The sequence below is a fragment of the Pristis pectinata genome, chromosome 1 (assembly GCF_009764475.1).
Source record: "Pristis pectinata isolate sPriPec2 chromosome 1, sPriPec2.1.pri, whole genome shotgun sequence".
Lineage (NCBI taxonomy): Eukaryota > Metazoa > Chordata > Chondrichthyes > Rhinopristiformes > Pristidae > Pristis > Pristis pectinata.
In genome coordinates, this window is record NC_067405.1 from 47909442 (window position 1) to 48032405 (window position 122964).

The 122964-nt window shown below is 38.7% G+C and overlaps 1 protein-coding gene across 1 annotated transcript; it reads left to right on the forward strand.

The window, feature by feature from the left end:
* Window positions 1-3425: 3425 nt before the first annotated feature.
* agps (alkylglycerone phosphate synthase) lies at window positions 3426-120827 on the forward strand. The gene is made up of 20 exons (XM_052024024.1): window positions 3426-3742; window positions 30928-31017; window positions 38605-38695; window positions 39078-39198; window positions 39282-39356; window positions 39888-39959; window positions 54561-54640; window positions 59249-59329; window positions 67194-67319; window positions 67817-67925; window positions 74120-74247; window positions 76818-76869; window positions 84840-84916; window positions 90105-90217; window positions 92316-92385; window positions 95067-95128; window positions 97633-97722; window positions 100242-100341; window positions 102497-102554; window positions 118689-120827. The coding sequence occupies exons 1-20, from the start codon at window positions 3540-3542 to the stop codon at window positions 118808-118810; spliced, it is 1920 nt and encodes a 639-aa protein (XP_051879984.1). The 5' UTR covers window positions 3426-3539; the 3' UTR covers window positions 118811-120827.
* The last annotated feature ends 2137 nt before the right edge of the window (window positions 120828-122964 follow it).

Genomic DNA, 122964 nt, shown 5'->3' on the forward strand with positions numbered 1-122964 from the left:
TTTGCCTGGAGCCTCTGACCGTGAAGTTCCATAAGCCACTGCATTTGCTACAAAGTCAAGGCAGAATGACTGACCATTGTCCGTACTATTAAAAGCAAATATCATTGTTTGCTGGTCTATTTACACTACAGATATGGACTGCACTAGATGACGCAATGTGCTACCAGTCCCTAATGTCCAGCTGCTATTGGTCATAGCATAGCCAACAGTCATAGCTCCACAGGGTGGCCTGAATCTGTCAGAAGCCAAATCAGTGCTGATGTATTAAAGGTGGTGGTTCTCTAGAAGCATTCAATTAATCTTGTGCACTCCCAAAGACAGTGGGGACAGGACAAGTTTTGTGTCATAAGCATAAGTGCGGGAGGCGAGAGTTTTTTTTTAATTTGTCAAACAGAAATGCAATCTGTCTCTAAATGCACCCACATCCAGATAAGGCAAATGTGTTTTTTGGTGCAGATATGAAATCCACTTGTCATAGCCAGAGATTTAATTGATATTTCTGTTCTGATGAACGGTCAATGACCTGAAACATTACCTCTGTTTCTCTCCCCACTCACTGTCACAATTACTTAAGAGATATCTCTGTAGTCTTTGTAAGTTGTTTAAATCTTGCTTCAAATTTAACATGCAGCAAAGGTTTCCCAGGGACCAGGAGACTGACCAGGGGAAGAGGAGGCAAATTTAAGTTGCAATTCAAGTAATTTAAGCTAGCTATTGTCACACATGAATAAAAACTCATAAAGTGTAGCTTGTGTCCCAATTTCTTCTGGCAAATGTGAGGGCAGTGCTTCTATGGATAGGATGTTTTATCAACCAAAGAGACTTTCGGAGTAACAAGATCAAATAAAAGGTAAATTGGATAAGTTTGTCCACACATTAGAAAAAGAACAGCATTATCGTGTGGTCATACAGTGTGGAAACAAGACCTTCGGCCCACCACTTCTATACCAATCTCAAGCACTGTCCCTACTAATCCCATTTTCTACTTGCATCTCCATCACCTCAACCCCCAGCCCTCAATTCTCCTGCCATTTATACTAGAGGCAGTTTATAATAACCTACCAACCAGCAAAGAGCATCCAGGGAAAACCCACAGACAGACAGCAGCCAAGGTCAGGTGATGCAGCAGTACTAACTGCTGTGCCACTGTGTAGACCTATCTTATGACTCTCCTTCATGATGACAATACTCTGTGGTGGGTGTAGCACCTGCACTGAAGTGAGGTGTGCAGAGGGAGAGGTGCACAGAAGGGCCCAGGTTGCAGAAGGGATTACACACATCACAGGCTTTACAGACGGGATCAGTTTCCCTGGCTTCTCAGAAGCACAATATCAAGCAGTTGAAAATATCTACAGCTTCCCCAAAGAGCTGAGCCCTTTATACTTATTTGAATATCACTCCAGGTTCTGTAGCCACACATTACCAATGGCTAAAATATTTTTACCTTTGTATCCTTTTGAGGTGCTACTCGTAACATACCCTACCCAATTGCACAGCACTAATGGATTGTTTACCAGAATGAGTAGACACTTTAATTGTCCCTCTGTTTAGTCTATCACACAGCGAGGTTGCTATCGACTGCACATATGGTCATCAATATATGGCCAAAGCAACCAGTAATGTAATAGACCGAAAGGGATATATGCTCATCAGTGTGGGGTCCACGGCATAAGAAATCATGGGGAGAAACAGGGAACTACCAATACTTTAGCCTAACATCAGAAGGAAGGAAAATACTAGAATTAATAATAAAGCACATTTAGAAAATAATATGATCGAGCAGAGTCAACATGGATTATGAAAGTGGAGTACAATGTGGAAAAAATTGTGGGGTTATCCAATTTCACTGAAAAAAACAAATATTGAGACCCTAACTAGGTGGTAGGAGAATGGTGGAGGTTGGGGAGATTTGATGGGGATGTGAGAAGAATGGATTTGATGTAAATGGGTTGTTGATGGGTCAGTGTGGACGTGGTAGGCTTAAGTGCTGTATGACTTTACAACTAAAATAGGGTCTTGGTAAGACCATAAATAGAATATTGTGTACATTTTTGGTCCCCCTATACAAGGGTGTACTTGCTGTAAGAGAGTTGTGAGGATTCACAAGACTTATTCTTAGGTTGGAAGATCTGTCATATGATGAGAGATTGAATAGAGTGGGCCTCTGCAAAATTTAGAGAAATGAGGGGTGACATCCCTGACACATACAAAGTTCCTTGAGGGCTTGACAGACAGCTGAGGGGAGGATGTTTCCCCTGGCCGAGGAGTGTAGAGCTTGGAGGTCACAGTCTCAACATAAGGGTCCAGTTATTTAGAACTGAATTGAGGAGTTAATACTTTACTCAAATGATGCTGAAACCGGAACTTTTCAGTTTTAAAATTAAAGCCTTCATGGTCGTCTGGGGTAAAAGTTCCGGTTTAATTTTAAAACTGAAATTAATAGGTTTCTGGACATGAAGGCACAAGGGGACGCGAGAAACAGTGTAGGAAAATGTTGTTTCTGGTCGGAGATCAGCCATGATTTTGTTCTGAAGCAGATTCGAGGGCCAAATGGACCACTCCATAAATAGATCTTTTCCTTCTGCTATGTAACATGGTTCAGTTAACTGTAAAAGTTCCCAGGTGAGGGGGAGTGGGGGAAGGAGAGGGAGGGAGGAGTGGGGGGAAGGAGAGGGAGGGAGGAGGGGGGGAAGGAGAGGGAGGGAGGAAAGGAGAGGGAGGGAGGAGGGGGGGAAGGAGAGGGAGGGGAGGAGGTGAAGGGAGGAGAGTAGGGGGGAGGAGGTGGGGTAGGGGGAGGGGAGGGGGAGGAGGGGAGGGGGGAGGAGGGGAGGGGGGAGGGAGGGGAGGGGAGGGAGGGGAGGGGAGGGGAGGGGGGAGGGAGGGGAGGGGAGAGGGAGGGGAGGGGAGGGGAGGGGAGGGGGAGGGAGGGGGAGGGGAGGGGGAGGGGAGGAGGGGGAGGGGAGGGGGAGGAGGGGGAGGGGAGGGGGAGGAGAGGGGGGAGGGGGAGGGGAGGAGAGGGGGGAGGGGGAGGAGAGGGGGGAGGGGGGAGGGAGGGAGGGAGGGGGAGAGGAGGGGGAGGGAGGGGGGGAGAGGAGGGGGAGGGAGGGGGGGAGAGGAGGGGGAGGGAGGGGGAGAGAGGGGGAGAGGGGAGGGAGGGGGAGAGGGGAGGGAGGGGGAGAGGGGAGGGAGGGGGAGAGGGAGAGGGAGGGAGGGGGAGGGGGAGGGGGAGAGGGGAGGGAGGGGGAGGGAGGGGGGAGGGGGAGGGGAGGGAGGGGGAGAGGGGAGGGAGGGGGAGGGGGGAGGGAGGGGGAGGGAGGGGGGGAGGGGGAGGGGGAGGGGGAGAGGGAGAGGGAGAGGGAGAGGGGAGGGAGGGAAGATGCAGCCAGAACCAGGCAGCGTCAGTGACTGTCGGCTGAAGCAGCGGCCCGACGCCTCCCACCTGTGGCTGCCGACCGAGTGGCCGCGGAGCCTGTCGGGAGCGCCGGCTCCTGCCAGTTCACCTCTGACCCCGCCTCGTCCCACGGCCACAACACGGAAGAATGGCGTCAGAGCAGCACCGTGCCCGCCAGCGGCTGCGGGTGGTGGTGGGGCACCTGCGGAGGCCGGGCACCAGCATCGGGGCCGGTCCCAGGCCCGGGCCCGCCGTCAGTCAGTGCCGGGCCGTGAAGCCGGCGGCGGTGGCTGCTGCTGCGGCTGACGGTGCCGCCGCCGCCAAGTCAGCGGGCAGCATCCCCAGGCGGAGGTGGGTGGCGAGAAGGCGTTTTGAATGGGTGCGGCGGGAGCGGCGAGGGGGACTGGGGATGGAGGGAGATGCCCAGCCGGGTTCCGGCCCTGTTTTTGAAGGGACGATCCGCGGCTGGCTGCAGAGTTTGCACCCGGGCCCAGCGTGGATGGCTCGGTTTCAGTGACACGTCTAAATAATAAATATGCAATATGGTGTGCGCGCTCTGCTGCTGCTCTCTGCGGAGGCTTTGCAAGTACTTGGGAACGGTAGTAGGAATACCTGGACTGATCGGAGTACTTGCATGGTTACTCGGTTAATTTGTTGCAATGCATAACCTTCAGTAGAAGTTTTAAAATCACTCGTGTGTCGAAGTGTTTAAGTCAGTATTTTGCTTTGCACAGATGGGAATGTGATACTTTCATGCCAATGAGTGCTGTCTTTTAGCGATAGGGTGGGGTGATTGGTGGTCTGATGTTTCCCCAGCCTACGTAACTTTTTTTTCGACATCACGCCGTGACATCTAGTGGTACATTCTCTTTGGCCACTTTGTTTTCTCTGAAACAGTAGGGTTCTTCATATTGGTTTAGTGTAGTTAACTATTGCAATTAACCAGTCTCGCCAAAGGAAAAATGGCACTGAAATTTTCTGAGTTGTATATTTAAATGCTGCAAAGATTTATTAACAAAGACCTATTTCTTGAATTAAACAACAGACAATTGTTAATTTGATGAATCTATAGAATATAAGTTGTACATAAAATGGCTTATTGGTGATTTTGGTGCCTTGTCTTTCATAACTGGTTTTAATAGTTTATGTAAGAAATAAAAACAATTTATGCCATATGGTCCATGTTCCGTCAATCAAAATTTTTATGGCTGGTCCTGTACCTTGTTTATTTGCCTTCCTGATCTCTAATTTCACTATTGTAGGTATATAGGGATATTAATAAAAACAAATATTAACAAGTTCTGATCTAAAGTATAGGAAGAAATTTGAACATGTGAATTAAGAGCAGGAATAGGCCGTGAGCTTTCTCCACCACTGAATAAGCTCATGGCTGAACTAACAGTAAGCTCAACCCTGCATTTCCATTTACTGGGGCAGCCATTCGCCCTTCTTGCTTATTAAGTATCTATCTACCTCTGCCTTAAATATTCAAAGATTGTGCTGCTTTTGCCCCTTGAAGAGAGTTCCAAAGACTCAGCACTTTTAGAGAGAAAACTTTATCTTGTCTTGAATAAGTGACCCCTTATTTTTAAAGTGCCCCATAATTCTGGATTCTACCACATGGGGAAATATCCTCTTCACGTCTATCCTGTTAAGACTGTCCAGAATCTTATATGCTTCAATCAAGTTACTTTGTGGTGGGAAGTGAAGAAGCTGGGGTCACATCATCTGCAGTTGAATGGAAATGTGCAGCTTGAAGGAGAATGGTTATTGAAGAAGATGGAAGAATGAACCAGAGTGGAATCAGCAGTCTCTTCTGGATCCTGAAAGAAGAGAGGAAGACATTGGTAGAAATTACAGAAGATGATCCATTGAATGTGGCAGCTCATGGGGCAGAAGGTGAGGGCAGGTTTCTTGGTGGGAAGAGAGGAGGTGAATGCAGCAGAGTGGAAAGTGGAGCTGGTGTGGTTCAGAGCCCTATGGTGAATGGGAAGTTGTGGTTCAGAAATAAAGCTAGACTTCTCAGAATTATCTCAAAGTGTGATTATCAAAGTATATATGAGAGAACCTCAGAAACTGTGAGTATAATAAGTCTTTGCAGGAAGTGGGTGGGAGGGACACTGAAGATGGCTGTGGGAGATCTCTCTGCAGCTGTGATGCATGTTAGTTACTAATATATCCCATGAAATGGAGACAGAAGAGTCAGTTGAATATGTGGAAGTGAGAGGAGGTTGGAAATTTTAATGAAGTTGATAAAATCTTTGAATTCTGTATGACTAGTTAACAGCACAATATAACCAGGAATGTAACACAAAGAGGTGAGGGAGGATGCCTCAGTAGGATTGAAACAAGGAGTGTTCCCTACATCACAAGGAGTCGGGAATAGCTTCGAACTATGCAAATTCCCATAGTTGCACCTTTGATCTTGGAGAATGTAAGCAGAGTTAAATATTGTTGTTCAAGGTAAGAATGAGTTCAGCCTGGTGAAGGAGGATTGGTTGAGCTTCTGTTCAAGAAAGCAAAGGTTGTGGATGGATTGGATGTCAATTGTGACCAGGAAACTCAGTGGCATACAGAACTCTGATATAAGTGGGAAGTGTGTGCATGAGGAGAAAGAGTAGAGCCTGAGAAGAATTGAATTCTGCGGGTAAGTTAGATCCATTGTTTAAACTTGTTCTTGTCCTGCTGAACTTATTTCCTTCATATTGTTATCATTGGATACAGATTAAGAACATAAACAATTTACACTTTTTTGCTGCTCCACTATCAGCTGCAAATCTTTCAACCATCACAACTCAACATTCTGATTTTCCTTTCCTAACTGTATTTCACTTTGCTGCATCTCAATTGTTTGATTGCTCTTAGCTTTAAGTTATCTGCATCTGTTCATATTGTCTTCACTTTGAAACATCTTGGAGTTCTTGGTGATCAAGCAAAACTGATGAAAGAGGTAGTCCTCAGTGATGAATGGGTAATCTACAGGATGATTTGAATTGGTCAACTCGCAAATGGGACAGGCAGGTATAAGGTCAAATTCATAGGGAAACGCAAAGGGTATGGAAACATGGCAATGGACTATTACTACAGTGAAATAAAATAATGCATTTGACAAATTAAAATGGGTTTTGTGACAGGGAATAAATTGAAGCTGTCACAGCACTGCTTAGTGTCATTGTGCAAAACAAGTCAGTTGTTTGGATGTATCAACAGGTCAGCATTGAGCCAACACAGTGAGATAATCCGGCTGCTTTCGGTTGCACAACTGCACTTACAATATTGTGTAGAATTCTAGGCACTGCTGTACCAAAGGGATGTTGCAGCTATTTTTAACTAAAAGGAAGAGAGTGTATGGAATGATTTGAGAGGACAGAGGTTTGGATTTTGAGGTTGATTGGGGATGTTCTCGCTGGAAGAGCAAATATTGAGGAAAATAATTACTGAATTAAGGATTCTGTGACAGCTAGATAACAAATCCAAAAGTAAAATAATATTTCCTTTTAATGTGTTACTTTTTCCTTGTATATCGGTTTTCCTACCTCCATAATTGATGAGACCCTCAACTGTGTCTGCTCCATCTGCTACATGCCTGCTCTTAGTACATGAGAAACAGGAGAAAGAGTAGGCCAATCAGCCTCTTTAGCTTGCTCTCATTCAGTAAGATCATGGTTGTTCCAGTACTTGCTTTGATGCTACTTTTCAGCTTTCTCCCCATACCTCTTGACCCCCTTGTAGTTTAAATGAGCAAGATTTTAACTTGAATGTATTTAATGACTGTGACTCCACAGGTCTCTGGAATAGAAAATTCCAAAGAATCACAGCTGTTAGATGAGAAATCTTTCTTATTTCCATCTGGAATGGGCAGCCCCTTATTTTGAAACTATGCCCTTAGTTCTAGATAAGTCTCAGCATGCATTCCATCTACATGCATGGAATCTTGAATGTTTTAATAGGATGGTATCTCTTTTTTTTCTTATACACTGGTACCCTGCAAGGGCACTGATTTGTCTTGGTTCTGCAATTTGAACAATAGCAGAAAAATGACACTGCATGCACATTGGTGGTACTTTCAAACAAAATTGTTTGGGCTATGTGCTACTCTACTGGATGCCTGTTGTGAAGCCTTGCCCTTTGCAAGCACTTGCACATATAATGATCTTTCTGCCACATTTCTCAAGTTTTGACTACTAAGGCAGTGTGTAGAGGCTACCTGCGAGGGCTGGTGTTAAGTGGGCAGGAGTAAGTGCTACTCTGCACTGTGGTGCAGTGTCAAGAGCCACGCTCCATCTAGCACGGTGGCTTTGAGCCTTTACTGGGCAGTGATAATTGCTCAATGTGTGTTGACATACTGTTTCTCACCACCACTCATTGGGTTTGGTGGAGGCTGTTGTCTTTGGCTGCCTAACTGGGAGATTTCTTTATGATAAGAAGCTCAAAGACTAGATCAACACCAGCTCTAACAGGCAACAATTACACATAGCCTTGTTGACTTAATCCAAACCAAATCATGTTGGCGATGAGATCGCTTAACTGTTTTATTGCTCCATGATCACTAGTGGAGGGCTGACCCCAACTAAGTTCCTGGCGCAGCATTGGGGAAGGCAGGGGATCATGTTAGGTTCCCAGCACAGCAGTGCTGTCTGTAACACTTTGTGTATATGTAATGTTATAATAACTCCTTTCAGTACTGATTCACAAGCAGTCTTGATCTTGGGAATTCATTTTGAACACTGGTATGCAAGTTTACTGTGCTGAGTACGGGCTCTGCCTTTCTTCATGTATCAACTCCTTCATCACAGGAATCAACCTAGTGAACCCCTCTTTATTATCTTTAAATATGGCGACCATACCTGTATGTAGTACTCCAGCTCCCTTTTAAAGTTGCATCAAAACTGCCTTACTTTTGTACGACACCTCCCTTGCAACAAAAGCTAATGTTCCATTTGCCTTCCTAATTACCTGCTGTACCTGCATACTAACTTGTTGCGTTTCATGTACTAGGGCCCCAGGTCCCTTTATGCTGCGATATTTTCACTCTATTTAATAATTTGGTTTTCATTCTTCCAAAGAGAATAATCTTGCAATTTCTCAGTGTAGTCCATCTACCAACTTCTTTCCCATTCAGTTAATCCTTCTATATCCCTCTGCAAATCCTTTGTCTTCTTAACAACTTGCTAACCCCACCTATTTTGGAATCATCATCAAATTTGGCTACAGCACACTCATCCCCCTTCAAAGTGATCAGTGTAGATTATAAGAAGTTGAGCTCCCAGAAATGATACCTGTGGCACCCTACTAGTTACTGATTGCCGGTCTGAAAATGACCTATTTATCCTTACTTTCTATTTCATGTTAGTTAGCCATATCCCCATCCTTGCTGATATACTACTCCAACCCTGTGGCTCTTATGCTGTAATCCTTTATGTGGTATCCTTCTCCCTTATTCCCTTTTAGAGAATAAATTTCCCTTTGTCTTTGGCTTCAACCCTGCTAGCATCTAAATTCAATAGATCATCATTCTATGCAACTGTAGGAGATGCACCTGCCCTTTTATCTCATTCCCACCATCCAGGGAACCAAATATGCTTTTTGGGTGAAGTATCAATTCACATGTACTTCCAGTTTAATATATTGCATTTGTTAACCACTATATCTGCATTGTGGACACAAATGCAGTTTGGGTGAAATTTTTGCATAACGTCTCATCCACGATCATAGCCCTGTGCCTCCATTTGTCTGTTACTTTAATTCTTCCACTCTGCCTCTCCTTTTAATTCTTCCCCTTTGGCCTCCAGTGTAAGCTCGAAGAGCAAGAGTGCCTATGATATAGACAAATTACAACTTTCGGTACTTGCATTGTCTAATAATTTTGGATAATGAGTGATTTCCTGACTTTGTGATGTCCAACAATGATTTTTCACAACTTTGTGGTAACTTCTATTTAAGCTTCCATCAGTTCTCCCTTCCTACAATTCATGAGTGGAGCGAGGTGAAAGTGGGTGGTAATTCAGTAATATCTTTATCACCCTTTTTCGTCTGGCTCTATCATTCCTTTTGTCATTTAATCCCCCCTGCCCTTCACCCTGACAGAGACCTCTTTTTGTATTCTCCTCCCCTGCTCCTGCCCCTTTTTTCTGTGTCTTAAAATTTGTTTCATCTCTTAACATTTCCCAGTTCCTAAAAAAAAGTCATTAACCTGAATCAATAACTTTGTTTCTCTCCACAAATACTGCCTGACTTGAATATTGACAAACTTTCTCCTTAGAAATATAAATGATAACCTGTTCTTTCACTTTGTCCAGAAAAGGAATGACCCATGGTGTTTTTTTGGGAGGAAGAGGTTGCTGGCGTAGGGGGTAGTATGCAAGGATTACATTGAAAATTTATCAGCAGAGGCTTTTCCATGAAAATATAGTCAACCTCTCTACTGATCTCTAGGGAAACAAAGCAGAGAATATGGTTTCACTCACAGACCTTCTCTTTTGTTCTCTCCTCTACTGCAGAAACGTGGCTGTAGGGTGTTCAAAGTTGGAAACTACGTTTTTCAGAATAATCGAGATTTAGGAAGGATAGGCAAAAAGAAAAAAAGGAGATAGGGCTGTGCTGTTATAAGGGATGTAATTAATATAGTAGTTAGAATAGATCTTGTCTTGTCAGATGTTGGTAGAGAATTAGAATCAGTTTGGTACGTTTTTAAAAAAAAATCAGATGTGTGGGTCCCGTATCAACAGATGAGAAAAGTTATAATGGGGGATAAGGAAAAGACAGGAATTAAACAAAAACCTAGAGTCTGTCTTTGCAGAAGACAAAGTCCTAAAAATACTAGAGAACCAAGAATTTGTTGTAAATTAGGAAATAAAAGAAATTAGTATTATTGAAGATATAGTAGTAAAATTAATGGGCCTAAAATTTGATAAACCCCAAGGACCTCATGATCTACATCCCAGAGTTTTGTTAAAGGTGGCTGTGGGATGAATGGGTGCTTGGGTTACCACCTTCCAAAATTCTATAGGTTGTGAATGGTTCTGACAGATTGGAGGATGGGGAATGGGGAGAAAGAGAGAAACTGGGGAACTACTGACCTGTTAGCCTGATGTTGGTAGTTGGGAAATGTTGGAATTTGAAATATGATTAAGCAGTGTCAACCTGAATTTATGAAAAAGGAAGTCATGTTTGAATAACCTGTTGGAGTTCTTTGAGGATGTATCCAGATGAAGGGGAACCAGAAGATGTTGTTTATATGGATTTTTCAGAAAGCTTTCAAGAAAGCACTGGAGGTTTTTGAACAAGGTTAGAGCACATGGAATTGGGGTAATAAGGAGGCATGGGATCCAGGGAAACTTGGCTGTGTGGATTCAGAATTGGCTCACCACAGAAGACAGAGGGTGGTGGTAGATGGAGCGTATTCTGCCTGGAGGTCGGTGACCAGTGGTGTTCCGCAGGGATCTGTTCTGGGACCCCTGCTCTTTGTGATTTTTTTATAAATGACTTGGATGAGGATGTGGAAGGGTGGGTTAGTAAGTTTGCTGATGATACAAAGGTTGGTGGTGTTGTGGATAGTGTAGAAGGTTGCTGTAGATTACAACAGGATATTGATAGAATGCAGAGCTGGGCTGAGAAATGGCAGATGGAGTTCAACCCAGATAAGTGTGAAGTGATACACTTCGGGAGATCGAATTTGAAGGCAGAATACAAGGTTAATGGCAAGACTCTTAGAAGTGTAGAAGAACAGAGGGATCTTGGGGTCCACGTCCATAGATCCTTCAAGGTGGCCACGCAGGTCGATAAGGTTGTTAAGAAGGCATATGGAATGTTGGCCTTCATTAGTCGAGGTATTGAGTTCAAGAGCCATGAGGTGATGTTGCAGCTCTATAGAACTCTGGTCAGACCACACCTGGAGTATTGTGTTCAGTTCTGGTTGCCTCATTATAGAAAGGATGTGAAAGCTTTAGAGAGGGTGCAGAGGAGATTTACCAGGATGTTGCCTGGATTGGAGAGCATGTCTTATGAGGATAGGCTGAGTGAGCTAGGGCTTTTCTCTTTGGAGAGGAGGAAGATGGGAGGTGACTTGATAGAGGTGTACAAGATAATAAGAGGCATAGATTGAGTGGATAGGCAGAGACTTTTTCCCAGTGTAACAATGGCTAACACGAGGGGACATAATTTTAAGATGATTGGAGGAAGGTATAAGGGGGATGTCAGGGATAAGTTTTTTTGACACAGAGTGGTGGGTGCGTGGAACGCACTGCCAGCAGAGGTTGTGGGGGCAGATACATTAGGGACATTTAAGAGACTCTTAGGTAGACACATGAATGATAGAAAACTAGGGGGCTATGTGGGAGGGAAGGGTTAGATAGATCTTAGAGCAGGATAAAATGTTGGCACAACATTGTGGGCCAAAGGGCCTGTGCTGTGCTTTAGTGTTTTATGTTCTAAATATATCAGCATAGGTTCAGAGTTGTTTGGAAAAATAGGCAGCAGAGTTGGCATAAATGTTTTTTTTCCAGTTTGGCAGGCTTTGATTAATAGGGTTCTGCAGGGATTGGCACTTGCACCTCAACTATCCACAGTCTATAACAATGATTTGGCTGAGGCTACCAAATATAATGATTTAAGCTGATGTCGTGAAACTAGTTGGCTAGTGAGCAGTGATGTGAATGTATAGCAGTTTCACGGGAACACAGATAATATTGCAGATAGAGTACAATGTGAAGTTTTCCACTACTATAGAACAAACTGAAATGCTGAGTACTTTTAAGTGCAAGAGACTGGGATGTATGCTAAACGAAACCTGGGTTGCACTGAAGATTAACATGCAGGTGTAAAGAAATAGGAAGGGTAAAAATTGTATTTTTGTCTTTATTGCTATAGGATCTGAGTAGAAGAGTAAAGATATTTTGCTATAATTATATAGGTCCTATGGAGCATAACACTTGAAATATGGTGTGCAGTGAAAATTCACCAGATTGGTCCCTGGAATAGTAAGTCTGTTAAGTCTGTGAAATTAGGAGAGATTGGATGGACCAGACCTCTATACTAGAGTTTAGAAAAATGAGAGATGATCTTATTGGGAGGACTCGATGGGATAGATCTGGGAGGAGGCTTTCCCCTGACCATGGAGTCTAAAATTAGAGATCATTATCTCCAAATAAGGCACAAGCCATTTACGACTGAATTGAAAAGAAATTTCATTCAGTGGGTCATGAATTCTGTACCCCAGAGTGTTATTGAATCACAGTCATTCAAAACTGAACAATAGATTTCTTGGTATTACAGGGGGGGTAAGAGGGCAAGAGAGTGATTAACAAAAGACGACACCTTTCATACCTGAGATAAGAGGTGCTCCTTGGCTAACAATAGTCCACTCAAGAAACCTATTGGATACCTGTGGCCAGACCAACCAATGCGAAAACACATATTCACCTGATGGACGAACCAATAAGCTAGGAAGCGGCCATTCCTTGTGCAGCCACTTGAGGTGAATTAAACACTATACATATTAAAAAAGAACTAGTTAAAACAGTCGAATCCAACACCACCTATCCCATAGTTCCTCTAACATCCTGAAGACTTGATTTAAATTGCCATTTCATCTGCTGAATTCCAGGGAATACAATCTTATTTTGTTTAATTTCTCCTTGTAAACTAATCATTGGAGTCTAATTATCCTTGTTGCACTTAACCGAGACCAATACATCCTTCCTCAGCTTCGGTGCCTGGAACTGCACACTTGCGGTCAAACCAGACCTTGTATAATTATAGCATAGCTGTAACCCATCAATATGATGACCTTTTCACCCTGAACTTTCAACCCATATACTCTCCGTGATGTTTATTTCTACCCATAACATTTGTCTGTCTCTACCTAAATGCCATCTGTTGCTCATAACCTTGCCTAAGCCTTTGTCATCTCAGCACTTGACTATTCCAGTGCTCTCCCTGAACTTTCCAGTCCCCTGATTCTGAGATATTTTGTATTTTCCTTTCTTTCATCCTAATTGGCTGCAATATTTTCATCTGGATAAATTATACATTCTAGAATTTGTTTCCTGAAATCCTGTAACAGAAACCAATGAATTGTCAGAGTTTTAGGCTTGACCTCTATCTACCTGTTTGCTAACTAGTGCTGTTGTCTTGGTGGACGGCTTGCAGGTTTTACATTGGCAAATGTTACTTGCCAAATTTAAAGGTTCTTTAATTTTTCTAAGCAAATTACTTCTTTGCTCATACTGGCATTTAAAATTTTGGTTCATAAATTATGCAGAATATGATTTAACTATCTTAAATGGACCATAGAATTTGCTGGAAGCATTCAATATAAATAATCATTAAATGTACCTTTTGGATTTACACTGCACCTGGTGCTTTTCCTTCATTTTACATTTTCTCTTTGATTTAAAAAAAATTGGTTCTGAATTCTAATATAGCATGTTCAATTCTTTAATAAATCTGACTTTCATATGCTGAAAGCTGGTGTTGCACATCGGCAACAAGCTCAATGTGAAAAGCTGTTTATAATGTAATGCTTTAAAGGGCTTTATATATTGAGCCAAGAGGGGCCTGCCTGTGAACATCCAAAAATAGTTATTTGACAAAGCAGATTGGAATCATTTTTTTTATTACCTGGTTAGAGTTCTTAACCTATAATCCTTTTGATAAGTGAATGAAAGAAGCAAAGCAAATACATTGTTGTCTTAAATTTCCAGTGTAAACTGCTGAACTTATAAGTTTGCTTTCTCTTAGGTTAGAAATATCCTGTAAAATATTACTGTTCCAAAAATACAACTCCATTTTTCAAATAATTTATTGATTTGGGACCTCACTTCCCATACAGTACTGCGTCATCTCTGCTTTTGTCTTTATCATGGTGCTGTAATTCAGAGCAAGGATTGTGTAGTCACCTTTAAATATTAAGAATACATTTATTCTTTTCTCATGGGTTCTTTATTGCAGCGAAGATTATTAGAATATAACATTTCTAGTTTCTATAGATGATTGAAGAATTCAGTCAGACCTTCTCCTGATTTTAAAATAACTCTTCTGAGCAGCAGTTATGGTGTTTTCAGTCAGTTTCATATCTATTTTTTGTTATGTGAAATAGTACTACAAAAATAATTTCAAGCATTTTATTGAAAAGCATAAAGAGCTGATTCTGAAAGTACGCAAAATAGTTGAAGAAAATAATGAACTGCATTGTTGCACAGCAAAGATCCATTATTACTATATATCCCATTATAGATCAATAAATTTGCTGGATTGTATTGCAGTCTGGGTGAATGGTTTCGAACCAAAATGCTGTCTGTCCATTTCACTTCATAGATGCTGCCTAACCTGCGGCATTCCTCCAGCATCTCTCTTATTTTGTCTAGGCTTTGCCTTAATTATTTCTTTAATGGAATCTTTGAATTTATGTAGTTACAAACCACTTCACTGCATTTCCATGCATGCTTTTACTCTTCTGCCCTATTTCACCACCTGTGTATCCCACAAACAAATGGAGGCTGATTAGTAGTCTGTGCAGTTTGAAAGCCACATGCTGCTTCCTTAAGACAAAATGAATGAAAATGTGAATTCTGCTAAGTTATCTTTTATTGCTAGCATGGATTTTTATTGGTGGTTTGATTTCCCAGATAGGCCTTTTGTTTGTTTTCCCCTTGGTTCTTATAGGTTAAAGCTAAAGATATTCCAGCCCTACCTATTAATGAGAATATAGAGTTTGAATCCAGTGGATTTTTGATTGGAAGCATTTGTAATTTGGCCTGGAATTTGAGGTCATAAGTGATGAAGGCTTGTCTGTACATAATATTACAAAAGTTGTACAGCACAGAAACAAGCCATTCAGCTTACCCATTCCTGCCGATAGTTATGCAGCACAAGATTTTTTTATGGCCAGAGGTTAAGTGCAGCTTGGTACAAAGTAAAACTTGTAAAAGCCTTGAGTAACAACACATTACATTTTCAATTCAACTGATTTGCCTTCATACTGGTGAAGACCACAAAATAGCATAGGTTATGGAGAGTCCTGTAGTTGCTGTTATATAATAATGATGAATGCCATTGGCTTTGCCATCATTATAACTGGGAGATATGTCTAATACATTACAAAATATACAATCCACATGGTAGTAGATATTACAAGCATGTACATTACTGGTAATTAGAATTAGGAACAGACTATGTTTGCATTAGTGGCAAAGCAGGCCTGAACTATGGATGCTTTAGTACTATTTGCACACAACTAGTTAACAAGTGAGTATGGATTCAGAAGTGGAAGATTGTGAATTGATTTGCATGTATAAATATTTAAGTGTTTCAGATCAGTTCTTTGCCTTTTTAAATAAAAACTAAAATGTGGAAAACAGTTTAAATATCAAAGATGAAGACATGCAGTTGTAGTCGAAGTTTTTATTTTGAATGCTGTTTTTGAGAATGTAAGACTGTAAAAGGCATCATGAGAGTAAATTATAATGTACAATTAGTTACATCTTGCACTTTGAGTTTTTTAAATTTATTTTTGTATTTAGCAAATGTAGGTTAATTGACAAGTCTACGGTATTAGTAGTTCCAGTACACTAGAATTTATTACTGGATGGTGACAGGACCTCAAACCTCTGTGAGCTGCTTATTCTAGGTTAGAGGGGATATAAACAGATGAGTGACCAATATGCATTAGAAACCTATGGATTCCCAGAGCTATCTTGAATACCCTTCGCCTACCCTGCTTCCTGTAAGGACTCCATTTCATTCACTGCTTCTTCAGCATAGTTGTATCTGTTCTGTTGATATTTCCTCATCAGTGTTTCCCAGATGTCTTCCTTTCCATTAACTGTGCCCCCTAACCACCCCTTCCCCCCCAAATCCTTCACGATAGTTCACAGGTCTGTCAACCATGTCTGTTCCATTCGTCACTTATTTCTCTTTCCAACTCTCCACCCTCCCAGAGCAAAAATAGAGTTCCCTTATCCTCCTCTTCCACCTTTCAAGCCTCCATTATACATTGGATCATCTTCTGTAATTTCCACCTCTTTCAACATGATGCCAGCTTCAAACATGCCTTTCCTTGCCCTCCCCCTCCCCCTCCCCCACCTCTCCTAGCATTTGAAGACTCCCTCTCTGAATCTCTAGTTCACTCTCAATTGCTTCAACAGCCAGTCAGTCCTCTTCTCATGTTCTCGTGCATCCATTTGAGACCACTTTCCTTCTCAACATCCAGGGGCCAAAATATCCTTCCAGAAGAAGCAGCAGTACCCAATTAAGTATCCTGCATTCTGTGCTCTTAACATGGGCTCTTCTGCATTGGGAAAACACAAATTGGGCGATGGCATTGCAGACTGCCTCCATTCAGTAAGCAAGGGTGACTGAGCACTCAAGATTCAACATTAAATAAATTTCAGATAATCGGTCTTTCTTGTGTTACAGACCAGTTCTGATGAAAGATCATCGATCTATAAAATTAACTTCTTTCTATCTACAGATGCTGCCTGATTTAGTATGTTTTCCAACACTTTCATTTATTTTGGCTTTCAGCAGTTTACTGTGTACAGCATTGTTTTCTCTGCCACCCCCATCTCACTTATCTCCTTGTATTTACATTCTCTCCGGACATCACGCTCCCTCAAATGGCATCAATACCATTTGCATTTTTTGATCCCTCTCTTGATCTCCACCCTATATCAGGCATTTCCTTTGTCCTCTCCACCCTTCCCCTTCCCTGCAATGTAAAACATGCTTGTTTACTAACTTGCTCCAATTCTGATGAAATGTTAACTTTCTTTCCACACAGATGCTGGCTGAACTGCTGAGTATTTCCACTACATTTTATTTGTATATTAGATTTCTAATGTCAGCTAGTTTTTGTATTTGATTAAATGGGTAAGCATTAAAGTGGCAGATGTATTATAAATATGAGATTGTATATTTGGTAGGTAAACATTTTTCTTAAATATTGAGTAACTGGTCAGTGTTCAGAGGATCTAGGTATCCTTTTGATGAAACACAAGTTAAAATGCAGATACAGCAGGTACTTTAGAAGGCAAATACAGTGTCAACCTTTATTGTAATGAGTTGGAGTATAAAAACGTGCCTTGCTATAATAGGATTTGTGAAGGGCTACACCTGGAATGCTGTATCCGGTTTTGATCCATCTACCTCACATAGGATATACTTGCCCTGGAGATAGTTCAGCATTAATTCCCTGGATTGATTCCTCAAATGAGTATTGTTGTTCGCACTCCAGAATTCAGTTTTATCCAGATCTTGAGTGATCAGCAAAATTAGATGGATGCACTTAATACATAAAACTTGACCATGAATGTTGGTTTACGTTTATTTACTAAAGTAAATTGTTAGATGCTCAGCAGGTTAGGTAATGTCTGTGGACATAGAAACAGAATTAAAGTTTCAAGACAATGGCCCTTCATCAGAAGTGGAAAATTGAAAAAGTTGCAGTGAAAGGCGAAGAAAACAAGGAATATCTGCCTTAAGGTGGAAACCAGGATCATGCATTGTGCTCTCCAGCTAATCATAGCTGATCTATCCGGAAGAGTGCAAGTAGAGGGAAATGGATGAGGCAAGTCGGAAAGTAAACAAACCATAACAATGTGCTGGAACTGTGAGATGCTGAAGACAGTAATTGTTGGATATATGAAATAGAATGAATGCTGCAATTATTCAGCCGATCAGGTGGTGGCCATGGAGAAAGGTAAAACTGAGTTGTGGCCTGTCCTGATGCAAACAGGAAACGCTGTTATCTGAAATTGTTGAACTCTTTGTGTCCCAAGTGCTACAATGTGCTTAGACAAAAAAAAATAAGGTGTTTATCAGGCTTTCATTGGGCATTGTGGGCAGAATGGGATTGGAATGGAGAATTTAGGTGACAGGAGATTGGAAGCTCAGGGTTAATTCATTAGCACTCTCATTCCTGGGAATGCAGTGTTAAGCAAGGTACCAGTATAAGTTATTAAGTAAACAGCCATGCTTTGGGAATTCTCAACCACTCTCTTCTGAAGGGCAAGCTAATATTTTAATTGACTATAATTTGAAAATTCAAACAATTTCACATTTGAAATACTTAAAATCGTATGTACATTTTAAAGATTTTAATATTAATTTCTAACATTTTTACAGTTAAGGATTTCAATTGATTTTATTCAATGTTGCTGAGTTGTACCAAAATGCTTTGGCAAAATTTACTGAGGCAGTGTGAACAGTGCAATGCTGCCACCCCCAGGATAAAGATGAGTATCATTGTTTAAGGTGTTAAGTAGACACTTTAGTAACTGAATATGACACATTATCACCTTACTCAGTACTGTAATTTGATATTGTGTAATTGTGCCAACTAAGCTCAAGTTCACTGCTGGATTTCTAGTTTGGGGTGGGGGTGGGAAATCAACTTGGGCGATAAAAATTCAGTCTGATGAATTATTTGCAAAGAATTATATTTAGAGAATTATTAAGTTCCTTGTATTTTGTGCTTAAATTTAAATTAAACTGTTACCAATGGCATTGCAATTTTTTTTTAGCAATCCTCTTGAGACGTTTCTGTCTTGCTGCACAAGAGGTTACTCTGCTAATGAGAATGTATTTAAGCTGGTTTGTCTCTTTGCTATTAAATCTGAAAGTTGTATTGGGTAATCACAAGAATAATTAGTAACTTAAGACATTATGGCGTCACTCACTTTGATACTTTAACTTGAAAGCTAGCTCAGTTGACGATCCTGAAAGTGCTGTACTTAAAAAGTTTTGCTCCTTGTAGCTGTCTGTTCAAATATTGACAATCCAATGACTGCATAAGGTACCTACAAATGAATAGATACCAATTAGGAAAAAGGGAAAGTTTTGTGCCTGAATCTGATCTAGATCCTTAAGTTTTTTTGTCAAAATTTACTCCCAATGCTACATTTGTTACACCATTCCTACTTTTTCAGAAAGCTTTCAAGATAGCACTGAAGGTTTTTGAACAAGGTTAGAGCACATGGAATTGGGGTAATAAGGAGGCATGGGATCCAGGGAAACTTGGCTGTGTGGATTCAGAATTGGCTCGCTCATAGAAGACAGAGGGTGGTGGTAGATGGAGTGTATTCTGCCTGGAGGTCGGTGACCAGTGGTGTTCTGCAGGGATCTGTTCTGGGACCCCTGCTCTTTGTGATGTTTATAAATGACCTGGATGAGGATGTGGAAGGGTGGGTTAGTAAGTTTGCTGATGATACTAAGGTTGGTGGTGTTGTGGATAATGTAGAAGGTTGCTGTAGATTACAACAGGATATTGATAGAATATAGAGCTGGGTTGAGAAGTGGCAGATGGAGTTCAACCCGGATAAGTGTGAAGTGATACACTTCGGGAGATCGAATTTGAAGGCAGAATACAAGGTTAATGGCAAGAGTCTTAGCAGTGTAGAGGAACAGAGGGATCTTGGGGGTCCACGTCCACGCAGGTCGATAAGGTTGTTAAGAAAGCATATGGAGTGTTGGCCTTCATTAGTTGGGGTATTGAGTTCAAGAGCCACGAGGTGATGTTGCAGCTCTATAGAACTCTGGTCAGACCACACCTGGAGTATTGTGTTCAATTCTGGTCACCACATTATAGAAAGGATGTGGAAGCTTGAGAGGGTGCAGAGGAGATTTACCAGGATGTTGCCTGGATTGGAGAGCATGTCTTATGAGAATAGGCTGAGCGAGCTAGGGCTCTTCTCTTTGGAGAGAAGGAGGATGAGAGGTGACTTGATAGAGGTGTACAAGATAATAAGAGGCATAGATTGAGTGGATAGGCAGAGACTTTTTCCCAGTGCAACAATGGCTAACATGAGGGGACATAATTTTAAGATGATTGGAGAAGGGTATAGGGGGGATGTCAGGGATAAGTTTTTCCCACAGAGAGGTGGGTGTGTGGAATGCACTGCCGGCAGAGGTTGTGGGGGTAGATAATTTAGGGATGTTTAAGAGACTCTTAGGTAGACACATGAATGATAGAAAAATAGGGGGCTATGTGGGAGGGAAGGGTTAGATAGATCTTAGAGCAGGATAAAACGTCAGCACAACATTGTGGGCTGAAGGGCCTGTACTGTGCTGTAGTGTTCTATGTTCTAAACGCAGATACTTTATACAACTCCTCTCACCATTAAATTTGGCACTCTGTTTTTCTGTGATTCAAAGTTTTTACAACAAAACTATCTGCTGGAGGAACTCAGTGGCCCAAGAGTGGTTGACATTTTGGCTCATGATCCTGCATCAGGACTAAGAGTGGAGGGAAGATGGTCAGTATAAAAGCCTGAGACAGGAGCTGGCAGGTGATGGGTGGAACAAAGTGAGGTGGGGGAATGACAGCCAGAGTTAAGAGACAAAGGCTGGTGGGTGACAGGTGGAAATGGATAAGGTAAAAACAAAAAATAAAGAGCAGGTAGAGACAGGTGAGGGTAGGGGAAGGCAGAAACCGAGGCTGGGAACCAGATAAAGGAGGGATGATTGGAAATGTGGGAGGTGATAGGGATGGTAGGCCAGGGGAGAAGAAACCCAGATAGATAGGTGATAGGCAGATGGAAATGGGAACAGTGAACAAAAGAGGAGAGAACCCAGGTGGATCAGTAGGAATGGGAACGTAACGCAGGAGGATTTGCACAGGAGGTTCTGCAGATGCTGGAATTTGGAGCAATGCACACAAAATGCTGGAGGAACTCAGCAGGTCAGGCAGCATCTATGGAGGGAAATAAACAGTCAATGTTGTGGGTCGAGACCCTTCATCAGGACTGGAAAGGAAGAGGGCAGAAGCCTGAATAAGAAGGTCGGGAGGGGGAGGAGCACAGGCTGGCAGGTGATAGGTGAGTCCAGGTTGAGAGGGGGAAGGTAGGTGGGTGGGGGAGGGGGGATGAAAGGGAATGATGTAAAAAGCTGAGAGGTGATAGGTAGAAGAGGCAAAGGGCTGAAGAGGAAGGAATCTGGTTGGAGAGCACAGTAGACCACGGAATAAAGGGAAGAAGGTGGGGAACAGATGGGCAGGTCATTGGGGGGGGGAGGGGAAAGGGGGGGCCACAGGAATGAGGGAAAATTTAAAAATTTTTTTTATATAATTTTATTTACAGCGTGGTAACAGGCTCTTCCGGCCCAACGAGTCTGCGCCGCCCATTTTAAACCGCACATTAACCTACCCGTACGCCTTTAGAATGTGGGAGGAAACCGGAGCACCCGGCGGAAACCCACACAGACACTGGAGAACGTACAAACTCCTTACAGACAGCGACAGGAATTGAACCCCGATCGCTGGTGCTGTAATAGCGTTGCACTAACCGCTACGCTAAACAAAGGAGGGGCAAAGAGGGGAGGGGTTACAGGAGGAGTTGGTTTCCTGAAATTGGAAAACTTAATATTCATACCATTAGGTTATAGACTACACAAGTGAAATATAAAGTGCTGTTATTCTAGTTTGCATTTCGCCGCACTGTGGCAGTGGAGAAGGCCGGGGACAGACAGGTTTGATTGGGAAGGGAAGTTGAAATGACATGCAAGCAGAAGCTCAAGATGGCTGTTGTGGACAGTGCAGTGGCCATCTTACCTTCTGGTTGCCTGTCACAAATTCTAATATGAAGGTGTTTCCAATGGATGAACCATTGAAAACATCAAAACTTCTCGTTGCATTATCTCTCATGTGACTCCAACTACCGCAGGGAGCATATTTTAATCTGGTTATTTTTAAGCTGCATTCAAATAAATAAAGAACCACAAGAGAGTGGGTATTGTTTGTAACATAATGGTTCCTCGATGTGTATGAGCTGGTTTCCGAATTTATATATTTTACTTTATGTGCAATTCTTCCATCTTTTATAGTGAAATACATTTCCAGGTTAAAAATTTTAAGCATTGGTTATCTGTTCTATCTAAAAACAACAGAGTTGGGAACAAATGTGTTCGGTACTACTTTTCCATCTGGAGATAGGGGAATTCTGTTTTCAACATTAATGCACCTGGTTTCTGGATCAAGAACTTGCACAGCACATTTCACATGAATAAGGCAAAAGTAATCTTCAAATGCTTCAGCCCCAATACTTCACTTTATCACCAACTACAGCAGTCAATTTACTACTATAACCACTCTTGTGGCTTTCAGATCAGATTTGTTTAGCATTGAAGAATGAGGTTTTATCTTATTTCTTCACTGTCACTATGAATTTGCTGGCGTCTGAAATGATTTATGTTAAGATGTGTAACCATTAAAGAAAAGTGTGTGTGGATTAGATTTGAACCTGTGCCTTGGCGGTGAAAGGACAGTGCCATCTAGTTCCCACTAGATGGCAGTCTGTTCCATAAATTAACAATAATTACTCCAGAGGTTTTACTAATTGTTCATGTCTTGGCCAATAAACCCATGCATTTCTAGCTTTAAAGATACATTTGTATCAATCCAGGTTAAGCTTTGAAACCTCCACTGCTGTGTCATAGAGTCATACAGCACGGAAACAGGCCCCTCAGCTCACTGAGCCCATACCAACCATCAAACCTATTTACACAAGTCCGACACTAATCCCATTTTATTCTCCACACATTTCCATCAACTCACCCAGGTCCTACTGCTCACCTGGACACCAGGGACAATTTACAGTGGCCATCTAACCTGCCAACCTGCACATATTTGGGATGTGGGATGAAACCAGAGCACCTGGAGGAAACCCATGCAGTCATGGAGAACATTGCAAACTCTACACGGACCGTGCTAGAGGTCAGGATGGAAGCCTGATCGCTGTAGCTGTAAGGTAGCAGCTCTTCTAGTTGCACCACTGTGTCTTCTGATGTGTTTGTGAGAATGTAACCAAATTGTTTTTTCCAAACAAATGCTGAACAACAGTATAGTAGATGTGCAGAAATTTACCATTGAAGTTGGACTTTGTGCTGTTGATCATTTAAAACTAACGAATGCTATTAAAGAGCATTTTTCCCACAGATTTGGACATCAACTTTATGTATATGCATATATTTAAAGATACATTTATATTTAAAGCTGACGTTGATAGCTGGCCTATGCCACTATTTAATGCTTCACTGACCTTTTCAACACATGCTCCTATTTCCTTCTCCCCCATGCCTATTTAGCTTAACCTCAAATGCATTTTTTGTCTCTGCTACTTCTGGAAGGATGTTCCATGATCATGGCACTCCTTTTGAATAGCTTCTGCTGAATTCTCAATCTGATTTACAAGTTTCTCTCTTCTATTTATCGCCTTTTGACTTTGGACCCTCGTCAAGTGGCCACATTTTCACTGTATTGTATCAAATCTCTTCATTATCTTAGACTTCTGAGATCATTCCTTACCCTTCTGTCTTCTATAGAATAGTGCCTTAGCCTTTCCTGACATTTGTTACTCCTCTGTTCTGTTATTGTTCTTGTAAATATGTTTTGGACATTATCTATCTCCTTTACAACCTTTTCACATATCGGGCCCAGAATGTTGCTTATTACTTTGTGTGTGGTCTCTCTGAGGCTCTGTGAATTTATCAAAACTTAGTCTGCTTTTTCCAGTTCTGCCCCTCTAGAAATGAAACGATACCTTTACCTTTTTAACGACATTCACCTCGGCTATTTTTGTGACGTTAGACTATTTACTCTTGAATCCTGTTTGTTCCTCCACTACTCAACTTAGATTCTTCCTAATCTAAGGGAAGTCCTCACATATCCAGAGTGAAAATAATCTGGCAATTAAACACTCTTTCTGCTGGTTTATTAATGATTTTTACCACCTTTTCTCAATGTGGCATCTTCAGCCAACCTTGAAATTGTACTTCCGGTTTCTCTGTCTGAATGGTTACTGTAACTCATGGCCAGCGTTGTTATCAGCACTCATCCTAGAACATTTATCATCATTTGCCAATCTTAACAACTTAACTTCTGTTTATTGTCATTATGCAGTTGAGTTATGCATTCTCTTACTTATCCCCTGACTTTACAGGCTCAGTCTTTAATTAAAAGTTTACTATGTTGTTGTTAACTGAAGGCATTTTTGCAAACTCAAATTTTGCCCCTGTGTAAGTCTCGTCTACTCTTTCTTTAACAACTTCAAAGAATTTGGTAAAGTTAGGCAAGTGTATTTTTCCCTTTACAAAATCTCATTATAATTCATTTATTTCTGAGTAAAGCTTCATTACCAGACCTACACCAAATGTTAAGCCACCTGGCCTATAGTTCTCTGGATTTACTCCTTTTAGAATTGTATTCATGGGCAGTCCCTCAGGATTGAAGATGAACTGCTTCCACTCCAGTTTTGTGGGTTCATTTCCTTCCAGAACTTCCAAAATGTGGTGACCAGAACTGAACACAATACTCCATTTGAGGGTGGACCATTTTTTTAAAGAATGTTCCACATAACTTCCTTTATTCTGTACTCTATTGTATATGCCTTATTAACTGCTTTCTCAGCCTGCCCTGCTGCTACTTGTGTGCACATGATCCCAGGCCCCAATGCTTCAGCACCCCTTCAGAACACACTTTTTATTCTATATTGTCTCACCACCACCTTCCTACCAAGTATATCTCCTTGCATACACCAGATTGTTGCAATCTATTACCATCTTCTTTGCAGCTTACAATACTGCCAAGTTTTTTTTTTGTCATCCACAAAGTCAGAAATTGTGAATTCCACCCCCCCCACCCCCCCCAAGTCCAGATCCTTAACATTAATCAAAAAAAGCAATGGCCTTAACAATGATCCCTGGGGAATGCCCTTTTTCGCTTTCCTCCATTTCTGAAAAACAATCATTTGTCATAACTCTTTGTTACTTAGTCGACTTCATATTTGTGCTATCAAAGTCACTTTTTTTGCCATGTATTTTAACTTTGCTGTCACACCTGTTATGTGGCACTTTATCCAACATCTTGGAGTCCATGCACACCAGACAGAAATGTGCAGGATAATGTAATCTATCTTCTACCTCGTCAAAAAATTTGATCAAATTGGTTAAATGCAGTTTGCCCTTAGCAAATCCATGCTGCTTTGTTTTAATCCATTTTCCTCCAGGTCAATGTTTCTAAAAGTTTTTTTTTCTTCCCACTGAGCTTAAACTGACTGGTTTGTAGTTGTTGGACTTATCCTTGCTCCCTTTTCTTTTGAACAAGGGGATTATATTTGCTACTTTGCAGTCCTCTGGCACCACCTCGGTACCCAAAGAGCATTGGGAGATTATGGTTGTTCCTCCACAATTTCCTCCTATGATTCCTTCAAAATCCTAGGATGTGTCCCATCTCATCCTGGAGCTTTATTTATTTTAAGTTTAGCTAACTTTTCTAATTCCTCTGTACTGTCATGTTTTTATTCTAACATAATGTCTCATCTGTCTTCTCCTCCATACTTCTTTGAAGGCAATCTCCACAATGGTGAAAGCAGATGCAAAGTATTCATTTGGTACCTTAATGGTACTCTTAGCATGCATGTGCACATTCCTATTTTTGTCCTTAATGGGCTCCACTGCTCTGCGCATTACCCTTTTACTCTTTATATACCTATAGAACCCTTTTGGATTTCCATTTATGTTGACAGCTATTCTTTTCTCATGTACTCTTTGCTTCTCATTTTAATTTTTACTTCTGATTTTTAAAAAAAAATTTAGCCTGGTTCCTGCTGATATTTATATCCTGACTCGTATGCAGCAGTTTTTAGCTTCCCTTGTGTCTATTTCATCATCTGGATCTTCTTTTGCCCCTGTTAGGAATGTACACCAACTGGTTCTGAATCTCTTCCTTAATGGTAACTCATTGTTCTTATACAATTTTACCTATCAACATTTGGTTGCAGTTTACCTGGAGCAGATCCACTCATCCAGGTGATATTCTTTCCTCAATTATTTTCACATAGTCATAGAGCAATACAGCATGGAAACAGGTCCCTCAGCCCAACCAGTCCATGCCAACCACGGTGCTCAACCAGCTAGTCCCAATTTCCTGCGTCTAGCCCATATCCCTCTAAGCCCCGCCCCTCCATGTCCCTATCCAAGAGCTCCTTAAATGATATCATCATACCTGCCTCAACCACTTCCTCTGGCAATTCATTCCATATACTCACCACCCTCTACGTGGAAAAAGTTGCCCCTCAGGTCCCTTTTTAAATATTTTCCCTCTCACCCTAAATCTATGCCCCCTAGTTTTGGACTCCCCTACCCTGGGGAAACGACTATTACCATCCACCTTATCTTATGCAGAGCATCCTCCTTATGCAGAGCAACAAATCATTGCATTAACTGTGATGAGAAGTGGTATGGAGAGGATTGAAATAAGAAAAGGTAAAAAGTACAGATGATGTGGTGGTAAAGTTCTCAGAATTGTAACTCTGACACCAGCTTCACATGTTGGGTGAAGGAGGTGTAGTTGGGACTGGGGGGAGGTGTTGTTGAAGATAAACAGGGGAGTAGTTTAGGAAATTTGTAGGTAGAAGTTTCCGAGTCCTTCTGAAGAGCAAAACCCAACTGGTTTGCTGACTACAGTCAGTGGTTGTTCTCTCAAGATTCAAAGTTTTGCATGTGTAGAGCTAAGGCATCGAATGATCTGTTCTATTCCATTGTCTGGATTTTAGCTGAGAGGTGCTTTGTGTGTCCAAGTCCCTCAGGGCTCGGGAAACCTGGCGGGGCAAAAGGCCGAACACGCAAAGTAAGAACCGTTTACTGTCCTGCTGATAAGCTAGAGGAACAAGGCGCTTCTGCCTAATGGGGAGAAAAACTTGCTGCCCTGCTGATCATAACCATCACTAGCTGTATTGGGGTTGGGTAGCCTGGAAGTACAGATTACTGACTGTAATGTGCCTTTAGATTTTTGCTATGGACTTCCTGCCGTGAGTCAGCCAAGCTGGTGACCGGGTTGTTAGGGAATATTACTGCACAAGGCCACTGTTGAGCTAGGCTGACTGATGTTGGTCCTGATCTGGGGAGGGGTGCAAGGGTGATCAGAGTAGGAATGGATAAATAATAGAGCAGGCATGCAGATGAATTGATATCGGAGTAGATTATGGTCAAGGTGGATGCAAGATGGTTAAAGGTGGGTAGTCTGATTGGGGGTCGGGTGGGGATTGCAGGGAGTAAGCTCTTTCTCCTTTTCTACAACTAACCTAAAATTTGTGATCTACTAAGTGTTCCCCAATCAACATTTGGTGCACTTGACCCACCTCATTCCCTTCTCTGCCCCCTTAACACTATTACAGTCCCAGTTTTTGTTGGGATAATTGAAGTCCCCCATTAAAACTGCCCAATGCATTTTTCACTTCTGTAATTTCCCTACATATTTGCTCCTCTATTTCTCCAACTCTTTGGCCTATAGCGTAGACCAGGCAGTGTAACTATGCAGATTCTGTCGTAGACGCCTCCATGCCATACTCTCTAGGACTTGTATTATTCTCAATACTGTTACTCCTCCCCCCTTCTTTCCTGCCTATCCTTCCTGAACACTCTTTCCAGAAATATTTAGTGTCAGCCCAGTGCATTTTTTGAGCTAAGTTTCTGTTGTCATTGCTATATCATACAGGTAGTTCTGTTATAATACAAATTGGATATAATGTGATTGATGAATTGGAGAACTCTATTTGTGTTACATGGGCTGAATTGGTTATAAAGTGATTTCGATCAGGAACTAGAGAACCACTTGAGAGTTACTTTGGAAACTGACAAGCAGAAAGAGAGCTGTCTTGGGGGTGGGGGGGGGGTGACAATTGTTTGCATGCAACCTCCCCACAGTAATCAGATGCTATTGTCTCTTAAGAATACAGGCTTCTTGTTTCACTGCAGGAGGCCATTGGAAATTGACAAGCATTTCCTTGTATTGATGCTTGTGTAACAATTCTCTACTAAACAATGTAACATATAGCCTTTAGTATAAATAAACTTATATCTATGAAAAACCTTTGAGAGTCTGAAACTTTAACCCCAAACCTCTTCCCATTGACACAATTTTTAATGATATCATTTGCTATAACGTGAAGTTCCTTAAGAGCACAACTATGGCATTAGAGCAGAACTATGTGTATTCTCATGCTGTTATCTGTACCTGTCATTCACCAATCTCGTTTACTACAGTCTGTGCAATCATACACAGGCATAATAAACTAAATTTAGTTATTCACAGACCCAGTCTCGTCTTCCCCCATTTCATTTTCCTTACCCTGACTGTATACTTCCTTGCTCTGCCCTTATAATGTACTTTGTACAGTCTGTCACTTCCTGACACAATTAGGTTATCCTTTCCCATGTACTGCTTCCTTGTTGTCTTGGTATTCTAAATTTCTCCCCAGTGGGACCTTCTCCCTATTTAGTTTAAAGCTCTATCCATCTTCCTAGTTATTTGACTTTCTGGAACTCTAGTCCTAGCGTGGTTTAGGTGTAGGCCATCCTAACAGAACAGCCTTTTTTTTAATTCCTCCCAGTACTCTTTAATTTAGTCTGGGACTGGGTGGACAACAGGGTCTGCTATTCTCATGCTTGTGGTTGTGTTCCCCCCCCCCCCATAACTATATATCCCCAACTACAACCATGTTTTTTAACTTGGGGAAGAGGGGGTGGTATTCTCACCTATACTTGACTAATTTCCTGTGCCATGGTACCACAGTCAGTTTGCTCATCCCTTTTTTGCAGTTCCCTCACTTGTTTCAAGAACCCCAGATCTGTTGGTCAATTGCAGGAAATGAGGCTCTTGTAGTATTGCCTTATGGATCCCTGTATCCACTTCATTTACATCATACCCTGCCCCCCCACCCCACCCCACCCCACCCCACCCCACCCCACCCCACCGACCATGTGTTAATTCTAAAGTGTTTTATCTATGGGGTGTGGCTGCCACCTGGAACAAAATTGGTTTTTGCACTTGTGCAGTTTTTTTTCCCTTATCAAGCACTATTGCTTTCTCTTTTCCTGACAAACTACTGCATCATCTAGAGCCTCTGCTTAATGAAATTGATGTAAACTTGCAATACATTTGACAAATTTGAGAAGCCTTAAAGTTAATTTCACATTTCAATGAAGTTCTTTTGGTTGGTAGTGATTTGTTCTGTGATGTATTTTGAGCCATTTTGACTCAGTTTTGCTGAGTCTGCATTCTGTATTTTAGTATCAAGTTGATAGCATGCATAAATTTGACATTTTGATAATGGTACCATTTTGCAAAAGTGTGGAGTGCTTTTACGTATTACTAATAGTTTTGAAATGTTACTTTAAATATGGAATGCACATTCTGTTTGTAATAGTTTTGTATTGTAGTTTACTAATGCATGATCAATTTATCTAGAAATTTAACCCGGCTTTCCTAGTCTTGCTTTTTTTTAGAAAATGGTATTTTTATAGCGCCTTTCATGAAGTGCAGACATCCCAAAATACTTGACAATCAATGAAGTAATATTATTGAAACGTAAATCAAAAATCTGCAATTGCCAGAAATCTGAAATGGAAGCAGGAAATACTGAAAATACTAAGTAGGTCAGACAGCATCTCTTTGGGGAGGGGGGGGGGTGGAGATTAACTCCTGGGTGAAGGGAGTTGCATATTTTGTTTTCATTTTTGTAATGTAGTTGCAGTTGTAATATAAGCAATATGGCAGCAAGTTTGTACACAGCTTACTCACTCAGCAGTGACCAATTGATCTGTTCTGGATATATTAACGAATAGAACACTTTAGTGTTCTACTCGAGTAATGAAGCTGGATCATTTACATCCACCTCAGAACAGCAGTGCCTTTGGTTTAATATCTCAACCAAAACACTGCATCTCTGACAATGTTGCACTTCCTCAATACTGCCCAGGGGGTGTCAGTTGTCAGAATAGATAATTGGGCTCAAATTTCTAGCATGGGACTTGAACCACAATCCTCTGATTCAATTCAAATTGCTGCAAACCAATCCTTAATTGACATTGTCTTTTTGTGCAGGTTATCCTTGGAACTGTATTCATAGCAACTGTAACTTTATACAGCTTGATTTTCTGAATCTAAAAAAGTTTTTCTGGTTGACTTATCTTAAGTGTTACAGTAGAAGTCCAATAATCTGCTATCTGACCTTGCAGAAATCACAATGATTTGGCATCTGGCTCATCAGGTGATGTTTCCTGCACTCCCCCTTCATTTGCTGGGGGCCACAGTGAGTGAAGCATACCACGTTCACTGAAGTATTACTGTGCAACATCTTTAAAGTGAATTAAGCGTGTTGGAGTATTGAAGAAATAACATTTGATCATCTAGAAAATCTGCTTGTTCAACACCACCAAAGTTCTGAGCATGCTGGATTAAAGATTGAGTTCTACTGTATCCAGTTTGGATGTTTGCTGTCTTCTGTATCTCATAAATTGCTAGGTGCTTATCGTAGGGATAAACACTAAGGTAATGGTAGGTTAATTGGTCACTATAAATTTGCAGTGGTACAATCTGTGGGGAGAATTAAATGGTGCTTCGTGGTCAGTATGAACTCGATGGGTTGAAGAGCCTGTTTTTGTGCTGTATAACTGTATGCCTTTGAATAGTTTGATATTTTAGAAAAGTTTTCTCTTGGTCTTGAACATGCATTTTGTATATGTTGAAATAATTCCTTTATTTTAAGGCAGGAGATCCTGAAGTGGAATGGATGGGGCTACAGGGACTCCAAATTTACATTTAATAAAAAGGGGCAAGGTGAATTTACAGGCAAAAGGTAAGACTTTGCTTAATAATTTTCAATGTGAACTTCGAAGGTAATTCTTTCAGTTATTGTCTCTTTGGAGTTGGAAGAAATTTGTTTTGAAAAACTGGTTTTCATCCTAAAATACATGAAGATGAGCATGGTTGCATTATAGATACACATAGATTGCTTTAGAACCTGTGTATGCTTGCTGCTGCCAAATTAATTTGTTAGTCTGGGAATGAGTAAACTTGTCTGCAATGTTTGGAATGTTAATTGTGCAGGAGAGTTCATCTGAGGTTTCTGAACTCTAGTATTTTGTTTCAGACATATGGATATTCTCAATCATATTGCTGTGAACTGTAATACATTGAATTTTACAAATCCTTATCTACTAACATGAGAATATTTTGAAAAATTCACTTGAAGTTACATTTTTATCATGTCTGTTTTAAATGCATCCTTTTGATAAAATCTTTACAAAGCCCTATGTTGTTCTTCACTTGATTTGGTTTTTATTTCATAAATATTTCTTATTAGAAGAAATGCAACTCTTAACATATGCAGCTGGTGTACATTTATGCAAGTGACCACTCCACTATAATCTTCCAACAAAGACCAAGTATTTGAAAGTTCAGAAAGACAATATGACAACGAGATCTTGTGTTTTGCTTTACTATGAATGCAGTCCTGGAATTCATATGAGGCAGACCATTTATGAGATGCAGATTAAAATCTGTCCTTGGAAACCTTGTTGCAGAATTCCTTATTACTTACACAGAATTCCATATTGCTTGTATTACAACTGCAACTTTTTACTTTTCAAAAAAATATTCATGGCTGAAACACATTATCTGATGCAGAGTTCTTCAAACCTTGTGCCTACTGAATAATGATTTTTTAAAAAATATTAGTTAGGTATATGGAATTACATGGAATGTTAACTTTGCTTTTGATTTCCCCTCTTTCTCACAAATAGCCTGGATGAAATCTGGACATTAATGCATTGATAATCTTGTATCCAGATATGACAGTTGAAAGTGTCACTTGCTTCATGATGATCTTAACTGTGTTGTAAATGTTTAGTGTACTATACAGGCCATCTTTGGGTTACCAATGTCTGACTGATGGACACCCATACAATTGTACAAGGTCCCATGATAAATTCAAAAGTTCAATGCACGTACATTTATTCCAATGAACGGTAGAACTAGTTTCCTTTCTCTCTCTCTCTACCTTTAATAATTATTATTTCTTATCCGTCTTGTGTGCTTTTGATGCCATTCATTACAATACTGTGGTGGTATGGTTACTGTATCAAGTGATTTTTGTGCATTTCCTGATGTATGGACAAAATTGACTTGTGGACAAAATAAACTTATGGGTGTCTGTAAAAACGGAACTTGTTCATAACTTGGGGATGGCCTGTAAGAGAAAAACATTAGAATTAGTTTGTGCAATTGTAGTGGAACCATTTTCCATATCTATGTATTGCTTAAAGTTGAATTTTTGCAGATGTTTACCAGTTTGTTTTCAGACTGCAGCATTCCAGTAGCAAATTGTGTTTGAAAATGGTATTCCTCAACAGGGAGCAGATATTTAAGTTGTCCAGTAATGCATTTACAGGATGGCCTGAAGACATTGAATTTAGTAGAGCAGATGTGTTTCTCAAAAAAAAATGGAATGATGGTCAACAGCCATTGAGCTGTGGCAATGCTGGCTGCAGCACAATTTAGCTGTAGTTGTAGTGATTAATTAGTATTTAGAAATGTGTCATGCAGAATACACAAATGAAACTCCCAACTATGCACATGTGAGTAATACATTTTTTTTTCTATCTAAACTTGCATCTCTAGATTGTTTTCATAAGAATGGAGCAGAATTATTTCCTTTCAATTCTGTTGTAGAGTTTGGCACTGCTCAGTTTCAACTAGGTAATAAATGACTACAAGAAAAGTAAGAAACTTGAATACATTGTACGCAATGTCTTTGCACATCTTAAATTGTAGACCTGAGTTTTACCAGAGCCAAGTGTGTGCGTCTGTTTACCAAATATACATAATGAAGTTTGGAGCACATGAGACATTCCAAAAGTAAAATATCCTCCACAACCAAACTGAAACAGAAATCACACCTTAATTTACCTTGAGATGCAAGGAAGAAGCAAAAATTTAATGGTGGTTAGTTGGACTTTGCTTAACTTCATGGCATAAAAGCTTTATATTTTGGATAAATGGCTTAACCGTTAAGATTTCCCACCCCCCCCCCCCCGCCCCCCAGAGATGCTAACTTATAATTTTGAAAGAAAAGCACCCTGTTTGTGTTGAGATTCCAGAGATAGATGGCTTAGGAAGAAATTTAATTAAATGCTTCTCTATTTTGCTACTGGTAAATAGTCAGTTCACAAACCATTGTGCTTTAGGGCTATATCCAGAACAAACAATTTGCAAGCCATGATAACTTTTGATTACCCTGATATGAATTGAAGACCTTTGGCCTTCATCATTGATGCCCAAAATAGTGCTTGAGGCTCTGATAATGGCAGCCACTAGGCAAGGTATTGGAAATTAACTGGCACAGTGGAACCACACAGTACTTGAAAGCATTCACTATCCTGAATCGATGCTGGGGGTGGTGGTGGCAGTGGTAATGGTGGTGAAATTTTGCAAGAAGCAGAATATGGTGCATAGTGATTTTTTTCCTCTATTGTTAAATGTAATTTAGTAAATATTATCAGAATTCCACCCAAATATCACAACTTGTTGCGCCCTTGGTTTTTCTCCCCCCACTGTAGATAATCTACAAGAAACATCTTGACAAGGTGTATAATGCAACGACACATAAGTCTCCTTGTGCACTTGGAGTATTTGCTTGGGGAATGTCTTTGAATGAGGACTTTATCATTGTGATCCCATATGTTATCAATGGTTCCCATGTACTGCTTGCATAACCCTTCAAATTATATCATCTTGGGGGAAAAAAATTCAAGTAATCTCTATACCTAGCAAACCACCTCTAATTTTTTTTTCCTTTTGCTCCAATTTGTGCCATTCGCTATCACTTCCAGATTGAATTCCTTCAGTCTAGTTTGCAGTGTAGCAAGACTAATTTCATAAGAGACACCAATGACCTCCTTTGTGACGGACCATGACGACTTTTCCCTTTTTTAAACTACCTAATCATTTTGATGTATTTGACGGCACTCATTATTCATTGTTTGTCCTTATGGTTTAGCTTAGTTGCAGCGCCTCAACTTGGTTCCAGTTATACTAATCTGAACGTGGCCAATGTATTTGCAACTTAATTTTACTTTTTAATCAGTGTGAATATCTTGGGTGTATTTCTTTATCAGTTTATACGTGATAGCATTTCAAGACATGGATTCAAAATCTATTTATACATAGTTATTTCCTCGTCTATTTCATCAACATCTTTAACTCTGTAAACATTGTCTGCTTTGACTTTTTTCTGATGTTGTGAATGATTCAGAATGCTTTGCTTCCTCCAAAAACTCATGCACTGAAGCCTAAATTCCAATTTCTGCATACTCTATTAATGCACCAAATTAAAATTCATTGCTCTCAGCAGCTATTCATTTACGTTAGGCCTGATCATGTCCAGTTTTGGTGTCAGTTGACATGTGTTACAATCCTTTTCATTACTAAAAGCATCTATTTATATTTGCACCAATAACAACTACTCCTTTACCTTAACAAACTAACTCTTGAAACTTAATTTCATTCCGTTATCCCTGTTTGAATTTTTATTTTTAAATTAACTTTTTAAATGACTCTGTGTTACAGGTATTCAGAAACATTGAACAACCTTGATAGCTTTGACAAATGGCAAAGATGATGGGGCCTGGGACCTTGCCATTTGTCAAAAGTTTACAAAGTGGTCTCACGGGTAGAACCTTCCATGTCACCCAATTTTGTTGCTCAAGGCCTAATCTGTCTAGGGTCCCACCATTTGATTGCCACGGTTGACACAGCCAGCAAGACTGGACTTCCAAATTTGGAGAAAGCAAGCTTGAGCGAACGAGGAATGCAGATGGCAAGCCTACTCAGAAAAATACCAGTTATTAATTTTTAAAAAATCATTCGGGGGATACATAACCTTGTTGTACATGGTTCTTGTTCTACATTGCTGTCATGTTTTAAGTCTTTAAATAAACATGTAGAGTAATAGTATGCACTGATGGGCTTTTTCAACCTGTGGACTTTGCATTCTTGTAGATATGTTTTGAATGTACGTTTTAAAAAAAACACACACACTTGGCTCTATACCTCTTCCAGATATCAATGGACAAAGCTTTCAGTTATCCAAAATCCACATTTTGGGATCCTTGTCCTAAATTTGCTTGACTTTCTTTAATTTCCTTGGAAAACCTTTTCCACAATCAACTCTTGGGTTGTGTCAGTTCTTGTTTGAACTTTGTCCTTAGTTTGTCTTGTGATGTGTTAACAATTGTGATGTGTAAACAGTGTTAACAAAACTGTATGAATCCAAGTTGTCTGGTGTGTTTTCTCACTTTAGGATTAAAAGAACTTTTCAGTCTTCAAAAATAGAAAAGTGTTTATCTATTCATTACTGATCAGAAATGGGGTTAATTACATTTCAACTGCAATTTACCACCTGGTGGAATTTTTATTATTTGTTCATTATTTCTTCATTCCATTATTTCAGGCTGTAAATTCAGTGCAAAGGTATGGTATCTATTGTGCTGCGTGATTCTGAGGTTGCAATATATGTATTTACTTCAGAAGCCACCTGCTCCTTGGTTGCTCAAAATAAATCTAAAGCAAATTTTCTATCAGGGCAACTTTTAGATGTAGATTTAGACCTAGGACTCAACACCTCCCTCTGTAACTGGATCCTTGACTTTCTAACAAACAGACCGCAATCAGTGAGGATAGGCAGCAATACCTCCAGCATGATTTTTCTCAACACTGGTGCCCCACAAGGCTGCGTCCTCAGCCCTCTACTCTACTCCCTATACACTCACGACTGTGTGGCCAGATTCTGCTCTAACTCCATCTATAAGTTTGCAGATGATACCACTGTTGTAGGCCGTATCTCAAACAGCAATAAGTTGGAGTACAGGAAGGAGACAGAGAGTTTAGTGGAATGGTGTTATGACAACAACCTTTCCCTCAATGTCAACAAAACAAAAGAGCTGGTCATTGACTTCAGGAAAGGGGGCGGTGTACATGCACCCATCTACATCAATGGTGCTGAGGTAGAGAGGGTTGAGGGCTTCAAGTTCCTGGGATTGAACATCACCAACAACCTGTCCTGGCCAAATCACGTAGATGCCACAGCCAAGAAAGCTCACCAGCGCCTCTACTTCCTCAGGAGGCTAAAGAAATTTGGTTTGTCCCCTTTGACTCTCACCGACTTTTACCGATGCACCATAGAAAGCATCCTATCTGGATGTATCACTGCTTGGTACGGCAACTGCTCTGCCCAAGACCGAAAGAAGCTGCAGAGAGTTGTGGACACAGCCCAGCGCACCACGGATACCAGCCTCCTCTCCTTGGACTCTGTCTTTACCTCTCATTGTCTTGGTGTAGCAGCCAGCATAATCAAAGACCCTGCCCACCCAGGACATTCTCTTTTCTCTCCTCTTCCATCGGGTAGAAGATGCAGGAGCCTGAGGGCACGTACCACCAGACTTAAGGACAGCTTCTACCCCACTGTGATAAGACTATTGAACAGTTCCCTTATACGATGAGATGGACTATGACCTCACGATCTACTTTGTTGTGACCTTGCACCTCATTGCACTGCACTTTCTCTGTAGCTGTGACACTTTACTCTGTACTGTCACTGTTTTTACCTGTACTACATCAACGCACTTTGTACTAACTCAATGTAACTGCACTGTGTAATGAATTGACCTGTATGATCGGTTTGTAAGACAAACTTTTCACTGTACCTCAGTACAAGTGACAATAATAAACCAATACCAAGTTTCTGGTGGATTTGTGTTCTCATTACAGCCTTGAGAAGACAGGGTTGTAAACTTGGTCATGTTTCTTGCAGTAATAGTTTCTGCAATGTTCACAGCTTGCAGATGTTACTGTATTTACAAAGAAGTTTGTCTGTTATTTCTTAACTTGTGCTGTTTGCAGTGTGCACAGTTTTGTTGGACATTGTTCCCATTCTGGAACTGCTGTTATAGTTCAGATGTCTTTAAGAAAGCCTGGGGTATACACAGGAGATATTTTAGAAGGATTTAAAAAAAAATCAAATGGAGTGCAAATTACCATGCATCAAAAAGCCCTTTTAAAATTATTAGCATCATTAAAAAAAAATCCTACATTAAGTACTTTGCAGTTTATGTTCTTTGCATTTTTTTTCTATTGCTTTGAAATTCTAACTTTTTTTTAAACAGCTTCTGTGGACTGAGGACTTCTAGGAAGTTATCACAAATCAAACATTACTCTATTTGCTGCATAAGTTAAATGAAACATTGGGAGAAAATTGCCAGAATTCCCTATTACTTAGGTAGCAAGTGATAGCCATTTCAATTAAACATGCTTGCAACTTTACGTCCTTTTTTTAAAAAAAAATTAAATTCCTTTTCTGGATGAGCACATCACTAGCCAGGCCAATGTTTATTATGCCCCTAAAAAATAAGTGCTCTGCTGGGCACTTCTAAGGGAAGTGGGATTTGAGCTTGTATTCTCTGCATTATTACTCCATACCTTGCAGGTAACTAGTTTGGTAGCAGCCATGTCCTACTGTATTTTGTCATGTTGTTCAGTTATGCCAAATTAATGAAGAGGTCATGAGTTGATTGTGGGCCACAAAAAGTGGATGCCATGCTTAGGATGTGATTTTACCTTTCTTGACTTTATAAGTCTACATATCATTTCATACAATTACCTTATTTACATTTTTCCACAGCATGTTCTTAGTGACACACAATTTTTACTATTTGAGCTTACTTAAAGAATTTGGTGTGTAAATGATTTGTTAATAATTTTGAATAAACTAAACTATAATTTCTAAGATTATTTTCCAGAGAAGTTGTGGCATGAAGCATAGCAGGAGAGCTCAGTTTACATTTGAAATAATAAATGATCTCCCAGTCCTTGGGAAAAAAAATTGGGGATAGTGGGTGGAAAAGGAAGTGTTTATCTTCAATGGAATAAATAACTAAGTTTTTCTAACCTGAAGTTACAGAAATAACTCCTAGAAGCTATACAATACTTGATAGAATTTTCTGGAGCATAGAGTTGTTGAATTACTGGATGTTTGATTTTGTTTTAAATGGGACATCTAATTTACAGTCCTATACACATACAAATTCACTTAATAGTTATGAATTGTTTCAAATTTAACAAAAGCATAATTTACCCTTTGAGTTAATGATTTCTTGCATCACAACGGTAACCACGCTTCAAAAATTACACCATTGATGTAAAATCAGAAAAGACGTGCAAGTATTCATGTGGAGTAAACAAATTACATTTTCTGGGTAACGATTAATTGTTCACTCAACTATGTATTTGATCTATAGAGTTGAGATTTGTTTGCTGAACACAGGTTTGAATATAGCATAAACAGTAAAATGCTAGATTCATGGTAACTAAGTGAAAGTTTCATGGTTAGGTATCGACTTAGTGGCATGGTGCTTCCAGCTTTGAAGGAGTGGATGGAAAAATCCTTTGGAGCAAGTTTGGAACACAAAACAACCCCAAGGGTAAGAATGTTCTAGGTTGATATACCTTCATTATTTTGTCAGTATGCTACATGGAAGAGATTTTTTCCTGAGTTATTGTATCTTAGAAAGCACAGGAAACACTCAGCTGGTGTTCTATATTTTTCAGAAGAAAATGTTAGCACTTGTCTAACAACTTAAACATTTGTTTTCAACAATTCAATTTATTTTAGTCTATCTTAAGTTGTCTAAATGGGAACATCTGAGAAATTTTGAAGGCCAAGTTCAGCTTATCAATTTTTAAAATTGCAATATTCCTCCAAAATATGCTTAAGTTTTACCAGAGATGTTAACTTGAGTTTGCTCTTTTGCAGACAAAGTTTTATGGAAATGAATAATGCATTTTTATTTTTAAACTTTGAAGACTACACCAAATTTAGAAGATCTTCCATTACCCATTTTAAATGAGGAATGTCTCAAGGACCTAAAAGACCTAGGAATCCCGTTTTCACAAGATCCAGAGGATAGGTTAATAAGATCCCATGGTAAGAAATATAAAGTATTTTTTCCCCAATATCTATATGAATATTATTTTGTGATCAACCAATATACTTTATTTTAAACACAGGCCACTGTTTACATGAGATTTTTGCTCTACGTGAAGGCAAAGTTGAACGAGTTCCAGATGTTGTAATCTGGCCAAGTAAGTATGATGTTTTGTTTATTAAATCAATTTCAAAGCAGCATATCCCTAACAAACTGAAATGTGAATGTAAAATTCTATAAAATAAATAAAGGAAAATATGCCAAGCAACCCTATTAAAATCACATTTTTCTGTTGCTGCTGTGCTTCTCCTTTGTTTCATGATGTCTGAATAGCTTATAAGCAACCTTTACCATTAAGGTTCTGCATGTATGTGTCTTCAAAGCCAGAATTGCTGGAGTGCAATCTTTTCTTTCTGTGTGTCAAATTAATTTTGAATTCCCAAAGACCTCTGTGTCCTTTGCTTTAATTATTTTCTGTGTTGTGTGAACTGATGATGAAAAGGTGCTGGACACAATATCTTTGACTTTAGCAATTTTCTTATTCATTTTGGAAGTAGGAGATTGTAGTGCTTTCCTACATGAAGTGTTTCCTTGAGTTGTTCTTGTAGTTCAAGAACCTAAATTTGCAGATGCATGGGGAGCAATTGGGAATAAGGGGTCAGCACTTAGGAAAAACTTTGTTTTCCAGGCTGTCATTCTGATGTGGTCAAGATAGTAGAGCTGGCATCTAAGCACAATGTTTGCATCATTCCATTTGGTGGTAAGTATTTTTTTTATATTTCTTGAAATGAGTGTTTAATTTTAGAATTGTAATCAGCTCAACCTAATTTCTTGTATTAAATAATCATGAAGCAGGTCAGCTTTGCAAAATCTTCACCATCTGTGCAGCTTTAAAGAAAAATTATTTATTGTTTATTAACTTAAAGATGTACTTCTAAATCTGGTCTAAATAATGTTTTTGGAAGAATGTCAACTAGATTACTTCTAGTTGGTTTCAATTTCGTACAACACTCAAGGAATAAAATAATTATATTTAAAGCAATTTTGTACTTGTGTTGTTTGAGTTTAGTTTCCCTACATTTGTCCAAGTTTTAAAAAAAAGTCAACTATTTCTATTTGTGTTATCTAGACAGTTCTTGTAATGTCCACGGTACAATTGGTTTTGCAGTGAATTGAAGTTTCCTGCTAGTCTGACTACCTCGGAATAAATACACAAGCTAATCCTGTAATTTAATTACTTTCTTCATGATTGCTGTTATATTTCCACCTTTCATTTCAGGAGACTTGCTGTAAAGATGTAGTCGAGTATTTAAGAAAATCACTTGTATTCATTACTTAAGCAGCTTTAAATTTCCATGTGGAACTTAACTTTAAAACAGGTTATAAACCTTTTTTTATTCTGGTGCTTACATTCACTTTGCATTCTTTACAAACCCTTTTAATGATATTAGAGTGTTTTGGGCTACTTTTCTAATTTGAAATGTATAATGCAGATGAGTGATGCAAGTTGATTTGAGGGAAGTTAAAAGGATGAAAATCATGACATAGGATAAGAACTTTTGGTACTGGACATTAAGTACCACTGACAAAAAATATACTTGAATGTTTTTCCAAAAATATTTATCTGGCGTGTTTTTTTTGTGTGCTATGCAATTAGTCAGAATTTTTTGGCATCTAAAAGGATGTAAGCTTTTTGCTATTGACCCTAGATCTATTGCATTTCTGAGTTGTGGAGGGGCACACTGAGGCAAACTCTATTCATATGGGGAGCAGAAAGGGAATGGGAAAAAAATACAGATGTACAGGCAGATGTAAACTAGGGTAGAAAAACAAAAATAAGAATGAAAAGAAACCCATCTGGGGAAAATGTGGAGGAATTTGGGCAGGGAGAAGAAATAAGAGATCAAAATATAAAATATTCAAGCAGATATTGATGCACACGTGGATAATGTGTATCGATGTTAGTAAAGCAGTACTCCTTAAGTCTGCAAAATTATACTGTAGCTTAGTTTATTAAACTCTGACTTATACTATTGTGTCATTATATTCGGTCATTCTTGCTAGATTCCTGAAATATAGAATTCATCTTCCGATAACAAATCAAAAGCAATCTTGTATTTGTTTAAACTAGGTGCTACAAACAGACACCTTTAAAATAGGTCTTCCTGGCAGTTGATCTTAGCAAATTCCCGTGTTTTCCACTTGTAACTTCTCCTGCTACATGTTAGCATTTGGTGTAGTGATGAACATTGAATTTATAAAACTTGCCTGTGCAAGCTTCAGGAATCTAGTCATGTTAATTTTTCACCCAGCACTAACAACAGAAAACATTTGATGCCACTCCTTAGCTCCTTGGTTAAATCCTAATCTCTTTTCATGTGTACCAAGCCCATAATTGCACATAGTGCCCTTCTCTGAAATGTGGTTGTTCCCTTTCTGATAGACAGAAAAATTGCAGATTTGGGCTCCCAATGTTGGGTACTTTATTTTAGAACTGTCCTCTGGATTTAAGCTACAGTGGCAAAGCCACGTTTGCTTGCTGTTCCTTGTATTGCTGATGGTCACAGCATAGTTTTGAGTTAGCAATAGCTGAATTTTGATCTTGTAGAGGTGAAGTGGTAGAATATTATCCAAATCAGGATGTCATATGACCTAGAAAAGAATTTGGAAGCAGCAGTGTTCTCCATTCTTGGTCTAGTTACTGATAGAGAACGTGGAACTGGGAATCCGTGGAAGTGTACAGCATGAAAACAGGCCCTTTGGCCCACCATATCCACACTGACCATCAAGCACTCATCTATACCAATCCTACAGTAATCCCATTTTTTGCTTAGTGTCCCCATTAATTTTCCAGTCAGTAGATTCCCTCGTTCCTCTGCCTCTGCCGCCTCCTCCTCACCCCAGCAAAAGATGATGCTTTTATGACAATCCAGTGGTTCTGAGGTGGTTACTAATGATTAGGGTTTTTGAATTTCCAGAACATTAAATGGATTTAAATTCCATAGCTGTCATGTTAGGATTTGAACTTTGGTCTCTGAATTACTAGTCCAGTAACTGAAACCATTGATCACAATCATACCCATAAATTACTTTGTCATCCTTGTTCATATTGATCGTGGGTTTGGAAATTGCTTTCAGAGTAGTTTAGATGAGTAACTGCAATGCATTTTGGAGAACCCAAGCACAACAGCTATTGTCCCAGTTATGTTCTGTTCTGCAAAAAGCTGGAGAAAGATAATCCATTATTTATTGCCCAATCAGTCTTTTCGAACAGTGTTCCACCACCTACATGCCCAGGTCAGGAGCGTGACGGAGTGTGCTCAACTTGCCCTGATCTCAGCTCTCAGTAAACTCAAATGCTATCCAAGAAAAACCTGTTTTCATGATTGGTACCCCATCCACTATCTTAACTATTCATTTCCTTCCATCACTGCATAGTGGCCAGAGTGTGTCCTTCCTACAAAATGCAGAGCAGTTACTTGCCTGCAGCACTCTTCTCAAGCTCTGGACTTCTAATGGCAAGGACATGGCTTCGGACACTTGTGCGCATCACTGCCTCTCGTTTCCCTCCAAGTCGTACACAATTCTAATTTAAAAATACATTGCTGTTGCTTGATTGTTGCTGGCTTTGTATCCTGGAAATCTAGCCAACCACTGAGAATAGCCTCACTAGGAGGGCTGCACTAATTCAGAGTGATGTTTCACCACCACTTTGGGGATTGGTAATAAATGCTGACCTTGCCAGTAATGCCTTGATCCCTTTTACATCAGCCCATTGTTTCTGCATTAACACTGTATCTCCTGATTTCTTTAAAATCCTAAAATCTATTGATAACTGCCTTGAAAATACCTGGTGACTGAGTTTCCACAACCCTCTTGTAGAGATTTCCAATAATTCACTGCCCTTTGGGTGAAGGCCCTCTTCTCATCTTTCTTGAATAGCAGTCCCCTTATTTTGAGATCGGTATCCATTGGTTCTATACAAGTTGGCCATTGGAAATTTTTATTCCTTATGTGCACTGTCAAGTCCCCGAAGAATTTTATGTGTTTTAATGAGATGACGATTGATTTTCTAAATTCTAAAGTGTATTGCGCCATACTGTTTTTCTATCCATTGTATTTTTGCATCACCTCATATTTTCCCACAGGACTTGCGGGTACTTCTCACACATGGTCGATATTGAAGCTTAAACCACAAAGAAGGTTATAGGATCATTATTGGCAGGTCTAGTGAGGTGTCTTATGAGGATGGGTTGAGCAAGCTAGGGTGCCTCTCTTTGGAGAGGAGGATGAGAGATGACTTGATAGAGGTGTACAAGATGATAAGAGGCATAGATCGAGTGGACAGTCAGAGACTTTTTCCCAGGGCAACAATGGCTAACATGAGGGGACATAATTTTAAGGTGATTGGAGGAAGGTATAAGGGGGATGTCAGGGGTAAGTTTTTGACACACAGAATGGTGGGTGTGTGGAACGCACTGCCGGCAGAGGTTGTGGGGACAGATACGTTAGGGACATTTAAGAGATTCTTAGGTAGACGCATGAATGATAGAAAAATACGGGGCTATGTGGAAGGGAAAGGTTAGATAGATCTTAGAGCAGGATAAAATGTCGGCACGACATTGTGGGCCGAAGGGCCTGTACTGTGCTGTAGTGTTCTATGTAGTAAAGGATAAGTTTTCCAGGATAATTTTCACATTACTTGATCAAAAAAACACTAGGCAACCTTGCATGGGCTACAGCTAGGTTGTTGTCAGTTTCTGTAGTTTTTCCACTGTACTTTAGAATCCAGCCAATATGACAATAAAGTAGTTTGATGCCCACAAAACAGCCCACTTGGTAACCCATCAACCACCCTAAACGTTCATTCTTTCAACCACTAGTGCACCAAACTGCAATATGTATCATTCACAAAATTTACTTTTATAAAGCATCTCCCAAATTCTATCTACACCACTGAAAGGGAAAGGGCAGCATGCAGATGGAAATACCACTACTTGTATGCAACCGTCAAAGTTGCATACCACACTGATTCAGAAAATATCACCATCCCTTAATTGTCATGGGATCCATATCCTGAGAGTCCCTGCTCAACATTATCATGGGCATATCTTCAAATAAGGACTTCAGCGCTTCTGGAAGTTGGCTCACACCACTACAAAGGAAATTAGGATTGGGCAATGAGCGTTGACCTTCCTGGCAATGCTACATCCCCAAAATACCAGAATCCATGCCGCTTTCAATGAGTAATCCTGATTTCACTGATGATGAGGGAAATCAAAATCGGATTTCCCATGGAGTTTGACCTAAAACCAAGTCTCTTTAAATGACAACTCAACAATATATTTCTTTGAATGGATAACTGTATAACCAGTGTGCCTTGGATAGCAGAGAGGGTCAAACCCCAAGGATGTTGATGGATCAATTCTGCAATGTTTGGCTGAGGATCCACAATAGACTTGATTAGCATCAGAACTTGAACTAGATTTCTACCAGTACTTGGGCTGCTGTGTTTATCGCCTACCAAGCACAAGGCAACTATTTGTTAATGTGCTTCCTTGACTGAGGACAAAAACAGCATAAGTCATTTTAAAACAAAAATCCCTTGAGCTTTGTTCTAAACTAACTCAAACATATCATGGCATTCTTTTGCAATTGATCAAAATTCCTGTTTCCTACACCATTATTATAATGGAAGTGGGCTTCATCACAAAAATTCCTGACAGTTCATGGCAGCACATTATTGTGGTCTCAGCTGGTAAAGGTGGACTGTAAAAGTAACCTTGCCAGTGAATATCTGAGAACGTATCTTGAAATTGCAAGTAAAGAATATTTGTAATTGAAGTCAAATTTTTGACCATTAACTTAAGTGGAACAAGTAGATGCATAGTCAAATGGCACTTCGTAATGTGAATTTTATAATCCAAATTGTTGGTTTTAAGTTAATTTATGTTTTTCATTTTTTTTAATCACAAGGACAGCAAAATTGTTTTTTGCACAAAATTTATCTTTTGTTTATTGAACTGCTCTGGTCCTGGTTAGTTTCTTGGAATGGAGACCGGTGACTAGTGGCGTGCCGCAGGGGTCGGTGTTGGGACCCTTGTTATTCATTATTTATATAAATGATTTGGATGTGAATACACAAGGCTTGATCAAACTTGCAGGTGACACAAAATTAGGAGGTATTGTTGATGGTGAAGAAGGTTATTGTATATAACGGGGTTCTTGATCAGTTAGGGAAGTGGGCTGAGAAGTGGCAAATGATTTCAATACAGGCAATTGAGGTGATGAATTTTGGAAAGTAAAACCAGAATAGGACTTGTACTATGAATGGTAGGGCATTAGGGAGTGTAATGGAACAAAGGGACCTAGGAGTACAAGTGCACAGCTCATTGAAAGTGTTGTCACAGGTAGATCGGGTGGTGAAAAAGGCATTTGGCATGCTGGCCTTCATCAGTCAGGACATTGAGTATAGTAGTTGGGACATTATATTGTAGTTGTATAAGTTGTTGATGAGGCTGCACTTGGAGTACTGTGTACAGTTTTGGTCACCCAGTTATAGGAAGGATTTGGTTAAACTGGAAAGAGTGCAGAAAAGATTTCTGAGGATGTTGCCAGGACTAGAGGTCCTGAGTTATAGGGAGAGGTTGGCCAGGCGAGGTCTTTATTGCTTGGAATGTAGGAGAAATGAGGGGTGATCTTGTTGGAGGTGTTTAAAATTGAGAGGCATACATAAGGTGGATGGCAAGTCTTTTCCCCAGAGTAGAGGAGTCCAAAACTAGGGGGCATAGTTTTAGGGTGAAAGGGGAAAGATTTAAAAGGGACCTGATGACAACCTTTTCACGCAGAGGGTGGTGAGTATATGGAATGAGCTGCCAGAGGAAGTGGTTGAGGTAGGTACAATAGTATCATTTAAGAAGCACTTGGATAGGTACATGGAGGGACGGGGCTTGGAGGGATATGGGCCGAATACAGAAAATTGGGTCTAGCATGGTGGACAGCATGGTGTTGCTGGGCCGAAGGGCCTGTATCTGTGCTGTATTGCTCTATGATTCTAATCAAAGCACTTTCATACCACCTGTTTGTTGGCTTCTGTTTTCATGTGTATTTGCCAGACGCACTTTCTCATTGATCATGTCGACTAAAAGTTATAGTTGGGCTTGAACTTTTTGGATTTTGTTTTTTTTGGTGTTTTCAATTTTTCGACAAAATCAGTTTGATTTCTGGTTATTTCTTTTTAAAAAAAACCCTTTGATTAGTAAGGCACACCAACTTTCACCCTCTCACAAATAAATCAAAATAACAAAGCCATAAACTGACAGAATATACATGCCCATTGATTCTGAAAGCTAGCTTAATTATAGAGGAATGCTGTTCTGGAACCCTTGTCACTTGTTAAACATGGTGATCAAGACTGGTCTTGATTCTGCTTTTCATCGGTAGGGCTTTATTCATATATTCACAGGAGCTGAAGTGAGCCCACATTTTAATCTGTCAGCAAATTGATTTAGCACTAGAAGAGATCCAATCAGTCACAATTTTTTTTTTGCTGCAGCTGCTAGCTGTTTGGTTGAATTCTGAAGACCGTTCACAAAATTTCTGCTGGGCCCCACAGCCTCTGCAGTGAAATCCCTCAGAGCAGCAGGCCCATTTATGTCCACATTTTTGCTCTTTATAATTTTCACACCAGACTAGCACATTATTAGAAAATTGGGTTTGTTTGGTTTATATCTGTATTTTGAAAGCCTAGTGTAACTTTCTGAAAGTAAAATGTAAATTCTTTGGTGACACAAAATTCTGCAGATGCTGGAATCTGGAGCAATACACAGAAAGTGTATTCAGGGTTTTGGCCCGAAACGTTGACTATTTATTTCCCTCCATGGATGCTGCCTGACCTGAGTTCCTCCAGCACTTCTTGCGTAAATTCTTTGGTTGCCATTTAATGTTAGCATCATGTAGGCCTTCAGAAGTTTTCATAATTTGTTGCTTAAAATTAAAGAATTCAAGCTCAAATTACAAAAGGTTAACATTTATAAATATGGTGCAAATAAGCGTCCCTGTCATAATAGCTTGAAATGGACAGCAACTTATGGATTTTCATACATAAACAGAAGCAAGCCATTCTGCTCCTTGAGCTAGTTTTACTATTCGATTATCCCTATGGCTGGTCTGCTGTTCGGCCTTCACTTTCATGCCCGATCACTGTAATCTTTGGTTTGCATATAGTGCAGAAATGCATCAATCTCAGCCTTGAATATATTTAACTACTCAGCATCTGAAGCTTTCTTTAAAAGAAATGTGCTGGAGGGGTGTGAACATGCAGTTGAAATTAAAATAACAGAATATGAAAACAAAATTTAATCTGCATCTCTTCGACTTCCACCAGGGCCAACACCCTTGCTTCCAAACATTTCCAGGGCCAATTTCAGCTACCGGCATAGCAGGAGGCCATTTGGCCCATTGTGTCTATACCAGCTTTTTGGAAGAATGATCCATTTAGTGCCCCTACACTGCTGTTTCCTCATGGTGCTAAAATTTCATCCAGTTTTACCTTTTTCCCCTCTTGAAAGCCATGATTAAATCTGCATCCACTGCTCTTCAAGGCATGGTATTTCAATTTGCTTTGTGTGTGGGGAGGGATTTAAACACTTGCCTCTGGATTGTCACTCCAAGCCTTTGGATTATTAATCTGGTAATTTAATCACTGTACCACCACTAAGGTGAAGGTTTGCTTTTAAGGGATGCATTTGTGCCTCGTATAGTTGATGGTGGTAATGGATTCTTGAGGAAAATATTTGAAACAAAGGAAATCAAGTCACTTCAGTTTTTTCATAGGTCTGACCTCTCTACCTATTGTGTGGTTCCTACCTGTTTGAAAGAGATCTCTGTAGAATGTAATTTCCCCATTCTTCTCTCATAGGCCAGCAAATTTCTTCTCAAATATTTACCTCCTTACTGTTTGGAAGTTGTTACTGAAACTGATTCCATTCATATTTCAAGGAGTACATTCTGCAGTTAGCTGTATGCAAATAAATAAGTAGATTAAATTAAATTTATATAACTCTTATGCCAGTTACCTTCTGTCTCTTCTGGGGTTCCAGGCCCTCCTCTCATTGTTTATCAAAACCTTCATAATATAAACACAGATTTGGACAGGAACATGGATAGGAAAGGGTTAGAGGGATATGGGCCAAACACAGGCAATTGCATCCAGCTTAGATGGGCATCATGGTTGGTATGGATGAGTTGGGCCCAAGGGCTTGTTTCCATGCTATATTACTCTATGGCTCTATTTGCACCACTCTGGATAAAGAAATTCCTCATCTCGATTTTATATGTCCGACCCTTATCCCAAGTCTCCACTTCTGGACTTCATCAGGGGAGTCATTTTTGCAGCTTTTTACCCTGCAAAGCTCTTTCAATCTTGTATGTTTCAATGAGATCACTTGTTTTTCTAAACTCCAGAGTGTGTTGTCACATTCTGCCCAAGCCATCCTCAGGACAAACCTCACAACCCAGGAATCCACCAAATGAACCTTTGCTGCACAGCCTCTGTGGCAGGTGTATCCTGCCCTAAATAAGGACAGCAAAACTTTGCATTATTGAATGTGATCTCATTCAGAGACCTCTGCAATTGTAAAAAGAGTTGTCTACCATACTCCGTACCTCTTGCAATAAGTTGCCAAGGTTCTGCTGTTTGACTTGATAGTGAACTTGCATGATAACTTGTGCATCTTGTATGGGCCACTCAGATTATCACCAGGAGAGCAAATTTCTAGTCTCAAGTTCTGACAAATGCAAAAACTTCAGGACGATAATAGCGGTGGATTTCAGTTACCCTAATACTAACTGTGAAAAGTATAAAGGATATAAAATCTCTGAAGTGCAACCAGGGTGACCTCTTTAGCAAGCACAACAATAGGAGTGCCATTCTGCATTTAGTTTTATGGACTAAAGGTGGGCAGGTGAGCATTTTGTACCCATCTTCACAGAAGGAGACAATACTAACCTTGTAGTTAAGGAGGAAGAGTGTGAAATATTGGATGGGATAAAGGTATCTTAAAATAAAGTATTGAGGGATTTAGGTAATCAAAAGTGTATAGGTCACAGGCCAGGATGAAATGTATCCTAGGCTGTTAGAAGAACTGAGGGAGGGAATTACAGAAGGGGTGACTTTTTTTAAAAATATCCAAACATACAAATTTGGAGCAGTGAGGGCCACCTGGCCCCTCAAACCTCCTTTACTATTTAATTAGATCATGGTTGATCTGACTGCAACCTCAGTTTTGCATTCCCATGTACCTACCATAACCCTCTTTCAATCCTCCTAGCTGCAGGAAAAGTATCAGACGATTAGAGGATCACACTAGTTGTGCTTTTGGGAAGAAGATATAAACTGAGTACATTCAGCAGGAATTTATTAAGGGAAGGTCCTGATAGGTTAACTTGATTAAATATTTTGAGGTAATTAGGTGGGTTAGTGAGGGAAGAGGGCTTTACTGAGACTTTTGGCAAGGTCCCAAATAGCAAGCTGCTTAAAAAGGGGGAAAAAATCCATGAAGTCCAAGGAAGAGTGACAAAATAGATCCAAAATTGCCTCGGTAACAAATAAACTAAAATTCAAAATTGGATCCAAATAATAAATTGTTATTTTTGCAGCTGGAATGTTATTACCAGCATGGTTGTATAAGGCGCAATCTTGGTCCCCAGCATTTTGTAGGGTATACTAATTTAGACTTGAGCATGATAAAAATTTGCATATGATACAAAAATAGACAATGAAGAGGAAAGCTTTAGAATGTAGGAAGAGAAAGGTGGATTGGGCATTTTACATTAGTGGTAAATGAAATTGAATCTGTCAAAGTGAGGTATTGTTCTTGGGAAGGTAGAATGAGGTCATGGAATACATGATGAATGAGAAGGTATGAAGAGGTGTGAAGAAACAGGAACCTAGGAGTATATGCCCACAGATCCATAAAAGTATTAGGATAGGTCAGTAAGGTGTTTAAAACGGTATCTAGGAAGCTATATAGCACTAGTTAGGGCATACCTTGAGCACTGTGAATAGTTCTTGTCACTGCATTATGGGGGAAATGTTATTACACTTGGAGAGTGCAGAGAATTTTCCAGGAATGGAAAACTTCAGCTATGAGGAATGATTGGATAAACTGGAGCAGAGAACAGAGAAGACTGATAGGCAGTGTATAAAATTGAGGTGTATGTAGAGTAAATAGAAGATCATATTTCCCTTAAGACTTGTCAAAAACTAGATTTCATAGATTTAAAGGAATTGATTGACAGATTAGAGCAACTGATGTTGATTTCGAAGTGCACCATGACAATTGGATCTTGCCTCCCCCATTCTATTCCTTTGCAAAAATGATATTTTTAATCTTAACGTTGGTAGACAGCATAAACTTTGGGATTTTGTACTTGTGGCTGCAGATAGTAGTATTGGTACGCCTGGCTACTCTGTTCTCTATGATATTCCTTTTCCATCCTCATTGCTAAAAGACCCTGTATACCATAGTGCTATAGGTGAAATTGCTTACTCTGCCTATGGTGCTCATTCATATCCTTGCATTCAGCTAGGACCTTGTATCTGCTGGGCAAGGTCTGATGCTGAGGCTACATCTTGAATCATTGTACTCGCCTGACTCGCAGTCATATCTTTATTTCCTGACCACTACTTATATTCAGGTTAATCTAAGTATTGGAAAATCAAAAAAAAACACAAATCTGAAGTAAAAACAGAATATGTGAAAAACTCAGCAGGTCAGGCAGTGTCTGTGGAAAGAAAACAGTCAGTGTTTTGGGTCTGCTACCCTTCATTATGTAGGTCAAAACTGACAGAGGGTCACAGATCCAAAACGTTCCTGTTCTGTTTTGATCTGCTGAGGTTTTCCACCATTTTCTGTTTTTATTTCTAATGTAAGTATAATTTCCTTCAGATGCAAACCACTTAGATCATGTTCTGTCTCTGATGGTTATAGTGCCTGAAGCTCTGACTCCAGCTCAGTAGCTCTGAGCCAAAGTTCGTCAAGATGGGGAAATTTGCTCAGCACTTCTCTGATCTCCTCCAACTTCCATATGTTACAGCTACATTACATCACCAGTGCTTGCATTGAATCTTGTATATTCAATTATTTTGTTTCTAGTCATTTGAAACTTGGCTTTGTTTAAAAAAAATCTGATTATTTATTAAGTTAGTGCCTGTTGCTAACCTGCTTTTATCTTGTTGTAAGCTTAAAGGAAAACATTGTGGATTACAGTAAGTATGAGACAAATCTGAAGATGCTTTTATAAACTAGCAATGCTGTGAAATAAGCTGATAATTTAACACTATTGAATCAGGTCTAAGTGAGATTTTAATTTCAGATAAAAATGTCAATACAATGAATTTTATTTTTTATTTCAGCCTTCTTAATTGTACTTCGGTCTTTGTACTCTTAAAAAGGCTCAAAAGTTCATTAAAAGCTGTGCATCTTCCTTGTTTTGCTGTTGGGGAGAATTTTTTTTAAGGTGTGATTGGATGCTCACCAAACTTGATAACATCATATTTGCAAGATGCCAGAGATCTGCCTGTGTGTAAGTTGCAACTAAATGAGATAATGTTCATTAATAGTTTAATAGAAAACATGATATCAATTTCTCAATTCTAGATTGTAGCAGTAAAGTGTTTTTGTACATAATTCTAAATTAGTGAATCTATGATGTGGTTCTCTTTTTTTTTTGAAAATGCTAGTTTCCTAAACCTTTGCTCAACTTTGACTTGTGTTGGATAGTCAGATATGGTGGGATTTATGGCCATGTCTGTAATTCTGGCTCTGATGATAAGGCAGAGTAATGGGAGTTTTGCTTCGTTGATAAAGTCTGAAAACAGGAACTAGTGAGTTTCACTGTCATGGCTATTGAAAGTCAGCTTTATTTTTGTAGATTGCAACATTTTTGTTTGACCCAACGCTCTCTGACTCCAAAATGAGCGAGCCACCACTGAAAGAAGCTGGCAGCCTGGATACAACAGAAAGACTGCACAGACTAGAGAATGAACAAGATTAGCTGACTTAACCAATGGTGTTAGGATAAAACTTTTTGTAATTTCAGTCACTAGTATTCTATTATTGCAGAGACTAGATGGGATAGTGAGTCTGACTGTGTTGTTCCCTTGATTGAATTGCCTGGCTAGGCTAACATAAAGAATAGCCAAATGGTCATAGTGTTGCAAGGTGATTTTTAAACAAAGCTGCTTAGAGTTCTGTCCTAATGAGGAAGTAGAACCTCTTGGAGGTGAGAAGAACAAACTTGTAGAAAAATGTACATTTGCTTCAATGCATAACATTGTAGTTGCATCTATGATTTACTCTTTTTTATTAAAGGCACAATTAAAAATGCTAACCTCAAATATATTGGGACCTGATGCTTGTCTGTTTCTTGTCTCTCTGCTGGATACTGAACTAACCAGTCTACTTCCTGTGAGCTCTCTACAATCTGTTTTTAATTAAGTGTTCAAAGTTTTGGCCTGTGTACATTGTTGATTTTTCTAGTTTTCTGATGGTTATGGTTGGCCTAGCCATGTACTAGTATGCTCCATGCCCATGAATCACCATGGAGTGGTTTTGAAAATTGGTTCCAGTGAAGTTTTGTTTTCATTTGTCTCCACCTTCAGCTTGTCTGATATGAAGACTGGAATGCTGAAATCCTTTTAATGATTGTTCTGAAGCACATATAGATCCTATACTAATTGTTGTTCCTACCTAATTAAACTTTTCTTTAAAATGGTACAAATTTACAGAAGGTAATTTTTTTGGATAGCTTCACAGTAGGAGTGGCTAAATTCTTAATTCCCTACTAGAGAAATGGAATGGAGTTTGGAACAACCAACATTAAACTTCAACACATTTTTTGATGTTTTGAAGTGCATTATGATGCTCTCCACCTGGTGGCAAATGAAGAACTGATGAAAACATAATTTGCTTGCTGTAGGATCTTCAGTTAGATACTGAATAGAAACCCAAAATTAAAGATGCACAGAAATAATTTGTCTGAAATTATGCTTTTTAAAAGACTTGTAGGTATTTCACCAAATTTGGACTGTTTTCATTTTCCAAGCCAAATCACAAGCAGTTTCCCAGACAGCAGTCAGTTGCTGTAATTGAAATTTAAACAAAAAATTGAGCACCCACTATAATGTTTTGTGCAGTATGTGTGGGTAAGTACATGAATTTACCCCATTATTTATACTATGTTTTTACCAATGAGAAAGTTGGTAAAAAGCCTTGACTGTATTGAATTTTTCACTGTTGTTCCACACTCTGGCATTTAGAAAATCTTAAGAGCAGAAATATTTAGGATTACTTCAATATCCAGAATTGCATTTACAGAGCTGCCTAAATGCTATGTTTTTCACTAATATATTCTCTTCTAGTCTTAGCTTCAGCAGTGGAAACTTTGCTGTTTTCTTAATTGTTCCAGAATAAGCATGCCAAAAATTGGTTGTTTCTCATTTCTCGCTCTTATCTAAAAACACCTATTTAAGATACTTTTCATTTTTGTCAGCTAAATTGTAAGTATGCATGGAATTGCATTGCCATGCTCAAAGTGCAAATAAGCATACTGCGTGGTTCAGTTTCACTTCACTTGCTTTGGAATCACTCACTTTAATTTTGGATACAATGCATTGTTAGGTGTAAGGTGGCTTCAGCATTGCCAAATTTGTGGAAAGTGACCTGCTACTCAAGCAGGACCTATACTGTTTAATTCAGCAAGCTATTCAGGGTTATAAATGGATGTTTGATATGTTGATCATTGTCTTGTACAATTCTGTGGAGAAGACTGAAAAGAATCCCTGTTTAAAATAGAGTCAAATTCCATTTCACCAATGACTCCTGTCGGTTCAGGATAATTTCTCAGGAAAGCAGATTAGTGTCTCGTTCATCCTCCCGCTTTCATAATACAATGTATTAATGCTGTGATGTGCTCTGAATTGTCTGGTACAAGCTATATATGTGTGGTCAACTAGTCTGAATTTATTTAGTTGAAATATTAGCCTGGGAATTGAGTGTTATAGATTATTTGATGCCACTTGAAAATAGTGTTATTTACATACATTGCAAGACATCTGTTTTTTCAGTAGTTTATATTAAATGTTGAATAGCACCAATATTCTGCGTATATCAGGAGTAATTCAAATTTGTAGTTCTGTCAACACTTTCCTAATATTATCAATGTGTAAATTGCAGTCCATGTCCTGCTGAGCACATCTGTGCTGAGTTGTCTGGAGACCATCAATGTTAAGTGTTTGTAAAACAAAGAAAAAGCAAAACCACTATAAAATAAGTCATTTAATTTCCTTTACTTGCAGGAGGGACAAGTGTTTCCGATGCTCTGGAGTGTCCCACAGATGAAAAACGAACTATAGTTTCTTTGGATACTTCACAGATGGTATGTAATAAAGTTTTTTAGGCAAAGACTCCTGATGGCAATAAAAGTGAAGAAATTTAATTTAAACCTTTCCAACTCCAACAGTCTATCATGCTTATTTTAACTGAAGCATCCATAAGGAGTTTTGTACCTTTCACATACAGCTAAGATCATAACTTATATTCAGATTGGTAATTACATGTATTGCAGATTGATTAATAACCATGACCTCTATAATATCTTTTGTTGGTTTTTGGAGTTCTTAAGTGTGTTTCTGGGATTAATTTATTGTTTTGTTATTTTTGTTGTTTGAAGGATGATTGTCCATTCTTAACAAAATGCATACCTCAAAAAGAGCTTTGTCAGCTTTTCGCACATCCTCAGCAACAGTCTGCTTCACATGGTGCAGATACAGTTCATAGGAACTTGTTTATTATCTGTGCATATAACTCAAATAGTTGATTTGTTTGCTGTCCCTTGCTTGCAGGATGCATCCAATAAATTCAAGCATATTATATGTGAACAGATTTTGTTCAAGGATTTGATTTATATGCTGCAAGTAAATTAACCACTACGAGGTTTATTGGATGAAACAGGAGATATTGCATTGTTTATTATTCAGGTCTCTGGGGACTAATAAATGAACAAACAGGTTATACCTGCAGTGGGCATATTGGTCCTGAATAAGACATTGTAAATCCAAAGTTATTTCATTAAACTATCCTTGCTGCCAATATTTGGGGCTTGGGATTTTGTAGGCTCCCATGCATACATTAAACTAATGTTTTACATTACAAAATTTTAAACTGTTAACATAAACTTAATTTGAATCAATTTGGACAGGAATAATGTACTGAATTCAAAACCAAAGTGTTAATAATTTGTTGTTCTTCATCACTTATGATGGTAAAGTCTCCTTGACTAGATTGAGAGATCATAAAGGTTATGATAGTTAAGCATGTCTTTCTGAAATTCTTTCAGAAATGCTTAAGTTGCTAATAAAATCATCTGTGTGAATGTTGTCACATTTGTATTCCAGCCAATAATTTTTTCTTTGGGGGAAGAGGGGAAGGGGGCAGAATCAGGATGGTTTAAGAGCAGGTTCCAAAGTCTGATTATGTGGAAGATTAATAACTTATAGAGCATCCTATAATACTTTTGTATTTGTTGTTGAAAATATAACTTTGATCTTTATGGCAAAATGTAATCAGGTAGTCGTTTCAAGCATTAAGTATAGAGTATTAAATCTCCATCTGCAAAAATCATTTCATTGTTTTCCAATTTAAAAAGTTGAAATGGATTAACACAAGTTTATTTTTGACCTCAATGAAGAGCAGATTTCATAACTAAGGCAAAAATGTTTCTTCCTTTTTCTCTGTTTTCCTGGGTTAACCCGTAACTATTGGAACAATTAAATGAAGAGATCAAATAAATCAAACTCTTCCCAACAAAAAAAGGTGGCAGGTTATGGCAATAGGTGAAATTAAGCTGAAATGTTTGTCTTTTTACAAAGTAAGCAAAATATCTCAGTTTTGGAAGTTCGGTAATTTAAAACAAATAAGAATCCATTTACCAGAGGTTTTTATTAGAACCCATTGTCTTTGGATGAAACTTCAGTGTTTAGAGCTTGAGCAGAGTGACCCAAGTAGTAAGTCATCGTGTTCACATTATGTGATTAATATGAAATAAAACAGATTTTATCCCCCATGACATCAGACTTTCAGTATCTGATTATTGCTGATATTCTCAACTTATTTTTCCACTGCTATTCAAATAAAATAATGAATCAATTTTCAAATTGGATTTAATCTGCCCATTAAAATGTATGGTAAAAGGAAAGAATATACCTATTTTCATCAAGTTGCAGAATAAACACGTAATTTGTGCCCAGAACATAAGAATCAGTTTAACTGTCAAACATTTTAAAATCTCATACGTAGAAAGCATTGTCATGAGGCTGCAGATGTGGTACAAAGATTTTTAACCTGACTACCATTAATTACGTTTCTTGACCCATTGAGTTCCTCCAGCTGCTTGTCTGTTGCTCCAGATTCCAGCATCTGCAGTCTTTTGTGTCTTCAGTGTGAATGTAGCATCTGCTTGAACTTCATCAGGAACATGGTGAATTGTTGTTTTTACGAGGCTGAATGCAGTAGTGCAAATTATCCAACAATTTTGGGAAAATCTCTGCCAATTAAAAAAAATTGTTTAAAAATGTTACGAACCAGCAACAAAAGAAACACAGAGTCATGTATCAGTGTTTAAAAACTACTTTATGAATAACTACTTATGATAATAAGAAAAATAAAAGTAAAAATGTTAAATCTTAAACATTAACCCAAAAACTAAACTCGTAGTGTGTGTGTGACAAACTTCAAGTCCAGGAATAGTTTTCAAAGTTCAGTTCAGCAAGCCGTAAGGTGAAACATGAGCAAAGGCTTCTTCAAAACCACTGTTGACTGAAGATAAGACGTAGATGTAGAGAGAAAATAGAGTAATTATGAAATCCAAATGTTCTACTCTGGAACCCACACGACACCTCAATGTCTACTCAGCAGTGACTACTCCACCGCATCTGCCTCACCCCGAAAGGCACTCGAATTGTGGCCGTCCACACAAATACCTGTTTCCTTCTACAGGTCAACAACAAAGTGAACTCCACTGCTTTGTTCCGAAGTGTCTGCCACCCCGAAAGGCATCTGAGATGTGGCCGTCCACACAAATACCTGTTCTCCTCCACAGGTTAACGACAAAGTGGACTCCACCGGATTATTCCAAAAATCCATACGTGGATTGCAGTGACAGACACAGTTACTGTTTTTCATCCATCGATAGAGACTAGCAGGCTAGTCTCTCTCTTTTTCTCCTCTGACTGATTCTGACTGCTTCAAAGACATCATTACGTCCTTTATCTTCTGTTGTCATAACCACACGCATGCACGCGCACACACACCTCTATCTTAAAGGGACATTCACCAATAGTAACTTAGTCTGTAACAAAAAATTGACTAATTTAAAAAGAGGTGATCGATTGTGCACATCTTTTTAAGTCTGCAGCATATGAGAACAAATCAATATGTGGATTTTGTCATTTTATCTCTTAATATGCAGGTTCTCCCCAGCTTACGAGCCCCTACGTAAGAACAAATGCCTGGGAAACCAGTGGTATGGTTCTTCTGGCTGCTGTGGGGCTATAAGTATCTTCTGCCATGTAGGAACTTGGTTCGGGGCTGCATTTCCAACTTGCGAACTGTTCAGGTCATGAACAGTTCATGGGGACAGAACACTGCTGTAACATGGATGACCTGTATCTAGCATTCAACTGCATTGAAAAGAACCTAAACGTTAACATAGGAAAAACTGAAGGGAGGGATTAAATGTAATTGATCATACAGAATATGGAAGGAAGTGGTTCTGTAAAATTATTTTTGTTTGCATTTTTAAAACCGCTTCCTGTTTAATTTTTTTATAGTTTGATACATATCAAAAACTTCAATTTCCCACAAAAGAGGGTAAATAATGTAATGTTTGTATTTTTAGGGGACCAAGTAGCCCATCTTTTCCTCACTATTTACCTCTACAGTAATTCTGCCCTTGTGTCCAATTCAGAGACAACAATTCATGTTGTGAATCGGAGTAGTTATACTGATGGAGGAGATATTGAAGTGAGGGATGTGGAAGATCCAATGTGCTGTTTTAAAAGGGCAGGGTAATTTTCCTGGTGGACTGGCTACCATTTAGCCCTTGACCAATATCAACAGATTATCTGTTCAGTATTAAGATCTTGCTATGTGTAAGTTGTGCTCCTCAAAAAGAAAAGTGAACTCATTGTTTTGCTTGGAGCTTTTGTTTAAACTGATTTAGGTAATTCTTTAAAAATATCTTTCAGGAGAAATTAGTTATTATTGTGTTACATTGTCAAAGGCATGTTCTGTTTGGGCTGAACATTTCCCAGAGCGAAGTTCTTGTGAATCAGTCTGTCCAAATCAGAAGTTGCATATTTTCATTGTCCCACAGACTTAACAATTCATGTCTTCTACATTTGTGCTTGCTGTGGTACATGTATCTGATTCCTTTTCTGCTTATTCAAGTTTGAACTATAGTTAATATCTTCAAGGTCTAGAGTTGTACACGGTTACTTTAACTTCACTGGGAAAGCTCAGAGTAGCTTAGTCCTGGGCAAAAGGGAGGTTCTGTGCTTTGATCCGTAAGTGTGGGGAGATATCTTTCTTTGGATATGGGTGGCAACAGGAGTTGTGCATTTCTCCTCCCTGCCCCTGGATTATTGAGTAGTTCCTACTTGTTCTCACTACTGGCCCTTGGTTGAAGTGTGCCTCTCTGGATGCTGGATGAGGAAAATACAGAGCTTTTCTTATTATCCACATCTACAAAAAAAATCAATAATCATGTTAATTCTCCTGGCCGAGGCTGATTGATGAATAATTTTAATATTGGGGTATGTTGACATGCATGGAATCATGGAATTGTGGCTCAGTGGGAAATGTTGTGCGCCACATTGCTGAATTTCAGGTATTTACAATAGCTGAAATATAAAACAAAGCTTGAAGCAAATTTTAAAAATTGTAAAAGGCTGAAATTGATTTAATTCAATTTTTCCACCAAAAACAGAATCGAATTCTGTGGCTTGATGAAAAGAACTTAACAGCTCATGTGGAGGCTGGCATTACTGGGCAAGATCTTGAAAGACAGGTAAGAATAAACCTATTTAATGTTTGATTGGTCTTACAAAACAAATGAAATTTAGCCATGCTGATAGCAGGTGGGTGTATTTTTTTTTGTTCAAACAAGCAGAAAGAGTAAGTTTTAGTAACACCGAATGCCATTTGAATCTTTTAGCTTAAAAATCTTATGCAGGCAAACATTTGCTTAATTGATCTTTTGTGATGCTGTGATGAACACTGCCACCAAGTGATTTTGTACTAGAATTGCATACTGATTTTTCAAATCATTGAACTGAGGTTTGCTAACTACTCGCTTTAGTTGTGGCAGCAGTGTTTGTAGTTCAGTGATCAAGCCTACTAAACTCTCGGGTGAGCATGGTAGGCTGAACTCGTAGCCAGCTCTGTATCACTCATGATTGGTGAGAGCCTTTAGATTCTCTTTTGTGCATTAATAATGTCAGTATGAAAGCCATTCCTTCATGGTATCCCTCACAACCTACAATGCAAAGGCCTATTTTTCAATATCATAGGTAAGTCCTGACACCTGAATTCCCTTTTTAAAAAAAAATTGTCAAGGTTAATCACTTGGCAACTTGCAGAATAAAAATTAAAACAAAATGAAATAAGCCAAAAGCAATTAAAACATAGTAAGAATAGTAAATATTTCGTCTTACCCCCTCTTCCCCCCCCCCCCAGGTTTCTTTGATGTTGTATGACATTATGACACCATTATGGCCAGGAGTTATTACAGAATAAAGTGAAAATGCTCAACCTATGGCGTTAGCATTTTAAAACTAACAACGGCATGTACTAAATTTGAATACCTGTGTTTTTTTAGTCAATGAGAATAAATCATGTGAGATTAATGACTTTAATGCTTTTCATTTTAGTAACACAAATCTTGCTCCTGTGATTCCAAACTGCCATGATATGTAGCAAGGTTAAGCTTGAAGTGGTGAGTTAAGAGCATAAGAAAAGGGAGGCAGAGGCCATTTGGCCCTACACGCCTCTTCTGCTATTCATCAAGATTATGGCTGATATACCTCTGTGCCATTTTCTTGCACTATCCCCATAAGCTATGATTCTCTAAAATTTTGGAGATCTATCCATCTCTGTTTTGAATGAATTCAATGACTGTCTTCACAGCCCTCTAGAATTGGGAATTTGAATGATTGATCACCCTAAATAATGCATGTCCACCTTGGCAGTCCTAGGTGGCCTATCACTTATTCTGAAACTGTAACCTCTGGCTTCAGCCAAGGAAAATATACTCCTGCATCCAGCTTGTAAGCCTGTAAGAATTTTGTGGGTTTCAATAATTTCTCATTCTTCTGAACCAGAGATACATGCCTAATCTATTCAATATTTCCTTGTGGCGAACCTGGCATCCCTGGGACCAGTCTAGTGAATCTTAGCTGCAGTCTCTATGCAAGTATGTCCATTTTATGTAAGGAGACCAAAACTATACATACAACTCAAGATGCTCTTTCACCAAAGTCCTGTATAATACCATAAGGCATCATTACTCAATTCCTCCTGTAATTAAGACCAACGTAGCATTTGCCTTGCGATTCACTTGCTATACCTGCATGTTGAATTTTAGTGACTTGTTCAAATGGGTACTTGGCTCCCTTTGAGCATCAATGTTAGCCAGCATCTCACCACTTAAAACAAAAATACTGATTTTCTGTTTTGTGCTGTAAAGTGGCTAAAGTCACATTCTATCCCCCATGTTATTTCCTGCTCATTCAGTTTGTCTGCATCCTTTTGAAGCCTCTTCGTGTCTTCCTCCCTATTCCTAGTCCCAATTGGTTTTGGAAATATGATATTTGGTCTCAGCCAAATTGTTGATTTGGGTCATGAGTAGCTGGGGTCCAAATACTGATCCAGCAATATCCTATTGGAGCCTGGCAACCTGAGAAACATCAATTTATTCCCACTCTTTGCTATCCAATGGATAACCAATTCTCAATCCATGTCAAAGTATTACCCCCAACTACATGTGCTCTAACTTTGTTGACACAACCTCCTTATCAAAAGCCTTATAAAAACTCAAATACACTACATCCACAGGTTCTCACTGATGTTTCCTGGTAGTCACTTCCTTGGAGGTTCATTAAAATGGTCAAACATGATTTTTCTTTCCTAGATCCATTTTGACTATGTTCAGACCTATTTTTCTTTTTCAAAATGTCCTAATACATCCTTCATTACAGATTCCAGCACTTCCCCAAATACTGACATGAGGCTAAAAGGTTGGAACTTCCCATTTTTTCTGTCTGCCTCCTTTCTTCAATAGGATTTGCCCTCACTTGTATTTCTTTTGCGTACCCAGAAAATTACTTGGTCTGTTTTTCTATCTTGCCTGTCATTATCAATTTCATGGTACTCACCTGAGGTCTAAACTACTCCTGATCTTCAGGCATACTGCTAATTCTGACAATCATATTACCCTCTTGGATTTAGTTTCACCTTTAGTTTATCCTGTCAGCCACACATGAGCCTCTTTTACTTCTGGTTTTTGTTAACTTTTAAGAAATATTTTTCTGGAAATATGCATAATTTCTTTAAATGCTATCTATTGTCTATCCAGTAACATATTATTTCTCTGCTTTTTTTTTATATAAACTACAGCCAACTCTCTGCTCACACCTTTACTGTTTCCTTTGCTTAAATTTAAGGACGTAGTTTTGGATTGAATTGCATAACTTTCCAGCTGTGTCTAAAATATTATCAAGGTCTTCCCTGAAGGCCCCTTTACAACAAGATAGGTCCCTTTCTCACTGCACAAAATGAGATCCGAAATGGTCTTTTTTTCCCCCGTTGATTGCTCAACATAATGATCTGGCAAGCATCTGGTGTATATGCCGTGAATTTGTCATCTTCCTATTACTACAGATTTAACCTGTCCAGACAATGTGGGGTTTAAACTCCTCCAGAATTACGATGTTATCGCTGTTACCTACTCTAATTTCCTGGTTTATGCTGTTTCCAATATTGCAAGTACTATTTGTCTATAAATAATACCCACCAATGTTTTCTGCCAGTTTCTATTTCTTAATGCAAACTGATTCTAATTTTACAACTTCATTGGCCAAGCTAATATTGTTACTACCCACTGTAGTGATCTCATCCCTTATTAAAAATACAAATCCTTTGCCTTTTTCTTTTTATCTGTCCTTTCTAAATTTTCAGTCTCTTTGAACTTTCAGCTCCCAGCTTTGGTCACCTGACAGCCAGGTTTCTGCAGATTTCAGATAACAATTTTTAAATTGTGATTTTACTACTAATACTGCCAATATTTTGGGGAAAAAACAGCCAGTTCAATCTATTAGAATGTTGTGAGAACTTTTCTTTTGTATATCTTATCAAACCTGTGTAGGTCAATTTCTTTTGTAGTTTTAGAAACATTTAATTATGAAATTTAATTCTGGTAAGCAGGTAATTGAAGTATAATGATTTCTGAAGTTAGCTCCTAAATTAAGTTGCAACTTCCAAGGGTAGACTAAAGTTGCATTTTAATGAAAGCCTCTGCAATGTACTAAGTCAATTTTATTTTCAGGGTTGAGCCTTAGTTGTACTTTATTTGGGTGAATAAAAGAACACTATATTTGAAATATTGCTTAAGCCATTCAGCTTTTTGAATGTGTTTTAATGGGGCCTGTTTTTAATATTGTGACAGTATGAAAAAAATTGCTGCTTATTGACCAAGAACAACTGATTCACATAAATTATAGTAAAGCTGGTATATTGCAGAATATATTAAGTATTGAATGGGCTGTAAATGATCATGTTTTTAGTAAAATATTTCCTGAATGTAAATAATGTTCTAGGGCTTGTAACAGCCTTTTTAAATAAAAATGCACATATGTTCAATTTTAAGTTGATTGAATCCAGTTATTGAGTAGAAGAGATAACATAACGAATTCTGTAAACTAGATTATTTGATATGCCATAATGCATGTGCTGGATTTTAGGTAGATGTTGATATGTTTCACACAGCGTTGGTGTTGTTTTTCTCCTCCTGAATGGTTCTAAGACTCCTAAGAGATTTTGCTGCAGGCTGATAACAAACATGTCCCAGTCACCAGGAAATAATTTATGGGATGTGATATTGGTAATGCAGTTTGTATAAAGGTGGCAGCAATGGACATTTGATCTTTCTGTTGTGACTGACTAAACTGAGCCACACGAAGCTGTAACTAAGAAATATAAAAGTCGCCTTTAAACACAGCAGCTCTTTGGGAGAGAATCTAAAAACCCCTCCCCATACAATGTTTTATTTTTTTCAACATAAGGAACAATAAACAGTTAACTAGAGTTTCAATGTTGATAATTATCTAATTTAACATTTCGAATGTAGACAGGTAACTTTGCAGAATTACATATTTACAATGGTAGCACATCCCAACTAACAGAACCCCTTTGAGTATTCAAATACTGGTGGCTGGTCCAAGAGCTTCTAAGCATAAACTCCAGACACCTAAAATATACCTCTTTTGTTACAGTGTTAAAAGTGTATCCCTGCCACTTCATGCACAGTTCAGGACAAATCTGTTTTGTCACTTAATATTCTGTCCTGAGCTGCACATTAAGTGGCAGGGATACGCCTGTAACAATGTGTTAGTACAGGAGATGGCCACTTAATGCTGTCCTTGATCTCATCCTGAAGTTTTCAATTAGGACCAATTAACATGAACATTCATCTATTGTTTTCCCCTGCGTAGTTTCACTAACACAGAATCAGAATGTCCCATACCCAATGATCAGTTTCAATTACCCCAAAGCATCAGTTAAAGTTAAATTGTGAACAGGTTTCATTACCTGAAGATTGGTTCTGCAGTGTCTTGATCAGATTTGTCCTATCATTGTAAGTAAATATGTAATTCTGCAAAGTTACCTGTCTACATTCAAAATGTTAAATTAGATAATCATAGGCATCGAAACTGTAGTTAACCGTCCTCATTTTAATTAATATCTGCTATCCATAATTTCATAACTTCAGAATAATGCCTAATGCTATCCTTGCTGTTTCTGTGCTTTATTGGTAAATTGGTTTGTTTATTGTCACATGAACAGAGGTACAGTGAAAAACTTGTCTTGCATACAGTTCATACAGATCAATTCATTACACAGTGCATCAAGGTAGTACAAGGTAAAACAATAACAACGCAGAATAAAGTGTTACAGTTAGAGAAGGTGCAGCTAGACAATAAGGTGCAAGGTCATAACGAGGTAGATTGTGAGGTCAAGAGTCCACTTTATCGTACTAGGGAACCATTCAATAATCTTATAACAGTGGGGTAGAAGCTGACCTTGAGCCTAGTGGTATGTGCTTTCAGTCTTTTGTATCTTCTGCCCAATGGGAGAGGGGAGAAGAGATTCTGATTTCTAATGGTCGGAATATATATTTAAAAACTTACAAATATTTGTAGGTGTTACTCTGCACCATGTGAATTAAGCTACCACTGAAGTATTTTAAGCTAGTCATAATTTAAATTTTTTTTGTAAAAGTGATCTCTTTGAGATTACATAGTAACCAAAGGTGTGGAAATGTTAAAATAAAATCTTGTATTTTTTCAATTTCTCCTGTTAAGAGCATATAGTACTGTTATTTCATACATAATTATTATTAGTGTCTTGTACTAGTGAGTTTATTTTAGACATCCCATCTGGGGATTGTGGTAAGCATGTATAAATGAAGAGTATTTGAATAATTTTTGCCATAGTCTCAACTCCTGCAGCTGAAAATGTATTTTTCTATTATTTCCTCACTAGTCACAACTAAGGGATACCTACCCAATTTCCTTATCAGCTCTATAATAGCAGGGAACAAGATGCTTATTCAGAACTTCAATGTCTGTTAATTATTGACTTGTGTGAAAATATCCTTCTAGCTTTCGCTAAAATACATGGGCCTTGGAAAATGTGTTTTTACACATAGCACATGTATAAACACTACTGAAGATTGATCATACTGACCTGCTGATGAGCCCATAAACAAGTGCAAGTGGATGACTGCTCTGCTAAAATTGAACCTGGTGATGATGCTGTAATGTTAGACAAACTGTTCTTTTGCACACCTTGTTTGATTTTATTTCAAAATTACTTACTATGCGACTTGGTTTTATTCAAATCAGACATAAACAGAGCTGCTTTTAATTGAGGATCATTATCAAGATATTACCTAAATTACATGAGAAAAGATTCTAAATAAGAGTCATCTTGTGCAATTTAGGTTCAACCCTGTTACTGATCCTCAATTAAAAGGAGGTCTAACTCTCTGTTGCGTTGTGAGGATAAATCCCTGGACCTGGGGCTTCTGCTGACTGGGCCACTTGATAATGCCAGGGCCTATTCTTGAAACCCACTCATACCTAGAGTATATCCTTGGGCACTAACTGCATTTGGAAAACAGTTTACTTATTGATTGGCTAAAACCTGTTCAGAACAGTGCCTTTCCGATTGTAACTGGCAAGCCCTATCCCCAACATTGTTTCTGGAGTTATTTTAGTCCTTTTCCCAGGTTTAGCAACTGTGAAAAACATTAAATGTCTAGATGTCCATGATATGCTATGTGCCTGTGATGCTGGTGCAAGCAATTTTTCTGATTGTACTTGTGCATATGACAATAAACTCAACTTTGATTTTGATTTAGAAAATAGTGCATTAAAAATTAACAATTTTTAAAAACAAATTAATATGCAAATTCTGGGAAGCAAACAATTACATTAATAGAAAATGTGGGAACCACTGTGTGGATAGAAGCAGAGTTGATGTTTCAGGTTGTCGGAACTGGAAAAGTGAGAAAACAAGCACGTTTTAAGTTGCAGAGAAAGTGTGGAGCGAACAGAGAATGTCTGCAGACCACAGTTGTCAAGCTAAACTAGTAGGTAGAGATAGAAAAGACGTATGAAGTTCATTAAACAAAGATGCAGGCACATCTGAGGAGAGGGAAGAGGTTACTTGGAATTATTATATTGTTGAAGGTGGCAGAAATTATGGAGGATGATCCATTGAATGTGGAGGCTGGTGGGGTGGAAAAGGAAGACAAGGATAATTATGTCCCAGTTGCAACTGGAAGTTGTGCAAGCTAGATTGTAAAATGCTGGAAACCTTTAATCTACATTTAAATAAACTCCACATCTTTTTTACAGAAGGAATTGTGTTATACTTTGTACATAGCCATTCCTTCCAGTTGAAATGAATGGTCTGAATGGGTTTGTGTGCTGTCAAATGTCCTTCAGCTGGACTCCGACTTGTGCAGAAGTGGAATGCAGTTGTCCCAAGAGTAGTGATCAGCTGCATGGGAGATTGGGACTTCCACCTTTTGCCTGAGAGTCCTCAGTTTCTGCACAATTAAGTGGAGAAATACTGGTTGTTCTGAGATCTGGTCCATGGTGACTATGTAGTAATTTTGTTCTTGAGGTTTAATTTTAAATATTCAAGCCATTTCTAACATCTGTTGAAATTACAAATTCTGAATAGTTTAAAAAATTCACCAAAAGTTAGCTGGTTATTTTGTGAAAGCAGCAACTTGCTGAAATTTTTGTTTGTATTGAGTAGTCATTTAATCAGTGTTAAAACTCCAATATCTAATCATCGATTTTAAGTATCTTTTTTAGTTTGAAAACTGAATTTAAATTGAAATAACCAGTAGGGGAAAAGCTACTACATTCAGGCCTTTTAGTTGACTTTTTATGGAACTGAATTGTAATGCTGATTTTTCATGTATACAGATACAGTAAGTGGAACAGTGTTTACCACTGGGTGTGTAGAAAACTGCTTTAACAAAACAATGCATTTAAATGTTCATTTCCAATTATTTTTGTTGTTTTTGTATAGAGAAAGCACTTTCGAGTAACTATTTTCCCAAACTTTTGTTTTTGAAGCTTAGTGAACATGGTTATTGTACAGGACATGAACCAGATTCAATGGAGTTCAGCAGCCTTGGAGGCTGGGTAGCTACGAGGGCTTCAGGCATGAAAAAGAATATCTATGGTAACATTGAAGATCTGGTGAGTGTTTCTAAAATTCCTGCATTTTATTGAGTTTAATAAAGTCAACTGGAACTTTAAAGTTTTAATTTTCTTTTTCGGGGTATGTGTCATGTGGGAAAACGGCATTTGTTTGCCCATTCCATTTTGCCATAGATTATTGTAGGCTGCTGCTTTGAATCATTTAAATCCCTGTGCTGATGATAATCCTTCATTCCTAATTAGACAGGATATTAGAAGATTTTGAGAATGGAATGGAGGAAATGTTCAAGTCAGTTCATGCATATGGTCAGTCATACATCTTTGCTGACTGAAACAAATCTAAAACCCCATCATTCTGCTTGTGTTTTTCAAATTGGTTAGAGAACAAGAAAATGCCAGTAGGATAACACTACCTAAAGATGGGTTTTTTTTTTACAGTGTCAATAAATTGAAAATAATTCATTGAGTAATTAGTGAATAACTAATTTCAGATTATTTTAATAAAGCAAATAATTTGGGACATGCTATGTTAACAGATTGTGCATATAAAAATGGTTACACCAAGAGGCATAGTAGAGAAAAGCTGTCAAGGTCCAAGAATGTCAACTGGCCCTGATATCTACCACTTCATTATGGGATCTGAAGGTAATATTTCAATTCTAATTTCTTTTTTTCAGGTCTTGTCTAAATTTGCTGTTGTAATGTATAAGGAAGAACTACATAACCCCAAGAGGGAAAGGAAAGTAGTATATAGTAAGGAGAGGTGTAGTAAGGCAGCAGGGGGCTTGTAAGGAATATCAACACCAGCCTAGCCCTCTTTGGTTTGTGAACATTTCTGTGCTTTGAAGGTGTATGTGTGCAATTGGCAATGGAGGTGATGCTTTTTGCACAATGAGCAATACTATTATTTTTGATTTGTGTGTTATGATGTTGCTAGTAGTTAAAATAACATGAGCTCTTTTGGAAAGATGAAAAACAATGCAAGAAATATTTAGCAAGTTGGGCAGCATCTGTTGAATTAGTTTCAGCTCTGTGACCTTTCCTCAGAGCTGAGGTTAATCAAAGGAGATGGGAAGCATCTAGCAATATTGATGTTATTGAATTGACTAGGTAGTCAAGTAATATTGAAGAGTTCTCTGAGAGCAAACCAAGAAGTGAAAAATACAGTTTTAAATAACATTTTAAACCTTCTGAATAGAATATGAAAAGTTCAAACACCCACTAGATTAATGTAGGTGAAATATAAACATGTCTTTAAAGAATATGATGTTAAAGTACCGTTCTTAAAGTTTGTTTGGATGTAGTTAGGAGGAAATTACAATTTACACAAAATTGATTTTTATTTAGGGCCAGAAAATGTATTAAGTGTGGTTGTGGCTTAGGATGACATTAAAATTGATTCATGCAATTAATTCAATAGTGTAGCATTTTCCAGTAATTTTACAGCAGGAATAGTTTATAAATACCTTGGATTCTGTTCAGCTGGCTGATTTTCCTTGATTGTTATGAAGGTGGCTGCAAAACAACACATCCAATGGCAGAGAAGAGTTATTGGCATGAACTTCTAGATTTTTAAATTTAAGTATGTGTATGCTTATTCTAGGTGCTGCTTCAGTTCTGCATTGTAATGATGCAGAAGAACAATTGGAGCAGAAGTAGATCACTTGGGCTCTTAGCCTGCCCTGCCCTTCAATATGATCATGGCTGATCTGCCCCTGGCCTCAACTCCTCTTCTCAGCCTGTTCCACATAGCCCTTAATTTCCTGATCTTTCAAAATTAGATCTACCCCCTCTTTAAATTCCTTCAGTGATCTAGCTTCCACAACCCTCTGCAAGAAGAAATTGCCATGCATCTCGATTTTAAATGATTGCTCTTTTATCTTGTAATCATGATCCCTCGTTCGAGATTCTCCACTATTCAAAACATCTCAACATCTACTTTGAAACAGATCTTAAAGATGCATGACAAAGAGAGCACTTTTCATTCTTCTAAACTCCAAAGAATATAGATCTAACTCTTATTAGTTGTTGGTCAGAAGTGCTCTCATCTCAGGAATTAGCTGATTGAATCGCTTCTGGATTGCCTCCAATATTCTAATTTCTTTAAGATTGCAGTATTCCAGGTGCAGCTTCACCAAAATTCTGTACGATTGTAACAAATGTTTTACTTCAAACCACCCCCCCCCCCACCCCAGCAATGCCAGTATGCTATTTGCCTTCCTAACTACTTGCTGTATCATAACTTTGTGCTTTATGCAAATGAATATCAAAATCCCTTGGTATTTCACTCGCAGTCTCTTTTTAGATGGTCTGCTTTATTGATTTCTCTTACAGAAGTGCATCTCCTCATTACATCATGCCATTGGTAAACTTGGGTACCTTGCATGCTGACCCCTCCTTAAAGTCATTGATTAATATAGATATAAATAATTGAGGTCCAAGAGCAGATCCTTACAGAATGTACTATTTTGTTTTTTTTTTGTAGAACAATATTTACCTTTTACATACAACCATTTTGACTTGTCTTGATTACAGTAAGCTTCTCTAAATGACTAGCTAAATCCTTCTTGATTATAGACTCCAGCATTTTGCCAACCACAGATATTAAGCTAAATGGCCTGTAGTTTCCCCCATTTGGAATTGGTTTATTATTGTCACATACTGAGGTACAGTGAAAAACTTGTTTTGCATACCCTTCATACAGATCAATTTATTACACACTGCATTGAGGTAGTACGAGGTAAAGCAATTACAGAATAAAGAGTAGCAGCTGCAGAGAAAGTGCAGTGCAGGTAGACATTAAGGTGCAAGGTCATAACGAGATAGATTGAGGCCAAGAGTCTATCTTATACTAGGGAACCATTCAATAGTCTTATAACAGCAGGAAAGAAGCTGTCCTTAAGCCTGGAGGTATGTGCTTTTCAGCTTTTGTATCTTCTGCTTGATGGGAGAAGAGAGAATTACTCGGGTGGATGCGGTCTTTGATTTTGCTGGCTGCTTTACCAAGGCATTGAGAAGTATAGACAGACTCCATGGAGGGGAGGCTGTTTTTTCTCTCTCCCACAATTGTGGTTTTCTAGTCCATTTCTACTTTCCCAGAACTTGGTTAATTTATGAAAAACTTCAACCACTGGTTCTACTTTCTCTGCAGCCACTTTCTTTAAAACCTTTTAATGCAGGTCACCAGGTCCTGGTGACTCATTTGCTTTTAGGTGCATTAATTTTTTCAATAAATTGTCCCCCTCAAGTTCTTCAATGCTGTTTGAAACTAGATCATCTGCTAACTTTGCAATTTTTACCGTGTCCTCCATTGTGATGTAAAGTATTGATTTAAATTATCTGCCATTTCCTTGTATCCTGTTATTAATTCCCACTGCTCAGAGTCCAGGGGTTCCATGTTAGTGGGTACCCAAAACCCCGTAGAATACTTATATCTACCTCAAATAACTCAACTACAGAAGTCAAAATTTCCCACTTTTATCAGCATTTACATTAACATGTAGTTGTATAAATTCCAAGTTCTTCTAATTAATTAAAGCACATTCTGCATCTAATACAGTGTTAGCAGGAGCATACACCTGCCATATCATTACCCATGGACTGGTACAGCACAAAGGTATGGATATACAGAATAGTATTAGAAATGTATCATCCTAGTGTTTCTGTCTTTCAGTTTTGTTCAAAGCTCCTCATAATCCCTTAGCAAAGTCTCCTTCCTAGCCCTAGCTGTAACATTATGTGGAATACAGTAACTGTATCCTCTCCCTCCCACTACAAGTTCTTCTCTGCTCTAGAAGAGATGTCCTTAACACTGGCATCCAGCAGGGATAGCAGCCTTTGGGACTTGGACTTTGCTGTAAAGAATAGTGTTTATATTTTGCCCTGGATTTTGCTATCCCCTATAACTACTTCATTTCTCTTTCCTGTCCCCACTTGAAAGACCTCCTGTGCCATGGTGCTATGGATATTTTACACATTGTCCCTGTAGTCAGTGTTTGAAGCTCAGACTCCAGCTCATCCTCTGAGCAAAATTTCCTTGGGCAGTCAACACATGCTACGGAAGTGTTCACAGTGATCCACAATGGAGCGCACTAGTTCCTACATGTTACAGCTACAACACATCGCCTGGCCTGGCATCTGTTTTATTAAATTAGCTATATTGGATATGAGAGTTTTTCCATCATTGCAATAGCAAATTCTGGCCCAAGTTAATTATATGCTAATACTTCAATTGTTATGAAGCAACATGCACTGGATGTGCTGTGGGATTCTACACTTGTGTGCTTATAAATTCATTTATTTTTTTTGTATGCTCTCCTTTGGAAGTTCATTTGTCCAGATTATTTTGTCATGACTTGCTGCATTTCAATGGTCATTGCTAACGCACTTTGTCAATCTGCACCAGGTTTTGAAACCTATTAGCTTTGATTTTCCAAAATTGATTCAGTGGTCAACTTTCTAAACTTGCCCTCAGTTGTCCAGATACCATTTCAGCTGCTAGCTTGAGCGCTCATGCCACAAGGCATCGTCTGCTCTCACCTTTATCCTGCACCACCTTTCTCCCTCTGCAGTAATGTTTTTCCATGAAACCCAGAACATGCTCTTTTTTTTGGGGCTAAAAAAATTTGTGTCATGCAGTTAGTGTTTGATGGCATTTTTGCTTCAAATGTTGGAGAGTTTTTTTTGGAGAAAAAACCTTTTTTTCTGTGTTATAGGTCTTAATTAAATACAAACTTTGCATCTGTTCACCTTTTACGATATTAATTTATACAGAAATAGTAAATCTGTACTTAGATATAGCATTATCTTGTATGGTTTTGCATAGACTGACATTTTTCTTCAAAAAGACTTCAGCTTGCTTTCCACTAGGAGAAGTGAAATCATGGTACAAGATTAATCCATAAACAGTTTACACCTTCATTACTTTCAAAGTACAATGGGCTGTTTCTTAGGTGGCAGTGAAATGAGCATTTAGGAGTAAAGTTATTGCAGGCATGCATAAGCAGTGGGTCAGGATCGGTTATTGAAGTAGAGTAGGATGCAGGCCCTTTGAGAAAACCAGTATTTAAAAAAAACTAAAATAACTTTAGAATCCAAACAATTTAAGTATTATGTATTTTTTTAAAATCTTAAATTAATGATTTTAATGTAGAAATGTATAAAATATGTAGTCACCATGTTGGAATGGGTATGAAGGCTGGTTAGAACTCAAATATCTGAGTGAGACTTGAAGCAAGATGAGATAGAGGCAGGTCGAGTAAGTCAGGGATGTAGAAACACAGCTTTTGGTGCAAGATTTAAAATTGGTAAATTATTTTATTATTGTCACATGTACCAAGGTACAGTGAAAATGTTTTGCATGCTATCCATACAGATCATTTCATCACATCAGTACAGTACAAGGGAAAAGAATATAGTGTTACATTTACAGAGAGTGCAATGCAGGCAGAAAATAAGGTGCGCATGATGAGGTAGATTGAGGTCAAGAGTCCGTCTTATCGTACAAGAGGTCTATTCAACAGCAGGATAGACAGTGAGTGATTACACAAAAATTGGGAATTGTTTAGTAGTTGTCAGAATGCTGTTAGAGTTTTTAGCTGTTGTCAGTGCTAGCCACATGTTAAGTATCTTTCAAAGTGTTTCTTTTTTTAAGGTGGCACTAATCCAAAAGGCTAATTATTAGAAGGCAGCTCTATCAAGGAATCCTGGACCATAATCAAGGACTTGCAATACTTTCTGTTAAATAACTTGCATTTCGCCAATTTTCTGGTTTCTAACATACAGGATTTTGAGTGTACTTGCCTGGTGGTTCTACATTCTAGTTAAAGGTTAAGCATTTGGTGTTTGAAGTTAATTGTAGAATATTTTTACCTCTAATAGTTTTTAATCTTCATTTCTGTTATCAAATAGAAATAACAATGCGTTTCATTTTAAAAGGACAGGATTCTGTATTTAATGCAAGCCAATGCTCAGATTTATTTCTGGACACTTTCAAAAAGGTAGTGTTTTCAGACATGTTTTACTTTTTTAAAAAAAAATGGATGTAATGTTCGAGAGGTGAATACTATGTAATATGGTAGTAACACCTTTGGAAAAACATGCCAAGAGAAAAACTACTACATTTATTTTGCTATTAACTCATTTCATGTTTACTTAACAATAAAAACTGCACATCAGTGACTCATGAATGCAATGGAAGAGTTCAATATGAATTGTCCATCTGGAAGACACCAAGATTGAAACTACATGCTAAATATGATATAACAATGTGTCACGTTCAAAGTACTTTCCAGTTTTTGGTTTAAAGATGCACAGAATCTGGTGCTGTCTTTCAAGTATTCTGTTGAATCTCTTGAATGAGTTGCACACCTGTCTGAAGAAACATTGTTAGGTGGAAGGCTAGCAAGCTTCTGCCACATATTTTTGTCACCACTTTGCAATCCTCCCACTCATCCCAGTTTAGTTGAATCTGGACATGAGTTTTCGCCCGTTTTTGAAACAGTAGTGTGCTATTTAAAATTCTGTGATTTTGTGGTATGAGGTATTTTGTGGTATTCTTGAGTGTGTTGCATTATTCACTTCGAGTAGATGTTAACTTATTTTGCATAAGTACGCCAAAAAATACCAAACCATAATTAAAACTATCGTTGTGTTGTGCTAGGGACCCCTGTGCAGTGACAGACTTTGAAAGGAAATTTCCCATCACAGTTTGTTAGTAGCAAGGGATTTTGTAACCTGTGGTCATTGGGAAGTGCTGTCATTTTGCTGATGATCATAAATTTTGGGTCTTAATATAGTGTAGTATTTTACTTAAATCAGATTCTCTTCTTGCCTTTCAGGAACACTCGGTGTAGTTACAGAAGTCACAATAAAGATCAGATCTTTGCCTGAATATCAGAAATACGGTTCTATTGTGTTTCCAGACTTTGAACATGGTGTGGCCTGTTTACGAGAGGTAGCACGGCAGGTAATTCTCATCTCTTTATTCTTGTATACAAGACACTTGTGCATTCCCTCAGTCAAAAAACCTGTTCGTACCTGGTACGGAACAACTGATTCTAATGTACATAGAAATAGAACCATAGAACAATACAGCACAATACAGGCCCTTCGGCCCACCATGTTGTGGCGACCTTCAAACCACACCTAAGACTATCTAACCCCTTCCTCCCATGTATCCCTCTATTTTAAATTCCTCCATACGCTTATCTAACAATCTCTTGAACTTGACCAATGTATCCGCATTCCATGCACCAACCACTCTCTGGGTGAAAAACCTCCCTCTGACATCTCCCTTGAACTTCCCACCCATTACCTTTAAAGCCATGCCCTCTTGTATTGAGCATTGGTGCCCTGGGGAAGAGGCGCTGGCTGTCCACTCTATCTATTCCTCTTAATATTTTGTATACCTCTCTCCTCCTCTCCAATGAGTAAAGCCCTAGCTCCTTCAGTCTCTCCTCATAATGCATACTCTCTAATCCAGGCAGCATCCTGGTAAATCTCCTCTGCACCCTCTCAAACACCTCCACATCCTTCCTATAATGAGGCACCCAGAACAGTACTCTGTGGTCTAACCAGAGTTTTGTAAAGCTGCAATGTTACTTCGCGGCTCTTAAACTCAATCCCACGATTTATGAAAGCTAACATCCCATAAGTTTTCTTAACTACCCTATCCACCTGTGAGGCAACTTTCAGTGATCTGTGGATATGAACCCCCAGATCCCTCTGCTCCTCCACACTGCCCAGAATCCTGCCATTAACCTTGTACTCCGCCTTGGAGTTTGTCCTTCCGGTGTGTACCACCTCACACTTCTCTGGATTGAACTCCATCTGCCACTTGTCAGCCCAGCTCTGCATCCTATCAATATCCCTCTGTAAGCTTCGACAGCCCTCCACACTATCCACTACACCACCGATCTTTGTGTCATCTGCAAACTTGCTAATCCACCCTTCTACCCCCTCATCTAAGTCATTAATAAATATCACAAGTAGAGGTCCCAGAACCGATCCCTGTGGGACACCAGTAGTCACAGCCCTCCAATCCAAATGCACTCCATCCACCACAACCCTCTGCTTTCTACAGGCAAGCCAATTCTGAATCCATATGGCCAAGCCTCCCCAGATCCCTTGGCCTCTGACCTTCTGAAGAAGCCTACCACGTGGAACCTTGTCAAATGCCTTACTAAAATCCATGTAGACCACATGTACTGCACTACCCTCATCAATCTACCTGGTCACCTCCTCAAAGAACCCTATCAGGCTCGTGAGGCAAGATCTTCCCTTCACAAAGCCATGCTGGCTGTCCCTAATCAGTCCATGATTCTCTAAATGCTCATAGGTCCTATCTCTTAGAATCCTTTCTAACAGCTTACCCACCACAGACGTAAGGCTCACTGGTCTGTACTTCCCTGGTTATATTTTCTGGTTGTTAAAGTAAATGTCATAGTATGTAAAAGCATTAAAATGTCAGTAATTCTGGGAAATTCTGTGGTAACTTGTATGTTGACCATGTGTAGAATCCATTCTTAATTATTCCAGCTTTACTATGTGACAACTTGTTATGATTTATCTTTGGTTGTGTGCAGCTGTATAAAATTATAACAGATGCGCTGATGAATGATCTCCTTGAGAATCCCACAATGAGTCAGCTACATTCAAATTCCCAAATGGCATGGCAGTTAAATCTGTCTCAATATTGTTCTAGTTTCCAAAAAGCTTCTACTTGTAGCTTTTTTGTATAATGTTTAATATAATATTCATTTAATCTCTATTTTGCAATATGTGTGAATATATTTTGACAGTCACATTTCTCACCGAGACTAGCAAGAATTTTGGCAAAAAATGCCCCAAATAATTTTGTATTGGAAAGGAAAAGCAGAAGGCCATTCAGCAAATTGCACTTGGTTCTACATTCAGTTGGATTATAACTAATGTATTAGGAGTGGAGTGTGAACTTCAGTTTAGATGTCCAAATTATTTAACTGGGGAAAATATTAATTAATTTATAGTAAAGAACATAAAGATATTAAGTGTAGTCAGCCTATTTCTGGAAGCTAACTCTTTCTTCCTACGCATACACACAGTCCACAAGCATACACTCATCACAAACACAAGTTGAAGTGGACCAAGAAGAAAAGAAGATATTGAAGCCAGCAGTTTTGGTCAAATAAGATAATGTCCTTGTATGTCATTCTGCAGCCTGTATCATAACCAAACTGGATTCCTGGAAAATTGAGGGTTTTCAAGTTAACATATAATTGTGCATTAGAACATAAACTGGAAATGCATCTATAGTGAAAAAGATTGATTTGAATTGTTCATAATATAGAGCTTAGTTCTGGGCATTGTTTTAATTTGGATTCAGTTTGAAGTTTGTTGGGTCTTTAGGAATTGGAGTGATATTAAATTCACTGAAGTATGTACAAGTTAAATTGCTGCAAATTTGGCAGATGTAAATCTAAAAAATGTGCTCTCCCTCAGAATTCCAATCTTTTCTTTTGTATTCAGCATCAAAATATTTGTTTTTTCTCTTTACAGCGATGTGCTCCTGCATCAATCCGTCTAATGGACAATACACAGTTCCAGTTTGGTAAGGAAATATAAGTTATTAGAAGTTTTTAATTAATAGAATATTAAGTTTGTAATTTTGTTTAGTTATTGAACTCAGAATAGCAAGTAGGCAACTGATCAGCTATCTAGTGCTACATTAAATGACATCAAGACATTATCGGCTATGGGTTCCAAGTTAATGACCCTGTCAAGTCAGTCAATGCAAGTAGAATATCAGTGGTCTTTCCTTAACACAGACTTGGGGCAAAATTGCAATTGAACAAACGTGTATGTATAACAATTCCTGTTAGCATTCAATGTAAACAAAATTACAAAAGAAAAACTTTTGCTCTGGTCTCAGGATTTGGGCTGTTGGTATGATATACTAAAACTTGTGGACAAATTAAGACATTCAAATTACAGTGCGATTTGCATCTTTCAATCTGCATCATTATTGGTATTCAACTATTTTGTTTCATTCTTGATCCAAGATTCTGAACAATGAATATTTTTTTACTAAATAATTAGAATCATTGGTATTCTGTCAATAAATGTGATAATAAAGACTTTGCATCTTCCAATCTACAATTTTGTCAAGGCAATATTTTTAATGAGGTATTAATTACTGAGTATTAGAGTAGCTTGAAATGTATTCATTTCCTAAGAGACGCTATAAAACTTGAAAGCAATTCAAATTACTTCATTTGTACATCATGGAACTGAAGATAAAAATTATCAAGGGTTTGCGATTAAAGAGCAAATCATATTGTTACTCACATTCTTGATGCTGGTTACATTTGATATTGCACCAATTCTGTACCTCTAGCCAATTTGTAGTAAGCTTAATGCTAAATATCTATAAACTACGTGAATTTGTGGCATTTAACAAAGTAATGACAGGCCTGTTATAGAAAATGGCTTGCTTCCAAGTTATTTTAACACTGCATAAATGGAGAATGTGTTGAACATAAAAATATAGAAACATGAGTAAGCCATTCAAACCCTTGCAGCTGCTCCACCATTGAATATGATGATGGCTGATCTTGTACTTCAGTGCCACCTTCCTATACTAACCCCACATTCCTTAATTCCTTAAATAGCCAAAAAATCTGTTAATTTCTGTTTTGAATATACTTGGCAATTGATCCACCACAAGCCTCTGGGGTAGAGGATTCTAAAGATTCACTTAACTGTGGTTGAAGAAATTTCATTCACAGTGTAGGAACTTGAAGCTCTCAACCTTATCTACCTCAGCACCATTGATACAGATAGGGGTGTGTACTCTGCCCCAGCCCTTTGAATAAGGGGATGATATGTCACTTTAAATATGTACTTATTTTAGTTTTGCTGTCTCTCTTAATCTGATAATTTTAAATTGCAATGGTATTCAGTGGTGAACAAATAGCCTTAGTGTCCCAGTTAATTAGGTCACCAGATAGAACTTATTAAATACAGTCAAGTGACCTGTGTACTCTTACCTGGGAAGGTAGATCTAAGGACTCTAGCTGAAAGAAGAGCATGTTATTAGCACCATATCCTCTGAATGCTGCATCCATGAAGAGTGGACTTCAGTGAGTAATGGAGTGCAGTGTCCATGGGATGTTGGCCTTGGGCAAGCAAGGGGCTTTGGTGAGGTTAGGGTGTCTGTGATGAATTTAAATACATTAAAATTAAATAAATTTTAAGACCTGGCATGACAGGGCAGATGATATATTGCAACTATATTATGTGGGAGTGGATGAATAGTGAAGTGATCAACGGCAACACATCTGGAGCAAGTCTCTTTAGCTCAGAACTGATGTCCTGAAGTCTGTAATTCAGACATCGATGTATCAGAAAGGGCAGCACTTTGTTCCTGGTGAAAGTCACATCCTTTGGATTAAGTGCTAGTCAGTTAAGAAGGACCGGAGGACGTGATGCAGGTATGGGGATTCATAAAGTAATGTTGCAAGAGCCTTGCCTTTGTCCAACAGAGGTGAGTTGTTTGCAACTTGTGTGGATGAGAGCAGAGGCTGCAAAGTGGATGTGCAAATTGAGCACAATGGTTCCAGGGGATTATTCAAGTTTTGGGAGTGAAAAGGAATGGAATAGTAATGGGGACAATATATTTTCTTGCATCTGCAAGTATGATTCCCAGTACCAGGGTTAAGGTCATCTCCATGGGGTTGGAGAGGAATTCAGAGTGGGAGCTGAAAGATCCAATTAGCTTTAGTGAGGTTCTGGTGATGGATTTAAATAAAGTGAATAAATTTTAAGACGGACATGATGGGCAGGTGATGTGTTGCAGCAATAGTACATAGAAGTGGATGGAATCCAGAGGGATCCATGGCAAAAACACATGGAGCAAGTGCCTATCACTCAAGGAACTTTGGCTCCAATTAGTATTGAAGAAATGAATGGGACTGAAAGACTATAAATCTCTTGGACCTGATGACCTGCATCTGAGGGTTTTGAAGGAGGTCGTAGATTATGTATTCCAAAATTCCATAGCTTCTCGAACAGTTCTCACCAATTGGTAGGTAGTAAATGTAACCCCATTGTTTAAGAAAGGAGGGGGCAGAATATGGAGAGCCATAGACCAGTTAGCGCAACTTCAGTAGTTGGGAACTATTGGAATCTATTACTGCATTAAGTCGTAACTGAAGAAATAGGATTGGGCAGTGAACATGGATGTATGAAAGGGAAATCAGATTTGACACATCTGTTAGTTTTTTGAAGGTATAATGAGATATTGATATCAGGTTGGTTCATGGACAGAAAGCAGTAGGAATAACCTGGTCATTTTTGGGTTGGGAGGCTACAACTACTGGAAGCCACAGGAATCAGTACCGGGCTCCAGCTGTTCATATCCTATATCAGTGATTTGGATGATATAGGATATGAATAATATGTCCAAGGATGTATAATATGTCCAAGTTTTCTGTTGATTCAAAGCTCTTGGCAGTGTGGGCTGTGAGAAGGACACAGACAGATTAAATAAATGGGCAATGTGGAAAAAGAGAGAATGCAGCATTGGATCACCCAACTTGATTATTGGGATTGTGAGTTTGTGTGAGGAAAGGTTAAGCAGACTGGGCCTGTATCCTCAAGTTTAGAAGAATGAGAAGTGATTTCATTCAAAGTGAACACAATTCTTAAGGAGCTTGATCGGGTAGTTGTAGAGATTGCCAGTGGTTACAGTTTCAAAATAAGGAGTTGGCCTTTCAGATAAAGACTAGAAATTTCTTCTTGCAGAGGGTAGTGAATCTTTGATATTCTCCACCGAAGAGAACTGTGGATGCTGTTGTTGACTATATTAAAGGAAGGACTTATATAGATTTTTGTTTTAGATATTAGGGGAAATCAAAGGAATGTGGGGTTAGCACAGGAAGGTGGCACTGCAGTAGAGGATCAGCTGTGAACTTATTGAATAGTGGAACAAGCCAAAGGGAAGCTTCTCCACTGCCATACCTTGCCCAAGGCTCAGATGATCAACTTCCTGTAGTCTTCCTTTGTGCAAGTTGTCAGGGTGGGATCCCAAGCTTCATCAATGGGTCATTGCCTCCCTCAAAGTCAGATGGAGGATGTTCATTGCTTTCAGTAGCAATGCCTCTGACAATGAAACAGTCTGTGCCGATACATAGCAAGACCTGGACAGCTTTTGGGCATGGGCTAATGTGTGGTGTGTGTGGTGTTTATACCTCGAGTGTCAGGCAAGGGAGTGTCTAAGATTTCCTTTGATGTTCAGTGGCATTACTGCACTGAGTCCTCTTTCATCAATATCTTGGGGGCACAATAACCAAAAATATAACTGGCCCAAACAGAATAAACGTGACTTGATACCCGTGCTGAGTGACTCGCCTCCTGATAACACAAAGCCTTTTCAACACCTACAAGGTGCAAGTAAGGAGTGTGAAAGAATACTCCCTACTTGATGAGTGAAGCTTCAATAGCACTAAAGAAGCTTGACCCATCCAGAACAAAGCAGTGTACTTGATTGACAATGAATCCTCTAACCTCACTTCACCATTATTGCTGCAGTGTGTCCACCATTACCAAATCCATTGCAATAACTCAAAGGGTTTTGGCAACCCCTTAAACCATCAAGAATTACAAGAGCAGTAGGAGCCTGAGAATGCTACTTTCTCCCCTAACTGGTACATTTTTAAATGCATCTTAATTCCTTCATTCTTGATCGTGTTTAATACATAGACTCCAGCTATTTTGTGTGTGTGTAGTATGTTTAGGTGGGCTACAGTGACTAGAGAAGGCAGCTCACCCATTTTGAGTAATTTAGGAAGACAAGCACTGGTCATGACGGCGATGCTCAGATATCACATTTTTAAAATAACTATTTTCCTGTGATGGATGGACTGTATATTTAGGATGGAATTAATTAGGATGGAACAGCAAATTTTTCCACTATTTTCTATGTGTTTGCATTCATTTTTCTACTCGAGACTGAAAGAAATCATCAGAACTTGATGGTGGCACATCCAAACCTCGTGACTGAATGAACCAATTAACTTGAGAAATAGCGATGTGTTGATATAACAGATTCAAATTCTTGTCAGTCTATCACATTGTAATCCAGTTTTTAATGTACTGAAAATATTTTCCAGTGAGATTTGCATACAATAGTGAGCTCCTAGATAGATATGAAATAAAAATGATAAACTTTCAAAACATTCTTGGTTTCAGTTTAATTTTTGAAGCTTCAAATGTCTATAGACAGTGAAAATTCCAAGTAGACTTTAATTTGTCTCTGCCCCCTTTAATGGACTGGACATACTTCTAGCATAACATTTTTAAAGCTAAACCAAAGGATTGCAGAAACACAACTCTTACCATGTGAAATTTATGCTTAAAATTCTGTAGTCTTTTGTTCAAGTTATGCCAATCCCTAGTCAATTGCACTGGGGGGGGGGGGGGGGAAGTCATCATAAAGTGAAAGCTCCAAACCTAACCCTCATTTTCCCCAAAATAGATGCAAATATTTCGTGTACAAGTCCATCTGACTTGATACATTGTAAATACAAAAAAAAGAATCTTTTGTAGCACTTGGATAGTTGACAAATCTACTGGATGAAAGTCTCTTGTATGGCACCTTACTGAAGGCCTTCTAAAAGCTGAAGTACACACCAACTGATTTGTCTTCATCTATTCTACTCATTATAACTTAAAACAAATTTGTCAAATGTGATATGCCCTTTCAGACATGCATGTTCACTCTTCCCAATCCTATTACTTTCCAAATGAGTTGGGACTTTTCCCTAATGTCCAACTATTCAGTGGTTTTTCTTAATTTTTTCATTTTTCTGGATCTGTGTATTGCTGGCAAGGCTAACATTAATTAACCATCTATAATTACCCTTGAGAAGGTTTGGTGAGCCATCTCGATCCCCGGGGTCCTTCTGGGGAAGATATTCCCAAAGTGCCGTTGGGGAGGGAAATTTTAGAACCTGCAATGAAGAAGACATTTCTAAATCAGGATGCTGTGCTCCTTCGAGGGAAATGTGCAGGTAATGGTGTTCCTATTCACCTGAAGCCTTTCTCTCCCTTTTGTGGGAGAGGTTGCGGGTTTGGATGATGCTCCTTGTAGACAAAGTGCATTTTGTAATGGTACACACTGTAGCCACTGTGTGCTGGTGGTGGATGGATCAAGTGGACTGCTTTGTCTTGGATAGTGTAAAGCTCATGTTATTGCAGGTGCACTTATCCAAGCAAAGAGAGAATGTTCCATTACACTTCTGACTTGAGCATTGTGGGTAGTGGAAAGGCTTTGGGTTGTCAGGAGGTAAGTCACTTTCCAGAGGATACCCAGCAGCTAAACTGTTCATGTAGCCATAGTTTTATGTGGCTGGTTATATTCTCTAGTTGGAGATGGTCATTCTCTGGCATTTTCGTGCTACAAATATTACTTACCAGCTCATGCCTGAACATTGTCTGCTACATGCAGGCAAGGACAGCTTTATTTGCTGAAGAGTTGTAAGGTTTTGAATTAAAACAAACCATGACCATGATATAATTTTAAGATTTGGCTTTCTATTATGTGTTCCAGTGTATTCAGATATGAGTGTTTGACAATGGCCCTATAAACAAACCTGTATGCTGTTTTTTTCTGTATTGTACTAGCTAATTATATAATTAGGGTGGATTTTAAATTTTTAAAGTACCTTTTGCATAGATTTTCTTATGTTTTAAGAAATGATACTAGTATGTTACACTAGGGCTATTTCATAAACAGTCAAGTCATGGGAAGAGCAGAGGACCAAATTTGAAATTGCAGAGATGTGCAAAAGCCAATAATGATTGTAGGGGGCATCAACTAGCCAAGTATTGATTAGGATAGCAGTACATAAGGTGCAGTTCTTGTATTTTTTCAGAATTTTTCTCTGTCGGTATGCTTCTAGGCTAGTGAAGCAGGCAGCGGTGCTCGTATGATTGTGGGATATGAGGCAGGCCAAGAGGAGGATGTGTCATCGGGGGTGGAAGAGGAGGGAGGGAGGAACATTAAGCAAAGAGCAATCATAATAAGTTTTAGAATAGCTTTGGAAAGTAATATAGACCACTTTGAGATAAAAATACTCAATTGGAAAAGTACCATTTTCACTGGGATGATATCAGATCTGGCATGGATAAATTGGAATCATGGCTTTGTAGGCAAAAATATAATTGAACAATGGGAGGCCTTTCAGATGGAGACGTTCATCTACCGATCAGTATATTTCTTTTAGAGAGAAGGCTAGTGAAGCTCCATGGGTGACCAAAAATAGAGTAGAATGAAAGTGAATTGCAAATGAGTTAAAGAACTAAAAAGGAAATGAGTTTTGGAGAGATGCAGCATGGAAACAAGCCCTTCGGTCCACACCGACCATCAACTACCCATTTGCACTGATATTGTCCCTACATTCCCATCAGCTCCCCCCAGATCCTACCATTCACCTACACACTAGGGGCAATTTAAAGTGGCCGATCAATCTACCAACTTGCACATCTTTGGGATGGAGGAGGAAACCTGAGCACCCAGAGGAAACCCATGCAATCCCAGGGATAATGTGCAAATCCCACGGACAGGACCCAGTGTCAGGATTGAACCTAGGTTTCTGTGGCAGTGGCTGTACTAGCTGTGCCATTGTGCTGCCCTGAGCGAGGGAAGTGAATGAGAAAAGACTGACAGTAAATGGAAGGGAATCCGAAAAATCCGCCACGTGGGTGAAGAAAAGCATGTAATTGATTAAAGAAAGTCAACGTGGATTTGTTAAAGGCAGATAGTATCCGAATTTTCTTTTTGGTGTAACAGAGGATCACTGAGAGAAATAAAGTTGATATATAAATGGACTTAGAAAAGGTGTTTGAGATGCAACATAATGGATTCCATCAAGATGGAAGATCATGGAATAAAAGGGACTAGCAGAATAGATAAAAAAAATTTACTAAGTCACGGGAAACTGAGTAAGAGTGAAAGGTTTTTCAGACTGGAGGGAAGCAGGAAATGACATTCCCAGGGGTTGGTACTGGAACCATTGCTTTCTTGGTATTTAATATTCAGGGCACAATTTCTGAGCTTTTAGGTGACACAAAGCTTAGCTACGAAGTGAACTGAGGAGGATTGTAATAAATGTCAAGGAGGTATAGGAGGCTAGTGGAATGTGTGGATAGATAGCAAAATTTATTGCCGAGAAATGTGAAGTATTTTGAAAGGAAGAATGGGAGGAAACAATCTAATTTAGAAGGCACAATTCTAAATTGTGTACAAGAACTGAGGCATCTGTGATTGTTTGTGCATAGTTCATTGAAAGTGGTAGGACAGGTTTGCTTGTAAGTTTGTAATACTTTAATGACACTGTTTTGATATTTGCTCTTGTGTTTTGTGATCAGATGCTATCCTTAATACTGACAAAGTGTGATTGTCACAATCTATATAAACACCATGATTCCATCAAATTGTCAGCCTCCATTGGTTTGTTAAGTTAAAATTCAAAGAAATGCTATATTTCCGGAGCTTTCACAATTTCTGTTTCAAACTAGGGCATGCACTGAAACCACAAGTGGCCTCCATTTTTACTTCATTTTTGGATGGACTGAAAAAATTCTACATTACCAAGGTATATTAATTTGTTTTTCTTAACAATACAAGGGTTGAAAAAATAACACAAGGTATGAGTATCTTGGTGATGCGGGCTAAAATTTCAGCATAAATATGTAATTTTAAATAATTGAAATGCTTCTGTCAAAATTGTTGGCACATTTCTAAAGTTGGAGGATAGTAATTCAAGATAAACACAAACTTATACCGTGTAGTTTGGCTTTTGAGGAAAATCTTTGATAAACATTTTGAATAAATGCACTAGAGTTCTGACAGGAAAAATCAAAACTTGACCTTATTCCAAGAAAAATAGGTAGTTTCCTAAATAACGATGGAGTCAGGAATTTGATGTCAGATTTTGAAAAGTGAATATGCTTTTTACCAAATCACGGATGTGGCTTTGTTAGCTGATATCTAGAGTGTTGAAAATCATAATTTTAGGCTGAGTTGCTCATGATTCATTTAAAATGCAGTCTTGAATGCATTTATTCTATTACTTCATATTGGGGAGTTGAGGTAAATTTAAGATTTTCTGTTTTTTTAATTCAACCCTTTGGTTTATGTGTTCATTGGAATCTGAACGCCTTCCAATAGTTTTGTGTGCAAAATATTCAATAGTTCCTGTAAATAGACTTTGTGCCTTGATCTGAAATTGGTAGCCTTTTGCACTGCTGCACTTAGAGTCACTAATGATCCCCTATTTAGCAATTACATTGGATAATGAAACTAATGTAGGATTTCTGACTTCAAATACTAAACCCAGTTAATGGAAGCTAAAAACTTGTTTGTGATTAGATGCAGGAATAAAGCTATCTGTTACTCTACAGCAGAAATGTTATTCCATTGAGTGTTGAAGGAAAATTGTTATCTTGGCTTCTGAAACTCTTGAAATGACACCTCCTTATAATACACGTATTCTGTTTACAAATGTTTTCCTAACTTTTACTAGTTGCTGCCACAACAAGCACCAGCCTTGCATTTTAGTACTGCTGAGCATTAGAATGTTTGTTTTATTTACTGTGATATAAATTGAGTGGCACAGTGGATTGTGCTCCTGCTTCACAGCTCCAGCAATCCAGATTCAATCCTGTGCTCCTGTGCTGTCTTTGTAGACTTTGCACGGTTTTCCTGTGACCACGTGGGTTTCCTCTCGGGAAGGGTCAGGCTTCCTCCTATATGTCAGTAGGTAAATTGACTGCTGTAAAATTGATTCTAGTTATGGTGGGTGTCAGGAGAATTGAAGAGAGGAGGTGGAGATGCGAGACGGAAAAAAGATTAGATTAGTGTGGATGGGTACTTGATGGTCAGTGCAGCCATGCTGGCCTGAAGTACCCATTTCTGAACTGTGTGACTGACTCTATTGCCTTTATTGCCTTTCAAAATCAAATTTGACTGCGTGTACATTGTGCACAGTTTACATGGTAGTAATGGTTTCATCAATCCAGTCAAGTAGCACAAGTCAGTCATCAGCTATATTCCTGCTTCGAAAACAGCTGGTGACCTGTGCGATTGACCAGGGTTTTGATTAGTATGATGGTGAAACTGGTGTTTACCATCATTATTCTGTGAAACTGATAGCAGCTTTGGGATTTCCATGCATGCACAGTTTAATGTGGAAATCCTGAATCATATCAGTGGTTCAGTGCTGTTCAATGGACTCCATTGTTTACAGCCTGTTCCACCAGAATTGCTGAGAAAATAAGCTATTTAAAAACTAAATCTCACTCTTGATAGCACAAGGTCTAACTAAGTTTTTAGTAGTAAACTGACCATCTTGGGACAGAGGATGACTCTAGTTTTGGCAAACCATCTGTATCTACAAAGCTACTTAATATTTCAGCTTCTTTCAAAATTATGAATATGTTCCCATATTTAGTGTTCCTTTAATTTTTAATATTATTCTAAAGTAAAAATTGTTGTACCTTTCACATCCTGTTAAGTCTGAGAGTTCTTCAATGTAATTGGCTGTTCAGCCAGCTTTGGCATCTGTTGCTAAATGCTATGCTTGGACTAATAACTGAGAAATGGAGAAAGAGAGACGGAGCCTGTGTGTATATATGGGGGGCGGGGAGAGATGATGTGATCAGGAGATGGGAATGAAGAGAGATGGATTGTGTGTGGGGCGGGGTGAAGGGAGATGAGGTGTGTGTATGTGTGTACAGCTAAAATATCTGATCATGCACTTATTTGAAAAACAGCATGTAGAAATGGTGCATCACCAGCAAACTGCTCAGCAAACTTCATCTTGGTCAAACTTAAGGTGAGCCATTGGTTTTGGGTCCTGATAAGTGCCAAGAGTTCTAAACCTCTAAGTCTTTTTACAATCATTGATCTCATAAGGGAAGGAAAATTGCAAATTATAGATCCAAGCCCAGAAGGCTTTAAAAGGAAAAGGCTTTGACAGCAAATAAGAGCAGAATTGTTTATGAAAGAAACTTAAGATCTATGCTTGCTTCAGAGTTTGATTGACAACCCCAGTCTTTACTGAATCAAATGTAGTTATGCAATATTGTAGTAAAATGCAATATACAAAATTTTATAGTGAATGAATTGTAATAGATCTTATAGATATTACTATCCAAGCACTTGCAGACTTATTAGCCATTCCCTTGGTTATTTCAAGGTTGGTTCAGTCTGTTTTGTTCTCCAAGTCTACATCTGTACTTTTTAAAATTTTAACTATTTCTGTTTGTAGAGGGCCATGTGCATAAGGGCAGCCTCTTCTACTTTGTGCTGCTGCCCTAGGAACTTGCTTCCATCTCTTTTAGGGAGTTGAAGGATATAGGGTTATTCTGCAGTCAGAATCAGCCATGATCTTTTTGAATGCTGGAGCTTGCACAGGGAGCTGAATGGCCTACTATTATTTCCTTCAGTACATTCTTGGAACTCTTCTTATAGACTTTGAGTGTAGTTGTAGTCACGCGAGGGCTGTGTCTAGGCGAAACAGAACACAGTATCCAAGGCAATAAATGATTTGTATGACAGCGCAAACATACTACTTTCCCCTCTTTTCAAATTCTGAAGGCCTTGCCTTGTTCTATTTCTCGTGCAAGGAAGAAAGCAGTGAGAATGGTTAAATTGTCATGGGCATACATACCCAGGGTATAAATGCCATGAAAATGGTTTTTTGTTTGCAGCACAATACATTACAAATATGATAAACATAAATTACATAAACTTAAATTAATATAAATTATACATAACTTGCATGACAAAATAAGAATAGACATAATGACATTAGCGCAAGTTGAGGGAAATGTAGTCCAAGGTAGAACTAGGGTTTTTCAGGTCAGTTCAAGAACCTGATGACATTGGGGAAGAAGGTGTTATTGAATCTTGAGGTGTCGGTCTTCAGGCTTCTGTACCTCCTGATGACAGCAATGAGAAGAGGGCATGGCCTAGATGGTGGGGGTCCTTAAATTTGGATGTCGCCTTCCCAATACTGAATATATGTGCATGTGTTTTAATTATTAGCATAATCAGTTAGCACCAAGTATAGAATGGGGGGCATAACTATGGCTAATTTTACCAAATTATTTCTTTCTGCTCCCCAGCTCAATTAAACATGAGACATAAAGAAAATTCCCAACCTATACCATACAAAACCTGGTTTTAAACTGACTGGGAATTTTTGTTCTAACTGTGACAATATCGGTGAACACTTATTTAACTCTAGCCTTATTTTTGATTGCTACTTTGTGTTGCTTTTGTAATCCAGTGCAAGAGAAAAACTGTAGGATGGTAAAAGACCATCTGGAGGAGGGGAAGAGAACTAAATAGCAGCTTGGATTAAGGGCCATGGAGAGAATTATTGTAGGTGGACATTATATAATAGGTTTGATTTTGGTGAGCTTAAGGTTGGGACTCTTTGGTTTCACGATGGGGACTGTTTTGATGATTGTGAGCAGATCAGGCAGCATAATAAAGGCTTAGCTTCAGCTGGTAAAACAAAATAGACTAATATCTTGAACATTGTAGTTATATTGTATTCTTTGCCTTTATCTTGCACTTTTATGTTGTATCAGAGAATTGTACAACACAAAAATGGCCCTTTCAGCCCACCTCGTCCATGCCAACCATGTTGCCTGTCCATGCCAATCCCATTTGCCTGCATTGGGCTTGTGTTCCTCTATGCCTTTCCTGTCTTAAGTACCAGTACAAACGCCTTTTAAACGTAATTGTATTTATCTACCACCATCTCTCGCAGCTCATTCCAGATAATCGCCACCCTCTGTGTGGAAAAACTGACTCCTCCGCTCTCCTTTGAATCTCTCCCCTCTCGCCTTAAACCTGTGCCCTCTAGTGGGGGAAAAAGACTGGCTAATTATCCTATTTATTAACCTCTATAAGGCACCCTTCAGCCTCCTATGTTCTAGTGAGATTAAAACCAGTCTTTCCAATCTCTCGTAACAGCCCTCTCCAAGCAACATTTTTTCATAGGCAATGGATGACTTGGAAAACTTTTGAAATCTCAGGTACTTTGGATAACTTTCTCCCATTGGCTGATCCTCTGCTAATTCAGGATTTTTTTGTTTTCAGAAATGCTTTAGTTTCTCATTGGTCCATTTCTATACTTCTCTTTGCAGCTAGAAAAATACACTGGTTTGGTACCACTGCATTACCGAGTAGTTAGTAGAACTGACATTTTTTTAAACCAGTTTCGTGTTGTCAGAAATCAAGCACTGCCACCCAACTATCATTTCGTCACTTCCTTAGATATAATAAGCAAGCCAGTGGGTTTAGTGGAGGTAAGGTGCAACATTATTGTAAGAAAGCTTGATGTAGCTTTGTTTGACACTGATGTAGCTTTGTTTGACACTGATGTTCACTTAGATTTGTTCTGATGTTGATCTGTCGGTTAGTAACATGGCTTGTATGCCATCATTGGGCAAATATAAGATGGGGGCAAATATTTCTGCCAAAGCTGAGGGTGTTCCACAGTCCTTCCCAATTATTGAAGTCAGGCTTTAGTGAGGTCAGAAAAAGTTCTAATCTATAACTTATTTACCTATATGGTGAGTGGGGTCACTGCCTGTGCATACTTTGTGTTTGGCTGATTTGTTTTCAAACTATTTACTTCCATAAATTTACGATCAAAGCCTGGTGTGTATTCTAAAATTCATTTAATTGTTTATCTTTGGGTTTTTATGTGTAGTCCATCCATTTTTAAATTCTGTCGAAAGATGATTCTTTTTTTATCTCCACAGTTCAAGGGATTTGATCCCAATGAATTATGTGTAGCAACCCTACTTTTTGAAGGTACCAGAGAAAAGGTTCTTCAACAAGAAAAGCATGTTTACGATATTGCTGCTAAAGTTGGGTAAGACTCCAAAACAAAACCTAGGCTCGTGTGGTTTCAAACCTGATTTTCTTTGTTTTAGTTAGCTTTCAGGTTGGTTACTTTTCATCCAAATAATAGAGACCTATGAATGGGTTGAAAAGCAAAGTGCTAACTTAAATTTAAAAAAAAGCCAAATTCATCAGTTAATAAAATTGCCTTCTGTGATGCAACTGAACAAAAATTTAAGACGTAGCATGTAAACCATAGATGGAGAAAAGGGTTCTTGGCTATTTATAGGTACCTTTAGTTACCTTGGGAAGTTGTACAATTTCCCACCTTAATCCTGTATGATTTAATATTTGTTATGCCATGGGTAAGATTGTTTACCAATCAATTTGTTAGTTTATTCTTGGTAAATAGAGTCATACAGCACAGAAACAGGCCCTTCGGCCCAACTGGTCCATACTGACCAAGATGCCCATCCAAGCTAGTCCCATTTGCCAGTGTTTGGCCCATAACCTTCTAAACCTTTCCTATCCAAATGGAAATGATTTCTACAGAATAGTTGTTACTGGGGCTTTGGACTCTACTGCATTCAGCCACTTCCAGGTAAGCAATGCTGAGACTGCTGCAAGTCCACCTGTTGAATATCAGGAGTCAGTGCCTCTGATTCTATTCCATCTCTGATCTCCAATATTGGTTGATGGCTCCAATCTTTTTTGATGGGGTTCAGTTCCTTTAATTATTTACAGAAATTTGTATCATCTCTGAACATCAGAGATGTAAAAAGTTTAACACTTTTACTAACCATTGACAGTTTTGACAGAAGATGAATCTCCACTCCTGACTTTGTCGAAGGCTGTCAGGATATTCTGACAGTGGGGCCTCAGCAGTAAGTCAGCTGAGGAGATTCACACTGTATTCTTGCTGAATAGCTCCTGGGTTTAGTCAGCCAGGTTATTCCTCTGCACCTGGACCAGGGAGCCTGGATCGGTAACATCAGAGTTGGGTTTATCATCACTGATGTATGTTGTGAAATTTGTTGTTTTGCGGCAGCAATACAGTGCAAGACATAAAAATTACTACAAGTTACCAAAAAAAATAAAATAGTGCAAAAGAGGAATAATGAGGTAGTGTTCATGGATCGTTCAGAAATCTGATGGTGGAGGGGAAGAAGCTGTTCCTGAAATGTTGTGTGGGTCTTCAGGCCCCTGTACCTCCTCCCTGATGGTAGTAATGAGAAGAGGACATGTCCCGGATGGTGAGGGTCCTTAATGATGGATGCTGCCACCTTGAGGCACCGTCTCTTGAAGATGTCCTTGATGGTAAGGAGGGTTGTGCCTGTGATGGAGCTGGCTGAGTCTACAACCCTCTGCAGCCTCTTTCAATCCTGCACATTGGAGCCTCCATACCAGGCAATGATGCAACCAGCCAGAATGCTCTCCACTACATCTATAGAAATTTACGAAAGTCCTTGGTGACATACCAAATCTCCTCAAACTCCTAATGAGTTAGAGCCGCTGGTGTGCCGCCTTTGTGATCGCATCAGTGCTTTTGGCCCAGGATAGATCCTCTAAAATGTTGATGCCCAGGAACTTGAAGCTGCTCACCATTTCCACAGCTGACCCCTCAATGAGGACTGGTGTGTGTTCTCCCAACCTCCCCTTCCTGAAGTCCACAATCAATTCTTTGGTCTTGATGACTGAGTGCGAGGTTGTCTTTGCGACACCACTCAACCAGCCGATCTATCTCACTCCTGTTTGCCTCTTTGTCATCATCTGAGATTCTGCCAACAACAGTGGTTCAGCTTGATTCATCCCATAAACAGTGTGTATGTGTTGTTAAATACAAAAGAAAAATCTTTACTTTGTTCAGCATTTCATGTAATTTAATACGATCTGCCCATCCCTATTGTTGTGCATCATCTGCTGCTCAGTTTAAGAAATCAGACCACATTGGTGGAGAGAGAAAGTTATTTCAGGTTGATGACCTTTTATTCCAAACTACAGAGACTTAAGTATGTGTTGAAAAGCAAAGTGCTGACTTAAAAAAAAAATTGCTAAATACATCAGTGAATAAAACTGACTTCTATAAACTGTTGCCTTGTTTTTAGTTAGATGAATGTTTTTAATTTCAGAGGCCTGGCAGCTGGAGAAGATAATGGACAACGGGGCTATATGCTAACATTTGTCATTGCATATATTCGGGTATGTTGACATACTCAGGATTTTGGGGTTGGACTGATGGAGATTTTAAGTTTTTATTATGTAGAAACCGCAAAACTGACAACATATTCTGGAGTTTCCATGTGTGGTTTAAAAGTAGTTGTTTCTTCAGTGATATCTTCTTCACAAGTGTGCTATTGAACCTTGCAATTCCAGCAATTCTGTCAATAATGATTTCCTTTATATAATTACATGTTGATTCTCCCCAATCCAATTATTTTCCAAATGCCCTTACCACTCTTTCATTTTCCTTCCTACTCATGTCAGACAATGGTCAAATGTTCCTGGTTTTCTTTCTTCCCCTCCTGTTTGAAATTGTGAGTTTACATTTTCTACTTAATAATCTTTTGGAGCTATTCTGTAATCTGAATTTTGGAAAATGTCAACTAATGAATGCACTACCTTTATAGCCACCCTTGAGTGCAAGTCCTCAGGCATTGGGGATTTATCACTTTCAGTCTCATTATTTCTTTTCAGTACTAGTTTTTTTTTAAACTAATGCCAATTCATTTGAGCTTGTCAGTTACTGCAGACTGGTAGTTCATCAGTATCATCAGGAAGTATCAAAAATATGTTTAATTTCTGTCATTTCCTAATTCCCTAACATGACTTCTGGTTTGATCTGTAAGGGATCCAGATTAACTTTAGATCACTTTTTTTATACATGTCTGTACAAGCTCTTACAATTAGTTTTGTTTTTCATTTGTATCTTACTTTACCTTTCCTGATCAGTGCCTGATCCTTTGTTGCTGAATTCAGATTTTTTTTCGATTCTCAGGCTTAGTGCTTTTTTTTTTGCACAACTTTATTAGATCAAAGAAAAAGGCTTGGACTCTCTAACTTCTTGAGCCGTACTGGGCTACTTTTGTTGTCGGGCTTTATGCCTTAAAAGGATAAATATTTTGTGCAATCTAATATTTATTTAAATGTTAGCTACTAGTTGCTTATTATACCTTTTTTGATGTAATTTCCCAATCTAGCATTGCCAGTTCATGCCTCATGTCTTCATGGTTTATTCAGGTTTAGAACCCTGATTTTGTTTCTGTAATGTCCTACATTATCATCATTGTTTGGGGACCTATATACAATTCCAACCAATGTTGTCTTAGCTGTACCTAAACTCTGCTATTTCATTTTGTGAGCTTTCTTCCTCTTTGCTACTTTTGTCCCATTCTTTAATACTTTACCTCCATTTTGTCTCTCTCTTCTAAAAGTTAAGTATCCTGAAATGTTTGATTTACATATTTGGTCATTTTGTAATCCTATCTCAATTAAGGCTTTTAGATTGTACCCATTTTTTTTCTATTTGTGCTACTAATTCCCCTAGCCTTGTTACAAATGCTATGTGCAGTCAGGTAGAGCCTTCAGTTTTGCCTTTGTACCATTTTGTTTCTAGCTCTGACTAATCGGATGTACTCAAGTTTGAATGCACTGTCCCTTCCTCACAGACTCTGGTTATCATTATCAATTTTGTTCTGTACTATTTTGACCTTATCTTTTTAACTTTTGAAGCCTTATCTACAGCACTAATTGTGTGATGAGTTGGTATACTGGTCCCAGCCGGATTCAAGTGCAGCCCACACCAACAGAATAGCTCCTTTTCTTTCATTACTCATGCCATTGCTGCATGAATTGAAATCCATTTCTCACATATCAATTGTAGAGCCATCTATTCAATTCTGAACATATTTACTCAGTGCTGATTATCACATGGCTCAAGCAGTAATCCAGAAATCACCTTTGTGGTTAACATTGTTTAATTTGGATCATTATATGTTCATATCCCACAAGCAGAACCACTTCCTTTATCCCATCTTCATCACTAGTTCCCACATGGGCCACAGCAATTACATCTTGCCCTCCCACTCCATTCCCCTCCAGGCCAGAGGGGATGACTTAACTATGACACCATGCAGGCAACAGAACATTTGATGTTCACACTTGTGGCTGCAGAGAACAGCATGTCTCCTGTTATGAATATATTGCTTTTCACTCTCCTAACTTGAATGACTCCTTTACTGCAGTGCTGTGATCATTTTGCCTATCCATCCTGCAGTCTCTGCAGCCATCCACAGGCTGTAAGGATCTTGCTAAAGAAGTGAAAGAGTGAGGATCCTGCATTGTTACCTTCTGCATCCCCATACTTGCCTTACTTGTGGTCACACCTCATCTTGAGTCATGCAGCACAGCCTGTTCATGCCAACTCTCAAGTGCCTATCTGTACTAATCCCATGTGTCTTGAGTGACAAATTCTAAAGTATTTAATCTAAGGGATTGTGTGACTGTCTCTTGGAACCGTGTCCAGTTACCTTTTCTACTTCCTGATGATCAAAGTTCTGACCCCAGCTCAATAATTCTTTGAGCAGCGGATAATGACCACAAATGTAGTTTCCATGGATCTCAATGGTTTCTATCAGCTCTCATTATCCAGCTGTGAGCAGTCAATGCCCTGCCGTGCCAGTCTTAAAATATTTATTTAGTTCTGTCACTATCATTGTTATCTCACCCTTGGAATATTAGTAATCATGGGGAAATAAATTCCATAATTATAAGTTCACAGTATATTCTGATAGGAAATATTTACTGATATTTTAAGAGTATAGTTACTGCTTAAAAACAGTAAAAGAATCCTCATGTCTAACATTGTATTGTACATTCTTTAGGATTTGGGCATGGACTATTACATCATAGGAGAATCATTTGAAACCTCTGTTCCTTGGGACCGGTAAATTATTCTCAAACTATTCTCAAACAGTTCCTAAAGAAAAATCTTTTATTCTGCTGTAACATTTATTGCTTGATGAAATAGGAAATATTCATTATAATGTTTCTGTAATTTTGTCCAAAGAACAAAATTCATTTTTAAAATGTGCAGTATCACTGGATTTTTCAGTAATATATACCATTTGGGAGGTCCAAATGTGCACTCCTGTATTGGTTGTGATGGTGACTGGAATTATCATTTTATAGTCTGGTAGTTTGCATTCCTTTTAGGTAGAGAGGAACAATATGTGTAGCTCAGATTGAAAAACAATACATGTCTTTGTTGTTCTTTTATTACAGTGCTGGGAGTAATTAAGGTCCTTGGTGTCTATCCCTGTCATATAGCCACTGCATGTAGGTTCTTCATTACCATGACTTAAGCATCCTTTGGTATGACAAGCTCGGAGTTGGAAGAGATATTACGAACTTTTGATCGCCGTGAGGCTCAAGTGAAGCATTAATTCAATGCAATTAGGTTTCAACTCATTGTCTATTGCTATGCAATCAGAATTTTAAAGTGAGCCCATTTTTCAGAATTAGATGCTGTTAGATCTTTACCGCACCCCCACCCTCCCCCAGAGAATGATGCTATACCAAGCAGAAAATGAGCTTTTCTGAATTGTTATTGGCAATAGTGTTTCAACCAGTAAACTGTAAATGGCTTAGTTCTCTAAACATCAGTTGTAGGACCATGTCTGGAAACCCAGCTATTCAATTCAGTTTCCAGGGATTGGTCAAGTTTTTTTTTTCCAATCGATAGATGCTAATGCAAAATTTCTACTTACCATAATTTTTGCAAAACACGTTTGAAAAATGTTAACTTTCATGTTCTGCATTTCTCACTCCTACCACTTTTGATTTCCCAGTTTTAACTAGTGTTGCCAGAATACATTTTATTTTGCGCAGTGTATCTTTTTTTCTTTTTAGACCTGTTTTTGTAGAAATGTTATAAATTTCAATCTGGTTCAGTTACTAACTTTAAAATTAAAATTTAAAACTTAATTACATCTTCACATCCTACTATACCAGAACACTGGCCTCAATCTTGATAAATATAAGAGTAGGAGTTTGGCGTGTGTCCTCTTGGGTCTTCTCTGTCATTCAGTAAGTTAATGGCTGATCTGATCTTGGCTTTGGCTCCATATTCCTGCCTGTTCCCTGTAACCCTTGATAGACTTCCCAATTAGAACAAAAAGCTGTCTATCTTGGCCTTGAATATACTTTTCATCTGTTGTTCTTGGGATGCAGACACTGCTGTCACTTATTTTCCATCCCATATTGTCACTGATTCAACCACCATAACTGTGGGAGTAGAGAAATTCATCCTCTTTTGTCTTAAATGGGTGAGCTATTGTTCTGAAACTGTTCCTGCATTTTAAATTCCTCCATGATGGGAAATATACTCTAAGGCATCTGCCTTACAATCTAGCTCAGAATCATATGTATTTCAACAAGATCACCTCTCGGTCATCTAAATTCTCAGAGTATAGGCCCAACCTGTTTAACCTTTCCTCACTGGACAGTTCTTTCATCTCAGGAATTAATCTAGTGTACCTTCTCTGAACTGCCTTCAATCCAAGTCTATTAATTAAGGAAACCAAAATCCTACGCTGTATTCTAGGAATGGACTTAACCAGCACCAATTCTAACAAGACTTCCTTACTTTTATACCACATTCATTTTGCAATTAACACCAATGTTGCATTTGTTTCCTAGCTACCTGCTCTACTTTCATGCCACTGTTTCATATTTGAAGGCATCCAAAATGCTCTATGCTGCGGCATTCTGTAGTCTCTCTCCATTTAAGCAATATTATCCTTTTACCAAAATCGATAACCTTGCATTTCCCCACATAACACTCCATCTGCCAGATTTTTACCCACTCAACCTGTCTATATCTCTTTGCAAACTTTTGCTTCCTCCTTGCATCTTGCATCCCCACTCACCTTTGTGCTGTCAGCACATTTGACTACAATGCACTTGGTCCCACCATCCAAGTTATAAATATAAATTGTGAATAGTTGAGACACCAGCATTGATCCCTGTGGCACCCTGGTGGTTACAGCTTTGCCAACCTGTAAATGACCCACTTATCCTGATGATTTTCTGTTGGTTAGCCCGTTCCTTTTCCACACCAATGTTTCCCACATTGCCATGCCAATCTGTGTATGAACTAGTATATCATAGATATTTAGTATCAGTCAACCAGTTAATGCATACAGTCAAACAGTAATGAACAGATGCAGCACAATCCTGAATTATGTGACTACAAAAGAAGTGTACGTGGAATAATTTGATTTTTTATATTAAAAAATCATGTACCATTATCTTTACTCTTGTAATTTTAAAAGAAAATTAATTCAGAAAGATGTTTTTTTAAAATGACACTTTACCAGCATACATTAAGCAGATAATATTTTCACTTGTAAATAATTTCAGTATTTTATCCTGAATGTGTATTTTTAGGGTACTTGACCTCTGCAGGAATGTCAAGGAGAAACTAGTAAGAGAATGTAAAGAAAAAGGTGTTCAGTTTCCCCCTCTCGCTACGTGCAGGTAAGTTCTTTTAATCTGGCTCTGAGTGTTCCATTCTTCTGATTCATCATTCCAGGGGATCCAGGACTACTGTTGTTTCTCATTCCCTCCCGCACTGTCCAGTGAATGCACCATCTGTCCTTTGTGGGGAATAGCTGTTTGGTCTTATGTTTTCCCATTTGACCTCACTGAACAAGAAACAATGAAATGCATCATTTTAGAATGTATTTTCCAAATTGTTATCAGTGGCCATTAAATAAGGTCTATATACATGTTGAGCACAATAATTGTTGGCAATGTTTATCAGGCTAGATTCTGAATGGACATTCATTATAATATAATTTATCTTTTCCTTGCATTAATCTATTTTAGGAATAAGTAAACATTTGAAGCTTTTTAAGCCATGCAAAAAACATAAGGATGTTTAATTCACAATTATAAAATAAAGTCAACATCAGTAAATCTCTGTGTCTGTGGAAGTTTAATACCAAGTGGAAAACAGCATTGTTGGCTGGTGCCCTACTCGTTTGCTTTCTTCACCTCCAAGGCAACTGTTAATTTTGTTTTATTCCTCTTCCTCTGGAGGTAACTGGAGAAAGTCATTATTTGAGTTCCATTTCCACTATCCTACCCTTTGTCATTATAAATCTGCGTCTGAGCAGCACCTGCTGTAAGGTAAAAGCAACCTTACTGCAACATTTTTTTTAAAGCAGCAACAAGACCCTTTACTGCTAACCTGAATATCCTGTCCTATATAAACATTTTTTTCTGAGTGCAGGAAAAAACACAAACATTGGAAATGTATAGGTTACTGAACACTTAAAATGGTAATGACTTTTTGGTCATAAATTGTCTCTTTTTAGAGATGACAACAGCTTCTGTTTTGAGCATTTTCTGTTTTTTTTTTAAATTTACTTTTCCCCCCCTTTTTAATTTCCTTCCACTTTTCTCCCTGTCTGACTACCCACCCTATCTATACCTCGCATAATTTTATAAACTTCTATCAGGTTGCCCCTCAGTCTCTGACACTCCAGAGAAAACATTCTAAGTTGTCCAACCTCTCCTTTATAGGTAATGCACTCCAATACAGGCAACAGCCTGGCAAACTTTTTATGCACCCCTTCCAAAGCCTCCACGTCCTTCCTAGAGGGTGGTGACCAGAACTGCACAAAATATTCCAAATGTGGCCAAACTAAAGTTTTATACAGCTTCAACCTAACCTCATACTCAATCCCATATGCTGCCTTTACTGCTCTGTCCATTTGTGTTGCCATTTTCAGGGAGCTATGGATTTGCACCCCAAGATCCCTCTGTGTACCAGTTCTCCTAAGGGTCCTACCATTTACTGTATTACTGTGCTACCTCTTGCATTTGACTTCTCAAAGTGCCTTTGTCCAGATTAAACTCCATCTGCAATTCTTCTACCCAAATTTCCACCTGACCTATATCCTGCTGTATATTTGACAACCTTCTCACTATCTACAACTCCACTAATTTTCATGTCATCTGCAAACTTATATCAGGCCATCACATTTCATCAATATATATTGCAAACAATAGAGCACTGATACCTGTGGGATGCCACTGGTCAGAAAACCAATCCTCTACCACTGTTCTCGGTCTTCTATGGCCAACCCAATTTTGAATCCAATTCACCTACTCACTATGGATCCTATGTGACTTAATCATCTGGGCCAGCTGACCATGAGGGACCATGTCAAATTCTTTACTAAAGTCAATATAGACAACATCCACTGTCCTACGCTCATCAATCATCTGTTACTTCAAAAAAAAAAGCTGAATCAAACCTATGAGACAGGACCTCCCCTGCACAAAGCCATGCTGACTATCCCCAATAAGTCCATGCTTTTCCAAATGTGAGTAAGTCTTAGTCCTAAGAATCTTCAATTATTTCCCTACCACTTAATGTAAGGCTCAGCAGCCTGTTATTTCATGGTTTGTCCCTGTTGTCGTACTCAAAGGAGCAACATTGTCTGTTCTCCAGTTTTCTTAACCTTTCCCCTGGCTAAAGAGGAAACAATCTCTGATAAGGTCCCAGCAAACTCCTTGCTTCCCTCAGTATTCTGGGATAGCTCCTTTGGGCCCTGGGGACTTGTCCATCTTAATGTTTTTCCAAGACACGATGCCAACATGCCCTTCCCTAATCTCACCATCCATGTCCTTCTCCATGCTCGCCCACTTCCTCTGGCTCTACGTATAATTCCCCTCTTTTGTTCTTGAGTGGACTTGCCTTTTCCCTAGCTCCTAAAATATATGTAAAATGCCTATGTTTATAAATTTTAATACACAACCCCTCTTCATTGTTAGCCAAAGAGACCTATTCACTATATACAGTACCTACACTCTGGAGTTCCTCTCGCTAAATGTTTTGCTCTGCTAAGTGGACTTCCCAGAACTATTGGCTAAACGCAAGATTTCAACAATGTGCATGTTAAAAATATTAATTGCAACAATGACAAAAAGATTGCCAAGCAAATTATTTGTGTGATTATCCAACATAATCTTGTTTTCTTTTACAGAGTCACCCAAACCTATGATGCTGGAGCTTGTGTCTATTTCTATTTTGCTTTTAACTACAGAGGTATAAGCGACCCCATAGCTGTATTTGAGCAAATTGAGGTAATGTTGTCCAAGAACTCTACCACCACCTCCAACATCTCCACCCCTTCCCAACAGCCCTTTCTCATTCTGGACTCCTTCAGTCTGAGTTTTTATTTAAAAACTGTTCAACAACAGTTACATTATATTGGTTGTAAACATTGTTTTCCTTGTGGACTGAGAATGTAGTCAGTCCAGGTCTCTCTCTTTCTGAACTTCTCACTGAAACGCATCTTATCCTGCATGACCTTTAGAGCCAATATTGGGTTTGGCAGGCTACAAAGTCAGATTTTTGTTTTTGTTAATTCAGTGGACCAAATTATGCTGGCTGTGGCTGACAGAGTTAAAGGAAACCACTGTCATTCAGCCATTCCCCTACATATAAATTTGGGACTTAGTGATGTTCTCTATAGAGATTGAAGAGGATACAATTAAAAAATACTTTTTAGTTATGTTTTGAATGTTCTCTTTCCTAAACTTTCTTAATTTGCATTCTTAATAGTTTTGAACTATTTCTGATGATCAGGGATATTTTTAAAACTGTGAAGTAGCCCATAGGCTTTGATGCAAGGCACCATCCCCAACTTTGCCTCTATCAAGGAAGCCACAGTGTCCTGATGGCAGGGCTGTAGGACTACACTACCTGATGCCTCATGCATATGGAGACCAAGCTGTGTGCAAAGGGTCAGTGAGGTCAGTCCTCTATCTCCGTAACTGCAGGTGGGTGGGGACCGCAACTTGTTGGCTGAATCCACGACAGTTTGGCTCAAAATCTAATTGTTGGGCCAACCCTGAGCCCTGAAAACAATCTCAGCCAATGTTTAACTGAAACTACACATCCAGTGAAATATTCTGCCATCCTGTTTCGGATGGAGCAAGGAACAACCTCTGCAATGTTCCTCTTCCTGAAAGAAAAATTGCAACTCTGCATTGTATTGAAATAAATGAGTAGAACAAGTTTTGCTAGTGCACTACCAGAAAAATGGCCTAAAGGCTCACTTGCTTCTCCACAAATGTTGCTCTGCAGTCTATAGTGGAGTAATGGTGAACACTTCTGCTGAAGACAGAACAGCATCAGGATTTATTTGGCAGTTCATATCAAATTTGGATATATTTTGGAAAATATTTTATCTTTGAAATATCTTGGTGAACTAGTTGGGTTTAAAACAGCCTCAATAGAGTTTGAAACAAAAACTGGAGATACAAAGGCTAATTTCAGTGATTAAATAGAATCCTCCCCAAGGGTATCCCAGCCTAGAGTTTGTACATTATACCACATTTGACATTGGAAATGCTTGACATTAGGATCAATTGGCAAGTATCATACATTGGCTTGGTCATCGGTTGCAGATATCAAAAACATGGTGTTTATAACATTCAGAAACTATTGAACTATTCAAGCTATTAAAGATATTAAAATAATGCAGACTGTACAAAATTATTTTAATTAATTTAAGTATTTTTAATGTAATAAATTCCAAAAGTACTAATGCCTGGCCTGGGTCCTCTCAGCTGTTTCTGATACCAAAATCAATGGAAATTGCTTCCTGTAGCAAGGCCAATCTTCTGTGAGCTGTTCCAGTGGATGTCCCCCATTAGAAATGCGGAATCTTCAAGTTCCCTTGCTCCCGGATTTCATGATGAAAAAGACCGAGGAACAATTTTGGGGCTTAAGCATTTGCACAGTGATCTTGTGACTTACACTGGATAATCCTTGTAGTTAACGCAGGATCTGGGGCAATCACCACTGTATTGCCATTATGTGTCAAATTGGGCCTTTGATTATTCTGACATATAAATTGCTAGGCCCAGAAGTTGAGCAATTGCAGGATCAGCTGAATTTTTCATGAATTCCATAAATCATTTTGGGCATTATATAATCTTTGGTTCAAATTAACTCCAAGATATTTTCCTTGCCCTTGCATATTCTCATTCTATGAAAGTAAAAACAAAGGCCAACCCAATAGTGTACACTGTTCAGTATTTTTGTTTTAGGATATTAAATTTTTTTAGATGTCCAAGAACACCTAGATGTTAATAGAAAATATTAGGGATCACATTATTTGCCATAATTAAAGTGTGCAATAAAAGCTAGTGGAATAATTGAGAACAAATGGTGTGGATTATGTTGCTGAATGTATTTAACTAAAGGCTGCAATTATTTGTATTGAATCAGGCTTCAGCCAGAGAGGAAATACTTGAGAATGGAGGAAGTCTTTCTCACCATCACGGAGGTGAGTGCATCTTTTCATCTTGCCTTATTTTCTGTTTTTCTTTCCAAATTTGTGCTATAATTGCTTACCTCCAGTTCTCAGTGTGAACATAAACAGTGGTTTAGAGTCTACATTTTCAAACGGCAAATTAATTTATTCACCCTCTCCATAAAGTTGAAGCTAATTGTAGTTACCTTAGGCCAATTGAGTTGGGCAAATTCAGGGATCATATTTGAATGCGTTGCTCAATGTAACATTTCAGCAGGCATTTATAGCAAATACAATCTTAAATCTATTATTTTGCAACTTTTTTCATCCTTGAAATGGAGAGAACAAGCTTAGGGACAATCCAGAAGTTCTAAAATGAATGTGTGGTCTTTGGATTTATTGGAATCAGAGATGGAGTTTCCTCTAGACTGGAGAATCCATGGTTGCTTTGTAGAGCAGTGGAATCAGAATCAAAGCATATTGAACCTAACCTTAGAGGGTGAGTGAAACATATATGAAGGATTTAGCATGAATAGATGTGATTGGTGGTGCTGGGTACAGGTGAATGAAGTTATTGCTATTGTTAAGGTTGAAGATCTTTGAAATGACAAACTTTAGTCCACGTAGTGTATTTAAGTTGCAGCCAGGTTTTTGTAGATGTCAATATATTTAGATGTTATTGTAGCTTTTAATAGTGTGCTGCTCAAACAAATAGTTCATGTATTTAGCAACATAAAATGTAAGATAGAAGTGGTTCAGGAATGGATTGAAAAATCAACCACAGGTGTGGGCCATTTATTAACCCTTTGAGCTTGATCTGGTATTGATATTGGTTTATTATTGTCACTTGTACCGAGGTACAGTGAAAAGCTTGTCTTACAAACCGATTGTACAGGTCAATTCATTACACAGTGCAGTTACATTGAGTTAGTACAAAGTGCATTGATGTACTACAGGTAAAAAACAATAACAGTATAGATTAAAGTGTCACAGCTACAGAGAGTGCAGTGCAATAAGGTGCAAGGTCACAACAAGGTAGATCGTGAAGTCATAGTCCATCTCATTGTATAAGGGAACTGTTCAATAGTCTTATCACAGTGGGGTAGAAGCTGTCCTTAAGTCTGGTGATACGTGCCCTCAGGGTCCTGTATCTTCTACCAGATGGAAGAGGAGAGAGAGAATGTCCCGGGTGGGTGGGGTCTTTGATTATGCTGGCTGCTTCACCAAGACAACGACAGGTAAAGACAGAGTCCAAGGAGGGGAGGCTGGTGTCCGTGATGCGCTGGGCTGTGTCCACAACCCTCTGCAGCTTCTTTCGGTCTTGGGCAGAGCAGTTGCCGTACCAAGCCGTGATACATCCAGATAGGATGCTTTCTATGGTGCATCGGTAAAAGTTGGTGAGAGTCGAGACAAACCAAATTTCTTCAGCCTCTTGAGGAAGTAGAGGCGCTGGTGAGCTTTCTTGGCCATGGCATCTACATGGTTTGACCAGGACAGGTTGTTGGTGATGTTCACTCCCAGGAACTTGAAGCTGTCAACCCTCTCGACCTCAGCACCATTGATGTAGACAGGTGCATGTACACTGCCCCCTTTCCTGAAGTCAATGACCAGCTCTTTTGTTTTGTTGACATTGAGGGAAAGGTTGTTGTCGTGACACCATTCCACTAAGCTCTCTATCTCCTTCCTGTACTCCGACTTGTCGCTGTTTGAGATACGGCCTACAACAGTGGTATCTGAAAACTTGTAGATGGAGTTAGAGCAGAATCTGGCCACACAGTCGTGAGTGTATAGGGAGTAGCGTAGAGGGCTGAGGATGCAGCCTTGTGGGGCACCAGTGTTGAGAATAATCATGCTGGAGGTATTGCTGCCTATCCTCACTGATTGCAGTCTGTTAGAAAGTCAAGGATACAGTCACAGAGGGAGGTGTTGAGTCCTAGGTCTTGGAGTTTGGTGACAAGCTTGCTTGGAATTATTGTATTGAAGGCAGAGCTGTAGTCAATAAACAATAGTCTAATGTATGTGTCTTTACTGTCCAGATGCTCCAAAGCTGAATGTAGGGCCAGGGAGATGGCATCCGCTGTCGACCTGATTCGCCAGTAGGTGAATTGCAGTGGGTCCAGGTTGTCTGGGAGGCTGGAGTTGATGCGTGCCATGACCAACCTCTCAAAGCACTTCATGATGGTAGATGTCAGAGCCAGTGGTCGGTAGTCATTGAGGCATGTTACCTTGCTTTTCTTTGGTACTGGGATGATAGTGGCCTTCTTAAAACAGGAGGGAACCTGAGATTGAAGCAGGGAGAGGTTGAAAATGTCCACAAATACTTCTGCCAGCTCATCAGCGCAAGATCTGAGTATGCGGCCCGGGACACCATCTGGGCCAGGTGCTTTCCTCGTGTTCACTCTCCGGAAGACTGATCTTACGTCCTCCACTGTGATCACAGGTTCAGCTGCGTTGGTGGCTGTCAGGGTGGATGGTGACAATCCACTTCCCTTTTGTTCAAAACGTGCATAGAATGTGTTAAGTTCATCAGGAAGGGATGCGCTGTTGTTAGCTATGCAGCCCGACTTTGTCTTGTAGCCTGTTATGGCATGTAAGCCCTGCCATAACTGGCGGCTGGTCAGGGACTCTCTTTTGAGTTGGTATTGCCTCTTGGCATCCCTGATAGCTTTCCGAAGGTCATACCTCGATTTCTTATACAGATCAGGATCACCAGATTTGTGTGCAGCAGCTGCTCTGTGAAATCATGGCTAAAGCATGACCCAACACCATATAAGCATGTTTACTCTATTCCTTTATAACTTTGGTTAATTTAAATCTATCAGTCTGATTTTTAAACAGTAACTGTAGACGTAGTTGTCATTTGAAGACTACTTGCGTCTTACTAGCCTTTGCATGTAGAAATATTCACAAAACGCTCTTGGAGGTTTCTTCTAATTTTAGATTCCTCCTGGTCCAAGATCAATAGAAGCAGTTTTCAGTTTTTGTCCATCAGTTCCTCTTAAAATTCTTGACCAGATCTTTCCTTAACATATTAAATTCTGGAATGCAACTCAGTTTGTATAATCTTTCAGCCTAATTTATTCCTTGACATTTAGTCATTCAAGTATCATTCTGGTAAATCTGGATTACAGTTGCTAAAAGGCTAAAGTATCCTCCTTTATATGGTGCCTAGAACCAGTGTGGCCAAAGTTTTACACATCTGCCCATAACTTCTACTCCCTTGTATTCTATTTCTTTGGAGATATAGGTCATTTGCTTGTTGCTTTTAGTATCAGTCCATGATAATTATTATAATCTTTGTACTTGGGCTTTCTTGGGACATCGTTTCTAGTCTTCACCATTTACAATTAATACTCTTCTATACATTTTAGATGTTAAGGTGACAACACATTTGCCCACATTGAAATTCATTTGCCAGACTTTTGACCTTTTATTTGATCCACAAATTGCTTATTAGTACATCATCAGTTGCATCCTCCCAGTGCCATCTGTCCATGAGTCACTTTCCTAACCGGATCAATAATTTGCCCTCAATTCCATCATCAAGAAACTTTTGTCAAATGCTATATGTTTCCAGCATTCAGCTTCAGCTGACAGTCAGCCATGATGGACTTTATCAAATGCCTTCCATAAGTCTATATATAAATAAGATCCAAACCTTTTCAAGAACAGAACAGTCAATTAGGCTAGTTAAGCATAGCCTATCCTTCACACAACTCTCTGAAAAGGATAAAAGTTTGTCTTAATATCCTTAATTATAGACTTTTTAAAAAAAATCCTGATGAGTTAGGCTAACTATTGTGTAATTCTCTGGTTTGCTGCCCCTCACATTTCTTAAATAGCTGTGTAACTGGGTAGATTTTGCAATTTCAAGGGTGTGGTACTAAATCACAAGAACTTTAGAAGGTTAGGGCTTCTCCATTGTTCCAAACTACTTTGTTTAATATGCTTGGATTTACAACCATCTGTTCGTATTGAATCTCTTGTACAAACATGAGAAACAGGCTCTCAAGCCTGCTCTACCACTTAATAATATGATGACTGACGAAACTGTAACCTCAACTTTGCACTCTTGCCACCCCTACTAACCTTTCGCCCCTTATCAATTACCTGCCTCTGCTTTAAATATGCAAAGACATTGCTTCCACTGCCCATCAATGAAGAGAGCTCAAAGACTCATGACATTCAGATTAAAAAAAAGTGCCTCATCGACAGTGACCACGAGATCTAGATTCTTCAGAAAAACTAAGCATTTCTCCACATCCATCCTTTCAAAACCCCTTAGGATCTAGGTGTTTCAACCAAGACAGTTCTCGATCTACTGCAGCAGATACAAACTTTCCTGTTCAACCTAAGACAATTTTCCTATTCCAGGTATTACTCATGTAATATTAATTTTCTGAAGTGTTCCCAATGCATTAACATCCTTTAAATAAGGAGATGAATACTCTATGCAGTAGTCCAGATATGGTCTCACCAGTGCCCTCTATAACCAAAGCATAACCTCCCTACTTTTGTATTCAATTATCCTTGTACAAACAGTTACATTAGGTTTCTTCATTACTTGTGTGTATGCTTTTGCAAATCATACACTTAGGCATCCAAATCCCTCTGCATCTCAGAGCTTAGCAGTCTCTCGCCACGTGAACATATGTTTGTCCACATCTTACAGTGTTCTGTGCTGCTGCAAAAAAGCTTATTTTCATAGCATATATATCCTATCTCTGCGCAGTACCAGGTCTGGTCTCACCTGTCTGGTTCTAGGACATGTTGGAAAACACATTATGTACTCTTCACCTTTGCTACTTTTACCCATCTAAATTTTTGACACAATGCAAACTAAAATCCCCCACGATTTCTGCTGATCGTTTCTGGCAAGTTCTCATTATTTCTTCCTTTCTACTAAACTCACTGTATTGATAGAGGACTGGCATACCATTGCCACCAATAACTTCTTGTCTTAATTATTTCTCATCTCCACCCAAGCCACTTTTATGTCCAGGTATCCTGAACTTGGGTCATTTCTCCTTTTGCACTGGCAGTCCAGATGAAGGGTTTCGGCCCAAAACGTTGATTGTCCATTTCCCTCCAGAGATGCTGCCTGACCTGCCGAGTTCCTCTAGCAGCTAATTATTCATTATGTCACCTGTTGCATTATTTTCATTGACAATATCACTAATAATCAGTCTTCAAGGAACTTGTATGGTCCAGACTACCCCTTTTTCCCAATATAATTGTAAAAAGCTTCTGTATTGATTTTGATAACTCTTGCAGGTTTCTTTCCAGGGCAGCACAGAGTCGGAGTTCATTTCTGACCTCGGGTGCTGTCTGTATGGAGTTTGCACATTCCCTGTGACTGTGTGGGTCTCCGGGTGCTCTGATTTCCTCACGCGTCTCAAAGGTGTGTGCGTTGATAGGTTAATTGGTCTCTGTAAATTGCCCCTAGTGTGTAGATGACTGGTAGAATGTAGGGGGTCATTGAGAATTTGGGAAGAGTGAAAAATGGGAATAATGAAGAATTGGTGTAATTGGATTTGGCTGCGTGGCTCAGTGGGCTGGAGGGAAGGTTTCTGTGCTGTTATCTCTTTATGCCGCTGACTTTTGGTAATACTTACTGTCTGTTCATTGTCACTTTTGTGTCTTTAATTTTATGATGACCCTTTTTTGTCATCCATGGTGCCTTATTGGCAAGCACAGTTTACCTTCTAGGATTTTAAAAATATTTGCTCTGCATCACATTAGGTTCCTTTTATTTTGAATATCCTCCCACTGCAGTTATAAGGAGAGATTGGATAGGCTGGGTTTATTCTCGCTGGAATGTAGGAGGCTGAGGGGGAGACCTTACAGGGTTACAAAATTGAGGGGGCATAAATAGAATCGTTCTCCCAGGGCAGGAGAGTCTAAACCTAGGATGCACTGGTTTAGGGTGAGGGGGGAGAAATTTAAAGGAAATGTGAGGGGTAAGTTTTTCCACACACAGGATGATGAGTATTTACAATGAGCTGCCAGAGGAGGTAGGTAGTAGTATTTAGGCAGATACTTTTAGAACATTTCTCCATTGAAACCAATTTTTACTACATGCTGGTCTAATATCTGCATTTTTGCATTCTGTCACATCCCAACTGCTATCTGATGGCCTTTTCAGTACTCCCACTAATGCTTTAGATCTTTTTCTACATCTTAATTTTCCAATGGTTTATAATGTCTGCATTCCTAGGGTTGTACGCTGTGTCACCATTGAAGTGATTTCATCCTTAACCACTAAATCTGCCCCTTCACTTCCACCATTTTCCTTACGTACCCACTCGATATTTGAATCCCTAGTTCTGACCATTTTGAATCCCTATCTAATTACTGCTTACTATATTTTGCACCTCCAAATTGAATTTGAGCAGCAGTTCATTTTATTTGCTCCTTGTAGTCAATATGTTTGTGTAAATAATGATCATTTGGGCCTCTTATTCCATTTTATCCTTCTGTGCCAGTTTTATTGGACGTTTCTTATCTTAGGCCCTGGTTTAATTTGTATCTTTCGTTTTATTTCACCTATAATTTTTTGACCGTTGCCCTTTTTTGTTGAACAATGCAGTTCATTTGTGTTCAATACTGACCCCACAACTGGAATTCAGGCTATGATGAAAGGTTGTATACCTGAAGTGTTGTCTTTGATTCTCTTTCCACAAATGCTGCCAGACCTGCTAAGTATTTCTCGCATTGTGCCTTTATTTCAGATTTCCAACATCTGCCATAATTTTGCATTTCCACTGACTAATTTGTAGGTGGAGCTGCCTTGACATAGTGTTGAACTACTGGTGGATATAATGTGGTAAATTCTCTGCCAAGATCTGTAATGGATCTTTTGGTTGAAAGGCTCATAAATGGACAGTTCCTGGATGGAGTCCAACAGGGCAGTGGAGTAGTTCCACAAATGTTCCAGCTCTCAGGCATTCTTGAAGTAAAATAAATGTAAATTCTGCATTTATTGTTGGCCGAAACCATTCAGGAAATTGCCTTTAGGGATGTTGTTTTCATTTCTTTTAGTCAGTTAAATCTGGAAGAATCCAACTCATTGATTGTGCTTGGGATGGAACTTTTTGTTTACAGCATTTTTAATGAAAGAAAATGTTATTTTACAGATGGCACTGAATTTTGGAAATAATGTTTGAGTCATGGAGGCAGACTAATATGGGTTGACTGGAAAGTTGGGCTAATGGTAATTTACATATAATTTGGGCAATCAGCAATTTTCTGGGACTGGGAAATCTATTGAGTTAAAACTCAATAGTTGGAGACTCTCAGAAATCACTTGAAGCAGAGTCTTGGGATACTGGCAGATGGCTCACTGAAACCAGCAGTGCAAGAAGGAAAGCTAATTAGTTCCTAGAGTGTGCAGCCTGCAGGGATCAGCACCAATCATTGATATGTTGGTACATTGTATAAAATGTTGGTTGCTTATTAGAGTGATGATACCCAGGGCCTAGACATAGCAGATTAAGGCATTTGAGATACTTGGAAGTTAAAGGGTAAGATTATTTTTTTTCATGTAAGGTTATTTATTCTGAGGAAGAGAAGTGAATGTATTTTTTTCAATTGTTAAATATGTTCAAGGAGTTAAATCAGCTTGGTGATTACATTAATATACTTGGATCCAGTGGTCAAGAGCTATTTAAAGTTGGAGGTAGATTAGAGGTATTTGTGCAGTGTTGCAAAGAGTAAGACCTAAATTACCAAAAGAACTGCCACAGATGGAGCAAAGAGCACAATAACAGTGTCATACATGGGGAAACAAAGCATTTGAGATGAATATAGTTTTGAACTAGTGCATGGCCAGGCTGAGCTCATGGTTATGAACTGAAATAGTGTAAGTAGTATGTAGGTCTGCAAGAGCAGGGGTGATGTACAACAGTACATTGGGTGTGGAGGCCAGGATATGGAGCAGAGGTTTGTGTAGTTTTGAATTTAGACACTGGGTGGGTTGCTGGAGAAAGGAAATATTTTTGGAAGAATGTTATGGTTGAAGTCAAACAATGCTCTTTCAAATCATGGGGCGACTGGGTCAACCTGTCCTGAGACTGGAGCCAGTGGTAAGTTATTGAAGTTTGTTGCAGGGATCAAAGAATGTGAGCTGACGTGAAGAGAAAACTGCAGAGGCTCTTTGGATTTTCATACTCCATGTTGAGGATGGTGAATATTTAGAGACCTGCTATGGCACACTAAATCACAGAATCATACAGAACAGGAACAGGCCCTTTGGCCCAACTGGTCCATTCCGACCAAGGTTCCCATCTAAGCTCATCCCATTTGCTCATGCTTGGCCCATATCCCTCCAGACCTTTCTTATTCATGTACTAGTCCAAGTACCATTTAAATGTTAATGTACCTACCTCAATCATTTCCTCTGGCAGCTCATTCCATATACTGACCACTCTCTGGGTGAAAAAGTTGCCCCTCAGGTTCCTATTAAATCTGTCCTCTCACCTTAAACCTATGCCCTCTAGTTCTTGATTACCCAACCCTGGGGAAAAATACAGTGCGTATCGACCCTGTCAATACCCATTATAATTTTATACACCTCTATAAGATCACCTTTCATTCTCCTATGCTCCAATGAAAAAATTGTCAATCTGCTCAACCTCTCTCCATAATTCAGTCCCTCGAGTCCCAGCAACACCCTCATAAATCTCCTCTGCACTCTTTCCAGCTTAATGGCATCTTTCCTATAGCAGGGTAACCAAAATTGAACACAGTATTCCAAATGCAGCCTACCAATGTATTGTCCAACTGCAACATAACATCCCAACTTCTATACCCAATGCCCTGACTGAAGGCCAGCGTGCCAAAAGCTGCCTTCACCACCCTGTCTCCCTACAACGCCACTTTCAGGGAACCATGTATGTGCACATTAAGGTCCCCCTGTTCTACAATACTCCGCAGGGCCCTACCATTCACTATAAAAGACCTACCCTCATCTGTTTTCCCAAAATTCAGCACCTCACACTTACCTGAATTAAGCTCCATTTGCCATTCCTCAGCCCACTTACCCAGCTGATCAAGATCCCTCTGTAATTCCTGATAACCAGCTTCACTGTCAATGACACCACCTATTTTAGTGTCATCTGCAAACTTATTAACCATGTCTTGTACATTCTCATACGGATCATTGATATAGATGACAAATAGCAATGGGCCTAGCACCAAGCCCTGGGGAACACCACTAGTCACGGGCCTCCAGTCCAAGAAACAACCTTCCACCATCACCCTCTGCTTCCTCCCATCAAGACAATTCTGTGTCCAATTAGCTAGCTCTCCCTGGATCCCATGCGATCTAACTTTCCAAAGCAGCCTACCATGTGGAACCTTATTAAAGGCTTTACAGAAATCCATTTAGACCACATCTACCACCGTGCCCTCATTGGCTACCTTCTTGGTTACTTCTTCAAAAAAACTCAATCAAATTCATGAGACATGATCTCTCACACACAAAGACATGCTGACTATCCCTAATCAACTCCGGTCTTTACAAATGCTTGTATATCTTAACCCTCAGAATCCCCTCCAGTAACTTGCCTAACACAGATGTTAGGCTTACTGGTCTAAGGTTCCCAGGTTCTTCTTTGCAGCCCTTCTTAAATAAAGGCACAACATTAGCTGCCTTCCAGTCTTCTGGCACTTCACCTGTCGCTAATGATGATATAAATGTCTCAGCCAGGGCTCCTGCAATTTTTTTATCTACTTCATGTGCTTTAAGACATCCAACACCTCCTCTGCTGTAATACAGACTATCCCCAAGACCTCCCCATTAACTATCCCAAGGTCCAGTCTTCATGTCTTCCTCCACAGTAAAAACAGGAGAAATATTCATTGAGGACCTCACCATCTCTTGCAGCTCCACACAAAGGTGTTCACTTTGGTCTTTGAGGAGCCCTATGTTCTCTGTAGTTACTTTTCTCCTTAATTACTTAAAATCTCTTTGGATTCTTCTTGTCCTTCTCTGTCAAAGCTATATCATGCCCACTTTTTGCCATTCTGATCTTTTTTCTTGAGTATACTCATGCAACCCCTATCGTCCTCCTGAGATTCACTTGATCCCAGTTGCCTGTACCTGACCCATGTCCCCTTTTTCCTGACCAGAGCCTCAATATCCCTCATCATCCAGGGTTCCCTACTCCTACCAGCCTTGCCCTTCACTCTAACAGGAACGTGCAGATCTTGAACTCTCTCTCACTTTTAAAAGCATCCCACTTGCCAGATGTCCCTTTGCCTGCAAAAAGCCTACTCCAATTAACTTTCCTGTGTAATATCTTCTAAATTTGCTGTGGCCCAATTTAGAACTCTTTTGACTCAGAAAATGGTATTTGAATAGTAGAGTAGAAACTAGCAACTAATAAAGCTGGTAGAGTGGGGGATAACTGACGTGTGCTACTTTCTCCAAGTTTGCAGTAATTGGAGGATTTATGTGCATAAAATCAATTTATCACCTGCAGCAATGAGATAAACATTCCCTGAGTGACAGGGAATTTAGTCAATTACCTCTACTCTGGTTTCCTAAAGTATCGTCACTGCATGCACCTTTTTTGGAAAAAAAAATGCTAAAATCATCAAAGAATTGTATTTCTTCTAGTGCAATGTATCTAAAGGGAATAGTCCAATTGATTTGAGGAAATCCTCCTACATCAGTATAACATCTTAAAAATACAATATCTTGATTATTAGAGAAGTTTGGTTAAAACTTTTTTCAGTACAGTTCCATTTAAAATTGTACTTAAGAAAGATGCAGGCATTGTACAGCTAGCAAGTCAGCTTAATAACAGAAAATGCTGAAACACTTGAAAGTTCAGGCAGCATTCGTACAAAAAAAAAGCAGAGTTAGCAGCTTTCATCATGAAATGTTAATTCTGTTTGTCTTTCCACAGCTGTTACCTGACCTGAAAGTTTTCAGCATTTTCTGTCTTTATTTCAGACTTTCAGCATTTGCAGTTTATTAGGAAAGGATCTCAGCAAACATGATCATGTAAATTTAATTAAGATTCGTTTACAGTTCACTGAATATCATTTCATTTTTCATAGTAACTTTCCATGAATTAAATGGATTGAATAATGTAAGTGTTGTGAAATTGCTAAGTCAGTATTTTTGTCATTGAAACTTTTTTAATATTTGAAAGGATTTGGTTGGAATATATGAAGCTAATCCCTCCTGCCTGTTAATGTACTTAACATCCAGTGCTCAAATATCATACTTTAATTAACACTTTTAATCTGTATTTGTATGGCTTCATAATGTCATTGTTACTTTAGAATTTGATTTTCTTTTAAAGAAGAATTTTGGGTGAATTTTGAACTAAAAATAAGTTTATAAATATCAAAAGAAAGGATGATAGTTGAAATTTTAGCCAATCTGAAAAACGGCAAAGTGCGGGGATCTGACAGCATCTATTCACTGAGCCTAGGAGATGAGAAACAGTGATGGCCATAGAAATTGAGATTTGGTTCTGGTGACGGTCATTCTATGTGAAAAGACTAGAGAGTGGCCAATATCGTAGCTTGTCAAAAAGGGACAATTATAGGCCACTTGGTTTAGCATCTGTAGTAGGGAAACACTAGAGTTCTTCAAAATTATATTATTAAACTTCAGCATGAGAAAATAATTTTAAAGTAGCCATTGCAAGTTTGAAAAAAGGAAGGTTGTGGTCAACAGTACTGCTGAAGGTTTTAGAGAAGGTGGATTTGTTGTGGGGGGGGGGTAAATTCCTTTGAAGTAAATGGATTTGGAATCTAATTTTAGAAAATTTTTGACAGGACTCTGAAAGGATTGAAGAATAGAATTAAGGGGAGGCTATAAGATCTTATTTCAGAAACTAAAAGTGAAGGAATGGTGAGAATTTAAGACAGTTTCCCAGAATGGTTGGGGGCAGGTATTGGAAATCTTAAAAATACAGATGCTGGAAGTGTGAAATACAAACAGAAAATGCTGGAAATATTCAGCAGGTCAAGTCAGCATTTTATGTTTCTATAATGGGAGCAGGTATTGTTGGCCACAAGGTTCTATTCTAAAAGTGCATTTGTTACATTAATGATTTGGTCTGAATTTACAGACAATTAAAACTGAAATTGTAATTCTGGGGTCTAAATGAAGCTCCAAAAGCATAGTGATAGTGGAAAATGAAAAAAAACACTTAAGTTTGGTGTGATGAGGTATGATTTGCCTTTTTAACAAGGCATTGAAAGTCGGATGTAAGTTTGGTATTTTGTAAGATAATGGGATTGGAGGTCAAATTAGCATCACAACTGCATTATAGCAGAAGTGAAGTTAAAAGAATACTGGGCTTTATGGAAAGGATGGATTTCATCAAAGTATAGCTGTAAGTCTTATAAGATGACATGATTTTGAGGCACAGGCAAAGGGTAGGGTGCAGATTCACTTAAATGTTGCTTGGTTATCTTAAAGTAGAAATAAATACCATTAAGCTATTCCTGCTGGGCATTGGGGCTTTGGGCGACTTGTTCTGATTATGTGAGTGGACCAGAATAAGCCCCAACTGCAAAATAGCTGAGGAAACCTTTGACAGCTAACAAAGCTATGCTCTAAATTTGATGTTTCAAAGCTGTTTTTTTTCTTAACGTTTCTGACTGGAAACATTCAAAAACCATTAAAAATCAAATATTTTCAGAAAATATTTTCAAAGAAGAAAATCCATTAAAGCACGTGATCATTAAATAACTAATGACATTTTTGTAAACCTTGTTTTCTTTAAAAGAATAACTTGCAATATTGTTACCTTTCTTGTAACCATAAAATCTCCATTCCATTGGAGGTCTAACCTGGATTCAAGCAGTGCAGTTTAGGAACAGGTCCATCAATAGTAATCATCATCAAGGTCAGGACTTGGGCATTGAGGTACATGTGCCCAAGTCCCAAACCTGCTGGTGTTTGTTAGCCACAGAACTGTGCATCTGCATCTATCCCACTCATGATGTTCACACATCCTTCAAGACCTAAGATATTGGCCAAATAGCCTGTTTCTTTCCATCCTGTACTAACATACAGAAACTGTCAATTATTGCTGACCACTCCATGCTTTGAAACATATTGATCAAATGAATGATGGCACAGCTTTTTCTCATGATTTGATCCTCCTGCATCAAAAAGCATGCAGATAATTAAACTATACCATTGAGTATTCATGAAAAAAGGTACTTGAAGTTGAGAGAGTGTTTTCAGACTGCAGTATGATAAACATTATTTCACTGTTTACCCTCTAACTTTCTTTTAGAAGATGTGGTGTCTGGACATTTGATTTATTGGTTTCATGTACTGACCTTGAGGCCTTGCTCTTGTATTCCCACAGGGAATTTAATGTCATCTAAAAAAAAATGATCATTTCTTGTACACTTTCAGCTGTAATTGAGATTAATAGTTATCTGGGAAGAGACAGACTAGTTTGTCTCTCTGCAGTTACTTTGTGATAGATAGTTTTCTTGTTCTTGGTGAATAAAACTTGATGTGTTGAGGTTTGAAAAGTGGAAGTAATACAGACTTCACTAATTCTCATAAGTTATATAGAGACATATTGCCAGAAGGAAAGCTGAATTTACGCAAGTCTTTTCAAAGGATTTTACACAGAATTGGTCTGAAATTGATGTGTAGGCAAACATGGCAGCCATTTTGTATATTGTTTTGGCAAACAGTAAAGATATTAATGTATCGGTTAATGAATGTTGGCAGCCTGTGCCTTTCAGTGACATTGTGGGGTGTTTAACGCACCCTTGAATTTACAGGTGGAGTTCTGCGCAATGAGAGCACCTTCGGTAGTGCAGCGTTCCTTTGTCCTTTTGTGAATCTACATTATGCCGGAGAAGAGGTGGTATCCGTTGCCATCCACTGAGATTGTAGATTGGAATTGCATGGAATTGATCAGTAAATATGATTTTAAATGGCATTCGTATCAAACTATTTAAATTATAAACTTAAATTCAGCTGCAAATAGTTTATGGAATATTTTGTATATTGTTTGTGCAATAGGTTAATTCAAGGAATGGAATCTACTAACCAAGGAGGGTAGCTCCTCAAAAGTTTGAAAGTGAACATTGGAAGCAGTTTGTGGTCATCTAGTTTTAGATCAGTTCTTAACTTGAAACAGTAAAGAAAAGATTTTCACAGGATGTGCGCACTAATTGCCCCTGAACCAAATAGCTTTCGGTACCATCTGAGGGCAGGTAAGAGTCAGCCATATTGCCAAAGGACTGGTGACACATGATAGGCCACGCTGGGTAAGGACGATAGATCAGAATCAGGTTTATTATCACTGACATATGTTGTGAAACTTATTGTTTTGTGGCAGCAGTAGTTTTTTGTCACCATTACTGATGCTAGGTTTTATTCCAGATGTATTTAATTGAATATAAAATATGCCAGCTGCAATAATGAGGTGTCAGTTTTCAAAAGTCTTTAAGTGATCCTTGTTGCTGGTGTGTTCACAAAGAACCATGACACTTATATCAATATGTTTGGGCCTCGCATCCAACATATCATTTCGGTTATGATGGATCTTGCATTATGTGGAATGCTCAGTAATTCTGAAAGCAGGGACTGCTGACTATTTAATTTCTATTGTATGTATTTTCAATTTGCAAGATTCTAGATAATATTTAGTAATCAATAATTGTAAAATCATTCAAGAGGACAATACAGTTCTGTATAATAGAATTTTAACCTTCTAAACATTTTACTTGGCTTTGAAATATTGAAGCAAAAATGTTGAACCACATAATGTAGAAATTTGTTGTTCTAGATGTTTTTGGCATTTGCAGTTAATGTGGCTTTAAGTGCTCAATGACTTAACTTTTTGGCCCATACAGTCACTGCAAGTTGTATTCATAACTTGTGCTTAACTAGGTCTGCTCTTACTAAGTTGAAATTTGTTCTTGTCACATACTGTTGAACCATCAGTTTTACTACTACTAAACCACTTAATCCTTCTCTAACCCCCCACCACCATTAAATCATTTAACATGCTGAAAACTTGTTCTTGTTATTTTTAATATGTGATGAAAATTGGATATGGCCTTATCTATTGAAGGTGACGTATTAAACAAATTTTAAGCAGTACTGTAAATATAGAAAAGTGACCTACAGGTTCTCAGCTCACTAGTCAAATGAATATTTGATTTAGTGTGATAAAAATATAAACTGAGGAAATATGACAAGATGGATGTGCAAATTAACGCTCTGACAAAGCTAATGATGCACTCCAAGTCCCTTCTGCTTTTGGAGCTGTGCATGGCTTCATTTCATATGCAGGGATGTTTGTTTTATGGCTGTTCAAACATCAGTGCAATTCCATATGGAGTTAGTTATGTTGGAGGTGTGCAGTCAAGCATGCATGTTTTTGATACCCTATAATGTCAACAGTGTTCCAAGTAGTCGACTACTGCTTACATTTTTCCTGGACTTCCATGTTTGTCAATACAATAACTATTTGGTATTAGTGGATGCAATTGAAAATGATTTAATATTCTTCCTTTCTCAGCACATTTGGACCTGCCTTGTGGACATGTTTAAGTAGTGAGGCTTTAAGATGACTTTCTGAGACAGTTCTTTGATTTGTGCTGCATGAACAAATATACAAAGAACTTCATGAAATTTTAGCTGATTTTTAAAAAAAGACAGCATGTCAGTAACTTCAGTATTTATTTCAATGTTGATGTATTCCTTAAATTTTTTGAGGCGGGGTGGGGGGGAGCGGAGAGTGGTGCTGGATAGTTGTAGGGGTGATGATGGCCAAGGGAATTCAAGGGTACAGAACAGATTTGTCAATCACCTGTACTGGTTACAGTGGTCATGAGATGACCCACTGAAATATATTGAGTTAAAATTCAAATCCCTGTGACCACACAATGCACCTGAAAAGCAGTTGAGACATTGTGGCAGTGTTTTCATTACAGCCTTCAAATCATTGGAATTTCTGCATCCAACTATGAACTCGGGGACTGTACAGTGTGGAACTCCCTTGGGAAAGCACTGAGCTTAATGGGGTTGGTGGACTGTTGAGTTCAATAAGTCATGAAGCTTTGGATTTCCTCTGTAAATAATTTCACACTGCACTTGTCATGTTTTTGTGTAAATTATCTCAACAATGCACATATTGAAGCATTTTTGTGTCTTTCTAGTGGGAAAGTTGCGAAAACGATGGTTGAAGGAAAGCATCTCTGATGTTGGTGTGGGGATGCTGAAATCTGTTAAGGAGTACGTGGATCCCAACAACATATTTGGAAACCGAAACCTCCTATAAATCAAAATTGTGCTCAGCAATAAAAGCTTGGATTCTTGGAAAGAAAAGAAATCCCATTGTCTTAAACCTGAAATCTCCAGACTATCAAAAAATTAACATACAATTTGTAAAGAAAGCATTTAAGGTAGAATTATTTGGCTGATTTCTTTAATGTGGGATTCAGAGCACATATTTGCAGAACAGATCTGTGTCAAGTGCAGTGCCCTGTTCCACTAAACCCGAGAATGTTTTTGATGAATGTGTTCAGCAGCAAGGATGACATACAAATGTTGGAAGTAAATCAAAAAATGGATGCTTGGAGGTTGCTTATAATTATCTTGTTTTTTTTAAAAGGCATGGTTGGTCAGCTCTGCGATTTCTGCCTATTTAAGTCCTTCAAAAACTTCTGCACTAATTACATAGCCATACCTGCTTATTACAGTAACATTTTTGCATGTTAATTCAATTCTGTAAGCAAATGTTACTAAATGTTAAACTATCAACTTTATACGATGTTCACTTTAATTCTGTGATTTTTTTTCTTTGTTTTCCCCAAAGGGAAAAGATATCAATGTACAGAGTGCACACTGTAACAAACCTCCTTTGTGAATTATGGGTTTCTGATTAAATAAAAATACTGCAATTGTTTACTGTTCTAGGAAGAAGTGGTATTCTTGAGTGTGCACTGGAGATTAAAAGGATGACCTTAATATTTGCATAGAGATACGTGGATGATATTTCTTATCATCCTTACTAATTATATTTTGGATTATTTCAATATTGCGTATTTTTTCAGTTGTCTTTGTATGAGGCTGTTCTATTAAAAGTTTTGCTGAGCATTAAACAGGCTACATTGAGTTTCTGTAAATGGAAATCTAAAATTACAGCGGTAAGACTTTTTATTTGTATGTGTACTGGAACTTGTTACACTTAATATAACATTACTGTAGTATATCACTCATTTTGCTACTCGACATCAGCATTTTTGCTTGGTTGAAAATCAAGTTTGGTGCGTGAAAACTTGTAATCAGCTGTGCAATGTTCTCTATTACATTTGGAAAATATGTTTATAATTCTTCTGGAAACACCATTTTGTTAAATGTATTGCTGTTAACATGAGTTTCTGGCATTTCATTTGTGAAAGAATAACTATGATATTGGGGACTGTCACCAATAATGTGTAATCACGTGTGATTGATTCTTTTTTTAGTGCCCTAAATTGGTTGTGGATATGGTGTGCCTTTTGCCAGAAGTAATGTCTGTAAAGTTGATTGTTTTCTCTTCACTCCTCACTTGAACTAAGCAGACATGCATATTTCTCAGGCATAGAACTTATTTAGATAAAATACACTGAGCTAATCATATGCCCTGCTTCCATATATATAAGAAACCATCCCACCTGTCACTTGAAAATTAATAGTAATGTGCTCATATACAGAGAAAGGGAGCAAGAGGAAACAGATTGAAGCCAGTCTGAGCTGTTTAGCGTTAAGATAACTAATGAACCTGACCTTGGGTAATTTTCCTTTTGTTGGGAGTGGAGGTAAGAGAAGCGATTGGTGGGGTGGGGGGAAGATTGGAAGAGTTCCCGCTGCCTTTCCACAACCATCTGAGGAAGTAACCCAAGGATTGGCAGTATGCAGAACACTGGCTCCATTTTTCAGTCCAGAGAGGTAAAATGGATGATAAATTACAAATAAGAGATACTTGGCTAAAATTTGGCTCAGTGCTTTTTGGTTCATTTCTCCCTTTATTTGTAATAAACTTTATATAAAAAAAAAGTACTTTTTGAATTTTCAATTTCCCAAGTGTTTTATTTTCTGGAGGTGATTTATAAAATAAGCATGTCAGAGCTTTGTGAATCATTTGTAAACATTCTGTACTTGAACACTGTTTTGTCAACCTAGTTTTCAAAGTTTCATATTTTCAACTTACCTAAGCTATTTCTTTAACTCTCTTGGCCCCTGCATTTCTGTTGGCAAAGCACTGATGTGATGTAATTTGGAATTCACTTTAAATAAACTTATAAGGAATTGCTCATTGGACTTCAGTATTTCATTTGTAACCATATATCGTTACTGAGTATTGGACACCAAAATTCAGATTTCATGATAAGCATGAAAAAAGTGAATATATTATGAAAACAGCTAAGAAAAACTAAAAGGTATCATTTAAGTTCTTCCCTGCCCATTGCCACCACTCTCCCCCACCGCCCCCCAAAAACCTTCAGACAAATTCTCGTCAAATCCCGACATATACTTTCTGCCATGGTGCAGTTTGACGCAGTCCTTCAACAGGGTTGAGCTAGGAGGTTATACAGGTTGTCCTCTGGCAAATAATTGTCTTTCTCCCTGACTAAACTGCTTCCTCAGACTAAGTGCCCTGAGACTATTGACTTTGTGAGACTATTGACTTTGTGCCTGCATTGAGGCTCTTCAAACTACAGCTGCTCTTGCTTGCTCTTAGCCACCCAGTCACACTCTAATATTACTGTCACCTCCTCTGTAATATCGTGGGACACCTAGCCATGTTGAAAGGCTATATAGTTGCATCTTGATTACTTAACTAATCCATTAAGCCCATTGCTGCTTCTGCAGTTTGTTTTCCTCTCAGGGTTTAAAACGCCAAACTCTAACCAGATTCCTGCGTTTGAAGACATTGGCCTATCACTGAGCCTTATCTGGTGTTGCTCATATCTCCTTCAAACTTCCTATTGTGACTGTTGTGCTTGTGAAAACTAACCTCATTTCATTCCATCTTCAATAATCACTTTATTTCACACCTTCACTTCAAGTCTTGGAATTTTCACCTCTGACTTGCAGCTCTTTCAACTGTTATTCAAATCCATCACTGCTTGCATAATTTACTGCAGAGGCTTGAGTAACCTAAGTATTCCATATTTTAAATTATCTTTAACAATGCAAGGAAGTCATTAGCTGCATTGCACCAGTACTTGTGGCTATTCAACTGAATGTAGCTACTTCATTCTGTTTTCCTAACCCACTGCATATTGCTATCGTCTCTTTTTAAATACTTTCCTATTCCATTTTAAATCGTGACATGGCCTTTGATCAGCAGTTAAGCATTCGCTGCTCTAATAATCCCTCTGAAAAATTCTCTTGCACTTACCTCCATTTTAACAGTGATAAATCTGTAACTATTTCCATTTGTTACTGATTTGTTAGTCAATGCAAGCAACATTTCACTGTTTATTAAAACTCCTCACATTTTTGAAGCTACTGCTGCGTTACATTTTGTTTCAAGATTTTCTTCGTAACCCTAATTTCCAATCTTTAACTCACTTTCAAAATCATTATATAAAATGTATCAACTTGTAGAATATGATGCAAAATAGTTGGCCAGAAGTTTTTGTTAAATCAAGCATATTAGATTTGTTTTCATAAGTTATGCACACTTTTCCACATTATTTCTTTAATTGTCTCCATCTGAAAAGTGCACCACTTTTCAGTATTAAGACATGACAATTTGAACCTTTCAAGGTCATGGAAGAGCAAATGGTACTAAATCTCCCAAAGGTATATGAATCTTGACCACTTCAGGTTTCAACACACCAGTCATCACATTTATGTGATTTCTTTCAGACCTTGAATTGTCAACTTAAATTGCAGCTGTTTATAGCATCGGGGCAAAATGAAGGGCAGGTAAAGAACATCATTCCTGCAGTAGACCATCAGCAAAGATTATACTATTTCTGGGCTGGTACTGGGAGATATTTCAGTGGGAAGGAGCAGATGTGCAACACAGAACTTGAACTTCAGTGACCACACAGGGCAGTCAGTGGAAGGGAGACCCACTGAGCAGGATGATCAAGAGCAGGGATGGCAATCAGTTGTGATACCCAAAAATGGATGGCAAATGGCCAGTTTCAGTGCTTATACCTAGAGAAAGGAATCATTATTTTATGACATGTTTAATCCATGTGGGGTTGGCCACATGGCTACTGACCAACAGTCAATTTCCCACCTTGGTAATTCTGGGGCTTGTGGTTTCGGATTAATTTTGCTTTTCAATTGCACCATGAAATAAGAGGCAGTTTTTCATCCTATTGCATTTCATGATGTACGTGCATATTCATAAATAATATGCATGGTTTTCCAGCTAGGGACAGGTAACTGTTTGTTCATATTGGGGAATGGGTTATCTGAGGTTGGACT

Excerpts from the sequence above, each read along its gene's own strand:
- agps (XM_052024024.1), top strand. The coding sequence starts at position 3,540 with ATGGCGTCAGAGCAGCACCGTGCCCGCCAGCGGCTGCGGGTGGTGGTG. Across the intron at positions 54,641-59,248 it reads CTTTGGATACTTCACAGATG|AATCGAATTCTGTGGCTTGA; the intron begins GTATGTAATAAA and ends CACCAAAAACAG. Across the intron at positions 59,330-67,193 it reads GGCAAGATCTTGAAAGACAG|CTTAGTGAACATGGTTATTG; the intron begins GTAAGAATAAAC and ends TTGTTTTTGAAG.